Source organism: Conger conger, chromosome 6, assembly GCF_963514075.1.
Source record: "Conger conger chromosome 6, fConCon1.1, whole genome shotgun sequence".
In the NCBI taxonomy this organism is placed as follows: domain Eukaryota; kingdom Metazoa; phylum Chordata; class Actinopteri; order Anguilliformes; family Congridae; genus Conger; species Conger conger.
Genome location: NC_083765.1, coordinates 40,314,064 through 40,436,498, shown reverse-complemented (window position 1 = coordinate 40,436,498; position 122,435 = coordinate 40,314,064). Strand labels below are relative to the sequence as shown.

At 43.3% G+C, this 122,435-nt stretch overlaps 4 protein-coding genes across 4 annotated transcripts; 2 read left to right on the top strand and 2 right to left on the bottom strand.

The window, feature by feature from the left end:
- Positions 1–10,352: 10,352 nt before the first annotated feature.
- ostc (oligosaccharyltransferase complex subunit) lies at positions 10,353–14,227 on the top strand. The gene is made up of 4 exons (XM_061245340.1): positions 10,353–10,577; positions 11,101–11,194; positions 12,404–12,601; positions 13,746–14,227. Exons 1-4 carry the CDS (start codon positions 10,439–10,441, stop codon positions 13,762–13,764), a joined length of 450 nt encoding a protein of 149 aa, XP_061101324.1. The 5' UTR covers positions 10,353–10,438; the 3' UTR covers positions 13,765–14,227.
- Positions 14,228–18,781: 4,554 nt separating this feature from the next.
- LOC133131554 (cilia- and flagella- associated protein 210-like) lies at positions 18,782–20,137 on the top strand. Its single transcript, XM_061246928.1, has one exon. The coding sequence runs from the start codon at positions 18,782–18,784 to the stop codon at positions 20,135–20,137; it is 1,356 nt and encodes a 451-aa protein (XP_061102912.1).
- A 3,549-nt stretch (positions 20,138–23,686) lies between these two features.
- Positions 23,687–49,486, bottom strand: etnppl (ethanolamine-phosphate phospho-lyase). The gene is made up of 13 exons (XM_061246563.1): positions 49,320–49,486; positions 47,035–47,153; positions 43,542–43,701; positions 39,487–39,561; positions 38,571–38,664; positions 36,478–36,594; positions 32,202–32,284; positions 30,920–31,145; positions 30,445–30,599; positions 27,548–27,637; positions 26,905–27,035; positions 26,262–26,332; positions 23,687–25,064 (listed from the first exon to the last, which is right to left on the bottom strand). The coding sequence occupies exons 1-13, from the start codon at positions 49,373–49,375 to the stop codon at positions 24,945–24,947; spliced, it is 1,497 nt and encodes a 498-aa protein (XP_061102547.1). The 5' UTR covers positions 49,376–49,486; the 3' UTR covers positions 23,687–24,944.
- A 723-nt stretch (positions 49,487–50,209) lies between these two features.
- LOC133131552 (collagen alpha-1(XXV) chain-like) lies at positions 50,210–115,334 on the bottom strand. Its single transcript, XM_061246927.1, has 34 exons — positions 115,203–115,334; positions 113,881–113,907; positions 111,320–111,346; positions 102,897–102,968; positions 101,846–101,962; positions 99,343–99,378; positions 94,324–94,350; positions 91,914–91,958; positions 90,340–90,366; positions 88,884–88,928; positions 85,792–85,824; positions 85,479–85,514; positions 84,078–84,122; positions 82,046–82,108; positions 78,700–78,768; positions 76,678–76,722; positions 75,761–75,796; positions 73,452–73,529; positions 73,324–73,347; positions 72,658–72,702; positions 70,918–70,962; positions 70,729–70,809; positions 70,215–70,277; positions 69,707–69,757; positions 68,193–68,219; positions 65,386–65,466; positions 64,102–64,137; positions 63,195–63,248; positions 62,198–62,251; positions 61,929–61,955; positions 61,417–61,470; positions 58,567–58,644; positions 55,678–55,716; positions 50,210–55,246 (listed from the first exon to the last, which is right to left on the bottom strand). The coding sequence occupies exons 1-34, from the start codon at positions 115,332–115,334 to the stop codon at positions 55,244–55,246; spliced, it is 1,722 nt and encodes a 573-aa protein (XP_061102911.1). The 3' UTR covers positions 50,210–55,243.
- Positions 115,335–122,435: the final 7,101 nt, after the last annotated feature.

Here is a 122,435-nt window from a genome sequence, read left to right as displayed (position 1 = left end):
ACATGTCTGATCTGTAGTTCCTTACAGGGTCTGACCTGTCAAAATAATACATGTCCAGGTTCACATTGCTCTCGGACAGACATTTTACAATAAGATGAATTTTTCACATGACCAGTCCCCCTACCACCACCAAATTGCTTGAGGAAGGGCAGAGTCTCTCAGAACCTCCACCTCACGCTCACGACTACTGTCTGTTCTGGCTCCACGGTGGTGGAACGAACTCCCCGTTGAGGTCAGAACTATAGAATCTCTCCCCACCTTCAAGCGCAAGCTGAAGACGCACCTCTTCAAGCAGCACCTCTCCCCATCCCTCCCTACCTCCCTGTGAACCTTAATTGTTGTCTCTGTGACTTGCTTTGTGTATCGGTATTTTTAGTTGGCTAGGTAAGCAGTGTTTGGATAGTTAACTTTGGTTTTGGTTTAACCTGCTAATACCTCTCCCCATCTGGATCTCTCCATTTCCCTCGGGGATACCACACTCACGCCGTCACCCAGTGCAAGGAACCTCGGCGTGGTGATGGACAGCAGACTGTCCCTTTCCGAGAACATTGCGGCGGTGACCCGGTCTTGCAGGTTCTTCCTATACAACATACGGAGAATCCGCCCCTTTCTCACCCCCTACTCGACCCAGCTCCTGGTCCAAGCGATGGTTCTGTCCCGCCTGGACTACTGCAATTCCCTCTTGGCTGGCCTCCCAGCGTCTGCCATCAGACCCCTCCAACTCATCCAGAATGCAGCAGCTCGTCTGGTCTTCAACCTTCCCAAATACTCACACGTCACCCCCCTGCTTACTTCCCTCCACTGGCTGCCTGTCATGGCTCGCATCAAATTCAAAACATTGGTGCTAGCCTTCCAAGCAGTTAAAGGGTCTTCCCCAGCTTATCTGCAAAAAATCATCAGACCCTACACCCCTGCCAGACCTCTTCGTTCAGCCTCCACAGGCCGCTTGGCACCTCCCCCTCTCAGAACCTCCACCTCACGCTCACGACTACTGTCTGTTCTGGCTCCACGGTGGTGGAACGAACTCCCCGTTGAGGTCAGAACTATAGAATCCCTCCCCACCTTCAAGCGCAAGCTGAAGACACACCTCTTCAAACAGCACCTCTCCCCATCCCTCCCTACCTCCCTGTGAACCTTAATTGTTGTCTCTGTGACTTGTGTATCAGTATTTTAGTTGGCTAGGTAAGCAGTGTTTGGATAGTTAACTTTGGTGACTTTTGCTCTGTTTGTTTGTTTGTTCAAAAAAAAAAAAAAAAAAAAAAAAAAAAAATGGCCCTTGTCCTTATCTTTGTTGTACAGGTAGCAGTTGAAATTGTACTTACCTCTAGGGTCTTTCAGCGAACTTATCCCTGGTTATGGGTATGCACTTTGTTGTACGTCGCTCTGGATAAGAGCGTCTGCCAAATGCCAATAATGTAATGTAATGTAATGGTGACTTTTGCTCTGTTTGTTTGTTTGTTCAAAAAAAAAAAAAAAAAAAAAAGCCCCTTGTCCTTATCTTTGTTGTACAGGTAGCAGTTGAAATTGTACTTACCTCTAGGGTCTTTCAGCGAACTTATCCCTGGTTATGGGTATGCACTTTGTTGTACGTCGCTCTGGATAAGAGCGTCTGCCAAATGCCAATAATGTAATGTAAATGAGTCTATGCGACGACAGCGCTAGCAGGCTAAAGAGCCCTGGTCTCCATGGCGGCGCAGACAGCCCTGGGGTGAAGCTCTGCGGCTCGTCGCGGCGTTACCAAACCCGCGCCACAAGTGGGGGTGTGACGTGTGCTGGTGGGTAAAAATAAAAACCGTGTGGGCGTGCGATCGTTTTTCCTCCTACGGGTGACGCACTCCGCTAGAGCGCTACCCCCCACTGCCCCCCTGGCCAGAGACTGGAGAAAAGTAATCAGTCTGACATTCTCGCATTAGGCCGAGTGTACTTGCAGGGAACTGTGTATCGGTAGTGGATGAAGTCACAGCAGTTGCTCGTGATCATTATTCTATAGCGTGCATGTTAGACCCGAGATCAGAGCTTCAATAGGGAGCACAGCTGGGGGTTTGAGAAGGCAGGCTGGGGAAAGTTTCAGCGACTTTGTGAGGAGAATGTGGAACCGTTTGAAGATTTTACGGACATGTAGAGTCTCTACATGATAAACGGACCTCTTCCATAATGGCATCAGCCACAGAGGCCATTCCTAAAAGATTATGTAAAGAAATACATATATATACATTACACAAACTCTCCTTGTCACAGTTCTCAAAAATTCAATGGAAACAGAAACCAGTACAAAGCCAGGTTCCTGAAAATTCCAGATGCGTGTGATTCTCCGTTTTGGTCATGGACTGTTGAAAAAATATGGACCAAGCGCCTGTTATGTCACCCAGAGTTTTGAAGCCCGGGAAGTCAAGTTTACCAGTGCCGCTATGTTGCACATTAGGAGCCAACGACTGCACAGTGGGGAAGCCGATGCAGCTCCTCCACAAAGCATGAGAGAGAGTGATGTAATCCATCCTTTATTCATCCACAAAGTATTGCTGTATTGTCCGTCACCTTTGTCGTTGACCGTGCGCTCATAACTACGTTATTTAGGAAAAGTAATGAAAAGCTGCATGTCGATCATTTGTTGATGATACAGACCCTTGTAATTCTAATGCTTAATTTAACACTTAATTTGCTAATAGGAATTTGTTGTTGCCGTCTATGATGAAATGCGCTTGCATAGCATTTAGCAGTGTACCGGAAATGCAATTCAGCAGGACATCCACTTTACCTCCCCTTAGAGCTTATTATATAACAGCTGCGACGTTTGTTTCAAATCTACATGCAACATCAAGTGCAGTCTCAGAAATAAAGGGATGAAAAAAAAGTTACATTTACATTTACATTACATTTTAGTCATTTGGCAGACGCTTTTAATCCAAAGCGACTTACAAGTGCATAGGTTCTACCACAAGTCAAAGCATCACATCCAGAACTAGGAAAATACACCTGGACTGCTGTTCTAAACATATAGTCGTCATCATAAGTGCAATTTTTTATTTATTTATTTATTTATTTATTTATTTTTTTTGGGGGGGGGGGGAGGGGGGGTTAGACAGGGTATCAGAAGGGGGGGGCGGGGTAAATCAGGAGGGAGGACTAAGGTAGAGTTTGAAGAGGTGTGTTTTGAGTCTGCGTCGAAATAGGGGGAGGGATTCTGCTGTCCTGACAGTGGTAGGCAAGTCATTCCACCACTGAGGAACCAGAACGGAAAACAGGCGTGAACGTGCAGCTCGACCGCCAGGTGCCCGTAGAGAGGGAACCGTAAGGCGACCAGAGCTGGCAGACCGGAGTGGTCTAGCTGGGAGTAGGGAGTGATCAGGGATTGTATGTAATGTGGGGCAGTCCCCTTAGCAGCCTGAAATGCCAACACTAGGGCCTTGAATCGGATGCGTGCGGCAATAGGAAGCCAGTGGAGGCCAATGAGAAGCGGGGTGACATGAGCCGACCTGGGCTGACTGGTGATCAAGCGGGCTGCAGCATTCTGGACCAGCTGGAGGGGCTTGATGGCGCACGCTGGGAGACCGGCTAGGAGGGAGTTGCAGTAATCCAGGCGGGAAATGACGAGCGCCTGGACTAGGAGCTGGGTGGCTTTCTCCGTCAGGAGATGACGGATGCGGCGTATATTATACTGAAAGAACCTGCAGGTTCTGGCAGTGGAGGATACTTGTGGAGCCAGGGAGAGGCAGTTATCAAGAGTCACCCCAAGATTCTTTGCCGTACGGGAGGAGGAAACTACAAAGTCCTCCACAGTCAGTGAGAGGTCGATTGACGGAGAGGACTTAGCAGGGATGTAGAGAAGCTCAGTTTTGGCAAGGTTGAGCTTCAGGTGATGGGAAGTCATCCACGCAGAGATATCAGCCAAGCAGGCAGAGATCTGTGTGGTGATTTGGGTGTCGGGGGGGAAGGAAATGAAGAGTTGGGTGTCATCAGCGTAGGAGTGATAAGAGAAGCCGTGGGAAGAGATAACAGAACCAAGGGACATGGTGTATAGCGAGAAGAGGAGAGGCCCAAGAACCGAGCCCTGCGGGACTCCAGTTCGTAGGGGTTGAGGGTCGGAGAGTGCGCCCCTCCAAGTCACCTGGTAGGAGCGACCAGAGAGGTAGGAGGAAAACCAAGCGAGTGCAGAACCTGTGACACCCATCCCAGACAGCGATGAGAGCAGAATCTCATGGTTGACTGTATCGAAGGCGGCCGACAGGTCGAGGAAGATGAGGACAGAGGAGAGGGATTTTGCTTTAGCAGAGTGGAGTGCCTCAGTGACCGCGAGCAGGGCGGTTTCAGTGGAGTGGCCACTCTTGAAGCCAGACTGGTTGGGGTCATGGAGATTGTTGTGGAGAAGGTACAAATGGTTGTTGCTGGGGCGGTACCCTATACGGGCATAAATAAATGTACTATACATTTTAAATTACATTTTAGTCATTTGGCAGAATAGTTCAAAACTGATTCAAATCAATATTTTTGATTTAAAACTGCATCACGTCTCTGAGATAGCCAACACTGTCCTGTAGTTCTATAAGACAATCAGCAGGGAGGTTGTTCCAAGCATGTAGGAGAACTGTTCTTCTGCAGACTTTGGTTGGTTCCTTGCTTCTGATCTCAGAACCATTGATCAAGTTTTTATGTAAAAAGTAGTCAATTGCTTACAGTAATATGTTACTTTTTAAAATTAAATATAAAAATGTCTCGGCAAAATTAAATCTTTTGGAAAATGAATATTGGAAATCTCAAATATGTTATTTTATACTAACACACACACAAAAATAAACATATATAATTAAGTCTAGGGTGCCTAAGACTTCTGCACAGTACTGTACCTCCACTGTCACTTTATTTGTGAGAATCTGGCACAGTGGTCACAATAGAGCTTATGTAATGGCTGAGGTGTTTGTTTCAAATCTATATGCAGTGTGAAGTGGAAATGTGACAGCTCTCTGACGGCTGTGAGCAGCCAGGCCTACACTCTAAACATAGATACAATTAGCAACACCCCCTTCCCTCCCCATAATTTATTTGAAAACACCAACAACAAAAAAATTGTATAAATCATGTGAATAGTTATTCAGTGTCAAGTCTTTTTTAAATAATTTTGCCACCAGCTGGAGTCTAAACAGCCCCAGGTCTCTGAAATGTGCCCCCGCAATGCACTGCTCCTCAAAACTTTCTGCAGAGTATAACAGTCCTACATTCTAACTTTATAAAGAATTTGATATGCATTCATGAATAAAACATAATGCTATCTGGTACAGATTCTGGGAATGTGTTGCATCCATAGGTGGATTAAGAGACATAACACACTGATATTCTGTATCAGTTAATATAAGTCTATATGAATGCACTTACTAAGGCTTTCTGACTTTTTATAAAATGAAAGTCTAAACTAGAGCTATACTTTCTTCAACTACTTTCTATAATAATCCTATAATTCATTTTTCGTCCCTTATTTTTTTCAGAATGCCCACTTTTGTACATCCACCCCATCACTTCAAAGCAGACTGCTAATGGGAACACAACTTTAGATGTGTATTATTCACTGAAATAGTATGGGCAAAAACGTATGTACTCACTTAATTAAAATAAGCATGCAGGGAACAAACACTGTTTATAATCCAACTCCTTCCCTTCACAAAGAGATACCGCGTGTTGATTGGGCTGGTGAATCACCCACTGGATTCCCATTATCTCAGCTTGGAGCACGGTTGCCATCAGAAGGTTTTTTGTGCGGTCACACCTGACATACGTAGGTAAGTGATGCCACTAACAATATGAGGGACGGATGGAAAATTTTGCTCAAAGAGGCATCTATTTTGGATCATTGCATCGTCCCGGTGATGTGACGCAGGGCATGGGGACGGAGAACAAGCTATTTTAAGCCTTCCATTCTCCTCCGAAAACTTGCCAAGCAAATCTTGTGTCGTGATATACCAACGCACACTGGAGACCGGGGCAGCAGAGTCACTTCAGATGTGGGTGGTCCAAACACAGAGAGATGCATTATATATTTGTGACAAAAACCTCCGAACAAACAAAGAATGTAGAACAGTCAGGACTCCTGACAAATTGCAAAGTGGGGGGGGGCGGGTAAAACAAAAGAAACAAATGAAGGGGATGAAAATGACACAATTTAGTTTTTTTTTAATTAGTTGAAAACTTGATGAAAATCTTGGGTTTGATGTGTTCAGTCAGTCAGAGAGTGCACCCTGCTTGGGTAATGATTTGGGAGGCGGGGGATGGAGTCCCCTCCAAAGCTAATTGCCTCCATTAAGCCCGAGTTCCCTCCTCTTAACTGCCAGCTCATTGTGTCAATATTGTGATCCAGGGCTTTGCGTTGTGGGATACCGTGTCCGTCTGCCAGATGCTCGGCTTCAAAGAGCTGAGAAGAGACCACGAGATCGCCATCTGGGAGAGCAGCTTGGGAACTCCCACCAGCACTAGTGAGGGCACTTTAAGGGAAGATCTTTCTGTATCGCGGCCAAAAAACCAATAAGGGTCCCTGCAGGCCTGCCCGTTCGGGCTAAGGAGGACTCAACGAGCCATGAGCCTGAGCTAACACAGTGATGTCATCGCCACAGTGGGGCTCACGGTTCGATTAGTCACCAGCCATGTGTCCCGCTTTCTATGAGCTGATATTCTATTCTATATTACCTCAGGTGAATGATCACACATGATTAGAACACTGGAAAAGATTCTCGGAAATCTTAATCTTATTCTTCAGTCTTGAAGAATACTCATGAAAATGAGCTTGTTTTAAGTTACTGCTTGACACATTTTGCAAATGAGTCAAACTGTCTCACCTCACTGGCAATATTTTGTCTTATTTAGCAAACAATCTTACTTGTATTACTTTTAATTGTAAATATGACAAAAACTAAAATTGTTTCTTGTTTTGTTTTTGCTGTAATGATAATAATAATAATAATAATAATAATAATAATAATAATAATAATAATTGCTTGCATTTATATAGCACTTTTCTCAGACTCAAAGCACTTTGCAGTGATGAGTAACAACCATGGCTGGGTGACATTGGCTCAGGTGGTCAGTGCAGTTGTCTGGCAGTCGGAGGGTTGCCGGTTCAATCCCCTGCCTGGGCTGTGTCGAAGAGTCTCTGAGCAAAACACCTAACCCCTAAATGCTCCTGACAAGCTGGTGGGTGCCTTGAATGGCAGCCAATCACCATTGGAGTGTGAGCGTGTGCATGAATTGGTGAATGAGAAGCATCAATTGTACAGCGTTTTGAATAAAGACGCTATATAAATGCCGCCATTTACCATTTAGTTGAGAGCAAGCCGTCGCTGCTGCAGCAGCAGAAAGCACAGTTCTCTGTGAGTGACACCAGCCATCGCTGCTGCAGCAGCAGAAAGCACAGTTCTCTGTGAGTGACACCAGCCGTCGATGCAGCAGCAGCAGAAAGCACAGTTCTCTGTGAGTGACGCCAGCCGTCGCTGCAGCAGCAGCAGAAAGCACTTCCTGACGGTGTTGTTCTCCGGGAGACGGCAGGCACTTCCGCGAATCAGCAGAACGGCCGCCGCCGCTCGGCCCAGCGACTGCCGCCTGGAGAGCACTTCTCACATTTTATGTTTTAGTCTCATGGCCCTCCCGTGAATGTGTACTCTGTGGCTGAGGACTCTCGGCTCAGTAAAGCGGGTGACATTTGACAGCTTCATCCAAGAGGCCCTCACAAGAGGCTGCAGTGCGACGGCGATGTAATGCACTGGTGGCTGGAGGTACGTTAGAAACAGCTACCATGCCCTCCAGGCTGCGCTCTCACCGTGACTGCGGTTCTGCTTACGTCCACATCCCAATATTTTATTTATCCGAAAAACAAGAACTAAGCACTAATACTGTTCTAGTCATTTGTAAAAGTAGAATTTTTATTCTGCATGTTTATCAGATCAAAACTGGCATGTCAAAAAATATCGAATAAAAATCTCACAACAAAACATTTGAAAATCACAGTTTTTCCTAGTCGGAGGACTGCAAGGTTCTTAATAGGAGCCCACATTCAGCCCTCCCATTGTCTGGTTTAGAGTACTGTCACTTTCCCAGGACGAAATGGAGGCCACCTATTGCTCTGAAGACCTCAGTCTCATTGGACTGCCAGGCAGTTTCTTTCACAATTTCTTTTAAGATGCTACTGTCAGCATTGTCCTGACTCCAGTTGCTGACTCCCTGTTGACCACAACAGATTTGCAGGTTGTCAGATAAGTATCTCTTTTGTGTGAAGACAAAAAGCAACCCAACAACTCCAATGAGGTGGCAAAGTGTGGACAATAGGCAGAGAACCCTTTTTTGGGCTGAAGTAAAGATGAGACGGTATTGCAAACTGGGAAAAAAGGCACCATTTATTCTCTGAAATGGTGTTCTTTTTCTTTCTGCAGGATCCAAATCTATGGAATGTGCTGTTAATAAACATCAGGGTTGTGCTTTTGTTGTTTTGACTCTGTACTGCAGTAGTGGAGTTGAAATAAATATGAATATGCAGTTATATTGCAGACTTTCAGCTTGAATTGAGGGTATTCAAATTGATAGGTGATAAGTGTAAGAATTACAATTTTTTATGCACTGTGGGAGAGTGACATTAGCTCAAGATGTAGAGTGGTACTTTTAAGCAATCACATGCGTGCTTGTGTCTGTTTGTTCGTCATCAGTCGGCTGAAGTTGTTTTGCCCATCCATACGATAAAGATGTTTTGCTTAAGAGTTGATTCAGCAGGAATAAACATGTACATGGTTGGAACAACATAAACTCCTCAAAAAAAGTGTATCTTATATCATTGGAAAGTCTGTTCATTTCCCTTTACAGTGATGTCCCGTGCATTTGTGGGATGAGCACAGCTGATTATGTGGGTGTGGTCCCAAGTGAAATGTGCCATTATCAAACATCCCACAGCAACGCATGACCAGCTGGTGACCAGCATGAGGAGGAGGTGCTAGGCTGTTGTGGCTGCGTATGGTTCTTCCACCCGCTACTGAGGCTCCTGACTGTTCGTTCAATTAATAAAGTTTAAAATTACCAAAGTCTTGTTTGTTCCTTGCTGCTGACAGAGAGTTCAATCCTCTAAACAACTGAAAACAAAAGTCAATACCAACAGGAAAATACAATCCTCGAATTCCTCAAACAACTTGGGACCACCACCTCACTTGGGACCTCACCCACATAATCAGCTGTGCTGCTCATCCCACAGATACAATCATCCCAAAGATACAATGCCAATAATACAGTGACAACAGAGATATGATCGACCAAACACAAATTTCAAAACTTTTTTGAATGTGCCATGTGTATAGTTTTGACGTAAAAACAGAGTAGCTACATCATTATGTCAGAGAGATTGCTGCTTTGCTTCAGATAATGCACCATCTTGATGTATTTCTCTCCATGCTGCATGTAATAAAGAGTAGTTTATCACAGTGGTCCTAAACTCACAGTGGATTATTTTCCACGATAATAATCCAGGTTGATCGTTCCCTGAGCAAGACACGTGACCCCCAATTGCTCCCGGTGAGCTGATTGGTACTTGGGAGCGATTGTGTGTGAATCAATTGTGAAGCGCTTTGGATAAAAGTGCTATATAAATGCAGTCCACTTTCTATTTTCATAGTCCCAGTCGGCCCATTTTAGGGGAGCAAATATATACCACATACACCCAGTTATATATTTATAAATACAGTATGTATTTATACACATAATATATACAGTAGTACACATTAACATATTTAAATATTTAAAATATGAATAATAACGTATTGAATTTGGTTTTACTATTAGTATTAGTCTTGAACATTATCTGGAGCAACATTCCTTGAAATAAACTGCAACGTGGTAGAACAAAATTGTTCGCTAAAATGGCAACAGAATTATAGGCTACGCGTTTTCACTGTGCTGTACTTTTGAAACCTAGGCTACTTTACATAATGTAAGTCATGCATTGAAGATAATTATCAGAGATTAATATAAACTTTTTACAGCGTATCTACATACATCATCAGCCGCAAAGCATGTAAACATTCATTTAAGACTACTATCCCTATCGAATATTAAAACGGAAGGAAACAGCGGCACCATTAAGAGCCGTAATGGCGGCGTATTCTTGACACGTCACATATGACAGGTCGTAGCTGATATAAAAAGTATTATTTCACGTGTATGTGTAGCTATACTAAAACGCAAGCAATATATTGAATCAAAATAATATATTAATTGATATATTTATTTTATTCGAATATATTCGACGAGATAACGCTCAGATAATTTCATTTTACATTTTAGGTTTTTTCATAATTGTTGCGCCAACCAGTGCCTTCGTATTTCCTGGACACGTTGACGTTCCACAGGAAGTTCTTTTGGGGAGTGCAAGAAAGGAAATAAATTTGTACTGTAAAGCACGCTAAATATTTAGCTGCATTTAAAAATGGAAACTCTTTACGGGCTTCCTTTTGCTGTGCTGGAATGCCCAAACATAAAACTTAAGAAGCCGTCCTGGCTCCACATGCCTTCGGCAATGACGGTTTATGCTCTGGTTATAGTATCGTACTTTCTTATCACTGGAGGTAAGTGGTAGCTAGCTTGCTAGCTATCTGATAATTCCTGATCACTTTGTGCACGCTTCCTTGAGCTTCTTCCATAAACTATACGTTAGTTAACCTCCGAGAAAGGAGGAGAAGAATCCGTCACGCAACTTGGTGGTTCAGTGTAAGCGTAGCTTGCTGCATTATACTGTTAGCAAGCTTAGATGCATGTTATCTGATAAATCCGTGCTGAAGAGTTGTCAAGATAAGGATATAAGTAACGGCGTACTTGCTAGCATGTTAGCTAGGTAAGTTTTAAGCCAATATTCCAAATATGGCATATGGCAATACTTATGGCAAATTAAACTGAAAAAGGTTTTTTTTATTTAGCTTTATAAGAGCGGTAGCTGTTTTAATGTGCTTGCGTTGGTGGACAGTTTACACACATCTAACTGCTGTGCAGAGATCATGTAAAATGCAGTGACATTTACTCCATAGCTATTAATTACTGTGATAGTGTCTTTAGGCTGTAGTCTCTTGGTTTATTTGTACCCGTTTCTTGCAGGTATCATCTATGACGTCATTGTCGAACCACCCAGTGTTGGCTCAATGACGGATGAACATGGTCACCAGAGACCTGTAGCCTTTTTGGCATACAGGTAAGTACGACCTTACGGCCAGTGACCCTATACTGCCACCCATTGTTCAAATATGAAATTATTTGGCTTCGGTCTCCTTAGTTAGTTGGAGTTCATCTTTTAAAAATAGTTTGACTGGGAAATTGAAGTAGCAAGTCTTCGTCTTCGTCTTCTTCCCTGAGTAGGCTGTTACTGCTCTCCTCCCCCACGCCGCAGATTGAGGGGGGCCGGAGGGGGAGGGGGAGGGGGAGGGGGAGGGGGGGGGGGGGGGGGGGGGGAGTGGCATAGGAGAGGGGAAGGGAGGGGGACACAAGTGATGGGGAGAGACACCAAACATAACAAGACATACGTTCAAGACAGTACAAAGACAACTACAACACTAAAGACTTGGCTGTAACAAGAGAAGAGGTTAGCATCAAGATGAACCAAATATTCACTAAAGTGGTATGTGTGTATACGCGTATGTAAGTGGGCGTGAGCAGGTTTGTCACTTCCTGTGGAACGTTGGTGGACGTGAGGGGCGCGACAGGGCGCGGCTGGCCCCGCCAACCAGTGGCCCCCAAGCATCGGGCCCCCCGCGCACACCCCGGCCGGGTCCCGGGGCCCCCGCCCCCAGGCGGCCACACGCCCGACCGGCGGCGGGGGCAGGCAGACGGAAACGCCACCCCCCAGGGCCCGGCCCACCCCAACCACAACAAGCCCCCCCATGCGCGCCGCGGCAGCGCCCACCCGAGCCCCGGCCCCCAGGGGGCATTCTTGGTGAAGGTTAACTAAACAAATAACTTAAATTATTTAATTAAATTATCCAATAATATACAAGAACTGCATGTAAAATTTGAAAGGACAACCTAACCTGCTTTTTCCCCCTCTGACACAAAGGGACATATTGGCACAGATGTAGGATGTAGTTCATTTGTTCATGTATTTATATGATGACAACAGCATTATTTGGAGCCAAATTTTACTTGTCAGAGTAGCACTGCCGTCACTTAACCTGTCTGTATGCTGCATGAATGACAGAGTAAAGCCTCCCACACGTGTGCCTAACCCCTGCCTCCATCTTCTCTCCAAAACTCACTCATTTTGTGGATGTGCACACACTGCTAAGGGTCAGTCTGAAAAAAGTGAGCATAACAAGGTCACCCAAGACAAAAGGCATCTGACAAGCCACAGAAAGTAGACTGAAAGCAGTAAAAGTGTAAACGTTGAGCTTGCGTGCTCTCCTCTCAGGGTGAACGGGCAGTACATCATGGAGGGCCTGGCCTCCAGCTTCCTGTTCACCATGGGAGGCCTGGGCTTCATCATCCTGGACCGCTCCAACGCGCCCAACATCCCCAAGCTCAACCGCTTCCTGCTGCTGTTCATTGGCTTCGTCAGCGTGCTGCTGAGCTTCTTCATGGCCCGCGTCTTCATGAGGATGAAGCTGCCGTAAGTCCGGAAAGCGCCGGAAAACACCGTTAGACGTGCGCACACACGTGGGCTTTTACACCCAAATCGCCGTCCTCATGGGCCGGAAACTGCTGCTTTTCCATCCTCCATTACCTGGGAGTCAGGTGTGAGACAGTCTGGCCAGTCAGTAGCACTATTTGTTCAGTTAATTAAATCCAATGGTAAAGGGAGTGTTCTGAAGCTACATTACTGTCACATCCGTTCTAGTGGTATTGTTTGTGGTCGCCAACACACCGACTTCACTCTCAGTGCTTTTGGTGCAGTGTCCTGTGTTGGCACCCCTGGTTTAGGTTACATTGCTGTGTTTAGCTTCAGCATGCATCAAGTGATCCAACACAACAGTGCCTGGTTCAAGTTGTATCTATGTGATCACTCTAGGAATTGTACTTTCCTCTAGGGTACTCAATGCACTTGTCCCTGGGTTTGATTTGCACTTCACTGTACGTTGCTCTGGATAAGAGCCTCTGTAATGTAATGTAATGGTAGGCTGTGGCAGATGGAGCGGTCCTGTTTTCAGATTTCAGACTATTCTTTCCATTCAAAACATTCCATTCAAAATTCAAAAAAGTGCTGCCAGATACATATGTTACATATGATACTATGTACACAGGCTAATAGAACTGCAAATTCAGAAAGACTGTTGCAATGTAGCTTGAGAAAACAAGAACATTAGTAGATGAACAAGTAGTCAAGTGGAAACTGTATAGAAATATAAAGTAAATTTATACTTTTTTTTGCTTAAACACATTGGAGGAGGGTCATGTCCTGATGAAGGCTGCACTAAAATCAGTAAATCAGTACTTTCATACACGCTCAGACTCTTTCATTACATTACAATAACATTATATTAATGGCATTTGGCAGACACTCTTATCCAGAGCAACGTACAGTTGATTACACTAAGCAGGAGACAATCCTCCCCTGGAGCAATGCAGGGTTAAGGGCCTTGTGGATCTTATTATGGCTACATCATGGATTGAACCACCGACCTTGCGGGTCCCGCAATGTACCTTAACCACTACGCTACAGGCCACCCTTTCATTTTAAAGCTTTGCTGGACCTGAATGATGATGATGATGATGATGATGATGAATGTGAATGTGAATGTTCCTTTCCTCCACAGGGGCTACCTGATGGGCTAGGAGCCGGTGCACAGGGCCATCAAAGAGAGACACAGGCCACACGGGGGTCTTCAGGGTCCTGAAAAGGCTCAAAATGGAGACTAAGGTGCCATCACTGCAGTATAGCCTGGCTATGACATTTGAACATCAACCCAGCACTTCAGGAGGCTCATCTTGTGTATTAAATGAACAGTGCTGTCTTCAAATTGTCATAGGGGAACTACCATTCCAGATTTAGGGTTTTTTTTTGTTTTTTGTTTTTTTTTTGTTATTCCAGATCAAAGCTATTGAATGGATTTCAGTTTTCGTTTTGTCGATTACTTGACCCCCCTCTCATAAAAAAAAGCACTTTGTAAATCAAGTGTGATCTTTGATGTGGCCTTACATGACCCAGGCTGTGTGTGATTCAGTTTATGGTTTTTGTTGTTTTTTTTAGTTTTTTTTTCCTAAAATGATCTGAAATAAATGTTTGTACTTTCCAGAATTTGTCTGCTATTTGTGTTGCACTGTGTGTTATAGAAAATGTCTTTCAGCTCACAGTGCTGACTGCAACTTTCTTAAGCCACTGGAGACATTTTTTTCTCTTCTGTGGAGCCTATTCCTACATTTGTCAGAAATTGGGAATATTTTATTTACAGTGTAGATGGGGATGCTGGATAGTTATTTGGGTTAAGGCACCACACTGGATTGCAGGCCAGTGAGTCTATGTGAGCTTAGCTGTAGCCTGTGGTGTGAAAAGTTGCGGTTGCAAATTGACAGTTGAGAATTGGATGTTAGTAGGCGCATGTAGGGTGCTAAAATGTAAATGTTTTGTTTTAATCTTGATGAAAAATCCAGTATTTGAAAATATTAGAATATTACATAAGACCAGTCAAAAAAGTATTTATAATACAGAAATGTCGACCTTCTGAAAAGTTCATTAATGCAGCGTGGCATGGAGGCAATCAGCCAGTGGCACTGCTGAGGTGTTATGGAAGCCCAGGTTGCTTTGATAGCGGCCTTCAGCTCATCTGTATTGTTGGGTCTGGTGTCTCATTTTCTTCTTGACAATACCCTATACAGATTCTCTATGGGGTTCAGGTCAGGCGAGTTGGCTGGCCAATCAAGCACCGTAATACCATGGTCAGCAAACCAGTTACTAGTAGTTTTGGCACTGTGGGCAGGTGCCATGTCCTGCTGGAAAAATAAATCAGCATCTCCATAAAGCTTGTCAGCAGATGGAAGCATAAAGTGCTCTAAAATCTCCTGTCCTCTCAAGGCTGCAGTCATCCCTGTTGCTTGTGCACCTTTTCCTACCACACTTTTCACTTCCAGTCAACTTACCATGAATATGCTTTGATACAGCACTCTGTGAACAGCCAGCCCTTTCAGCAATGACCTTCTGTGGCTTACTCTCCATGTGGAGGGTGTCAATGAGTGTCTGCCAAATGCCAATAATGTAAATGATCATACTTTTCAGAAGGCCAACATTTCTGTATTATTTTTTTTTTTGATTGGTCTGTAATATTTTGAGATACAGAATTTTTTGATTTGCATGCCTTTCATCAACCGTAATCATCAAGATTTAAACAAAAAAAGGCTTTAAATATTTCACTTTATCTGTAATGAATCTAGAATATATGAAAGTTTCAGTTTTTGAATAAAATTACGGAAAAAAAAAAAAACTTTTCCACGATATTCTAATTTTTTGAGATGCACCTGTAAGTAGCATTTGAAAAGTAACTAAAATCTATTCATACTAAAGTACAGCGTATATACGGTATATCCACAAGGTGGTACACTTGAGCTACATTGTTTAGCTTGGGAAAATGTCACCAATGGAACTGACTTACATTGGACAGGGCAGAACAGTGTACTTCATTGATAACATGTGGCATGTCTTCTATGCAGGAAGCTATTTCGGTCTCTCAAAGCACGCTGATAAACTTGCTTCTACTTATTTCTCAAGTAGTACTATGACATACCAACGGGTTTATTCAATGCATTCAAGTGCGTTCGTAGTCTTGCATGCGCTTATAATTTGGCAGTATAATAAGCAGTAACTGTTCGATTGCAGAATTTGGTAGGATGTATTTATTTTTGGCAAATTCGTTAATTGTAATTGTTTTTGTCTTAGAGTGGGATGTTGCGTTTCTTGGGTTCCTGTCCTGTCATCTATTGACAACGACGTGATGGGTCATCACAGTAAATGATTTGTAAAGTGGGCCTCAACGAAGTGGACTCGTCGAACAAATGTTTTTGTTTGAACTGGATGTGCTACAGGGTAAATGAGGTGAGAAAAATATAAATAATCTCGCCAGATGCTCGGGCAGAGTCACCTGCTCGTTGTGTGTTCGTGACATCTCTGCGTTAATGGTTGGTCAGTCTGTTCGCAAACACGCTGACACATGCCAATGAGCGTTAAGTTTTTACAGGCCGATGATTCCTCCCCCTCTCACCGGCGGCAACAACATCGTCGCTATTTCGCCACGGAACTTTCGTTATGGAAGCGATTGCAAGAGTTGCGCGGCCTGTCGCGGCCTGTCACGGCAATGGAAATGAGCATAGCCCGTGAAAATTCACTTAATTAAAAAATTGAATACATAAACCCAAATGACCTTTTGAAAAATGTGCGGGAGAGCATTATCATTAAAATGGTACCAAAAACCCAGGAAAAACAACTGTAGAAAAAACAGTATACACTCGGATCACTCGAAGCATAATTATAGGCTATCAATTTTAAACTTCAAGTATTCTGAAGTATAAAATGGTATAGATACTCCTGGTATACTTCAGCATACTTATTCTTTCATTGGGAACATTGAAAAAGCTATTAATTTCAGGCTTAGCTACTGACCAAATTTCGCAGGTCTCGGGCAAATTTAAATCAGACGTGGGGCAGCTGAGCTATAACAACCCAACCCCAAATCAGAATAAACCAATACATTATTGTCCTGTTGTTACATTGATATCACTGCATTACATTTTGGGAATGGAGCATCAGCAGTGTTTCCCCCTAACACAGAGAGGCAGTCCTCAACTGCCCCCGTAGCTGGATAGCTGGAGATCCTGCCTTTCATAACTGGCATTGACGGCTGTTCGTTTTGATCAGAAACTGACCTTCTGAACTGACTACAGTGTGAAAGCTGCCTGACCAATCGCGTTTCAGGAATAGTGTGGAAGTGGTGCGTGTGTGTGACAGGCAGTAACCTTAAGTCTGCCACCCCAAATTTGGAGGTGCCCATGGAGAGAGTCACATGCGTGCACACACACGCGCACACATACACACACACAACAGTCTGCTGCGCCTACATACACACAACCACACACAGATATAACAGTCTATGGCCCATGCACGGACACACACACACCTCTCTACACACAATGTCACACCGATACATACATTTCTCCTCTTCCCCATATACACACACACAGACACGGATACAACAGTCTGCTGTGCCTACATACACACAACCACACACAGATATAACAGTCTATGGCCCATGCACAGATACACACACACCTCTCTACACACAATGTCACACCAATACATACATTTCTCCTCTTCCCCATACACACACACACACATATATACATAGATACATACACTTTATCCCTGTGCCCTCTTCCCTTCTGACAGATTAGTCATTTCTGTTTTGTGCTCTGGTTGCCATGGTAAAGGCTGTACTAGTGTCTCTGACACACAGTAACCCCTCTCCCTTCTGTATGAGTCATCCAGCATTACCACACTACTGTGCCCCTCATCGCAAGGTACACATCAAAGTAAATAGGTTTAATCTTAGTTTTAATTCGTCTTAAAAAGTAGCTACTTTCGACGTCAGCAAAATTGGTTGGGGGCTGGTCCTAAATCGTCGGGATGAAAGACTATGCGATTATTTATTTGATAAAATAATCAAACTAAATACTATTCCAAATCATATATTTTTTCCCACCACTGAAGTAGGCTACATTAACGAATTACATGGGAAGACACGCTTTTTGTTGTTAAGAATCGTTGGTATTTTAGCAATAATGCACAGGTTACATCTAGTAATGGATAGTAATGTTGCGGTAGTGCTGGATAATTGGGGCACCAGGCTCATAGCATTATCAGCACCACAATCATAAATAAACATTTTGCTTAATCTTCTATTTTAATCGGTCATAAAAAGTTGTTTGGACAACAGCTAGTTACACAAAATGCACGGTGATTAGTTATAGCCTAACTGTCCTCTCAGGTCCTCTTAGCACTCATACATGTTTGATTTGCACTTCATTGTACGTCGCTCTGGATAAGAGCGTCTGCTAAATGCCATGTAATGTAATGTAATGCAATGTAATGTAATGGATGCAAGATTATGGAAACATGCGATCGTTTACTTTATAAAATAATCAAACGTGCCACAATCCATATATCTGTGCTGTCGAACGCCTCAGGAGTCATACTAAGTCCAGTGAAGTAGGCATTTAAACGATATGTGGTTAAGGTCTAACATAGAGCAGTACACGTTGGTAGAATGCGCAGACTTCAATCCGAATATTAAAGACATTAGAATATGTTCAATAAAGGCTATAAACAGCCTAGCCGTACAATTTATTAGTAAAATAGTGATGATTTAGTAATACGGTATCTGGTTATGCCATATAAATGGCAGGTTCTAGCTATATTATCACTGTATATTTCGAACACTCAGATAGTGTCTTGCCGTATAGACTTAAACGTGTTCAGTTCATTCAATTAGGTAACAGTCGGTTATATTACCTATGTTAGTAAAGTATAGAAAATCATTTCTAATGTATGCCATAAAATGTCTGAATGTAACTGATTTTATGAAGCGGTAGAACACAATTCCCTCCTACAGAATTAATACCGTCACATAGGGGATTCACACAGCTCACCGCTCACACAACGTCACTGTGGAACGCTCAAGGCGCTCAATACGTCACATTCTATTGGCCCATGCATGCGTGACATAACAGTAGGTATTCCACACACATTGTTATAAATCTGGAACCGGCAAGATCACCGAGGGCATGAGGCTTGAACCTGGAGGTCAAGATGGAAGCAACTTCTCCTTTAGTGTCCTTAAATGGAAGAAATGGCCCAAAAGACTTTGGGGAGTACAGGAGGAGGGCAATTGAGAATGCTACCCGGCACCAGTTCTATCAGAGCGACCGTGTGAAGCAGTTTCACCGGGAACTCCTGCTGATGGAGACCATTAACGACCGGAGGCTGCAGGAGGAGAGGAATAAAATGATTAAGGACAACACAAAAGAGGAGACCAGGAAGTTCATGGCCGAGATCCGCCGTGGGGAGATAGACGCGCTGGAGCAGGACCGGCAGCGAGACAGGCAGCGGGAGATGAACAAGCGGGCGTACGCCGCCGAGCTGCAGCAGCAGATGAGAGACACGGAGCAGACCCGGCTCCGCGTGAAGATGGAGAGGCAGAGGGAGACGAACAACTGCGACGAGCTCCGCAAGCAGCACGATTGGGAGAAGAGGGAGCTCCGGCGGAGGCAGTACGAAGAGCGCATGGGTGTCCGGAGCGTCTACCTGGGGCAGATGGCGCGGAACAGGAGCAACCGGGACAAGGAGAACCAGGAGGAGGCTCTGGCCGAGGAGCGGAGGCAGCGATGCGTCCGCGAGAAGGACGAGTTCAGGAGGGCGAACGAGGAGAAGATGGCCGACAAGCTGCGGAGGAGGCAGCGGTGGATCCAGACGGCGGCGGAAAAGCTCGCGGCTCAGGAGCGCGAGCGGAAGCACAAGTACGAGGCGGCCGACGCCATAGCTACCGCCAGGGTGCTGGCCAATCAGGAGGCCCGGGCCAAGCAGGAGCGAAACCGCAACAGGCAAATGAACATAGTCATGGCAAACGCCATCAGCGGCCACCGGGAGTACAAGCGGAAAGAACGACAGCTGAGGGTCGAGGAGGAGAGACAGAAAGGGATGGTCACGCTCAACTTCAACAAGGAGGTCGACTCGGCCTACTGGGAAGGGGAGAGGACGGCGGCTCGGACACTGAGGGACGCGAGGATGGCCATGGATACCGCGCTTCGCCAGCAGATGGAGGTAAAAAGACTCCAGGAGAGGCTCAGGAAAAAAGGTGAGATGGACTTCGACGGCAGGAACCAGGAGCTGCTGACGAACGAGGACCAGCAGTTCCAGACGTACGCGAATGGGATCATCAATGCAGCCGAGAACTGCAAGCGCAACACCATCCCCATCCGCAAGGCCGCAAGCAAGGGGGCCGGGCAAGGGGTGGGGCCCATTTACGGGGGGCTGAGGGCCAAGTATCTGGTTCCTGGTTCCAACTACATACCGGAGTATGTCAGCAGTACAAGGAAGGATGTCAATGACTTGTACAGCGCCCCTGTAGACGAGTCGAGTCATGGGAAACTCAACTTCATATGGTGAAGACTGAAGACGTGTTATGGACCAGGGCTAGTGGGAGCTCACTAGAGCATTATGTATGGAGGCTGAAGTGCTGTTAAATAAAAAGACAGCTGAAAAATAAAAAAATAATTAATTATGTCAATGAAAGCAGTGTATTACTCAGGTAGTAAGCCATCTCATGTGGTTAGTTGGGTCCAAATTAGTTGCTTATACTTAGTTGAAGACAAAAACCCAGCAAACCCCGGCACTCTCCAAGGCTCTGCTCAACAGAAGAAGGATCCTGGGATTTTCATGCACAACAGTCTCTAGAGTTTGCAGAGAATGGTGCAAGTGGTCTAAGTTGACAGGAAGGTGACAGTAACATGACAGGAACCATGCACTACAGTGGTATGCAGAAGAGCATCTCTGAACACACAACATGTGTATAAGAAGTGGCTTGGCTACAGCAGCAGAAGACTTAAGTCTAAAAAATAAGTCTAATAAATACCTCATAAAGTGCTCACTGAGTGTACGGTAGCATTGCTCAAAGTGAAGGCCCAGACACATCGTGGTCACAGTGCGGTGGTGTTACCAGAGGTGCCTCCAAGAACTATGGGCCTTTTTAAAAGATATTGATGGCAATAATAATATCCTGGCTTTTCAATTTTGGGGCTGTTCCAGCCTAGTACTGCACTAGTGGTCACCAGGCTGTACCCACAAATATAACCTGAGATAATTCAGTAAATGCAGTTTTATAAATTGATTGTGTATAAAAATGATAGTGACCTACAGTAGCATTACATTAGAATGATGAAGCCAACCAATGATTAGACTACTTCTGCTGCCAATAAGGGGTGATGCAGACGCTCTATTTTTCATGGTCCAAAGTTGTGGCTTAAACCACCTTGAATTGCTGTGTTCATTTCAAAACAAATACATTTCTGAGTGAAAGCAGCAAGGACATGGTTACAGCATTTACATTCCAAAACTTAGAAGTAAATAAGAATGGCCCTGCAAATGGATGCCTCACAAATGTGGGTTGTCAAAAAAAGATGTGCCAACTCAGCCTTATGCAGCCTTTGTAAACAAAAGGCGATGAGCTTTGGGCATTAAGTTGGTTGCAGTCGGTTGCGGTTCTGCATTCTGAAAGGCCACAGCATTCACCTTCCAGAGACCTTTGCTGGTGGAGGAGAAAGCAATCAAAGAAAGGAATGATAAACAAGTGTTGATGGTGATTTGCACCATGGCCCAGCATACTGGCAAAGATGCTAGCTACTCAATGCTACCTTTTAGTCTTTAGTTTTTAAAAAGTAGATACCTTTTAGTTTTTCTGTTTACTGGATTCTACTTAGAAACAGTATAGCCTATAGCCTAATTGCTAGGCCACTAGAACCAGACCAGACAGTGTGTATATTTGAATCACTGAATATATATATATATTTTAAATATAAATATTAACGTTGAAACAATTCAGCCGTAATTCCCAAGTAACACATTCACATGATGTCAATGTTTAACAGGATCATGGACAGCACTCAGGTCATGAGTAGCAGCAGGTTGAAGGATCTTATCGCTTGTTTAGTCTGGTCACGTGCAAATGTATCAACCGATGGACACCATCGCAGTCCAAACTGGAGAAGATACAGGCCAAAGGAGAACAGCTGTCACAGAGAGTGGATTCAAAAATGATCTTGAACAAATGTGTTAAGTGTGTCCTCAAATCTCAAGCTCACTGTGGGGGTAAATTATAAAATAGACTGTAATCTTTTGAAAAATATGGACAGGTACAAGTCCACTAAGTGAGTGAAATAACTATATGCAACTATGTTGTTTTTTTTTAATGCATATTTTGCGTGCATTGGTACCACTGACTTGTATGGAAACAGGTGGCTTAATGGCCTATATTGGAGTGCTGGGATGTGAGAATGTGGAACGTTGGGATGTGAGAATGTGGAACGTTGGGATGTGAGAATGTGGAGCGTTGGGATGTGAGAATATGGAGGGTTGGGTTGCCGGTTATGTCCCAGTGCAGATGGGATAGTGTTCTGTAATGTGCCACAGCGCCCAGATGGCTATACGACTGTTCACCTGTAATCTGACACTTATACTGCTTAGAGAGCAATATGATCATATATCCTGTACTTACACTAACCCGGAAACAAGCAAACAGAAATATGTGTGGGTAAGGGGAATCCCATCAATGCCAACTATCAACTAACAAATAAAATAAAAAAAATTTGTGAAACAAGTGCAGACTGTCAACTTTCATCTTATATGTATCTACATCCATATCGAATAACCCATGTAGGAATGACATGCCTTTTTATACATAGTAATTGAACAGTTGGCTTCTCAGCTGTTTTTGATTAGTCAGATGTATTCAATCACTTCCTTAATGGAGGTATAAGGAAAGCTTTCTGTATATAGTCTTGATTGTAATAATAATAATAATAATAATAATAATAATGATAAAGAAGTACTTAAATAATATATAAAAAGCAATCTCAACCTAATACATGGAAGATGGGCATGGGTGTGCAGGGCAGATGTGTTTTAATCACGAGTGTGTCTGGGAGAGTTACAGGCGATCTGGGGGTAGATTCTGCAGTGGGGGGCTATAAAAGAGAATACCACATATAATCCCCTTTATGTGTACTTTAGCAGACCCCCTCCCCCAGTTCCCTTGATTAAAGGCTTTAGAATGGTCTAGCAGAAAACAGAATGCTACATTTTCGAGGAAAATATTCCCCCTACCATTTCCAAATGTCAGTGAGATTTATCATATTGCGTTAACATGGGGTTCCTTTAGAACTCTAAATAGTTATCTGTTGATTGCTATAGTTTTTACAGTTGTTTAATGTCTACTTCAGAATGTAGAACATGGAAGTCTAATGTCTATCCTCAAATTATGTAACTGCTGTAATCTATGGATTGGGAGTGTTCTGTAATGCTGACCTTTGTCTTCAAAGTAATTGAATTACAGTAACAATTAAGATAAAGATGCATACTATAAATCCACGCTCTGAGCCGAACAGAGGACAATACCCCCGCCCCCTCCCTCCTTAATCTGGGTCCTCATTAGATTCCTTCCTAATGCCTCTAGCTTGTGGGGCTACATACATACACTTTCATTCGATATAATTTCAAGACAACAATCTAGCATTGGGCGGCACGGATGGTGCAGTGGGTAGCACTGCCGCCTCACAGCAAGGAGGTCCTGGGTTCAAATCCCTGTCGGCCAGGGCCTCTCTGTGTGGAGTTTGCATGTTCTCCCCGTGTCTATGTGGGTTTCCTCCAGGTACTCCGGTTTCCTCCCACAGTCCAAAGACATGCAGATTAGGCTGACTGGAGAGTCTAAATTGCCCGTAGGTATGAGTGTGTGAGTGAATGGTGTGTGTGCCCTGCGATGGACTGGCGACCTGTCCAGGGTGTATTCCTGCCTTTCGCCCAATGTATGCTGGGATAGGCTCCAGCCCCCCTGCGGCCCTGTTCAGGATAAGCGGGTTAAGATAATGGATGGATGGATGGAATCTAGCATTGGATGAAAGTGGGCCACTCCTGCGCAAATCAAACTCTCAGAAACAGGTTGGGTTCTTGACAGATATTTATTTGACTTATATGAGGGCCATAAAGAAGTAGTGGAAATAAAAGCACCTGTTTGTCCGTCTGTCGGGCGACAGCTGATTTATAACAGCTCCAGTAAATGTGCCCCTCCTGGATTCCTGAGAGTCTGACTGCACTGTCGTGGTGGCCTGCAGCCACTCAGCAGAAAAAACTTAGACAAGCCTCCATTTTAAAACAGAGAAGTGTGTGTGTGTGTATATATATTTTTGTCCTAGTTTTTCTTCATAGAAAAAACATAACAGTACCACGGTTACCAGAATGAGTAGGGTCGGGTGTAGGGTGTGTGCATACTTGTGTCTGTGCCTATGCATGTGTTTGTGGGTGTGTGTTTGCGTGCACACGTATGTGTGTGTATAGGTGACGTGTGTCACACACTGACAGGCAGTGAGCTGGTGGCTGCAGGGTACTCTACAGCTGGCAGCAGGTTTGCTTTAGCACCAACAAAACCACAGTGTTACATCCCGGTGGTGTGCATATCTGCAATTCCTGTGGGAATCCACCGGCAAAAATGGCAATACTGGCAATAGGAAGGCGGAAAGATCCATCTGAGTATTTTGCATAAAATTAATACCAACACACAAAAAAAACTAAAACGAAGACAAGCATAAGGGGTCAATTGCAGTGCAGTGTCCAGTTTCAATTGCTCAATCTTAGTCCACAGCTTTGGATATCTGCTCCAGTTGGTATGCAAATCTGTGGTCTAGAGGTTATACCTGCGGTTTATATTCCTGCTAAGCACACTGTAATTGACCCAACATGTCTTCTCAAAGTAAACATACTTTTTTGAAAGGCGTGAGCGCATTTAAAAACATTTTTTCCTTTACCATTAAAACATGGAAATCAATTAATTGCAGAATCATAAGCGGAGGCGTGATCCCTGAAAATTAGGTTTCATTCGTGCTGCTAATGTATGTTAGCAATCCACACACACAGAAAATGGCTGGATACACTCTCAGAAATACAATGGAGGTACATTTTTGTTCTTCAATTATCAAATTTACCAAATGTACCCTGAAAATACAGACAGTAATGTTCTCTATGGGTACAAATTAGTATGTTTTCCAAGCAAAAAAGGTACAACTTAATTATATATTGCTGGCTGGGGGTACTATTTTATAGGGTACCACCCCAGCGACAAGCATTTGTGCTGCTGTAGGCACTTTTCGTACCTGTATTTCTGAGAGAGCAGCAGGGCGGGACTGTGTGGCAAGGCCTGTAAGAGGCTTCACGTTCTGAGCCGTTTAACGGGCAGTCTGTCACAGCACTGTGCCTCCTCCTGTCTACACGAGTCGTTAAAGTGCTCCTTTCCGCTCGACGGATGGCGTCCATTTTCCTCACATGTCCTCTGTAACAGAAACCATAGAATACTCTCAGTGCATGTTTATGGTTAAACTGAAATGCAGGGACTCAAATCTGAGCCCAGAGTTGAGTAGCACTGCTGGTTTTTCCACTCTACCTGATACCTTGCTCTATGCCAGTTTGACCATCTTGAAAATTGAGCTGGTCATAAAGCTGGTCTAGCTGGGAATGAGCTGGTCAATCAGCTAGTGCTGGAAGCTTGTCTCGGCTGGTAGCTGGTCAACTACAGGCTGTTTCAAAATATAGCTGGAGCTGGTCAAACCATGTCAAGCTGGGAGCTGGTCTGAACCGGTCAACCAGCTAAACCATGTCGAGTTGGGAGCTGGTCTGAACTGGTGAACCAGCTACCAGACATTTCAAAACTTAGCTGTTTTTTTCAGCAGGGTAGTTAACTGCTCAGACCCTGGAATTGGAATTGGAAGGGAAGAATGAAAACCAGCAGCACTAATCGTTGGCAGAACCAGACTGTCGTGTCCCTGCTACAATGCATTAAACATGATATGTAGGACAGGGCTGTCTCTAGTCCCAGAGTGCACTGGTGTCTGCTGGGTTTCAATGCGTTTCAGCACAACAAATTCATGCATGTCAATGATTGGCTCGAGTCACACAACTTTTTTCCAAGGCCTACATTTGCGGCTGCATCATAATTCCCTTAAATCATAAATCTTGTAGTTTTATTTGAATTACAGACAAGTACTGACTCATCATGAGGCCAAATGTTTTTTAAGCGTGTTGTTTTGATACTCTGCTGGTGTTTTATACACTTATTTTTCTATAGGTGTTTTTCTACAGGTGCCCATTCATATTGTACAGGTGATTTGCACACTCATACTCTATAGTTGTTTTTCACGCTCATATTCTGTAGCTGTTTTGCACACTCATATTTTACAGCTGGTTTGCACACTCATTCTACAGGTGATTTCCACACTCATATTCCATAGCCATTTTGCAAACATATTCTATAGCCATTTTGCACACTCATATTCTATAGCTGTTTTGCACACTCATGTTCTTTAGCTGTTTTGTACACTCAAAATGAAATGTTTCATAGTTATCCATTAAGTGAGTAAAGTTACATCAGCGTTAATTTGTTGCTGATGTTCTTTAAGTGTAATTGTGTGCATATATAGTTAACTTTCATAATACCATAGAAATGTGTTTTATTTCAGTGTTTCTGACTTACAGCTCTTTTGCTGGGTCCGTTCTCAGCGACTGCGACAGCCTGGGTGTGGAGACCTGTTGCTTTTTCAAGCTCTGCAAAAATAATATTAATAATAATTTTAGCTGAAGCTTTTATCCAAAGCAACTTATAGTTGATTTGGCTAAGCAGGGGCCAATTCCCCTGGAGCAATGCAGGGTTAAGGGCCTTGCTCAAGGGCCCAACAGCTGTACTAATCTTACTGTGGCTACAATGGGGCTTGCACCACCGTCCTTTCAAGTCCCAGTCATGTACTTTAGCCCCTATAGCCTACCTCCACTCTAGAGACGGACGGCCCAACCCAAAGAAACCAACGAGTCATTAAATAAAGGCTCAGACAAGTCCCTTTATGTGTAAGCAGCATAGCCTTACATTCATTTTAGGGAGAGATGGGGGGCGGAAAGGAGTCCTCAGTGTTCAAGCTCTCTGAATCGGGCAACCAAAAAATCTCCCAGTAGTAAATCTCCATATTTCCGTCCCTCTCCATCTCAGCTGATATGCGGTGAGCGTTCCGGCACAAAATGGCCACCGCACAAGACCCAGGCGGGTGTTTCCTTCCACCCTTTCACCGTGTAGTGATGTGGGTTCACGAGAAGCGGCGTATCTCCCCACCCGGGGTTTGGCGCACCTGTAAGGACTTGGTCGATCTTGTCCACAACCAGCCGGGCGTCCTCTTCAGAGAAGCACATGGGGGGCTTGAACTTCAGCACATTCCTGTGAGGACCATCCGCACTCAGGAGGATCCGCTGGTCCTTCAGTCTGCGGCGGGAGATACATATATCATTTTAAAATAATTCATTTATAAATATATTTTTTTCATTTTATTAATATTTGCTGAAATAAAGCACTTTATTTGTATAGCACTTTTTGAGCATACAGCACAAAGTGTATTATTATTATATGGCCACTTATTGTCATAACCACACTGTTTGCATTGCTGTCGTTACCACAATGTTGTTTGTATTCCATGTTGACTATTTACCAAAGTACAAAAGCACATTTAGAATTTGAATGAGAGAGATAGAGACAAGTAAAGGTATGGAGGGAGGTAATGAGAGAAAAAGAGTGGGAGAGAATGGGAGAGAAAGAAAGGAAAGAGGTAGACAGAGAGGAGAAAGAGGGGATATGTGAGGACAGGGCCAATGCCAGCTCCCACAATGCAATGCTCTCCGTATGTTGTGTGGTATCCTACTTGGCCTTTGTCCAGGCTGCCATAATGTGTGTAATGAGTACTGTGCTGTTATTTCTACACTGTAAAGATGAACACTCACTTGTAAATGAGGTCCTGGGCTTCTGCAGTGGCTGGGGTCCTCTTCACCCGGTCTCTCACCAGCTCCACCCCCACAAACAGGCCTACGCCCCTGCAGAACAATGACATGGCGTGACCTCTGACCCTCTTTACAAGTAGGTGTTTTCATGACCCGGCGCTACCTGGGACAAAGATACAGTCGTTTTGGATTCAAATACTTTCTCTATGCTTTACTGAGCTTGTCTGGTGTATTGGAACTGAAATGCTCTCAAAAAAGTGCAAACCCCGCCTTCTGGTCCTCTTGGTTGGTTCAATTGTACCAGGCAAGATGAGTTGAGCAGAAAAAAGTATTTGAACTGTGGAGATACTGTCCAGTAAGAGTAATTTATATCAATCATTCCAGTATTTGTTTGTTTTTCCCTCCACCACAAACTGCTGTAAATTCTTCACATTTGGAATGTAAGGGGTGAATTTCCTGTTTTTCCCTCTTTCCCAGACGGAGAGTACAGAAATAGAGAAATGAGAGGTCGGTCGAGGCGACTCAGGCTCAGAGCCAGCGGAGTTTGGCAGTGTGTCAGAATGAGGTGAGTTGAAAGTGAAGCTCGGGGGAGGAAAACGAAAAGAACCTGCCAACACACCTGTATCCCAACACCTTGCTAAGGTGCCAGAGCTGGGTGTTTCCAAACTGATGAGGTGAGGTGCTGTGACCCCATAGCTCCGGGGTCAGCAACCTTGGTCCTAGAGAGCCGCAGGGTGTGCTGGTTTTGTTTTAAATAGATAGATAGCACATTTTCTATAGTGCTTTTCCCACCTTCAAAGCGCTTTACAGTGCTGAGGGGGAAACTTGCCTCAACCACCACCTATGTGCAGCACCCACCTGGGTCCACCTGCAGCCATTTTGGGTCAGAATGCTCACCACACACCACACCGTAAAATAAAGAACTGATTCAGACCCAAGAAACAAGGTGATGTTAGTAACAATGTAAGCCAGCACACCCAGTGTGGCTCTCCAGGACCAGGGTTGCCGACCCCTGCCATATCTGCAATGGTTTGTCCTGTTTACAACGCAGTAAAAACAGTCGATCTCCAACTCGGTCCTAGGGACCCCTGTGTATGCTGGTTTTTCTTGCAGCCAACCACCTGCTTAATTACAGTGGCTGAAACGTCATAATTTTTGGCCTTGGTTTGGTTTGTTATCATTTGCTTTGTCTTCAAATACTTCATTATCAACCAACTGGTATTAGTGCTGTCCACACTTTCACCAGTTGGGAACCATCTCAGTCTTTAATTTGATCAGGTTTAATTCGCTTCTTCTGATGTAATCATTTACAATAAAGCACAATAAACACAATCTGCACATGGCAAGCTATTCTATGAAGAATATAAGGTTCCACATAATGCAGCTTAAGAGGGTAAATAATCACCAATCCATCGGAAATCCATTTCTGGATTTCCTGTCATCTCATTATTTCATTACCACAATTGTTTATTACATAAAAAGTCTAAAGCCACAGCTCCAGATTTCAGGCATAGTCTCATTTAAATTGTCATGCCAAAGTCCAAAATGGCCATCGTACATGACCCAGGCGGGCGACCCAATATATGAGTGAATCAGCATTGGTGTATACAGCCTTTTTGAAAATTAGGAGAGAAAAATATGAATATGCTCTGTATTTTTAATGGGTCCTATTTATTTATTTTTCATTTATCCAAACAGAGGAAAATGAGGCAAAGCTACCTTACTTGACTTTATCTTAAAAGGTTTATATTGTCTCTTGCTGTGTGTCATGGCCACGGCCTAAAGAAGAAGTGTGTGTGTGTGTGTGTGTGTGTGTGTGTGTGTACTAACCTGCCACACAAGGGCTGTGTTATTGTGGGGATGTGCGTGTGTGTGAGTGCCTCCACAGGCCGCTTGGCACCTCCCCCTCTCCGAACTTCCACCTCACGCTCACGACTACTGTCTGTTCTGGCTCCACGGTGGTGGAATGAACTCCCCATTGAGGTCAGAACTGTAGAATCTCTCCCCACCTTCAAGCGCAAACTGAAGACGCACCTCTTCAAGCAGCACCTCTCCCCATCCCTCCCTACCTCCCTGTGAACCTTACTTGTTGTCTTTCTGTGATTAACTTTTTTGTGTATCGGTATTTTTAGTTGGCTAGGTAAGCAGTGTTTGGCTAGTTAAGTTTGGTCACATTTGCTTTGTTGTTTGTTTGTTTATTTGTTAAAAAAAAAATAGGCCCTAGCAGATGAAATTGTACTTCCCTCTAGGGTCTTTCAGCGCACTTCCCTGGTTATGGGTATGCACTTTGTTGTACGTCGCTCTGGATAAGATCGTCTGCCAAATGCCATTAATGTAATGTAATGAGTGTGTGTGTGTGCTAACCTGCTGCTGAAGGGCTGCGTTACTGCGGGAATGCGTGTGTGTGTGTGTGTGTTAACCTGCTGCTGGGGTGCAGGTATCGGTGTCAAGCCCCCGTGCCAGGTTACTACGGCAGGCAGGCAGGCTCTCGGGAAACAGGCCGGGGTGTGTGTGTGTGTGTGTGTGTATGTTTGTGCCTGTATGAGTGTGTGTGTGAGTGCGTGTGTGTGTGTATGTTTGTGTGTATGTGTGTGCCTGTATGTGTGTGTGCAAGTGCGTGTGTCTGTGTGAGTGTGCGTGCGTGTGTGTATGTGTGTGTCTGTATGAGTGTGTGTGTGTGTGTGTGTGTGTGTGAGAGGGTCAGTGTGAGTGTGTGTGTGTGTGTGCCTGTGTAAGTGAGTGTGCGTGAGTATGTGTGTGTGTGTGTGAGTGTGTGTGTGTGTGTGTGTGTGAGAGAGTGAGTGTGAGTGTGTGCGTGTGAGTGAGAGAGTCTGTATGAGTGTGTGAGTGTGTGTGTGTGAGAGAGTGTGTGTGTGTGGGGGGGGGGGGGTTCCTCTAACCTGACATCCCCGATCAGTGGGTGCTTCTCCATTTGCTGGGTGAGGAGCTGGCTCAGGTAGTTCCCCACCCGCAGGGCGTTGCCACGGAGATCCTCCCTCTCGATGACATCGAGGACCGCCAGGCCAATGGCACAGGAGACGGGGTTACCGCCAAACTGCCGGGGAAAGACCAAGAGCACACTAAAACACACTGAGTCACAAATTACCCTTCAAACTATTTCTATTAACTACAGCGAGTGCTTAAGTGCAGGAGCAGGGTGCTGTACAGGTGACACAGAGGTAAAAATGTAAATATATATATATATATGAACATTTCAAGTACATTTAATAAGTGAATCTGAAAAACTGTCCATATCAGTGTCTTCTTCTTATTATGATCTGAATACACTTTGGTCCACAGTATAAAGCAGTGTCCTCGCAGTATTATTTTATTATTGTTATTACATTAATAATTTTGGTGGCCCGGCACACTCACTGTGTTGAAGTACTCCATGCCGGAGGCCATGAAGGACTGGCCGATGTCGCGGGTGGTCACCACGCAGGACATGGGGTGTCCGTTGCCGATGGGCTTGCCCATGGTGACGATGTCGGGGCAGAAGTCCTGCCCCTGCAGCTGGAAGGCCCAGAAGTGGGAGCCTACCCTACCGAAGCCCACCTGCACCTCGTCAGCGATGAAGACCCCGCCCGCTCCCCGCACGTGCCTGCAGGGAGAGCGAGAGCGCCGTCGCAGCATCTCACCACCAGGGGGGCGGTGCGGGAACAGGGGGGGGGGCGCTAGTGCCCCTTCATCACATACAAACCCACTGAAGTACTGACAACAGTTTTCAGTCTATTACTCATCAAATATGATAACAATTAAATTAACAATAATAATAATAATAAACACCACAATCATCATCACCATCATCATTCTTCAGAAAGCCCATCCACACATGAGAACAGAGCCTTAACAGATACCAGACCATGAGGCCCATCCACACTCTGGAACAGAACCTTAATAGATACCAGACCATGGGGCCCATCCACACTCTGGAACAGAGCCTTAACAAATACCAGCCCATAGGCCCATCCACACACTGGAACAGAGTCTTAACAGATACCAGACTGAGGGGCCCATCCACACACTGGAACTGAGTCTTAACAGATACCAGACTGAAGGGCTCATCCACACTCTGGAACAGAGCCTTAACAAATACCAGACCATGGGACTCATCCATATACTGGAACAGGGCCTTAACAGATACCAGACCATGGGGCCCATCCACACATTGGAACAGTGCTTTAACAGATACCAGACCATGGGGCCCATTCACACACTGGAACAGAGCCTTAACAGATACCAACCTGAAGAGCTCATCTACACACTGGAACAGAGCCTGAACAGATACCAGACCATGGGGCACATCCACACACTGGAACACAGCCTTAGTAGATACCAGACAATGGGGCAAATCCACACACTGGCTAAACCACCCAGTATCCCTGAAGCAGTTCTTACTATGGTGAACAGAACTCTAGACTTTGTTGTGGTGAACAGAACTCTAGACTGCTATTGTAGTGAGCAAGAAGCCACTAATAAATGTTTCTGACTTCAAAAGAATGATAACCTATTCTCTTGCTTTTCTGTGATCAGGCTTCCATTGGTGTTTTTGACTGCAAGTGTAGTATCTTTTTTTTTGAAGGTAAAGTGGTGTAAAGAGAGGGATACCCTGCTCTAAGCATCAGAGTGAATGACACGGCGAGCCACTCGTACGTACTCTGCCACTTTCTGGAAGTAGCCTGGCGGAGGAATCACCTGCCCTCCGCAACTCTGCAGGGACTCGGCAATGAAAGCAGCAATCTACACAAGAGAAGAGCCATGTGAGTCCACCAGCCGCTGAGACCACCAGCAGGGTGGTCCAAACCCCATTGCTCTTCTCTCTGCGCACCTCTGGAAGGTTGGGATTAATATCCTTAAAATGTACAACCCAAAGGCAAAAAAACATGTTGTGGGAAACTGACCATGTGGGGACACAAATGAGTGTTCAGTGTGTTTGTTCTGTTACAGTTTGTCTTCATTTGTAAGAAAGACTGCATTGCATGGGGCTAACACAACACCCACACCCTACACACTTCTGCTCCCCGAGAAGCCCGATTCTCCATCAGCTGCCATGCTGGAGTTCTCAAAAAAATTACAAATCGCTGAGCAACCCACCATTTCCCAGCAAGCCTCACTCTTAGCTCTCACGACCCCCCATCTCCAGGAGGGAGTGGGGGCTGCAACTGGGATCTTTCTGGAAGAAAGTGTTAGGTCATTGTCCAGTCCACCTGGAACAAAGAGGTAAGGACCAAGACTGCTGTAGACTCTGCTCAGAGGATCTGGGCTGGCCTGCAAAGTAATGTGAGGTCACTGCCCCCCACCAGCCGCTGAGACCACCAGCAGGGTGGTCCAAACCCCATTGCTCTTCTCTCTGTGCACCTCTGGAAGGTTGGGATTAATATCCTTAAAATGTACAACCCAAAGGCAAAAAAACATGTTGTGGGAAACTGACCATGTGGGGACACAAATGAGTGTTCAGTGTGTTTGTTCTGTTACAGTTTGTCTTTGTTTGTAAGCAAGACTGCATTGCATGGGGCTAACACAACACCCACACCCTACACACTTCTGCTCCCTTAGAAGCCCGATTCTCCATCAGCCACCATGCTGGAGTTCTAAAAAAAATTACAAATCACTGAGCGACCCACCATTTCCCAGCAAGCCTCACTCTTAGCTCTCACGACCCCCCATCTCCAGGAGGGAGTGGGGGCTGCAACTGGGATCTTTCTGGAAGAAAGTGTTAGGTCATTGTCCAGTCCACCTGGAACAAAGAGGTAAGGACCAAGACTGCTGTAGACTCTGCTCAGAGGATCTGGGCTGGCCTGTAAAGTAATGTGAGGTCACTGCCCCCCGCAGACCATTCTCAAGCTGCTGCTTGTTTTAACTGTTTACTTGTAACTTGACTGACTTAGGTTTTGACTGTCTGAACTGAACTAACTCAAGAGAGAGATTGGAGGGCACCCGCCCCCCCCCCCAACTCAATAAATTGCACATTTGCATATGTTTAAGGATACATTAAACCCCTTTCTCCTTTCTGAGCCCAGGTGTAGCCCAGACATGACTGATGACCCCCCCCCCCACCATCTCTCAGACTAAGGGTGACCTCACATTAGTTTGCATGTCTGGCTGTATCCTAGAGTGAACAGGTTGGACATTTTCATACAGTCAAAACCTCAGTTAAACAAGGAAACAACTAAAACAAGCAGCGACTTGAGAAAGATCTGCAAAACCTGCAAAAGAATTTGCTTGAAAATGCAACCTTGTTCGACCAGCTCTGATCCACTAGTGGTTGAACTGTAAAGTGGGGTGCAAAAATCTGAGCACAAAATGGTTTAAATGTCTGTTACAATGAATCTGTATGTGATTGAAAGAAAACCTGAACTCTGAGTTAAACATGACACCTTTTTGCAATGTTAAAACAAGTGAAAATTTTACAATGCTTCTTATTTGAATTTTTTACTGTTTATAAATTATTTTAAAAAAGGAAAAGGGCCCTGTGCAAAAGTTTGGAAACCCTTTTGGATGATTCTTAGTTACTTTTTAAAAAGATGATTACTAAGGCCTAGACCCAGGTGATTTACTCGTTAAGGCTTCAATTAGTCCGTTGAGTATAATTTCAGGGCTGAACTTTTCATTCTGAAGTAACTCCATGCCTTCTAAAGTATCTGTTCTGAAGCTGTTCTGTCTGGTGTTAACAACCATGGGTTTCTCTAAACAGTTGTCCAAGGATTTCAGAATGAAGATCAAGAAGGAGAAGGCTACAAAAACTCTCAATGTTTCAAACTACCAGTTTCCACGGTCACAAATATTATTTAAAAAGTTCAGATAAATGGAACAGTTCAACTCAAGGAAAGGCCTGGAAGACCATGAAAGATTTCAGATAAATTGAGCCCTGGTGAGAAATGCTCAGAAGAACCCAGACATCACTGCAAAAGAGCTGCAAAAAAAGAGAAGCAAAAACAGGTCTAGCTGTTCACAGGACAACAATACAACATACTTTAAACAACAAAGACCTACATAGCAGAGCTGCCAGAAAGAATGACCTCAACACAAAATGAAGCATCTGAAGTATGCAAAAGAAAACAGTGAGAAGCTATGAGAAGGTATGTTCGGAGAAGAAAGGGTGAAGCCTTTGTAGATAAGAACATTATGCTTTGGGGTTGTGTGGCAGCTGGGGGCACAGGAAATATTGTGTGAGTGGAAAAGATAATGGATTCCACGAAATATCAAGAAATTGTAGAGGCTAATATTCAGTCCAGACATTGAATTTGAAGTGAGGTTGGGTATTCTAGCAAGACAATGATCCAATCATCAAAATCAACCATGAAGTACCTCAAGGAAAGACGGATGAAGGTTTTGGAATGGCCACCACAGTCCCCAGACTAGAATATTATTGAAAATATGTGGATCTCAAACATACCGTACATGCAAGGAGGCCAAATAATACTTATGAGATAGAGGTGTTCTGCCAGGATGAATGGGGAAAAATGGAAGAATTGAACGCAAGAAGTCCTAACTGACAGGGTTTCCAAACTTTTTCCTTCTTTTTTTTTTAACTGTAAAAAATTGTAATAGAAAGTAATCTTGGTTTAAAATTTAATTAAATGTGTCATGTTTAACGTTGTTAGAGGTCAGGCTCACTTCTCTTCACTTAGATATTAACTGTAAAAGGCTTTTTGACCAGGAGTGCCCCATCTTTTGCACACTACTGTAGCTATCTCAAAATGATGGCAGCCAGAGCTGGCAATCCCAATATTGATTTCCCCAAGGGCATATCTTGCATTATAGCCTCTGGTGTTGGAATTTTCAGGATCCCAATACATTTCTTCCACAGCTGGTACTGTGAGACCCTTCAATGACCAAATATTTGCACATTTACATCGCCAACAATTAAGCATGTTTTAGGAGAAAACCTTGCTAAGGAATGGATTATTATTGGATCATTTTTGTTTGCCCATTGTTTGTAGCACGTCGGAGCAGTCTTTGTTGATTTCCAGTGTGCAAGCCTAACTTTGGCCAACATTGGATCAACTGGTTTGTGCATATTGGGCTGTGGTGATGTGTGTTTTTTTTCCACTGGTGAATGAACTAAATATCTAAGAGAGCCTGCAAACACAATTTAAGAACTCCATTCTTTTAGTTAGGATTTGCAAGCTGCCAGATTAAATGTGCAATGTACAATTGTAATATCAGGTTTCAGTCAAGCCTCAAAGTTATGAGACCTTTGTTAAATTACTGCATCAGATTTCAAAGAAGGTGGACAATGAACTGATGAAATGATTAATCAACTTAACCTGGGGAAGCAAAGGCAAGCTGGGTATGTTTTAAGCAGTGACTGTGATAGGTTGATCACTATCTCAGATGAACCAATCATAAGACTTTGCTCCCCACAGAAGAATGCACCGGTTGGTTCAGACTAGTGAGTCACAGGTAATCCATGGTAGGTCCACCCATTTTGGATGTTTGATGCCTCAACTTCCTCTTTGTTGTTTTAGAAGGACCCCAAACTGTAGGGCTCATCCTAATCACTTATTTTTTATTTTCTTTGCTCCTGACCCGGAAATCATCAAGGTCCGCCATCTTTAAGGACATTCCAACCCATTAAATGTTCCTTCTAGAAGCTAGAGGTAGAAGTTAGGAACTCCCAATCTTGCCTTTGACCAAGCAATCATGAACGCTTCCTTTGCAGAAGTATTTTTTTGGTAAGCGTGGATCCACGATTGACCTGTGGATCCACCTCTCCCCGTCTGCCATGTGTGTAACTGACGTGGCTTCGAAACTGACGTTTCAAGGAGCAAGGACGTTCCGTTTGCCTGATTCATGTTTTCTCGATTTCCCCGTCTTCACTTATTTTTCTAGCCTCTAGAGTGGAGCAAGGAAAAGAAAAAAGAGGAGAGAAATAAGCGAATGGAATTAACCCGTAGAGTGATCGTTTGGGATTCGAGGCCCCAGCATACCTTGCGACCCTTCTTGTGGGCGTTCTGCAGGATGTCCCGGACCTCATCTGAGTAAGCGGTGGCAGGATCGGGGTGGTCCTCTCGATATTTCCCTCTGTAGATATCAGGGCTGGGAGCCTAAGGGACCAGACAAGCTCTTCTTAAAATCTGCCCCATTACACTCCAAAAAGGTGTTGACAGGGTTCAGCTGCCCCCACCGCAGACACAGGAGAACTACCAATCCCCCCGCCCCATGGCACTTTGCTAAATTCTGTGATTCATAATCTTCATGATGGGGGCAGCCTGTAGCCTTGTGGATAAGGTGCTTGACTGGTACCTGGAAGGTTGGTGGTTCAAGCCCCAGTGTAGCCGCAATAAGATTAGCGCAGCTGTTGGGCCCTTGAGCAAGGCCCTTAATCCCACATTACTCCAGGGTGCCTTGAGTTAGTCTAATCAACTGTAAGCTGCTTTGAAAAAAAGCATCAGCTAAATAACTAATGTAATGATGGTGAATCCCCCAACCCCGCCTTTTAAATCTTGGATCCTTCAATATAATCCAACATTACCACTCAGAGACACACGCTCCACTTTTTCCAAAACCTAGAGGGCAGATTTACTGTGAAGCACTCATTAGGACTTTGACCTTATCGTGACCAATATCAGCTCTTCCCTGCTTTTCTCTGATATGACGAGTAATAAAAACCTGCAGACAGTGTGGCCCTCCAGGAATGGAGTTAAACCAGCAGACACTGTGGACCTCCAGGACTGGAGTTAAACCTGCAGACACTGTGGCCCTCCAGGACTGGAGTTAAACCTGCAGACACTGTGGCCCTCCAGGACTGGAATTAAACCTGCAGACACTGTGGCCCTCTAGGACTGGAGTTAAACCTGCAGACATTCCGCATCCCTGCTATATCAGAGATAAAAAATGAAAAACTAACTCACAAAAAAAAACTAACAATCTTATGATTGACACACAAGTGTCAGCATGGTGGGTACCTTCATACGGGCTTTAGTAATCTGGAGGTCGTCACCTTGTGGTCCACAAAGAATCCGATACCATCTCACGTAAACACGAGCAGCGACAGGTTCCAGGAGAATACGCACCGGCCCAAGTAACAAACAGGGGGTGTTTTTTTATAGTCTTACAGGCATTAATAATTCACTGTGCCTCCAAGCCTCAGAGATTAGGACACAGACGTGTAACACAATAGAGGAGTCTCACGACAGCAGTATCGGACTTCCTTCTCCCTATATGGAAGACTACCGGCTGCTGTTTATGGCGTAGCCTCCTGCTGAACCAGTTTCTGGGCCCGCTCTGGAATGCATGCTGTCATGCGCTAACTAGCAGAGAGCGCATACTTTCACACAGCTGTGGCTCACATTATGCCAGGGTTCACTGTATTACAGTACATTTTAGGCATTCAGCTTACGCTCTTATACCAGCGATATCAACAATAGTAAATCTGTCAGCCCTGTATTTACCCCTCCTGCTGAAGGGGGATAAATCACACAAAAATAACAACAACAACTGCAGCAGAAATACGAAACAGTACAGCTTAAAAAAATATTAAATATATGTAGAGGAGGTAAATATTATGTACCTCATTGATATAGGGTGGAGGGGGAAGAGAGGCACAGCTCCAATAATGCATTACAATAAAATTTAAACATTTCTCCAAAATTAAAAACTCCATGGCTTTCAGTCACCAGTATTACGATGTTCAGTGTGTTTTAAAAAGTGACATTTCCAATCCCAGCCGATTCTGCAATGTCCCATGTGAACACACATGCAGGGAGAGAGAGCTCACCATATGAACACAATGAGGGGAGAGAGAGCTCACCACATGAACACACATCAGGGGAGAGAGCTCACCATGTGAACACACATGAGGGGAGAGAGAGCTCATCACGTGAACACACATGAGGGGAGAGAGAGCTCACCACATGAACACACATGAGGGGAGAGAGAGCTCACCATGTGAACACACATGAGGGGAGAGAGAGCTCATCACGTGAACACACATGAGGGGAGAGAGAGCTCACCACATGAACACACATGAGGGGAGAGAGAGCTCACCATGTGAACACACATGAGGGGAGAGAGAGCTCACCACGTGAACAGACTGGTCCCCGTCACCCTCCTCCATCTGGTGGAACTTGTATGGGCTGATGGCGATGAGGGAGGAGACATGGCCGTGGTATGCGCTGAAACCACATCCAAAAATGTCTTTTCAGTTATTGTTGAGATGTTAAAAACACCCATTATTCAATGTCAGAAAAAATGGTAGTCTAAGAATGCACTGAGGAAGGAAAATTTCATTCCTATATTTTAAAACAGTTTAAATACAAGGGTACGCACACCATGAATCAACAATGAAAACATGCATCATGTCAAACCAGCAGAGATGTTGTATAGAATACATTATTTCACTTACATAGGATGCATTTCCATTTACAGAGACATCTGAATAATTTCTGATTCAATAACACTTGAAAATATCAAGACTAGAAATCAAGCCAAAGTTTAGAACACAAAAAACAGAACAAAAACACAAACAAACAGAACAGACAAGTCTTGACTTTTTGGAAACAGAATTCCTGTTTAGCGCATTAACATGAAAACCAGTCCGCCATTGCTCCCAACAGACTGCTACTGTATACTGTATTTCACAACATTGTATTTTTCACTCAATATTCAATATCTGAATGCAACAATAATTTGCAGAACTGTCCATAATATTAAACGGTTTCACAATATCTCTCTCACCTTAATATTTTATTTAAATATATCACAGTATGTTCACTTTCTGAGTTATCGTCCCACTAAAACACTTCCTGCAAAGCCTCCTTGGTGTGGTTAGGTAAGAGAGGACAGTGCATGTGGCGGTAACACCACGTGAAAATACCGATCAGCTGGATTTGCATGTGCTGTGGAGAATGCTGGAGGCTTTGAGGCATGGAACCCCTGGAGCTGACATACAGCTATGACTACACGCTAAAGGTGGTGGTGAAAGGTGTTTTGCGTACTGGTTCAGGGTGATGATGTCTTTGTGGCCAGTGAACTGCCAGGCGAGCCTCAAGGCCAGGTCATTGGCTTCTGAGCTGGAGGGGAAAGAGGTCAGAGGTCAAAGGTCACAGGTTAGGAATAGGGGTGACAACAGTTCTGTATTAGCCGGGAACCACCAAAAAGGGTTTGTCGCCCTCGGTCCAGGATTTCCCTGCAAATTGTGCCTGCCGTCGATAATAATTACAAGAACGACGACGCAGATAAACAAAACAGGTGTCTGAAAACCTGACCAGCTAGACAGTTCACTCGTGCATAACCTACAAAATTTGAGTTGCTATTTCATTACACGGCCATTGGTTATCTCAAAGAAATGTTAGATCCATACAGCAACACACATTTTGTAGGCCGTTCACAAGAATCAACCGTTTTTGGGTTTATACTATGTGTTTGCCATTCGATTTTAAAATAAATAAATACATGTACATTTTGCAAACTTAAAATATATTGCAGTATATTCCATGTACATAAGAGGAGACATAATCTTCAGCCTGATTAGAAAGTCATCTGATGAGAACAGGAAAAACATGTTAGTAATGCTACACAACCAGCTGGTAACATTGTAAAAAAAAAATGTTTTTGTGCTACTGAAGACCACAGTCACACCCTTAAGGTTATGTTCTACCGAAAACGCATCCAGATCATTTCAGAGGTAAATATGTAGCTCATTTGCATACTTATAATAGATACAGTAAACGGAAAAAGGTCAATTTGACTGAACATTCGTTTTTTTCAGTGGAACAGGATCTTAAACACGTTACAACCCCCCCGCCCCCCCCCCCCGCTACTGCCTGACAAGTGTCACCAGAGTATCCAGAGCCTTGCACTGTCTGGTACTGTTCCTTTCTGTCTGCACTGACGCACTTGTGTGCATTATTTGGTACCGTTTGCACTGGTTTGTCTTCTACTGTCTTGTGTAGTTTGCTCTGCCTTTAGTGTCACTTTGTTTACATTTACAGTATATTGTTTGATGTATGCAAGTTACCCTGGACAAGGCAGTCTGATAAACAGGTACTAAATCATGTAATATTACTGAGGAAGATTTATGGGAGAGGGGCTATGCCTATTCTACACAAATAGAAATTGGAGAAATTCCGTACAGATTTTTTCACGCAGCGAGTGGTCACTTCGTGGAATAGCTTGCCAGGACATGTAGTGGAGGCAGAGACACTGGGGGGTTTCAAGACCAGGCTTGATACGGTGCTAGATACTATTTGGCTTTTAGACAACTAAGCAGTTGGTACACTTAGTGGTCAGAAAAAGGTGAGCACTGCTGGCCTGTTTTTGAGGGCTGACCACAGAAAAACAATGAAATCATATAACGTTAAGGGCAGAGAGAGAGAAGGCAGTTTATATGCCCAAAGCAAACTCAACAATTTAAAGCACGCTCCGCATGTCTGTCACTTTAACTGCGTGAAACAGACGGCGTATCTGTTGCATGGCGACAGATGTGACATTAGCCAGTAACAAAGTGCGTGGCGAGTGCTTGAGCTGCACAGCTGCCGTAGGAAGATAAAAATACAGCAAGCTTACATGCTGACTGAAGCAATATGATCCTGAGTGGACACACACACACAGACACACCCTGGGAGCTGAACTCTGCCCGAGAGGCAACTTTAGTTCCAGGGAATTGACTGGCTAGGCATTGGGCCATACGCCGCACTGACAGCAGTTACAGTACGTGACCGAGATCACTATCCCCAGACAGCTCCTCTGTCACTCTGAGAGGACACAGTCCAGAATGTTTTTCCCCTTTGACCTCTGGATGGATAAAACTATGTGATGAATATTGAAATAAGGACAGAACAATGCAGTTCACTCTCAGAAATAAAGGTACAAAAAGTGCCTAAAAAACCACAGCCAGGAATATAACATTCATTTGTACCTTTTTTTGCTTGGAAAACATACATTGTGCCCAAAGAGAACATTTCAGAAAATACATTTGGGGAAATTTGAAAAAAGTACCTCCACTGTGACTTTATTTCTGAGAGAGCACATGTCACTGGTTCCTTGGCGTGTTTATCTTTTGCATGTTTTCATGCGAATGCTGCAGATGTGGCCTGGGGCACACACGAGGTTGCCCGCAGAAAGACTTAGCTCACTTTGCGTAACACCTGCGGTATTCTGGGCTCCGGAGAGAGGGGTGGAATTCTTTCCCATGGCAGTGCACGTGCCGGCATTCCGCACGGGACATCTGTGTGTCAGGCTCAGCTCCCAGCCACACCGGTGGGTGTGACTTTGCGGGAGTCTGCGATTGGCTGTCTGCCCCGATACTGCAAAAGAACCAATGTTTTCTCTCTCCCTCAGTCACTTACTTTATCTTTACTGCTCTCTTTCTCTGTCTCTCTCCCTCCCTCTCCCCTCTCTCCCCCTTTCTCTCTCTCTCTCAGTGAAAGACGCTCTCTCTTCTCCTGCCGTCTGTTCTGAAGGGAATGACAGCTAAGCATCTGAACTGCGAGTCTTCATAAATCAGATCAGAAATCATCTTCCAAGTTTTTCCTCCCTAACTTCTGAAATTCTCCTCTGCTTAAACATTAAAGTTATGTTCAACCGATTCTAAATAAGACATGTTTGAAGATAGTATTGAACCATTTTCTTTTATCACCAGTTGGCAATAGTCATTTTTCTATAAAATTCTGATTTTCATGAAGAAAAATTACGAAATTTCAGGATCTAACAATGACATTCATGATGCTGTACCCGCCCCTAAAGATTATACCAATAAAATAATTGGCTCAAAGCACTCGTGGATATGGAGTAAAGGTTTGCAAAGTTTCATCATTACAGGAAGACTGAAGCATTTTTCTCAGTGCATAGAGTCCTGTAATATCGTCCAAAGGTTTAGACAAAATCGACTCCAAAAATAGAGATGGTAAATCATGCTGTAATCATTCAAAGGGTGGTATTATCCTAAGAGTTGAATACGTAGTTGAGGAACGATTTTCAGAAAAAGAGAACAGAAAAAGGTCAATTTGACTGAAAATGTGATTTTTTCAAAGTGGATCAGAACCTTAAATATGCCATTTTCACAAGCACAGAGACACACACACACACAAATGCACAACACACACACGTGCACACGTGCACACACACACACCCAAATGCACAACACACATTGCTTAGCAATGTTGGAGTGCATTTTTGTGGCTGAAATTTCGAAGGTTCTGTTTACATAATCCATGGGAATAGACTACAGCACTTCACTGTGTCTCTTTCAATGTGAGTAGTAATAAAAACTGAACTTCTCATTTCATAATTCACTTTCTCAGAACACATACCTTACCTCACAACTCCCTGTAAACCATTCACTTTGCAAGATGGCTAACTTTGTAGGTTATACAAATATTGACGTTGTGAGTGATTATTAATGGAGATTCCTGGGAAAAACAATGTATCAAGTAAATCCATAGACATCCGCCTCCCTGTATAAATAATATAAACTATGTTAAGCATACAGCAGAAGGCTGAATATCTAACCAATGTTAAATATATTACAGTGTTTCACCATAAATAATTCAATTATTTACAATTATTTACATTTCATACAATTTTGTACTTTCACTATTTAAAAGTCTGCTTAACCCCTGACTGAGGAGAAAAACAGGTATTTTAAGTATTTAATTTTTTATATACAAAAAAAAGTGTCTTGGATGACAAAAACATGTTGAAGTGAAAATATTTTTAAAGATATATTTTATTTTATTTTAATTGAATGTCCCTTATGCTAAGAGAAATACTGTTTAGAGCTCACAAAAATGCAAAATGTAATGTCCTCATTTGCATACCCAGAGTTGTGGCTGTTTTTTACAGTGCAAACCCTGAGTTGTGGGTGTTTTATAGTGCATACCCAGAGTTGTGGCTGTTTTTTACAGTGCATACCCAGAGTTGTGGGTGTTTTTTACAGCGCATACCCAGAGTTGTGGGTGTTTTTTACAGCGAATTCCCAGAGTTGTGGGTGTTTTTTACAGTGCATACCCAGAGTTGTGGCTGTTTTTTTACAGTGCAAAGAGTTATATACCCAGAGTTGACAAAGTAGCAGACGGAGAGCCGCTTGGGCAGGGTGGCCTGCAGCCGCTGGGCGTACTGGACCAGGTTGTCATGGAGGAAGCGGGAGTTGGTGTTGAGTAGCTCCATCTGCCTGGCGCCGGCTTTCACCACATCCGGGTGACTGTGGCCCACTGCGGAGCAGAAGATCAGACATTACACACCAACACACACCAATTTCAGACCTGCCACACACCTGCTACACGACCGCACACACCTGTACCAAACCTGCTCCACACTCAGTGCAGCACCACTCCACACTTATACACACACCTTCCCCACCTCTGCTGAACTCTATAACGCACCTGTTCCGTACCTGCTCCAGATCCATATGAAGTCTTCTACACATCTACACACACACTGACTGCTCGCTGAACGACACACACACTAAACACGGTGGTGAGGGAACTGGGTCTGTAGCTCAGGGATTGCAGGAGATTCCCAGCTGAGCTAATGCTGTCGTACCCTTGAACACAGCACTCAATGAACATCCACTGTGTCAGCAATTCTCCATTACATACATTACATTACAATTATTTAGCTGGTGCCTTTACCAAAAATGATTTATAATTGATTAGGCTAGGTAGAGGCCAATCCCCCTGGACCAATGTGGGCTTAAAGGCCTTGCTCAAGGGCCCAACAGCTGCGTTGATCATATTGTGACTACACTGGGGCTTGGACCAGCAACCTTTTCCACTAGGCTATAGGCTGCCCCCCGCTTCAGCTGTGTAAATGGATTTGGTAACACTTTAAATTACAGCCTGTTAATCACCTAGTAACCTGTGTAAATACCGGGTACTTCGGTAACTATTTTGATTTCAGAGGCAAGTACTATGAAACAGGATGTAAAACGTATTTGCATAGTACTTACGTATGGTGTATATTGACTTTGTTTCATAGTACTTACCACTGAAATCAAAGTACTTACCTAATAATTGCACAAGTAGCTGTGTACTTACCAAGTAAATATTAAGTAATTAACGGGCTGTAAAATAAAGTGTTACCATGTATGTATTTCATGAATAAGTCTGTGCAGTCCTTTCAATCAGGCAAAGATTATTAAACCAAACATAATGTGGGCATTGTGTAGCAGTCAAGGAGAAGGACTTTAAACCTGTAGGTTGTGGGTACAATTCTCAAGCCCTGCTGTTGCACTTGACCGGATCATGTTTATGCTGTGCAGACTGACCTTTGACCACTGAGCAGTTAATGATCATGTGACCCTTCCATTGGGAAATGTAGTCTTATCTGATAGGTGGGCATATAACTGCCGAGAGTTACAAGCCTAAGTTTGATACAGTGCTGGATACTCTTATACTCTTATGTTCAAATGTACTAGCAGTGGGGTCTCTACATTAGGGGCCGATGGGGTCTGGCCCCACCACTAGTTGGCAGTATTGCGTTCTTATCTCTCTTTGACTTTCTTAAAAGCCACTGGCATAGCCAAGTTCAGGGAGATCATAGCCTATTTAATGACTGTGTGTGGTAGCATAATATTTGAATGGATAATTACACCAGCTCTCCTGATTACCTTTATGTGCGATCAAATACTAAATTGGCAATGATAATGCCAAACTATGAACCACTTCATGTTCCTCCCGAATTTTAATAATTCCCAGGCCCCCGAGCATATACACTCGCTGGCCTGGGAATGTTGTTAACCAGGTCTAACACTAGCACTCATACAATTCCAGTGGTTACCCTTAAATTCTAGTACACTGTCGCTCTGGATAAGAGCACCTCCTAAAATAATGCAATATAGTTCTTTTCAAAGCAGCAGCAGGATGAATCAATGTGGGGGAGGCTGGTTTGGAACTACAGGATGTTTTGCCCTCAGAGTTCATCAGAGATGGCCAATAGAACACTCCCGTTCAATTTTGACATCAGCGAACAATTTTATCGTTGCAAAACTCTACTGCTGTAGCTACTACCTATTATCAGTGAAGCCTTCACACATATATACATATATTCAGGAGCTTTGCCTCTATCAAAAAGCACTGCAATTACTGTTAATTTACTATATACAGTTGTTAATCACATCTTAAAAAGCCTCCCTGGGATGATTCTGTGACCAAAAGATACCAATACAGAGAAAGCACAGTTCCCCACTCCTATTTTTAACACCAGTTTTTCTTTCCATTTGCCATTTGAAATGACCACTTGTAATTGTACACCTTGCATTGCTGCCGTGACCTATGTTAACAGCATACTGTGCAGGATTTTTTAGCCTAGCTGTGGTCCGGTGTTTACAAGAAAAGAAGCCTCCAAGAAGACGAGAGGACCAGAGTAAGACCCTAGAAGAGTTGCTATTGGGTGATTCGGTGGGGGAATGGAAGCTTTAACCAATTAGGAGTCTCCTTTGAGAGGGGTTCCCAGGCCACACAAAGTGTCTCTGGCACTACTGTACTGTATGTGCTGGCAAGGATGGAGACAAACCTGAGCTTCCTTTATAAGGCTAATTTCCTGTATAGGGGTTTCAGCCACTTTCAATGTGAAGTCAATGGTGCAAAGCGGTAAAAATATAAGTAAATAATTATTTACAGGAAAACGTAGTAATGTTTTTTTCTTGACCTAATGTCTCCCCCTGTGCCAAGTTATTGTGTTATTAGCTCAACGAAGTAACCCGTGATCATGATTTCCGTGGTTTCAAAATGCTTTTCACTAGCTCATGGATAGTCAGTGGGTGATGTAACAGGCACTTGGTCCATATTCTTTCTACAGGCAATGGTTGTACCACACACACAGAAGAAAAAGCTACTCGATATGGGAGCAGAGTTTACCTGTAACAGAATTCCCCCTGTGTCCCTACCAGATGCCCAGGGAGCATGTGTCAAGGGCCGTACACACAAATAACTATAACTATAAACAATGCCTATAACTGTATCATTTACATTTTACATTTTAGTCATTTGGCAGACGATTTTAATCCAAAGTGACTTACAAGTGCATAGGTTCTTCCACAAGTCAAAGCATCACATCCCTAACTAGGAAAATACATATGTTCTAAACATATAGTCATCAAACATATAAGTGCAATTCTTTTTTTTTTTTTTTTTTTGGGGGGGGGGGGGGGGGTTAGACAAGAGAGATAGGGATATCAGAAAGGGGGGCGGAGGAAATCAGGAGGGAGGACTAAGGTAGAGTATAGATTATGATGAGGGCATCCACACTGCTGAATCATAACAAATAAATAGTCTCTCTGCTTTGTCATCTGCCATTTTGAACATGCTATGATGATTGCATGATGAAGCATTTTGAATAGCAGTCAGTATTTTACCATTCACACAACTGGGGAAAAATCATTCTGAAAGTGATCCCAACGATATTGTTTGTCGCTGTTGTTGTCGTTATACTTGTGGTGTGAGCTCCGCCATCCACTCGAGCCGGTAGCTGGTATTTCAAGCTGGTCATAGCAGGGTTGTTATAGTTATTGTTGTTGGGGTGGATGGGCCATAAGGTGTACTCACCATGAGCCACATTGTTAATGCAGTCCAGATACCGCTCGCCGTTCTCATCATACATGTACTGGCCTTTGGCTCGGACGATTTTCATGGGATCCTGGCTAAAGAAGACCTTGCATGACGGGCTGAGAGGAAGCAGATCAAACCAAAGTTATGTGGGCAATAAAGTTAAAAACAGGCACCCAACACAGTGTAAAATGGGAGAAAGAAGAAGAGCAGTTAGCACTCCGGTTGTTTGTATCCCAAATCTGTGGAGAGATCTCAAACAATGGCACGCATACAAGGAGGCCAAAGAATATTTCGGAGCTAGAGGTGTCTGACCAGGAAGAAGACTTAACTGGCTACCCAAAATTCTTGTGCAAATGCAACTACGCAAATCCCCATGTTTCAACCTGCCCTGTGTTTGTTTGCGCCTCATTTTCCCCTATCAGTTGTTAGGCACCCATTTATTTTACGATGTATTTGGGGAAATTTTACAGTCACTTAATAAAAAAGCGCAGCTAAGTATCGCCCCTTTTCTTGACACAAGCTCAAAAATGACGTACCCAAAATAAAATAACGACTATTCTTGACCCCTTTTGACTACAGGCATAAGGTAACACTTTGGGGTTTGTTTTCCAAGTGTCAGAAAAACAAAGTTACAGAAGCTCAAACACAGTGAAACTTTCTGTTTAAAAAAGTAAATTAAAAAAAATCTGTTTTTGACTGGATACAGATTATTGTACCTGTGGTTTATGCACTTAGAATCACAATGGATCCAAGTCACAACACTGGACAAATCCCCTTTCAAATTTGAGGACAACATCGCCAAAAATGAGCATTCCGTATAGTTTTTTCTATTCAAGGTCTAGGCAGTGTTCCAAAAATGACATTTGGAGACTCAAAGAGAACAACTAAATGATATTATGGGTCTTATGAGGTGTAACATGCTGCATTTTACTTACTGAACTATACAACACTTTTTATCCTGAAAAAAAGTGTTTGCACTTCCCCCCACCTGTCACCCTCCCCCTACCGCTCTGTCTCAACCTCCCCTCTCCTTGCAGCTATCCTCAGACAGCAACAGGTCGAGAAGATGCAATTAATTATTCAAAAGCAGGCTGGATCCTTATATATAAGCACAATGAAAAATGTTTTTTTTTTCTATAGATATAAAATGGTGCCACATCACTGAAAATGCCCTCTATTGTGTTGTCAATATTGTTTTCACTGTCTTCACTCAGACAAGTGATTTGCAAGCATACAGACACTTATTGTTTTTTTGGAGAGCATTCCGGGATGACAGAGACAGTCTACATTCCGGATTTGGTTAGAGAATCTTACCCTTATTAGGCTAATAAGATTAACCATAACAGTTTCTGTTACGTCTGAAAATAAATGGCTGTTTTTGCAGGTTTGATGATGTGCAGTTTTGAGAGAAAGTGTCATATAAACAATATAACATAAACATAATATAAATCTACATAATAGGCTACATTGTTTCAATAGTAAGAACAATAATTATAACACTCGCATGATGATATTACATATGCATTATTATTATTATAAGTGGATTTCGAAAATGCAGAGAAAGTGAGGTTCCCCCACACTTGTTTTACCACCCACATGTTACAAAATAAGGAAATGTTGTTGCTAAAGCAATGGCATGTTAAAATAGATTGTAGCTACAGCTAGAACCGTCAGTTTGAACGTTTTCAAACAGTATATCCTGTTAGCATAGTGATCGAAAATTGCAGGCTGAAAAAGGAATGAATGCAACCCCCCCTTCCCCCCCAAAAAATAAATACAAATAAAAATAAAAACTCGTCAGCCCAGCCCTGAGCCGATGGGGGGGCTAAAAGTGTAGACCACTTGCGAGTGTTTGGTCGCGTCAAAGTTTTCCTTCAGATTTCCGCTCATCATCTGGAGTAGGTGTAGGTCTATGTAGGTCATTTCGTAGAAACGGGGTAATGCTTCCTCACAACACTGACAGGTTTTAGGATTGATTACATGGCATTACATGGTTTCAAAACAAACCGATGTAGACTACCCCACTTTTAAACATCTCGCTTCCGATTGTTGTGGTAACGTATAGGTTACTGGAACTATTTTCAGTCATAAAACTGAAAATAAAACTGTACAATCTTTTCATGATTAATGCTTATGATTAAATAACGGAGTACAGTACGGAGAACCTGTATAAACTATGGACCTAGTAACCTAACCAGAACGCAAACTTCATCCAACATACTGGAAATTAGACTCGAGTAACACTTTTAAAGAGAATCTCATTGACTGCAATCTCTTCTTACCCGACGTGTTTCCTCCTCAATTCGATCGTCTTTTGTTTGTCGTAAATTTCCGCCATTCTTAACGGGTGTTGTGGAGTTTCCTGTCACCCACGGTCTGATCTCGGTAGCTGGAGCGCATCGGCGAATAAAGCGTCTGAAGGCTGGCTTCCCCCTCCTCCCGGGGTCCCCTCCGTGTCATGGGCAGGTTAGGACTCACCTTCAGCGACGCAACACCGCCCCCTGCGAATGATTTAACTTTAGGCTGCTAAATAGAAAATAAAACCTCCCTTCAACGATCAGATCAGTCATCTTACTTGGACCGGTTTAACAGGTGTAAATTAAGTACTGTAGGTTGAGTGGCCAGAGGAGTCTAGATGCAATATAATACATTATTATAACAAAACTTATTGTAATAAATTGACTCGAAAATAATCATCATTTTGGATTCTAATATGAAAACAGTATTTTACCATCATTTGTAAACGGTGGTAAAACTGAAATCAACTTACAACTTAAATACTGATATCGTATTTTTCCTATAAACTCAATATAACAGAAAAACAGATATACAATGAGAAATACGTGAAAATGAACACAACATTGCAGGCAGCATCAATCACACTCAGAACAGGACGGGTATGGCACGAGATACTACCACGCAACTTCCACATGCCATAAAACCTACATAACACTGCCATATATGCCATAACACTGTATTGACTTTATCAGAAGCTCTAATATGCTGCCCAACCCAGTTAAGACAGCTGATACATCATGCGTGAGTGTACATTGTAGGTTTCATGATGTATAGTTCATGTCAAATGTCACCAATTATTATATTATATAACAATCATATGATTTATGATTATTTGCAGTCATGCATATATGATAAATAATTTGGTCCAGTCAAATCATGTTGGTTGAACTTTATTGAAACATCTCTTCTCAACACAGATAATGCTTTAATTGTTTTCCAGAAAGGAGACTTAAGAGTCCCAAAAATAAGGAACTGCTCTTTTGATTGCCAAAGCACAGCAATGAAGCACCCTTTTGACAATTTCATCCTGTACTGCCATCAGGAATACAACTAGACTAAAAGGCCCCAGTCACCTTAGAGCAGGGGTGCCCAACAAGGGCCATTTCAGGATTTTGTATCAACTTCAGGTTTTAATTATTGAATTGATTCAATCCTATCTTATCTGACGTGTATGAGTACCAGCTACAGCTGCTGACTGCAAGTGTATCCTAATGATTTTACTGTGCTCAAGTACAGATATGAACCAGGGTAATATATAGAGCCGTGAGCAAATTAAAAACAAAGCAACTGGTTGGAACAAAAACCAGTACGCAGACCTGCCCTCGGGAACCACACCTCAAGGAGTTGTGCACCCCTGCCTTCGAGGAAAAAAATAAAAATAAAAAATTACAGTATTGCAAACTGGCCATGAATAAAATTGTATGGTTCACTTAATAACACAGATCCAAAACTCACAATACAACAAAAACCAGAAAGGGCTGAATCAAGAAAGTGTCCCAGCCCCCCCCAGTACCAACCAGCTCATCAGGAGCATTTGGGGGTTAGGTGTCTTCAGCGACATTTTGACACACCCAGGGCGGGATCAAACCGGCAACCCTCTGACTGCCCTTACCTCCTGAGCTAATGTCGCCTCATAAGGAACAAATGTTTAGAGACAGTGGCTGAGATTCAATCGACGTTTGTCTCTAAAATTTGACATTAAAATCAAGCATTATTAAATTCCCTCACAAACAATTTGGCAAGTTTAATGATCACTCCAACTTTCCATACTGAATTTGTGAAGAAAAGCTTCTGTTGACTTCTAGGATAAAGTTAAGGTCAAAGGTGACTGATGTGTTCTTACATGAGGTCACCTCACAACAAACACTCACAACAATATCTGTAAATTATTATATTTTGCATACAAAACAGCAGGAAAGGAGAAGAACAATGACAGTATGCTGTAAAAATTGAAATAAAAACATACAAACAGTTGCCAATGAAAAATGTGAAACGTCATTTGTGAGGTGCACGTATTGGAAATACACATACACAGAATAGCTTAAAACAAATACTCACACTTTCCCATGACAGTAAACCAAAACAAATTAGCCCATAAACGTAGCTATATTGTTCATTGGAAAGTTACAAGTGAAAACTGAGCAGACTAGTAACAAGACTGTATATGGCACAATATATAGACGTAAACACTCACTGAGCACTTTATTAGGTGACCTGTAGACCATGTGGCAGCAACTAAATGCATACAAGCATGCAGACATGGTCAATAGGTTCAGCTGTTTTTCAGACCAAATGTCAGAATGAGGAAACTGCTGATCTCCTTGGATTTTCATGCACAACAATCTCAGAGTTTTCAGAGAATGGTGCGGAAAAACAAAAAACATCCTGAGAGCAGCAGTTCTGTGGACAAAAACGCCTTGTTAATGAGAGAGGTCAGTGGAGAAGGGCCAGACTAGTCAAAGCTGACCGGAAGGTGACAGTAATGCAAATAACCACACATTACAACAGCGGTGTACAGAAGAACATCTCTGACCACACAATGCATCAAACCTCTAAGTGGAAAGGCTACAGCAGCAGAAGACCTATAAGTCTAATGAACACCTAATAAAGTGCTCACTGAGTGTATATGCACACTTCCTTTGAATGCTTATCAAATATATCATTGAAACACAAGTACATTGTTTCACCTATAGACCAACTGCAGGTAAAAGTAGACCAAAAACGTAACACTTTCCTTTTGTATTATCACTGTTTACAATACACATTTACAATTAATTCCTACAAAATCTCACATAGTCTTTTCTGTTGTGTCCTAGTCTGACCACTAGACTGTTGAAATTGTAGAAACAGAAGCCTGGCAGAGAAACACTGAATTTAAGAAAAGTAAAATAATGAAAAATGGTACAATTACAGAAATGTACATTGTAACTTGCTTCACATTCAAGAATGCTTTTTCCAAGAGCTGCCAAGATGCCTAATTTAGGGCTTTGGGAAATGTCTCAATCTGCAATATTTCTTAAAATAGAACATCTTTATGTCCATACAATCTGGCCTACAGTTATCTGGCCTTTTGCTTATTTGGCCATTGGCCTATTAGTCAGCTAGCATGGATTTTATTTTTACAGCAGTGGTTCCCAACCCTGTTCCTGTAGGTTTTCACTACAACCCTAACAAAGCAACAGCTAGAGCAGGGCTGCCCAACCATGTTCCTGCAGATCTACTATCCTGTAGGTATTCACTCCAATAGCTTGAGATCTGGTGGAGGTGCTAATAACTAGAATCAGGTATGGTTATGGTTGAAATGAAAACCTACAGAATGGTAGATCTGAAGGAACAGGGATGAGGACCACCACCTTACTGTCTGTATATAATATTCAGGGGTTATTAAGTCATGGTTGGCCATCATTAGTATGAAACTACATACAGCTCCAATCGACTTGACACAGCTGCCTGACAGACTATGAGGTGTGATGTCAGCAACATCATTGCCAGGAGAAACCATATTATTTTATTAGCACTGGAATGTAATGCTTGGTGGTATGTAGCCAGGCAGGGAAAACACGCTTTGAACTGGTGGAGCCATCAGGTGCGGTCAATCACCAACTGTGAACCAATCAGGAGACTTAACTCAAAGGCTAACAACTTGATGTGGACAGACTGACGTAGGTACGGTTTGCTCCAATGGCGTCTGAAAAGGCCATTCTGTACGTTCTTTGGCCTTTAAAGCAAAGGCACAGGTGCCTTTTCCTGTCTGACATCGGCATAAATATTCTATTGTTGACCGCTGATAGGCCTACGCCATTGATTCGGGCTACACCCCCGACACACCCACCAAACAGGAGCAAACACACCTGAAAGCCTGTTGCAAAATGTTGCATACCATTGGGAGGAAACCTATCATTCAACCTGGAAACCGTAGCAAGACGTTTTCCGATTGAACGTGCCCCAGGTGACTGGGATCTGTGGGAATGTGGGGCGGGTAGGGGCGTGAAGGGCTGGGGTTGGCCGGGGGAATTCTTTCTATCAGAAATACTACCCTTGGAACCACCTCCAGATCCAGCAGTGAACAGGAACAATGGGTTAACATACACAAGGCCGAAGTCTCAGCCTAACCACACAAACCATGTAATACATGTTTGTAAGAAAGTTCAAACATTGGAATGAAATAGAACATTTCATTCTCATTTAAAGACAAGAATGTTTTGACTGAAAAAAGATAAAATATTGTTGAATAAAAAAAAAAAACTCATACATGAACGTTGGACACAGACATTTGCATCTGGAAATAAACCATAGAACAGGAAAGAAACTTGGTTATATTCAACAATCAAAGACACCAGAAACAGGATATAATGAAACAGCCACCATGATGAGAGGGCCGACAAACTGAAAAACAAAACCACAGAAAAGTCACACAAAGTTTTCTCCATGGTTATTGTACATTTAATGACATTAATGGTAGTCTTTTTCCCTCCACTAAAAATATCTCGATGCAAAACATCCATCTGACTTATTTTACAATTAAGAAAATACCAGAATCTTTTGTGAATCCAGACAGTTATTGACAATACCTTTAGTAATTTTTAAATGTTTAATATTTCTCCACAAATATATTCAGTCCACATCAGCATGTATGTTTGCAGCACAAAATAACGTTAATGTCTGGCTACCATCAAATTTCAAAATATAATATACATGAAAATGTATAAAAGACAATAAAATTAACAATACTGTATGGCACAAAGCAACCATTCCATTAATCCAAAAAGACCTTCCCTCTTTCTCAAAGCATGTTAAAAAAAGTTAAGGTTTCCAACAAAGAATGACAAAAAAAAAAAAAACGAGGCACCAAGGGCGATGATGTATGCGTGGGGGGAAAAACAAACATTAAAGTCATGATGAATCCATTGGCAGCTCTGATTGGCTGCTTCAGAGGTCCCATCTTCCTCTCTCCCAAGCTCCTTCTGAAGCGGTTCCCCAGCGCATGTGCATCTCCTCCCCTGTCCAGGACAGCCCAAGCAGACCCCCTACAGCAGGGCCTGGGGCCTGGGGCCTGGGGCCTGGGGCCTGGGGCTCACACTCCCAAAAGTCCGCTCCAAACTGGCCCTGTGCAACTTCCTGTGCGTGCCGCTGCACTCGCGGCTTCAGGCCAGGAACCCGGCTGAGGTCACGGCGTGTTGCCATGGAGATCGCCACCGTGATAAAGAAACCGCTTTGCACATCACCTCTTTCTGGGTTTGTGTATTTGTCAAGCCACCAGCCATGGCGTAATTCCCTTTGAAGATGATGGAACAAATAGGAGAACCAATCAATGATCAGCTTTGCCCTTTCTTTTGGTTTTTTCCCATCCATTTGTTGGGGTAAGTTGCAATGAATAGCAAGTTAGTGTTCGAGGAAGCCACATGTTTGAGCACACCACAATGATTAAAATCCATCCACATATATTCCTAGTTGGACACAGTACCCATGCAGTTTTTTTTGTTGTTGTTGCATTTAGCATTTTTTTAAGGAATGAACGTTTTAGTCATTTGAGTTGCTGTTGTAGCATGGATGGGTGATGAACGCAGGTGCCACCATCAGTCGCCTCTCATTAGTGAGCCTGGTCCTGCCTCCATTGTGAACTCGCTTTCCCATGAGTCTCTGCTTTGGTCATGACCTCCAAAGTGCTGCTTGACCTCTGTCCATGCAAGCAAGCTAGGCCACAGCACCATGCTCTGAAATAGCTCAGCTATCGGCCGAGAAACTCTACTCAACGACGCTCACGTGATATTTATACATTTTTGTTATGGGAGACATCTACATTTTCATTTAAAAAAATAAAACAAAAAACAAAACAAAACTATAAATACAAATACAAAATAAAATGAAGCATTATGTACAAACTCCATGCTTTGGGAATTAAGAGTGATCACTGCAAGAGAACATGGGAGAGACAACACAGGTGATGTGGGTTAGTTCAGTGATGGGTCACTGAAGTTTAACAGAGGAAGCTTTAATGCAGCAAGGACCGTGTCTGTGTTCATAAACGCTCAATATGTTCACAAAGAATGTGTGTGTGTGTGTGTGTGTGTGTGTGTGTGAGAGAGTGTGAGTGTGTGTGTGTGTGTGTGTGTCTGTGTCTGTGTGAGTGTGTGTGTGTGTGTGTGTGTCCACCCAGTGAGAGCTACACATGGTGAAGAATAAGATCACCCCAGAAAGTACTGGAAATTGTATAAATAATCAAATTGTTAAGTCGCTAAATAGGCTACTCAATACATCCCTACTCTGACATTACATAAAAATAATGGCATACATTGGGCATAGACTCTTCATAATGAAAGTGAGACTCCCTTATTAACTTACCTTCTGCCAACATCCTGGCATCGGCAAACCATCTGGACCCTGGGACAGCAAACAGCAGAGGAGAAAATTCAGCCATTTTAAATCAACATACAGGAACCCAAACACCCTCATCCTCCATCTTAAATATTCATCAAAGCCCCTGAAAAGTACTGCAGTTGATCAACATTGTGCTGCTGTTGAAATGTATATCAGAGTACTACACTTTAGACAATACACTTTTCAAGTCACTAACCTTTCAAGTTAGTGTTAGTGTCCAGGCTGTCTTCAAATTATAAGTTAAGTAAACAAGTTGTTTACACTAATCCTAACATGATACCTAAGGCTGTCTAATTTTATTTACAGTGGTTCTGTTTAAACTCTTGACAAAAATCAGCAAACTGATTAAATATTAATTTATATTAATTCCTGCTGAAAACTACATATACTGTTTTCTGCACAACTACAAGGATGGTCTTCATATTCTAAAAAATTCTCAAGATCCTGGAATGGATAACTGATGTTGAGGAAGGCTAATATGAGCTTCTCTCATAATTATAAAATATGCTAAAACAGCTGATAAATGCGCTGGAAATGGGTATATGCTGAACACAATACCCCCGACAGCATTCAATTAAAAACTCATAATTTAGACATTATGGCTGATGCTTTAAAATAGCTTACTAATGTGCATTCAGTTATGAAACCAGCCAACCAGAACGTGACTGAAATGGTGCAATGCAATACATTAACGCACTGTGTGATGGTATTTGTCCTTACTCACCCAAAGGACAACTCTTTATATTTTTATATTTAAACTTAAAATTATTTATAACGTAAAACACCAGTTTGTTTTGATGGCAATGTATGATCATGACTCATGCTGATTCAGTGGCTTTTTAATATGAAAACTGAAATGGAAACAAGCCAACATGCAGCGATACGATTAAATACCTCTGCCGCTTCTCACTCAATGAGACCATAAAATAATAAAGGCTCCTGGCTAAATGTTATTTTTGAAACTGAATCTTATTACTTTATAATATACATGGTAAAGATTGTTGTGGGGTCTGAAAAGCCTGTGACAGGAGAATGTGTGAGACGTCATTGTTCTGTCCAGGTTGGTGAAATACAACATGCTCTATTTCATGCAGAAGTTTCATTTGATGAATAAAGTTGGTTGTCATTTACGACTGTGATGCTGATTTGCATGACACGCTCACCAAATTCAATTCGGCAGGCTACAGTACCTATTTACCTCAAATCATAAAAGAGCCACAACATTTTCCCTCTATAATCCAACAGAGATGTCAAATTATTCCCCTCTATAAAAAGCACTGTGAAAATAGTTTACAAAAATTAAAAATGGTTCAGAAGTTTCTTCTTCTGTGATAATGAGTGATTTCAGTCCAATTGGTACAGGGTGAAGGAAAGGAGAGGATTATGGGATTTCATTCTACTCTAGGAGGACAGTAACAAGGGGATAGAGAGGATAGAAAAACAGGCGGAATTAAGGATTTAGGTGCCATTGTAGGATTGGTAGTTAAATGCAGCAAAAGAGGTGTTATCCCAAATATGGTCCCGGGGGAATGCGGAGCACACAAATTTTGGTGCCAGCTGAGCCCTCAGTGAATTCGGTTTAATAAAGCCATTGATTGAATGCTGATCCAGATCACTTATCCTCGAAACAAGTGTTTGGTAGCACTGTGTTATTGATGTGTTTCTGTAGATGTGACTTTCTCTGACAGAAGGATATGAATGAAGTGTTTCTGTAAGAGGCAGCAGTGTAGCACGGTGTTTTGGGAACCAGAATTTAAGCTGGGCCGGTCACTCGCGATAATAGCGATAATGCTAAATTACTGTGTAAATGCGAACGTAAATTATATCTATTTGTTTGTGCCACTTAACACTTTGACGAGTAGGTAAGCTTTTTTGGAATGTGTTTTCTAAGTCAGTGTTCTGTAACTCAGTTGCTTTCAGCAACTGAACATTCTAATTGCATATGTGTGCTCTCACACCTTAGAGGGATAAATACATATAAAAGCAAAATGTAACTTGTACGATGCCTACACTAGTGTACTGCAAACTGACAATGATGAAAGGCATTACAGTGGTCAGGGAACTGGGATTATGCCGCTCAGGATAAGCGTGCTTGCTAAATGCCTGTATGTAAATGAAGACGTAGACTCCTGCTCTTTCCCGTATATAGTGATGCTCCGGAGAACAAATTCTTAAATATCTGATCTGACAGTCTTTCACAATTGAATGAAATGATCAGTTTAAATGTAGACACCACATCAAGTAATCAGGATTCAATGAAGATAGAAATCAAACCAGAGAAATTAACCAAGAGCTCAGCGTGCCTCAGAGGTCAGAGCTGGGAACAATAATATTTACTGGGCGATTAGAAGGAAAACGGAAACAAGTTAGAGAAAGGGCCTGTCAAGCCGGGATCAGCTTGTGTGGCCAAAATCTTTTACCTTATCAGGCCGCAATTAAAAGTGTTCAAGAAAATTGAACCAAAAGATAAATATGGTGAAACATTACGGGGAAGGGGATTAGCAACATGCCATTATCAGTGAATTTAGTTGAATCATTAACCTTTATACCAATATTAATATTTATAGATATCAGTGACTGTGATTAGAGATAAGTGGTTCTGTAAGTCTGTCAGAGATATGCCGTAGAGACAGTTGTGCATTATGAGAGGTGAGGTGATTAAGGAAGCACATGTTTCAGACGGCACAGAGTTTTACACATGCAGCTCCACAGATCCGAACCAGGGTCTCCATCCTGGCACATGGTGTGGGCAGTGAAAGGGGGGAGGGCTGGGGTGACATGCATAGGAGCAGGCAGGGAGAACGGAGGGGGGTGGTAGAGGGGGTTAGGGAGGAAGGAAGTAGAATACTGTACCAATTGGCACGGGGCGTCCAGCCCGTCCAAACCAGGCTGGCCCGGCTCACCCTTTTCACCTTTAAGTCCCCGGAACCCCTGTTCAGAGATTAACACTGCGGGTGTTACTGTGAGGGGGGGTACACTCTCGCCCCAGGGGGCACGGGGCAGGGGGCAGCAGCAGCCCTGAGAGAACCAGCACCACGCAGCCGAGGGGGGTTTAGGATATTTGGATTGCTGGGGACCACAGTCCTTAGAACATCACAGTCACCGCCTCTCTCTTCACCTGAGACAGGTGATGATGGCATGACAGGTTCGGGATTTTACGCTGTACCAAGTTAAAAAATTCATATTTCATGAAATGTATTTGAATAAGCATGGGACTAGATTTTGTTTAGTTTTTTTAACCAAATTATCCAACAAGTCATGCAAAAGGAAGGGGTGACAGTGAGAACTGATGGTTTTGTTTTGTAAGAGGTTGGCCTTTCATTGGCACTGGGCTGTATTCCGCAGTGTGCAGGAGGTCAAAGGTCAGGTATGAGGAATGTACAGAAAGTCAGAGGTCAGGACTATAGTGGGTGCTGATACAGGACTGCTGCTCTCCCAGATCCCAAACCGAACGCATCACCGTGGGCAACTCTCTCTTAGCTCTCAGCTGGGACATACCAACGGGCAGGGGGCATCTAACCCAGGGGCGCCCTGTTCTCCTTTCTGTCCCTTAGGCCCTTTTTTCCCCTTCTTCCCCTTCTCCCCCTGTGGACACAATGGTATGGTCAGAACAACAAGGTCTTCTCTTTCCTCAACTGTGGACACAATGGTATGGTCAGAACAACCAGATCTTCTCCTTCTCCCCCTCTATACACAACAGTACGGTCATAACAACCAGATCTTCTCCTTCTCCCCCTGTGGACACAACAGTATGGTCAGAACAACCAAATCTTCTCCTTCGCCCCCTGTGAACACAATGGTACGGTCAGAACAACCAGATCTCCTCTTTCCTCCACTGTGGACACAATGTTATGGTCAGAACAACCATATTGCTCCTTTCTCTGGTAGTGGAAACAATGGTACGGTCAGAACAACCAGATCCGACAAGGGTGACCATTTCACTATTTTATTTATTTTCACTAAGCTGTCCTGACCAGAAAAACTAACTAAATATATACAGGTGCTTAAATGCTTATCCAATTGGACTCATTACAGGGTCTCTTGGTTTATGGCGCAGTGTGGTTATCCACTGAAAATGTTGCCCATACTGAGTCCTGCAGACTCGGCATAATAAATAATTTAAAGTATTTGGTGTAATCTCGTTGGAGCTGGTAAGTGAAGCAATGTGATAATATTCATCATCTCATTCAGCTGAATAAATTGAAACACAGAGACTAAAAAGAAATTACCTCTGGTAGTTTCATTTAACCGCAATAATCTGTAAAATATCATGTTCTTGGTATTATAAAACAAACTGTATACATGCTGTGCTAGAATTGTTTTACAGTTTAATTTATCCACGGCTTAGGCATATTGCGATTCATTATTTATTCTTAGGAAAATATTGAGGCTTCCAGGTTATCCGCAATGGTCCCCCTCGTCCTGTCTGCACATTAGACAGCATTGGTTGTGAACGAGGGATGAGATTAAGGAGGAAGGAGGAAGGGAAGACACTGTTAAACAAGGAGGAGACAAATCCAGGGGAAAAGATCTGCAAATCTTTACAGGATTAGAAAATTGGAAGAGAGGGCAGGAGGAAAAGTCCAGAGCTCCAGTTTCTGAAGTGTGCACATTTATATTTACTGTATACTGGCAGAAATCTCTAGCTTTCTTGGACAATATCGTGACATCCACATTCTAAGCAGATACCAGACCATGGGGTCCATCTACACACTGGAACAGAGCCTTAACAGATACCAGACCATGAGGTCCATCCACACACTGGAACAGTGCATAAGCTGATTGATAGTGGGGGTCAATCCAGATACTAGAACAGTGCTGTAACAGGTCAAATTGTATTTTGATAATAGTATAATTATAAATATATATTGACAGGTTCTGGACTCCCATGGCCTCCACTGTAAGATGTTCTGTTGTACTCCAAGTTTCACAGGACACATGTAACAAAGCTGAACTACACATGCATAATATAATTTGCTATAATATAATACACTAATATCGCATTCCAATTTAATAGGCAAGAACACAACAAGATGAGAGAATAGCAAAGCGATTATAATAATTACTTCCCTGTGGCATGTTTTAGCCAAATTATGCTAAATTAACCACAGAAAGAGCAGAAAAGATGAGTAGCATGAGATAGAAAGGGACACTGTTTAATGAGACACAGCCAACTCAGTGTGCAGACTATACCATGATTCTATATTAAATATTACTGCTCCATTAGCAGCACTTACTGCTCTGCTGGTGATACATAAGTTACACAGTACATACACTTAAACATGCAATTCATTCACAACTTCAAATCCATGCTAAACACATATTACAGTATATAACCTGACATGGTTTACTAAAATGAACACATGCAGAAATCACACACAGACAGGGCAGGTAAAAGGGAACAACTGTCTGTCTGCTGTCAAAGGACAATGAAATTCTATGGCGGTATCAGTATATACGTATGACAGTACGTGTGGATATTCAGACATATTCAAAGGCACCTATCTGACTGTAGCTTTACTGAGCCTTCAATCTAGCCATTTAAAATGCACTTACTGTAGAATTTCAAATTGCAGTTCGAATTACAGTTGAATGATTCGCCCCATTAAAGGTGTACTGCTCATTGTCCATAGATAGCAGGCTTTGTTTTGTTTTTTGGGCTCTTATGAGTGTGGAAATTTCCGGAATATTATTTTAGATTACCTTTTCTCCTCTCTCACCAAGGTCCCCTTTCTCCCCCCTTAACCCTGGGATACCCTGTAACATAAAGCAAGTCATCACCGAATGACAGCAGACAACCCCCCCGTGGGTCCCCCCGCTAAGAAACCATTACGTATGTTCATGCTTATCGACAAAATGCATCTCAAATGAATGCATGTGCAAAGCCAAGTACATTTATGAATATAGACTCATAACTCATACTGTCAGACAGATGAAATGTATGCATTCATAAACACAGAAACACAAAGGCTCACTGCCTTGCTTTCAGCTGACTGGAGTGTAAGGTGAAGTCATTAACAGTTGATGTTCACTTTATACACACAGACACACACACACATGCATGCACACACACACACCTATACACGCATGCACACACACACACACCAAACCATAAAGCAGATATTCTACCATCAGACCATAGTTTCATTATTATGCAGTCTTTGTCCCTCCCACTCCAAACAGGAACAAAAACAAACAAACAAAACAATACTCACATCTGATCCAGGTGTGCCAGCTACTCCCTAAAACAGTGAGAGATCATTCACCCCTTTTACATTCATAGAGCAGCCGTATTAAAAATGTACCCTCTGCATGGTACCACACATGAATATGAAACAGGTCCGACAAATTACAGACAGATTCAAAGTATTTTACCTTACCCATCATGTAGGTCACACCTGATTTAGCGCAGGGATTATTATTAATAACATTCATTTCAATCTCAGTGAAAATTCCTCAGTACAAGAAGTTTGTGATGACTCACAGGAAGTCCTTGAGGTCCCTGGGATCCTGGCTCACCCTCGGAACCCTTTTCACCCTAAAAACATCCCCCAAAGGTCATCACACACTGCCATAGACTCACACAGCTCAAATATCCATCCTATATTCTTACAGATTAACAACCTTTATTTGTATAGTGCCTTTCTGAAACACCAAGGTTGCTTCACAAAGTGTGTATGTGTGTGTGTGTGTGTGTGTATGTCTGCACACATAAAGGTAAATACAATAATACATATAATACGAGCAGCAGAGTAAAGTCAGTAGTGGGGATAGAGTGTAGTATGAGGGGAATTGTGTTGCATGGAAAGGTGTGTTATTAATGGAGATCTGAACGAGGAAATGGTAGTAAAATCAGAGGTGTTGAGGGACCGCATTCCAGAGCTTGGGGACCATCACACTGAAATATCTGCCACCTATAATCTGGTTTCCTAGCACTAGCTGGGTCTGGTGATTCAGTTTTGGTAATCAACATCTGTGACATGGCCAAAAGGCACATATTGTGCTGCATTTAAAAAGACATTCTGGAACATTCCTCATTACCGCCAGTGCCACTATTGCACAAAGCTCAGGGCATCCCTGGTGGGATCCATCTTGTAACTCAATCATTTGATAAGTAATAAAATCCCCTGTGATCCTGAGGCAGGACGGCTTGCTTATTCAGTAACTGATTTACTGTTTTATTAGGTAAAACTATGCAACAACCTTATTGTAAATGGCAACAGCAACGAGATTGACTTACTATATAGAAGTATCATTGTGATTAAAACAGTTGTAACCCTTGAGGATAAGAATAGCCTGTCCCTTAGGAACAAGGATCGCTGCTGTGCCTACATCAGATGGGAAGACAATGCTGCACTGTCCACTGCCCACACCAGACAACGGATGAAATAGATACTTTCTAGAACGGCTTTAAAATGGCTTCCATAGTCGGCCGCCATTTTGGTGGAGGGCAGGCAAAGAGATAAGTGTTCAGCACTCACTTGGTCTCCTTTGGGCCCGGCTGGTCCAGGGGCGCCAAGAGGCCCATCCATTCCCTACAGACAGGAGAAAGGGGGTTACAGCATGTTACAGCACCCGGCCAAATTACACCTTCTCCACCCAGTTCCACAGCCATTCAAATTCAAATTCAAGAGATATGGTGTCCATTTTGGGTCCAATTTGTATTGTATTGGTCAATGAGGAAAAAAACAAAACAAAAAACTGAATCCCAGACAAATGACAGCCCTCACAAGAAAAAGCCACAAACAGCAGATGTTACATGTTTCTGACAAAGGTCATTAAATGGCTTTTCCTTACCAGTGGAGAGCACTCCAAACATGAATAAGCTATGGAGAGGGTGACTCAGCTAAAACCGTCTCATTCGAGTTACAGTAACAAGGACAGAGGCAAGGACTGGGTGGGGGGCTGGGGGGTTGTCATGAGAATGGCCAGCACTTCCTGTTTGAAATGATGGATTCTCCAGTCCTGGGGGGGGCACGGTAGACCGTAGGCTGTAGATGTTTGTGTGGACTCTTACCCTGCTGTAAAATCCAGCTATTGCCAGCTTGACAACTGAGCTGGTCAAGCTGGTCATAAGCTGGTCTAGATGGGTATGAGCTGGTCAACCAGCACGGCCAAGATGGTCAAAATGAGATGTTTCAAAATATAGTCAAACCAGGTCAAGCTGGGAGCTGGTCTGAACTGGCCAACCAGCTACCAGCTGTTTCAAAACCTAGCTTGATCTGTTTTTTTCAGCTAGGTCAGCCAGTTAGTACCAAAACAGACCAAACAGCAGTAAACGCTGCAGCCCTTCAGGACTGGATTTTGAAATCCCAGCTCAAAAGACACTGGGGAAGCAAAGAGGCATCGCTAGTGGGAGGGGTTGGAAGACACACAGCTGCCACTCACCCTGGCTCCGGGCCTGCCATCCAACCCTGACGCGCCCTGCGTGGTTATGGGCGGGGTGAGTGAGATGAACAGGGGATTAGTACAGGATGAACACATCACACAACAACAGACACACACTCACTACTGCTGAGGTTAAAAACCCAAAAAACATACATTGCAGGGAATTTACAGGCTCCTGAACAACAGAGACAAACGCACACAAACACGCGTACGCACACACACCCATACACACGGTCTGATATGGATATGCAAACACACCGACACACACATAGAAATACACACACGCACACCTCAAGGGTATGACTGATGCATTAAGACAGGGACAGGTATTATCACGTAACTTCTGGTGATAATTCTTATATTTTAATTAATTACATACAGTGATAAGGGGTACAGGGGTAGTTGCAGGAGCCATGGCCATTGCCATAGCTGTGAGTATATAGTTTAGGGTAGATTCATTTCATATTCCAATCCATTGCTCTGCACTCCTTGTGCCTGTGTTTCCCAATATCTGGTGTGCAAGTCCATTTCTTAGTTTTACCCTAAGGTTTGCTGGGAAGTAAAGTGTGGTGTTATAGTTGTAGTAACTCATTCACACATATCGATCACAGACATTCTGCTTCTGTTAGCCACTGCGGAGAGGCATCAGTCATATACCATACCGCCAGTCAGTGGCGCCTCTTGTAATGCGGGCGAAGGCCACTCCTTACAAGAGAAACAATCTTTGTGCTAACCAATCGCACTTTCATTTCTTCTCCAGGGGTGATGTCACATTTCTTAGTGGACCAACATCGGCGATGCTAACATACAGTGCACAAATCAGCACGGGGCTACACAACACACGGGATTGTTTTGAACACGGGTGAACGGCACAACAATATGAAGTGCCTCCACCCAAATCTAAAGGGGCTTTGGTTGAGAAAGTCAATAGTATAGTAGTCATTTTGTTTGGTTGAAAAGGTATATGGTCGAGAGGGATTTTGGGATTTGAAGGTAGTTACAGACAGCACTCTTGAGACTGAAAGGGTTCATTGTTCTCCAGGGGTAATGTCCCACTCATGGCAACTGACATCGGCGATGCAAACGCACACTGCACGAATCGGCACCAACCCTACCCGTCTCGAACAGGGGCGAATTACAGACGTAATGCAACAGCGGGAGACTATGGATGGTTCCGGAATCTGGGCAGAGTCTTTTAAGCCAGCGAAGGAGCCGTGTTACCAGAGGAGCAAACCAGACACGGGCGGGGTGTGGCGTGTACCCAGCATGCCCTGCTGTACTCACTGGGAGGCCCAGGGGTCCTCTGTCACCTTTGTGTCCCGGCTCTCCACGCGCCCCCTTCAGACCGTGCGTCCCTGTCTCTCCCTGTAAAGCAGAGACAGGTTTACAATCAATACAATACAACACAAAACAATACAGCAAAGAATGTTCACAAGATGAGAACATATCCCACTGCTTTCAACAACTCCACATGTCATGCAAGCTAAAGGAAAACAGATGATGGCATATGTACTTATGACATACAGTCTCCTCCAAAGGTATTGGAACAGATCCAAATTTCAGCTTTTATTTCCTGGTATTTTTATCTAGATTTGTTAAACAACTTAGAACATATCACTTTTTGCATCAGACCACCCAATTTTTAGGTGAGCAAAAGTATTGGAACATTTGGCTGACAGGGGTTTCCTGTTGCCCAGATGTGTCCTGTCAGATTGATTGGTTAAACACTAAATAGTTCTGAATGTCTACTCTTGGTTCTAGCCTTGGGTTTTGCCTGTGAAGACTGCATTTGTGTTAGAAACTGCTTGGGTACTGAGTAACTGACATTGAACAGAAGGAAGTGTCATGGCTTTGGCTTGCATGGCTGCTTCTGGAGTGAGTGGGCCTACTAATATTATTGATGATGTAACTCATGATGTTAACAGCAGGATGAATTCAGAAGTCTACAAAAACATTGTGTTTGCCAACTTACAGAGAAATGCGTCCAAACTAATTGGGAGGAATTTCATCATGCAGTAAAACAATGACCCAAAACAAACTGCCAACACAACAAAGGACTTCATTAGAGAGAAAAAGTGGAGAGACTGCCAAGTCAATCACCAGACTGTAACCTAATTGAGCATGCATTTCACCTCCTGAAGAGGAGATGGAAGGGAACCCTCCTCCCGAAACCAACAACAACCGAAAGAGGCTGCAGTAAAAGCCTGGAAAAGCATCACAAAAGAAGAATGCAACAGTTTGGTGATGTAAATGGATCACAGGCATGATGCAGTTATTGCAAGTAAGGGATATACTACCAAATATTAAGCATTATTTTCTTTCATTTACTGTAATAAATACTCTCTGTTCCAATAATTTGCTCACCTAAAAATTGGATGGTCTGATATCAAAGGTGCTATGTTCTAAGTAGTTTAATACCAGGAAATAAAAGCTGAAATTCTGAACTCTTGTGTCATGTTCATCGTTTTATCTCAACCCCAAATGTATTCAGTGTATTGCAAAAACAAATTAACTGAATTTAGAGCAGCAATAACAACAAAGAGAACTCATCATTCATAAGCTGGTGAGTGAATACTGCAGTGTTGATGCAATAGACAGCAGGCAAATACCATGTACAGCCAAAAGATTTTTATAACATGTTGAAATAAATGTTGAATATAATTTAATGAGTACATGTTTAACAACTTGTATACAACTTTAATTCATGTTGTGTGTCTTCATTCATTCCATTCATTCATAACCTTAAAGTGGATTCATGGATTTCAGGGTTTCATAGCTAAACTGCAGCGATTATGAGATTATCACTGGGTGTGTGTACAGGCATACTAATACTCAGACCATAGCCTGATATTGGTAATACCTTGATTATCAAAAGGTCATGTGAAAACATTCATCAGATTATCTTTCAGCATAAGGTCATTATTGGCATATTGATTACATTACAGGAATTTGGCAGACACTCTTATCCTGAGCAACGTACTACTAAGTGCATACCCATAACAAGGGACTGAAAACCAAGTGTGCTGATAACCCTAGAGGGAAGTACAGTTCCAAGTGTATTTGTGGCCAATCTTTAATTAATTTGGTGCATGTACAATAGAGATCACACTCCAATTTCTTTAGCCATTGAAACTGTCCTTATCCGGCCGTTGATAGTTGAAGTTGACGATCCTGGATGAAAACAAGTATGGCTCCCGTGTCGGATGAGCATATTCGGAATATGGAGAAGAATACTGCAAACACAGCTAATGGAATGACCGCATTACTGATATCCATGTGTATGCAAAACTCTAAATGCTGGCATAAACTGATTACTCCCAATAATCAGGTTATTGGATTGCATGTAAATGTAGCCAATAAGCAGTTGTGCATGATAATGAGGAGACTCCTTTGCTTGACTGACAACCCAACAAGCCGATAAATAAGATGAAGCCCAATCTTCATAAGCAGCACAGGTGAATCCATATATCTGTGGACTGCTCTATTTGCTGCTTTTAGGGTTTTTAGGGGTAAAATTCAATGTATTTAGGGGTCTGGTTCTGCACACTATCAGGTGCCGGTACCGAAGAACCAATCGCAACCAAAAACTTGGCAGAATATATGACTTTATTAGATGTCACGTAGATCAAACAGGCAGAGGTTGAATACTGGCAAACAGGTGAAATAGAGATAACTAAGTTTGTAGTCGATGTCACAGGCAAAAGATCAAACATGGGAACACAGTCAAAACAGGCAACGGTACAAAACACAATCCAAAAAGCAAAATCCAAAGAGGCAAGCAAAGTTCAATAACAGGTAGAGTGAGAAACAAAACATAAGGCAGATCCCTGGCAGAAGCCAGGGTACACGGAACAGGCAGGCAGAAAAACGTAGGAGAGTACGATCAAAACACAAAAACATCAGGCAAGAAACAAGGAAACTAGGCGGGTATAAATACACAAACAAAGTAACTGAGATGACGAACAGGTGTGAGTGCAGGGAAATGGGAAACGAGACACGGGCTACGGAAAGCGAACAAGGACAAGAGACAAGAAAACAAAGGCAGGAAACTGTAAACGCTAGGACACAGGAGCACGGAGTGTGAAACTAACCTTGGGTCCTGAAATCCCATTGGGCCCCTACAAACACATGGAAAACAAACCATTGGCACATTAGCTTCCAACAGAAACATAAACTTATCCCCATGCAAACCAACAGAGAAACACAGGACTAAGCTTTGCAAGTACTGACTTATTATTATTGATTCACAAGGGCAACAGATTGCCCAACAACCTATTTTAGACAAACAGTCAGCTATGCCAAAGAACAGAAAGGGGTCTGTAGGTATGGACTATCTGTTACTATGGTGACGTGACTTTAGATTGTTTATCGCCTACAGTGATGCACAGCGGACGATCAGATATGGGAAAATTTCAGGCGCGAGGACTATTCATTCCTGTGCTTAACTTAGCATAGCAGTATGTGGCATAGAGGGTAAAGAACATGCTCATTGGTCACTGAGTGGCTCATGCTGTTAAGGCTCTGTTCCAGTGTGTGGATGTGCCCCATGGTCTGGTATCTGTTAAGGCTCTGTTCCAGTGTGTGGATGTGCCCCATGGTCTGGTATCTGTTAAGGCTCTGTTCCAGTGTGTGGATGTGCCCCATGGTCTGGTATCTGTTAAGGCTCTGCTCCAGTGTGTGGATGTGTCCCATGGTCTGGTATCTGTTAAGGCTCTGTTCTAGTGTGTGTATGAGCCCAATGGTCTGGTATCCGTTAAGGCACTCTTCCAGTGTGTGGAGGGCTTCACAGTCTGGTATCTGGCTTTTTGTCTGATGTTTTTTATTTTATTTCAATAATTTCACCACAAATTTAACACTCAGGCCAAGGTGATTTCGCACCATCCACACCACAGGGCAGCACACTGCACAACAGGAGAGGCACAGCTGCACCAATTAGAGGAGAGGCTACACTGAGCATGCTCACAATGGGGGATATGGGTATTGTAGTTTGTGAGTGATGGCAGGCCCTGCACTGCAATAGTGCATTTCTGTTCCACTGAAATCAGTCTTAAAAGGGGAAACTCAGTCGACATTCACAGTAAGTGCTGCGTCATCATCATGGCAACCCTGAGCGCACATGTAACTGAGTTTCTCACATTCTCACAGGGCTGTTTATATGTCATTACAGAACATAATTTGCGTGTGTCTTTAGTCTTTGGCGGGAGAGCAGCTGGAAGTGAGCAACGTTCCCTACTCTTCCGACATTTGCATCGGCAGGGAAATGGGAACGAGAACGACCGGTTCGATAGGAGGTAAACACCAAGAGAAAAGCAAACTGCCACGCACGCCATCCACACCAAGAACTATACCTATAACTATAACTATAAACACTGTATATCCTTTTAACAGTTGTTCTAATATGAACATACATTCATATTTTTGTAGTGCATGGATCGAGCACCGAAAAGTATTTGAATCCAAAGCAGCTCGGGTGTGGACCTGTGACACTTTTACATTATGTGATTGCCTGACTCCAGGTACCTGCGATAAGATGTCTGTACCCTATCTGACTGAGCACAGGCAGAAAGTGTAGAGCTTTTTTAGAAATGTTGAAACGTCTACTCACCATGGGTCCCGGGGGCCCATGAGGGCCTGGAGCCCCAGGAGGGCCGATGATCTGTGGGGGAGAGACGGGGGGAGTCAGCTCTGTACGCGGTTCAGCCTGTACGAACACGTGAACTTACAGGAATCATACATCCTATATGAGCCATCGAAATACAGTGCATATATATGCATTTGCATATTTCAAAAAAATCCCCAGTGGGAAGAAATCACAGGACTGAATGAGCTGTGCGGTGCCCATCCTCGGACAAACAAGGTAAACGGTAAATTGATCAATCATCTCCTTCCAGAGCCAAAGGATTAGTGGTTATTGATAAAAAATAAGGACACCTGGTCCCCCGAAGAGCTTTCTGCTCAATGTCTGGCAGGGTACTAACCTCAGGCATATTTACACACACAAAACTAAGTGGAGAAAACAGAAATAGGTCATCTGAAAAGGCTCTTTTTAGACCATCCCTGGGAAGGAGAAACATGGTGGCTCATGTACACTGTTAGAGGAGGAGTGTACTTACTGAAGGTCCCTGGGCGCCAGATAGCCCCGTGTCACCTTTGTCTCCTTTGAATCCGTTCACACCCTGGCAACAGGAAGATCAGAAACATAGACGTTTACCATTCATCTCCATTTGTTGTTGTTATACTGCATGAACACACACACACTCACTCAACGACACACACCTCTTCCCTTAGTCACAGTGTTATGTTGTTGTTTTATATTCCAGTGCGTCTGATTGTGTGACTTTCTGAGGTTACTTAGCATTTTGTTGCAGTTAATCAACGACAGCAGCTGATGAACTGGTTGGCAGTTTTTCAGGTGAACGCGAATTACAAAAACTGGGGGTGTATATGACATCCAGGGCACACTCTGATAAATATTCACCAATATAACCAATTTGCTATGCCTACAGAAACATTTAGGGTCTGAAAATCAAACTAAAGTATTGATTAATCAAGAAAAGAAAAAAAAATTCAAGAATGGATATATCCCTAAAATGCAGTACTTCAGTGAGGTACTTGAGATGATCTTACAGGCAAGCCAGGTAGTCCCAGTGACCCCTTCTCTCCAGGCTGTCCCGGGGAACCCGAATCTCCTTTCGACCCCTTCATGCCCTGTAGGGAGTAGAGGGGGGCCAATCAGAATCAAGGGAGTGGATAAGTACTTGCAGTCAGTTCTGGCGTTGGCATGTCCATCAAACAAGCACTCTGGGTCAAACTTACTCTCTCACCGTCCAGTCCCGGAAAACCAGGTGCTCCTCGATCGCCCTGAAACAAGACCAATCAGCTCAAATAGGAACGTGGACTGGATAGTCATGTGACCAGTATTCTGCTTCCAAAACATTAGCCCCATTTCATACTCTCACAGCCACACACCAGTATGTCATTATGTAGATGTGATCTGAAAGAAGATTCATAACTTAATAGCTTAATAACTTTTAACATAATTACTGTTCAACACTACAGGCCGCCCTTGTACATAATGCCCCATAGAGCAAAAGGCTGCATGATTTTAAATACCTTTGAGTATGATCTTTAAGCTTGTTATGCGTGCAGGACAGCGAGTCATTTTGAATGTCCTGTTAGGTGACATTATGTAGTAGTTGTGTGGACATTGATTGTTATTCCAGAGTCATACAAATATGAACTGTATGTACTTTAGCTTGTTTGTAATAGATGTTGGCACTAAAAGCTGTAGAACCAGAATTTGGCAAGTACAGCAGCTACAGGCGGTTTTAAAATTATTTCACTATGTATTGGTTAATGGCATTCCTTAGGATCCTAGCTAGGTCTTCCTACAGCACAATGTAGATGTAGTCACAAAATCATAGCTCCTGATTTCTTGCTAAATGCTAAATTCAATTGGAGATTATCCATAAGAATATATATACATACATGCTTTATATATATATATATATATATATATATATATATATATATATATAAATAAACTGGTAATGTTTACATTGTTACATGAGTTACACATGAGTTCCTAATAAATAAAATGGCTATTTATTTTATCTTAGCTATTGATATATCAATGTACTAAAATACCAGACCTGTTGGCTCAGGTATGGTCGTTCATTGATATATAAATAAATTAATGAAATAACTACTGGAGTTAAACCTGCAGACACTGCGGCCCTCCAGGACTGGAGTTAAACCTGCAGACACTGCGGCCCTCCAGGACTGGAGTTAAACCTGCAGACACTGCGGCCCTCCAGGCACTAAAAGCTGCAGAACCAGAATTTGGCAAGTACAGCAGCTACAGGCGGTTTTAAAATAATTTCACTATGCATTGGTTAATGGCATTCCTTAGGATCCTAGCTAGGTCTTCCTACAGCACAATGTAGATGTAGTCACAAAATCATAGCTCCTGATTTCTTGCTAAATGCTAAATTCAATTGGAGATTATCCATAAGAAGCTTTATATATATATATATATATGCTTTATATATATATATATATATATATATATATATAAATAAACTGGTAATGTTTACATTGTTACATGAGTTACACATGAGTTCCTAATAAATAAAATGGTTATTTATTTTATCTTAGTTATTGATATATCAATGTACTAAAATACCAGACCTGTTGGCTCAGGCATGGTAGTTCATTGATATATAAATAAATTAATGAAATAACTAAACCTGCAGACACTGCGGCCCTCCAGGACTGGAGTTAAACCTGCAGACACTGCGGCCCTCCAGGACTGGAGTTAAACCTGCAGACACTGCGGCCCTCCAGGACTGGAGTTAAACCTGCAGACCATGCGGCCCTCCAGGACTGGAGTTAAACCTGCAGACACTGCGGCCCTCCAGGACTGGAGTTAAACTTACAGACACTGCGGCCCTCCAGGACTGGAGTTTGAGATCAATGACATACATTCATGGCTCTGACAATCACCCTCCTTGCATGAACCATCTTTCATTGTGGGCGGAGTCATAGCTGTGTTACCTTTAATCCCTGTGGTCCTATTGGCCCGGGCAGTCCTGGTGGACCCTAGACAGGTGAGATAAATGTTTGTTTAGGGGTTTCTTGGGTAATGCCACAAATGCACAACAATCGTAGCCATAAGCACTTTGGGAGTAACTTTGATTATTGAGGAGAAAAGGACAATGAATGACATTGAAAAATATATAATCCCATCATAACCAACCAAATATTGCAACATAAAGGCAAACACACATAAACACACACAGACACGTAAATTGCATGCAAGTATTTGGAATCAGTCTAATAACACCTCATGCCCACTGCACACTAGATTGCAGCCAACTTTACTGTTGAATTATTTTAAACATTCCATTTAGTTCACCACTGCAACAATGCCTTTTGAATAGAAATGGATGTGACTAGGTTCTAAACCATCCTAGCTACGCAATAAGCTTTTTCTAGCAGGTAGGAACAAATATTACATTGATTAAAGTGCATTATAACAGCCAACTTATTGTCAATGTCGTTCTCTCTGCTAACATTTGTGGCGAACAGAAAGAGGTTTGAATACGTTGGCAAACGTTAGCCCATCTTAGCTAACGTTCGCCGTCTTGAACGCATGTCAGGTCTCCATGCTGTTTGTCGGAACGGCATGCTTTAAAACAGACTGGATAAAAGACTCATTACCGTCACTGTGAGAGTGGTAATCTTCTGTTTGCAGGTGAGGGAGAGATCAGATAACTGGGTAAGTACAGTACTAACCAATAAGAACACAGCAGTGAGCCCACCGCAACCTCTCCACTTTTTCACCTCACCTGCAGTGCATCCTGGATGTTCCCGCTGTAGTCTATGATCTCCGTGGCACCCTGATCCCCCTTTGGTCCTGGGGGGCCCTATGGAAGCAGGGGGATAATGTCACTTTAAAATGGGGGGTTGGAGTTGAGGATGAGAATTATGTTAGGCAGGTTAGGCAACTGGATTTGCGAGTTTGATTCCCAGGTGGGGTGCTGCTGTTGTCTCCTTAACCCCGCATTGCTCCAGGGGGGATTGGTCTCTGCTCAGTCTAATCAACTCTAAGTCACTTTGGATAAAATCAGCTAAATAATTGTAATGTACGCAATGTACATAGCAACCGTAAAGAAACTGGCTTCAGAACCTTGCGGAAAGCAACAGTAGATGAAATTATACTGTATTAAATTACATTCATTTGGCAAACGCTCTTATCCAGAGTGACGTACAATAAAGCGCAAATCGTAACCAGGGACAAGTGCGCTGAAAACCTTCGAGAGAAGTACGGTGCTGAAGTGATCACATGGATAAAAACTTGAACTTGAACCGTAGATGCTGAGTAAGACAAGTAAGCCAGCCCGTGAATTTTTCATGTTCCTAGTAGCAAAGTGAACAAGGCACTGCAGATAGACAGCAACATCATGGCAACAGGCTGCAGTTAAACAAACAAGGGTGGTGGCTACATTCACTCCTATATTGCGCTAAGTTATGACACGTCGGGCAGACGAGATGTCTTATCTGGAGGAACTTTATACTTCCCTCCTCTCGTTACGGATACGTGGGGTACGAATGACAGCTGTTTACTGCCAAAATTTATTTACACGGAAAAGAGAACTGACGGCTGCTGTGTTCTCCGTCGTTGGGTCGTGGACCTTCTAGTGTTGTTACCAGGCATGGTTCACTGGACACTTGTCATGAAAAGGACATTGACATTAGCTCTTTTAGTGTAGTATTTCCCAAATGAAGAGAAGGTGAGGTCCCCACACACTTGTTCTTCCACCCACATGTTACAAAATAAGGAACTATTGTCGCTAAAGCGACGGCATCTTAAAATAGATTATACAGATATAACCGTGAGTGAACACTTTCAAGCGTTATATCCTATTACCATAGTGATAGAAAATTGCGCCCTGAAAAAAATAAATAAAATAAAATTTAAAAAAAACAGCCCAGCATTAAGGGGTTAAATACTCCTTTACTCTTAGAATGGTCTCTGTAGCTCATTGAATTATTCTCACTTAATTTTAGAAACATCAACATCTGACCTGGTGTCCTTGTTTAACTTGAAGCTTTTCTTCTTTATGCAAGTGACTCAGTCATTTATTTAAATGTGAGAAAGAAATTGTTTTTAACAAAGAGACAAAGGGTCAGTTTCAGCATTTAAAAAATGTTTCCTTTAATCATTAGATGCTTTTCGTGCTCAACTCATATGCGTCCGCCCACACGCTTTTTACATTTTAACGCACTGTTTCTCAGTGTTTTCATTAAAGACTAAAAAGGCTCAACAGAGCCTCATGTTTGTGCACACACTGCCTTTCAAAATGTCAGTGGGAGCAAATCAGTTTCAGAAAACATCAAAAGTTTGTTTTTCCTGGTCCCTTGAGAAATATAAATTACAATAATGTTTGTACAGTGCACATAACTATTGTAACTGAGCACTCTGCTACTCAAAAGCCTCCATTTACAGATTCTACAACTTAAAGATAAATGTTAATTTCCCATTTGTTTTCAATTATCTTCTAGGTGCTTTAGAATATCATTAAGCTATCATTTTGATCAGGGGTGTCAAACTCCAGTGCTCTTTTCTTAAGCTATTTAGGCAATGGAAACAAGGTGTGTGTGTCCAATCAGCGACCTGAATGAAGCACTACATGCTGGAGGCCGTCTGCCAGACCAGGGTCAAATATTGTTTTGGATTAAAATACTTTTCTGTGCTTGATTGATCCTGCCAGAGTATTTCAGAGTATTTCATAGGTTCCAATACACCACACAAGCTTGGTAGAGCATAGAAAAGTATTTGAATCCAATTATGTATTCCACCCAGGTCTGCTGTGCATATTAATAGCATGGCTACATTAATGGTACGGCCCAGTACGGCCCAGTATGGCCCAGTAAGGCCCAGTACGGCCCAGAAAGGCCCAGTAAGGCCCAACACGGCCCAGTACGGCCCAGTACGGCTGAGAGTGGCCCAACACGGCCCAACACGACCCAGCACAGCCCAGCGCAGTTTGGGTGCCTGGAGCAGGACAGGAACGGTCCTCGGGACCTGTCTAAACTGGGAAACGACCTCCAGCACACAGCGGGTAATCAGTCAAGACAGGCAGTGACCACTCACCCTGGGCCCAGTGGAACCTGTCTCTCCGGGGTCCCCCTGAAACACAGAAACAGCATTCATCACACACAAAGTCCCTGGAGCAAGGCCTGCTGTGTAACCCCTCTACTGAAGGCACTACCTGCCAATCATCACTGTTCCAATGTCATAGCAATGTGACAACAGCAACATAATAATATATAATAGGACATTGTTATTATTATTATTAGAATTATTATTATTAGTTTTTTTGCACACCCTGCCTCCACCCACACTGGCTCACAGGTGTGTCTTGGCACAATATAAATGTGTATTTTACAAAGCACGGTGGATAAAAGGACAGCGATAATGCACAAACGCATGCGCGCACACACGCACACACACCTACACATGACTGCATTCCAGAGACCTCCCATCTCACATATCAGACACAAGATGAAGAACAAGACAAGCCTCGCACCCTGGAAAACCAGGAAGAGAAGGCTCATGTGTGTGGGTCTTTAAACTGGTGTGTGTGGGACTTTAAACTGGTGTGTGTGGGACTTTAAGCTGGTGTGTGGGTCTTTAAGCTTGTGTGTGTGGATCTTTAAGCTGGTGTGTGTGGGCTTTAAGCTGGTGTGTGTGGGGCTTTAAACTGGAGTTTGTGGGGCTTTAAACTGGTGTGTGTGGGGCTTTAATCTGGTGTGTGTGTGGGGCTTTAAGCTGGTGTGTGTGTGGGGCTTTAAGCTGGTGTGTGTGTGGGGCTTTAAGCTGGTATGTGGGTCTTTAAGCTGGTGTGTGTGGGGCTTTAAACTGGTATGTGGGTCTTTAAGCTGGTGTGTAGGTCTTTAAGCCGATGTTCTGGTTTGACACTGATGCACGGATGTATCAGGCTTTCCTGACCCCGCCCGTTTCAATAACCTTTACTGCTGGACACACAGCCTGTAATTTGAGTCACTGACCTTTGACCCTCTGAGGCCTGGATTCCCAGACTCCCCTTGTGTTCCCTGGCAGAAAGAGGAGTAGCAGAGAGGGACAGAAAAGAGATAAGGCGCCCTCTTCAGGCTGAAGGACAAGTGCACATCAGTATTAATAACCTAATTCCACACCACACATTTGGATAAGCAAATACAAGTCAAATAATTAGCTTTGCATTGAAGTGTGTGTATGTGCCTGTGCTTATCACCATAAGACAATAGTTTTGTGCTTCTTTAAGAGTTTCAGGTACTTTATAAACTTTATAGTTCCCAGTCGAACAACTGCAACAATATTGTTCATAATATACATTATCAAGGGAATTGATATTCATAAAATGTTTATGAGGTGGAAATATACCACTAAAATGTACCACTGTACCATTATAAATACATTGGTACATGTTAGTGGTATATTTCCCCCTCCTAAACATGTACCAATGTACCATTATAAATACATAGATACATGTTAGTGGTATATTTCCCCCTCATAAACATTTTATGAATATCAATTCCCTTGATAATGTATATTATGAACAATATTGTTGCACACCATTATAAATACCTTAAAGTACGTCAGCCAGCCACTGACACAATCCAGATTCAACACCAGCCCATGGGGCCCATCCACACGCTACAACACAGCCTCAACAACACACTGATTCATGTGTTGTGACAGTTCCTCAGGTATAGTTACAGGAACTGTTGGAGAAGTCCCAGAGTTCAAAGTGGGAAACAGAGAATAGGGTAGAAAAGCAAGGAGCTGGTATCTGGTATCTGGTATCTGGTATTGGGAACGGGAAGACTGCCTCAGACATATTTTCTCACAACGCTACCACTGTGACCCATTTCCATAAAAGCATGTCTCTCTCCTTTTCAAAACCAAAGGGTTTGGAAACTAGTCACAACATTGCACAAGTTTAAATGTTTATATACTGTATACCAACCACAGGAGGGTGCCAAATACTCACAAAGTCGAGGACAGAAGTGGAAACATCATAGTCGGACCACCACAGATTTTGACTGACTACTCTCATCCCAAATGATCGCAATAAACTAACGCACAGGTGCTTGTTTGTTTCTGATTTTGATTTAGTTTTAATGCAGGGACACCATGATTGTGCGGAACGTGCTTCTTAGTAATGTCCTCTGCTAATGACATCTCTCCCTCGGAATTCCATTATGACATCAATTTAGCAACTGAAATGGCTCGTGTTAAAATATTCTAATGCACTCAGAGTCAGATTAAAAAGCTCAAAGTGTGCTAAAAACCCACAATGACCAAACCATTGAGATACAAGGTTTTTGCACAATGTCAGCAATGTGATTCTGCGTACGTTGGGATCTTAATTAGCATAATTAACAGATTAAGCACAACTGGTGACCTCTGCTTTCTCATCCTAATTTAGTCAAGTGTTTCCTTTTTAACTTATCTGTACAACTCACTTCAAACCCATGTAGAGGCCTCCAAAGTAAAGTTTGGCATATTTTTAAACCAGCATTGTCAAAACTAATCTGAGAAGTGCCAGTGTAGGTGCAGGTTTATGTTTTAGCCCAGCACTGAGTCACCGGATTCTACTTCAAGGTCATGATTAGTCCATTAGTTGAATCAGTTATAGTACTGCTGAGCTAAAACAAAAACCTGGACCCACACCGACCCTTTCTGGATAAGGCAGGACACCCCTGTTTTAAGGGAAACAGCACCTGAGACCTTAGAATTATAAGGTTCCAACTGACCATTTTTGACAAAAATGTCATAAATATGTTGTTTATAGGACAATTCAATAGATAATAGATTCTGATATTGTAGATTCAGTATACTTTTAGGATGTCTGTCATTTTGATCGAGAAGAACTGCCCTGCATTTCAGTTTTGCTGTGTTCGGATGTGAAAGCTTTGAAGCTCATTATCCCAAAACTCAGAACCTTATAATTCCAAGGTCATGACGTTACATCATAGCTTTGCCTCCCTGTAGTGTGAGCCGTGTTGGTTGGAGACGGAGAAACCAACCTTCTGTCCCATGGGGCCGGTCTCTCCTCGCGCCCCCTTCCCTGGGGGGCCCTGCTCCCCCCGCTCCCCCTGCAGGGAGAAGAGAGAAGTGCATGGAGATTTGAGCAGAGATTTACAGTACAGTTACATTACAGTGGAGAAACGCAGTGACAGCAGAGATATGTGGTAAGACTGGAGACATTAGTACAGTGGTCTCAAACTCAGTGCCATGGAGGGCCGTGTGTGTGTGCTGGTCTCAAACTCAGTGCCATGGAGGGCCCTGTGTGTGTGCTTGTTTATTCCAGCCTCAGATCTTGATTATATAATTAGTTCAATTTCAAAAAGGATTAGGGCAGTATAGGTTATGTGATTTAATGCAGTTAAATGCAGCATATGGCTGAATGAGTCATTGGAATGGATTAAGGCAGCATTCATTGTATAGGATGAAAGCACTGCAGAGACAGGAGTGTGGCGTGTGGAGCAGTTTGGGTGCACATAGCTTAACTTCTCCAGGACATAAGACCTGTCTCAGATGCCTTACAAAAGCAAAGTTGGACCTGTGTCAGGGGTTGGACTTCATTATTTTCGGCAATGAGGCTTAGACCCAAAATGGAGCACTTTCATTTGAATTATAATTAATTTAATCCTTAATTATTGTCTTTTAAATTTTTCCTTTTTGTGTCTTCTGTGTCTTCGGGCCTCTCTGTATGAAGTTTGCATGTTCTCCCCGTGTCTGCGTGAGTTCCCTCCGGGTACTCCGGTTTCCTCCCCCAGTCCAAAGACATGCAGGATAGGCTGATTGGAGAGTCTAAATTGCCCGTAGGTGTGAGTGTGTGAGTGAATGGTGTGTGTGCCCTGGGATGGACTGGTGACCTGTCCAGGGTGTATTCCTGCCTTTCGCCCAATGTATGCTGGGATAGGCTCCAGCCCCCCTGCGACCCTGTTCAGGATATGCGGGTTAGGATAATGAATGAATGTATTTCTTTCCTGTTTTTACCTCCTTGTACAGCACATTGTGTTGCAGATCTGTATGAAATGTGCAACACAAATAAAGCTCTGCTTTTGCCATCTCCTGTAGCTCCACAGATTTCCCAAGGGGGTTCTGTACTGACCCCCCGCCCCCGCCCCCCAGCTCTGCTGTCTGCCGATAGTATCCCTGGGGTGTGGGATCCCACGCCTGCCCACCCCTCCGTCTGACCACACAGAGCCCCTGCACTGACGGCTCGTTCTGCACTGCTGGCTTTCCAAACCAGCCTGGATTAGGGCCTCACCACAGGCATTCACACTGTCAGCGCCCCCTACAGGCAGAAACCCATCACATCCATTCGCACTGTCAGCGCCCCCTACAGGCAAAAACCCCCATCACATCACCACATTACATTACAGGCATTGATACGGTCAGCGCCCCCTACAGGCAAAACCCTATCACATCATCACATTATATTATAGGCATTTGGCAGATGCTCTTATCCAGAGCAATGTACACCAAAGACAAAAATAAAAAGGCAAAAGCAGGTACAACTGCACTAAAAATGGAATAGAGTGCTCAGTGTGAGAAGTGACCACACAGATAAAAACATAGATCCTATAGATTAATAGTAGATTGATGAGAACAAGCAAACAAAAACAAACCGGCAAATATAACACTAGCAATAGTAAATCAAGTATAGACAGTGTGATAACTCATCACCTCCTACTGCTCCACCCACAGTTCCCAGACCTGATTTTCCCCTTGAGAGCCCCCATCTGTGATTCTGATACAGCCCATCTCTCAGTCCCACTCAGAGGGTTGGGGAACCCACAGGGCTGTGGGTTCGAAAGCCCAGAGCGGGGGAACTTCAGCAAGCGTAATTATGTTACATCGTCTAAACCCTGAGTTAGCAACTAAATGTAAACGAACAAGCAAGGCCATCCAATACGCTGGTTTACCCAAAGCCAAGCCTGCTGAGACCCACATAGTGCATCTCCCTGTAAGTTTGGGGTTTTTCCTCCGCGGTCTAAACAGATCCATGTTGTTTTCCTAAACGCCATGTTTTCAGGATTAGTTTGGGGACTTCATAACTGATGTTTTTCTATTACAGTACATATCATATCTGCCTCGTTCATTTGTGGCCTTGTGCTGCTGGAAAAGCCAAGGGCTACAGCATGCAGTGGAGCTCCGCCCCCTCTGCAGCAATTTCCCTGCCCACTCCTGCCCCTCGTCCAATCCATGGCCAGATACACCAGCCCCCGCCTCAACTTTTATAGACTGACAGATGCACATCCAAATTTACCAGAAATGTTATTCAATACATGCACAGTGTTGCGGTACACTGTAAACCCCCCAAAAATAACAAGTATTTTAGGCTTATATTGAGAAGTAAAATCTTATTTATTTAACTTTCTTGCTAAATGAGAGGAAAATATTGGCAATGAGGGAAGACAGTTTGACTTATTCTAAATTCCAATGGAATAAGAAAATTTCTGCTGTCAAGCAAACATGAATTTAAAACAAGCTCAGATCCCAAATCTTATTACAATGCTAAAACATTTGTTAAGAGTCACTTTTTGCAGTGTACAATGCCAGTCTGAGACTCTGAGACTAAATTGTGGCCCTTTGGCCAGAGCAGCACCTCTGAACAGCCACAGTGGGGCCGCTCGGTGGCCCTTGAGGGCCCCCCTGGATATCCACACAAATACAATTACAGAGGCATTTGAATATGCAGGGGCAGGTCACTTGGAGATTGCAGATTTTCTTCCAAGCAGATGGACTCATCGGCTGAGGAAAGCGTTTGCATGGACTATTGGATAATGCACAGATTACCATCCAGATCTGTTTTACATCATATGCCCCCATTTTAAAAGCATTCGCATTCTTGGTTATTTGATTAGATTTTAGAAATTTAAATGGTGTCCAACTTTCCGCAAGTTTCTGCGAACACTGAATGCTGATAACTATTCTTTACTTTATAAACTTACAGAACATTGATGATAACAGCTTTGTCTTTTTTTAACTTATAGCAGGGGTACACAACAAGGACCTATCCATTTAAAGATTTTCTGCCAACTTCTGCTCTTAGTTATTGAATTAGTTCAATCATATCTTGATCTGACACCTGTATAAGCACTAGCTACAGCCACAGACTGCAAATGTGTCCTAAAGACTTTACTGCGCTCAAGTACAGGAGTGAACCAGCAGTTTGTAGTGTTGCCAGAAAACTGGTTGGAACAAAACCAGCATGCAGACCAGCCCTCCAGGACCAGAGGGGGCATCCATGACTTAGTATTGATGACAACTGTACTATGGTATTGATCGTATGTTGATGGTTACTGTTCTACAGTACTGATGGTGTGTTGATTGGGATTGCTCTACAGTAGATCTACATACCTTGGTTCCAGGTAGCCCAGGTAGACCGGGATCTCCTTGAGGTCCCAAGTATCCTGGCTCCCCCTGAAAACAAGCAGGCAGAATCACTCACAAGAGACTCACATAGACACACTCACATGCATGCACTCATACACACTCAAATGTACACACTTGCACGCATTCACATACTTACATGAACACACACATGCAATGCAATCACATAGATACATGCACATGGACACACACTCACAAAGAACATTCATACACACACTCCCATGCACACACACACACACACACACACACACACACACAGTGTTCAATAGTGTTTTTTTTCTTTTCCTTTTTCTTTTCGTCCCTGAAACGCAAAGTGCACATGCCACAACATATTTTCTTGGCACAGAAGTACCCTTTACTTCAAGGTGTTTCATATGTTAAAGTGGTTAATGATTAGGTTTAATCGATTTAGCAAGATTATACGTTCAGTATGTCACCCAGCTAATTCATTCCCGGTTTTTAATATCCCACAGCTGGAAGATTAACTTGATTGCATTTCCATAATGGGGTTAGTAAACCGGTCCCAAGTTCTTCCCGTTTAACTGAATTATCCTTTAGTACTCTTATTCCCACTGGAAAGATGCACTCAATGCCAATTCTACTGTAAGCGGTGCCGCAGTCATACTATATTGATTGAAAATCAACGGCACTTGAACTCCACATTCTTTGCTGATTATAAGCAATCACGTCTGCTTATGTTTGACAGGTATAACAGCTGTAGAAGATTGCTGGCAGTTTCTCCCAGGCCATTTCATTAGCATGTAATAGCACAGGACCGCTACACTGTACCAATATTCCCTTTTATATACAGCCTGTCAACTGTTAGATATTCAGGCAGTAAGTGTGGCAGCTTATTGGTTGAAAGTTAAAAGGACCCTTTGGTCAACAGGATCATCGTTAAAAGCACACGCACAAAAAAAGTTTAAATCAATAATCAATTAAACTGTATGTTTCTCTTAACACTAATACCTCAGCTTGTATACATACAGCAATCCAAAACATTTTCTTCAGCATTGATTAGCTTCAATGGAATACTCAAACAGAGAGAACAAATGTATTAAAGAACAGGGGAAAACTCCAAAAAAAGTTCAGGCCCTTTTCCCAGAGAGCTGTCACACGCATTAGGACAGACACTTTGCTCTGTAATTACCATTTATCTTGGACTGTCATGTTTTAATTTAAAGGCTGACTGCACAGACACCATTACAGAAAGGGTCTCAGACAACCCAAGTGTCTTTCGAAGTCAGTCCGTTAAGGCCATGTACCATCAGCACACTGCAGAACGCAGTAATGGGGAACTCAACCGACAAAACTACCTTATTCTGGCAGAGATACATGATACATGAGATCAAACAGGTTCCAACTGTCATTATATCTGTCATCTCTCTAAAAGATAGCAAACTGGTTTGGTAAAAGAAATGTGAGTGACGTGTACAGAGTTATGGAATCTTAATAGCTTTGTTCACGCAGGAAATATCAGTGTTATGGCATATCCAAATTTTATCCAATTCTTTTGTCACCCATTACAGATAATGGGAGGCAAATTCATGGCTCTGTAAATGCTCGCTGTGTAGAAATGCATCCAGAAAATGTTAAAATCTGTGAGTACCCAATACAGGAATTGAGCTGTAGGGAGAGCATGCAAGCATCACATTAGTGCTGCATCACAACACATGAAAACAGCCAGAATGAAGACTGGGATTAGAACTGGGAAAGCGTTTTCATAAACCTGGCAGTTTACAAGTGCAAACAGAGGTAGGTAAACAATCCTAGGGTGCATCAAACCCATCTCATGCCAATCACACCTAAACTAGTGCAAACGGCATTAACACTGGGACTTTGCTTATTTATATTTCACATGGAGGCACAAAGACTTCATTTTTTGATGTTATTTTGAAAATACACACACAGATGCACATCACCACCCACAGAATTGATGGTGTGTTGAAGGGTTAGAATGGGGGTGGGGCTGGTGGTGTGATGTCACAATGCTAGTTACCTTAATTCCAGGAAGTCCAGGCAGTCCAGGAAGTCCTGGCTCTCCCTACAGGAAAAGTTTGTGCCGTTACAGTCCAGTTCTACTGTACCCGGTACCCTACTGTAGAGTGTGCAGAACTCTTCCAAAGCAAAAACTTAAATCGAGAAACCTAATGGACCAGATCGTCTTCCTGAAACCAATCATTTTCGACAAGACTCAGGCTTTCCTGCACTCAAAGAAAACATCAATCACTCAAAATGTTTTGTTGTTGTTGGGGGTAGTCCTTTGATGCATTCTGTAGACAGGGAAATGTTTTTACTGAGGAGTAAGACGATCAACAAATGCACAGACCAAAATCCAAGTTGAACTACAAGTCCCAGAAATGGTGTTAGGTTGCATAAGCAACTGGTGGGACCTGCTATAAAATATACAATTTGTTCTGTAATTATATGGTAATCAACCAGTTCCTTAATAACAGCATTTTCTAATTTCAGCATTGTATGGAACCTGAGAGAAATACCGACAGAAGTCTCAGTGTGTGCTACTGATGGTATGATTAACACCATAGAGTAAAAGAGAGGGGGAGAGAGAAAAAGAGAGCATGCTTTCTGTACCCTCATCCTTGTGTGATCAGCCACAACGACTTCTCAAAAACCCCATTCTCGAAACACCAAGTGGCCAGCACCAATCGAGTGTGTAGTCACCCAGCAAACATTCACTCACACTGCCAAGACAACTATAAAAAAGTCTCCAAACATTGCTACAAGAACATGGGAAATGTTTTGAGAGCATCATGTACTGACCTGTAACATCAGTCAATAGTGGAAAATCAAACAAAGGAGAACAAGTATTCAGAGAAAAGTAGAGTGCCATGTAGAATGCCATGTTAGTTTGTTAGGTCTTGGAACTAGCATAACAATCACAAGCAGTTTCATGCACATTTGTGCGTGTGTGTGTGTGTGTGTGTGTGTCCGAGTGTGTGTGTGTGTGTGTGTGTGTGTGTCTATTCAATCTAATAGCAGACCACTTGAGTAGCAAATATGGCAAAGTGTGGATTTTTTTTGCCTCTTCCACAAGTCTGATTCATCCTGTTTTTCCACAAAATTGCGAAACACGCTGTACAACAGAGAGGGATGCTGCAATGTTGCCTAATATGTCCTAAAATTCGACACAAAGGGCCCGTTTCACAGACACAAATTAAGCTTAGTCCTGGACTAAACCGAGTTTCATATGGAGGATCTACATTTTAATTGAGTTTAGTCAGTTATTTATGTCAGTTGAATTGGCCCATTCTGGCTCAGCTGAGTCTGGGCTTTAATTCTGGGGAGTGTTCCTAAAGTGGAACTCTACTGAGTTTGCATGTGGGAGGACAGGGGGGCTGTTTCATCAGCGCGCAGGTGCAGTTCTACGGTGTAGCAGTACCTTGCGTCCCTCTTTCCCAGGTAGTCCTGGCTCGCCCTGTGAGAGAGTGCATAAGGAGAGAGAGAGGGAGAGAATGAAAGAGGGAAAGAGCACACAAAACAAAAGGAGAGGGAGGAAGAGATGAAGGAACAGATGGAGTGAGTAAAAGAGACAGAGAGCAGGAGAGAATGGTGGATATAAAGAGAGAACGATTGGAAAGTGCACATTAGCAAATACATTTTTTTAAAAGGGATAATTTAACATATGCTATCATTTGGACACGCCAATCTGTCAGAGAGAGGAACATTTTCTGAAATAACGGAACAGGACCCACCTTGATCCCTGCAGCTGACGAACCTGCATCTCCCTGGAAGAGAGGGAAGACGAGAGCGTTTCAGCATCAACATGACAGCTGACACACATTTAAACAGCTGCGTCTGTAACCCCCACTGAGACCCAGGTCTCTCCACTCTTACAGTTCTGTAATAACCAGACCTGGATTCACATTTTAGTACAAGTTTTGGATTCAAATACTTTTCTGTGGTCAATTGACCTCGGTGTATTTGAGCCTGCAAGGAAGAGCAGGCGAGCAGGGTTTTTAGTTTCGGGATCATTTCATTTCTTTGAATGCACCAGGCAAGCTTGTCAAAAGCAGAAAAGTATTTGAATTCAAAACAAATACTATTTGGACCCAGGTCTGTTACTAACACATCAAAGCAATTTCAGTTAATTTGCTGGTGGCTAATGTAGCCCGCAGGCCTGTATGGCAATGCATGATTAGAATTAGCATTAGCACTGCCCAGGGAGGGGGGCTTGGCAGTTAAGGACTGCCCCATCCCATCAGGCAAGACCAATTCTGCTGGTCAATCCAACCAGACGAGTACATAAACGATTCAAATATTTTTTATACGCTTTTACTGCGCTTGTCTGGTGTACTGGAACCAATGAAATGCTCTCAAAATGTGCAAACATTTAGTCCTCTTGGTTGGCTCAATTGCACCAGGCAAGATTAATCGAGCACAGAAAAGTATTTGAATCCAAAACAATTGTATATATCTGAATCCGATATATGTGGCCTGTCAACACCTGTAAGGCAGCATGCAATTTGGAGGAGCAAGCCACGTTGCTGCCAATTTTGTAACACTGACGAAACATTCCAGTAACATTGAGAGAACATTTTGTGCGCTCATCTGCGCTCTCCCTAATCAGCATATATAAAAATAACGAAATAACACAAGCGAATCTGTAATATTCAAATATTCACCTCCGAGGAGCTGGTAACTGCTGTGCCTCCGTGATATAATGCGCACAAAACCATCTACCGCAGATTGAGAATGGGCCAGAGGGTGACTGGGCGGAGATTCTGTGCTGAGGAGAATGGAAGAATGCCTGCGCCCTCGCCTTTATGAGAACCATTAATTATAATTTTGGCGGCACTAAAACTGCATTGCCGGTCACATCTGGATACCGGATTTTTTTACGCCCTCGTTTACATTTTTATATGCATGTTCTCACAAAATTATCACTTGCTAGTTACACGAATAATACGCTCCCACGCTGGCAGCCAGCAGACTGTGGGAGTAGAGTGGTAAGGAGCTTCTTCACTCAGAGCAAATGTATCAAATCCAGCGCAGTGTCAACGTTGCCAGACTGGTGGATTATTACTTAAAATGTGTGGGGAAATTTACGGTTTACATTAATGTTACGATTAATATTTGGGGCAGAAAATGCCTGGCATCTGGCAAGCAACACTGCACACACACACCCAAATTAGAGCGCTTTAATTAATAAGATAGCTGCGAATGATCGGATTGGGAATCCATAACGCGAGAACAGATAACGATAGAGGTTGTTCTGCAATGCCAATAATAGTTTTAAACACCGGCCGTGGTAGAAATGATTAAACGGGGTCGACATAATTCCAAACGAGCCAACTGATCGCGCATACGGTAATAGGAAAAATCCATGTGGCGCGCGACTGGAATGCTACTTGTATTTATTTTGGTAACCAAGCGACGTTCTCTGTTAACTAGGGCAGCATAGTGGGTGAAATTCACATCACACTGACAAAAGTCTCAGCATATAAATCTATCGACAAGTGATTATACTGTTCACTCTTCCCGGAGTCTAACATGCCTGGGGGGATAATGTTTTAAACCACAAGGTTGCTGGTTCACATCGCAGGCCAAGCGCTGATGCGGCACAGTTAAGCACGGCACTAAATTATGAATCGCCCAGCTTTAGGAAGTGTACAGCCTACAGCGATGATGTGTTAAAAAAAACTGTTCCGCATAATAAGGCCATCTCTTAAGTTGATAAATAATGTAAAAAGCTGAGCAGCTGTTTCTGGGGGAACTGTAGTTATGGAGATGTACAAACCCCACTGCCAACGCTGATGGTTGAGCTGGGACAGGGCCAGATGGACTTCTGCACTCAAGAACTCAAGTACAGCACTGTTTTTAAATGGCCCACATTTTCACAGCCCAAAAAACACAGGCTTTTATTTGTTGTGGGAATTTGTGTAGTTCTTTATTCTTTTTTTTGTCGTTGCATTAAAATTCTGAAACTGAATTAAGCTCATTTGGACTGGCTTCGTTTGAGTCACACATAATTTCACACCCCCTTAAATATTTACACTTCACACACAAAATTACTCACACACTGGAGGGGCCCAGTGCCATGCGTGAACTCTGGATGGTGAATCCAATTGAAATTATGACAACGCCAGAAAGAAAACGAGCATGAATGCTGTCAATTTAATACGAGGATTGAGGAAGATGGTGGTTTGGCATGTGTGGTTGCTTATACAGAATATATTTTATACCCTGAGGCAACCCTCAAACACAAATAACTACTCTGGAGTGACTGTACAGTGGTTCATAATTAATTATATTGCCAGGTATATTCTTTCTGCCGTTGTTTTGTCAAGAGTTACACTATGCTACACAAATAAAGTTTATTATTATTATTATTATTATTATTATTATTATTATTATTATGACAGTTTATAGACCTGCATCTGAAATACAGTATCAGCCTGAATTTTAAAAGATGCTGTGCTACAGTGTGGTGACTGACACTGTGAAAAATGTTTTGAATTTTAGTTGGTCCAAAACTGACTATTCCCTGTAATCAATATTAATTCTGATATATTCAAATTGTGTGCAAATTGGAAAGTGATATGAGATGCTCTGATTTGGGATGATTACCAATGAGTGTGGGTTACAAAGGCACAAAATAAAAAATACTTTTGAATACACCCATGACATACAGTAGTCTGCTGCATGTTGGCAAAAGTGCAATTCATATGCAACCAGAATGACTTTGAACCTCTCTGAGACTAAAACAAAACCTCTGCCGCCATCAACTTCCAGACCTGGATAAAAAGCTCTGGATCCACAATGTTCACAAAATGGCAGACCTTACCTTCTCTCCCAACTCTCCTTTAGAGCCATCTTCTCCCATGTCTCCCTGCAGGAGGAACACAAATAGCACATCAGACCGCCTCTACCTCCAGGAGAGCAGCCTGGAGGACCACACTTCTCTCCAACACTCGCTTCCTAGAGATCTAACATCCTGTAGGTTTTCACACCAACCCTAACAAAGCACACCTCATTTAACAGCTAGAGATCTTATCAAGCTGCTAATTAGTGGAATCAGGTGTGTGAAATTAAGGTTGAAATAAAAACAAACAGGATGGTAGATCTCCAGGAACAAGGTTTGGCTGCCCTGCTCCAGCTGTTGAATGAGGTGTGCTTTGTTAGGTTTAGAGTGAATACATACAGGACAGTAGATCTCCAGGAACAGGGTTGGGCAGCCCCCGATAGGCAGGATAAGGGTAGGTCTTGAACACTGTGATATACTTTCGGATCATTTTATCTGTGTCTCCAGATGCACACCTCTATCATCATTGCAGCTACTGTATGTGGTAATGTTGCAACAACGTTACTGGGAGGTTGTGAAGTTCTCGTTGGCATTTCCGCTGTGCATGTGCACTTTATAATGTGTTACTTTCACACCAATATGGAATGTCCACCGGCATTGACAAAGGGTAGAGGTAATTAGGGGGAAAGTTAATTATATTAAAGTATCTGTGTAATGTTTTGCTCTTCAGCTGCTTCTCCCTGGAGGCCGGACTCCTCTCAAAAATGATGCGAAACGGTTTCCACATGCTATTTATAAACCTCTGTGCTGCTAGATGTTGGAGATGCAATATAAATGTATGCATAAAGCAGATGCCTTCTTAATGCAATAGCTGTTGCTTACGGTTCTGTCACCAGAGGGAGGTAGGCTGACTCTCTGTAAATGTGCGTAGACCTGTACACAGTTATTGATGCACCCTTGACACGTTGAAGAAAAGGTTGTTCACGTTGTTCAATTGAGTTATAAACCTCCATTGCTTTCAATTACCAGTAGAGATTGCTATATCAGCATTAGAATGTTGAGTAAGAACATTCTAATCACATGTTTGTGACCTCACACCTTAAGGGGTTAATCTTCTTAGTGCTCAAAGAGCCAAAAGTATGTGTACGGAGGGCTGCATTTGAGCTCCTCTCTGCCAATCAAACAACCCTGTTGTATCGCAGAAGCATCGAGCTGTAGCATATGCCCCAAGCCAGGGTCTGTGAATTCCCCCAATGAGCCTGCTTTTGAAATTAGGAGGGGGACTCCGAAAGAGTCTGGTTTCACTGATACCTGCATGGCATCGCATGTTGTGGTGGGGACCCAACCTTCTCCACTCAGGAGCAAGTAAAGGTCTTTTGTTTCTCCAGTTCCTTGTTCAGTACGGTAAAACTGTTATTTCAGGATTACCGTCTGCTGCACAAAATCTATTTTCCTGTTAAGCCAGAGCTTGATTTGATGAACTTAATTAAGGTTTCACCTTCTCGCCTGGTTCTCCCATTTCACCCTGAGAGAGAGAGAGAGAGAGAGAGAGAGAGAGAGAGAGAGAGAGAGAGAGAGGAGGTGTAATTTTAAACAGTACTTGTGATAAAAAATAAATAATGAAATTACAGTCATATGGGATCAATTTTTACTTATGACTAAATTCATATTAAATTAGAATTGGAGCTTCTCACATTTCTAGTTTTCCAATAAAAAAAGAAGAGAAAAGCCTATGGGACTCGACCCTGAATAATTCAGTAGATTTAAATAAACACTTTCCCACCCAGACAAAATGAACAACACAAAGTTAGATGACGTGCAGGCAAGTCAAGAGCCTTCTTGATTATTAACTTTTGCCTGAATGTGACAAAATATTAAAATAACACTGAATAAGTAGCCGATCAGATTAACTCACAAGCCTCCAATACTGCAAACCACAACCGACCACCAAAAATAGGATTGAGTTCACATTTTGCTCCATAATGAAGCCAGGAAGGCATATGGTCCGATAGATCTGCAGAAACCTGATTTTAGGAACCACTGGTGGAGAGAGAACTTTTCTTTCATCAGACTAGATTCCAAAATTCCACTGGAAATTCAAAATATTGCCACAGTCTTAACCAGAGCGGTCTGCAAGATAAATCGTGCCTAAAATAAGAACTGAGTGGCCACAATAATGAAACAGACCTCGGTGCTATCGGTTTAAACTAATGATAAATGACACTGCTCATAATTCACACAGATTTCTATAAATTGACATTCTTCAAATTTTTTTTTACCACTTTCTCTTTAAAAATGAGCAAGGTTCACGAGTACAAATCCCTATCTGCGATCAGTCATTCATTTTCTCTTGTTCCCTGAGCTTTCCTTATCTTCATCCGCTTATCCGTGAATAGAGATCAAACCGATAACCGCTTCCATTGTAGGATATTTTTTACATTTTGCTTTACAAATGAAAGGCAGTGTAACCCCTTCAGGGGAATGTTGGAGGGGTTTAAATTAAGGTTGAAAAGTAATCCATTAGCCAGTGCAAAAATAGTCTGGTTACTTAACACAGATCCTAGGGGGCCATAAAAAATTATCTTTTTTTGGCAGGGCGCTAAAGGAAACTGCACATTTCCACCTGGGCCCCAGAGAGAGGGTTCTAGAGTGAGAGTGAAGCATCAGTCAGGCCTAAACCTGAAGTGTTGAGCCCTGAGACAGGTAACAGTCACCTCTGGTGTGTGTGTGTGGGTGTGTGTTACCGCTTCTGTCCATTTGGAATAGCATGGAGCAAGTACTGCACGCACTGTCCTCCGAATCAGTACGGCTGTACGATATATCAAATCACAGTATTTTTAAGTGATTTGGTCTATCGTAAAACAATTTTAATAAGAATAAACGCCACTGTGGAGCGTTTAGGCGACTTTAATGTAGTAGTAAACAATGTGAAACGCTTTTGGGGGAAAAACAACACTGATATCCATTGGGTATTGATAAAAAAGCCGAACAGTACTGAACAGTGGAACAAAGCCTTAGCAGGATGAGCCACCGAGCATCTCTACAGATACCGTTTTAAAGACTTCTACTCACCTTCAGTCCATCGACACCGGGTAGTCCTGGGGGGCCTATCAATCCCTGGAATCAAAAAGCATCAGTTACAACGTTCATACTGTTGGTGGGATTCAACGTTCAGAGCATAGCGGCTTCGCCACCGAGCTTTCCTAGTATTCCAACCAAGCACTGAGCCAGCCGCCATTTTAAAACGACACAGCCCGCACAGATGGAAATCTACCCCGAGAAGGACCTTCCCTCATGCCTTGCAAAAGCAGGTTTTAAAAAGGTGATTAAGTGGCAGTTTGGCAGGTCTCTGCTACTTTCACACCAGGGGTTTGGGACCTCAACCAACTTTCCTCCATTTCATCTCCCCCTTCTCCATCAAGTTATTTATTTGCCCACCATTTTACTCACCATACAGGTGCTTTCCACCATAATGAAGGTCCCTTATGGATACAGTGTGTATTAACTGGTTTCATGTTATTACTTTTTAATGACTGTTTGAGAGAATATTTCAGCCCTCAGAAGCCTTCCGCAATAGCCTGCTGACTGATGAACACATTTTGTCTGAAATGAAGTCCTTTAGTACAGAATAGTTTTAAACAGCAGCGTACAGCATGATGGATTCTGCTTGGCTTTCTGTCAACTCTAACGGCCCCTTAAAGAATGTTTTTTTTGTCTGGAGCCCCACTAATTATTTCTCCTTTTTCACCATTTTCCCCAAAAAGCCATAAAAAGGATCCCTCTGTGTGACATCGACCTGTGAAAATGTTCTGACAGTTTATTAATGATTATCCAACATTAACATACAGTAAGAGTCATTCATCTTCATTACTAGACACTGATCTCGCTATATCATTGAGATTTATTTTTCAAAATTGAGTGAAATTGGCCATCATTTTTCTCATAATTTGTTGGCAATTGACCTCCTTTCTAGCACACATCAAATAAAAGTTTATATGACCTCTCCAAAACTCTTAAAAAGTCAACCAGTTCAGGCGGTGTGTGATGCTTAAATCATGCTTAAAGCATTGCCATTAAACGAGCACTCATATTATATATAATATCTTTGGGGCCATTACTCTCAATGAAGAGTGCATGGAGGCGAAGCAGGATGGGGAGATTGAGGAACAGGCTCTTGAGGCAGATCAAAGGCACATTCACACTAAGAACCATAACTATAACCATGACGATGTGACCAACCACACTGATGAACGATAACGTTCTGTAAATAGTCTCTCGACCGTTTCATCTGCCATTTTGAATGTGATGCCCTGTGAGTTCAGATGGATATTGATTGGCAGTCAGCATTTTATTGTTCATGCAGCTGTAAAAAAAAGAAAAAGAAAACAAAAAATGCTCTGGAAGTGATCCGCAGATATTGTTTGTCACAGTCTTTGTTGTTATAGCTGTGGAGTCCAGTTGAGTTAGAATTTTTAAAACAACATATTTATAGTGATTGTTATAGTTATCTTTATAGTGATTGTTATAGAGATTGTTCTTGTTGTGGACGAGCCTGAGGCATTAAGGGTATGAACGATGAGAGTAACTGTAAACCAAGGGAAGGGGGGAGGATATCTGTTGCGTCTCACAGACAGTGAGTGGATTGACCTATGACCCCAGACTCACAGGAAACAGATAACAGCCAGACAGGAAGTGTCTGATTGGATTCACTAATACAACCCAGCTTGCTACCGGATCTCAGCCCGGAGAACAGCTGCTGATCACATCATGAACAAAGAGCCTGTGTCACATCCTCTGTGTGTATGTGTTTGTGTGCATGTACACGTGTGCATATGTGTGTGCATGTGTGTTTATGCATCTGCATGTGTGTGTGTTCGCAGGGGTGTCTGTATGTGCATGTGTGTGTGCTGTTTCTGTGCTTAATTGATCTTGCCTGGTGCAACTGAGCCAACCAAGAGGACCATAAGGGAGGGGAGTATCTCATAGGTTCCAATACACCAGATAAGCTCAGTAAAGGTTTTTGAATCAAAAACAATTTCATATTTTACCCAGGTCTGGTGTGTGTGTGTGTGTGTGTGTGTGTGTGTCTGTGTGCGATTCTACATGTGGTCACTGTGGGTGTCTGCTCCTCAAAAATCCCAAGAACTACCTTGAAAATCTAATTTTCCATGGAAAGATGAAGATGGGGTCACATGGGGGTGCTGTGATTGTCCAGCTGCAGATGGGGGTTAGGATGGGATGCGCATATTCTCGATGACACCCTATATCCTACGGAAGTACCTGGATTTCACATTCAGCACTGACACCTGCCACGGACTGAGACTAAGCTCCGGCCCATAGGCACAAAATGGAGTCCTGCTGGAGCAATCAGGAAGTGATCGCTGTGCACTCCTTCACAACCTCCAGCCTGACAGTGAACAGGTTAGCGCAGCATAATGCTAACGCACTCGCGCCGGCAGACGGCAAAATTAACAAACCATACCTTAATTCCTAGGGGTCCTTCTGGTCCCTGTAAAAAAGGAGAAAAGATGAAAATAATTGTATTACTGTACCTTCAGCAGAGCTGGCTATATTAAACCCATTCCTTTCCATTCTAGCTAATCAGCACAAATCCAACGGGATGCTGGCGTCAACTAGGGGAAATAATCCACCTTTCCCCCTCAGGAGAAACTGTCAAACCGGCAGACATAACGGAAAGCTTACTTAAAACAGCCCAACGCAAAACTAAATGGCTTACTGGTTTCCGAAACGTGGATTTAGCAGATTGGTTAGCAGATGGTAATTCATAGAGCTGGTCGGTGCGAATAGGGGCTTTTTGCTCCATTGCCTCTCTTGCCTGCAGAATGGCCAAAACATTGCTAATTCACTAGGCCACCCAATACATTTTGCTGGGTCATCTCTAGTGAGATTTATGCAATGGGTAACTGGTAGTAGCTGGTATTGTTCCCTGGTGTGCGATGGCATTTGATGGGCAATCAACAACAGGCTGCAGGACTGCAGTGTCTCGCCAAGAAAGAAAATGACAGGCTTTGAATGAATCAGAGCATTGGATAAGTGCACATCGCTGCTTTCACTCTCGACTCAATGAGCTCAATCACCTCATTGCCTCTCGAAGACGGTCAAGAAGTGATACGGTCCTTCAACGACAATCAACGGCACGCCAATGCTTAACTGTCAACTGTCAGAGATCCGTTAAACTGATGCCTGAAGTGTTCTGTCATTTTGACAGGGTAGTTCTTTAATACTGCAAACTTATGCATATAAACATATGCGGAATAATATGTGTATTTTGCTGCTCAATGATATGCCATTATCTAATATGTGCTGTTGTTACTGATGTGCTTTGTACATTATGCACACATGTAAATGGAGAAATATTGTATAATGGTGTGCTGGGAGGCTGAGTTTCTTGTGTGTTGTGTTGACAGATGGTCTCTTCTCTCCAGCACCAGAGACACCATGCCTGGGGATTAAGAGGGAACAAGAGGGGGGCACAGATCCGGGATGTCTCGTTCAGGGACCGGGCTGGAGAGGCGGTGAGGAACCTGGGTCTGAACCCTGGGTCCGGCCCAGGAGCGACGGGGGAGACCCCAAAAACAAAAAGGGCCACGCTCTGACCGGGGCCACATTTCATGTTTCATGTGTGGTCTTCAACATGCAGCGCTGTCATCACCGGATGTCGGGGGGGGGGGGGGGACACGCACTGTGTTGTTATGGGCAACCAACATGGAGGGGGATTCTCAGCGGTCGGTTCAGGAACTGGAAGATGCCATTTGGCACGTCTTATCTGTTTGGGTGAGATCTGGCAGTGGGGGTCTCCCATTCTTCAGATCAGGTGCCAGGCATTTATCATGAGGGGAGGGGTGGGGGGGTGTGGGGGGGACTGCTAAAGTGCCAGAACATACAGTATAATGCAAAAGTCTTTGGAGCAAAAATCCATAGAGCAATGATGCTTTAAAAAAAAAAAGAAATGCAAGGTTTCTTAATATCAAAAAGTTACATGAGCAGTAAATGGTTACAAACTAAATTAAATGAATATTTGTTGTGACCACCCATCACCTTTAAAACGGCATCAAGTCTCTTATGAAGCGGCAGGGCAGTGTACCTAAGAAAACTGTCTGGTAGGTTGTTCCAAACATATTGGAGAACTTGCCTCAATTATTTGGCTGTCTCGCTTGTTGCTGGCTCTCCAGGTAATCCCAGACAGCCTCATTTTTATTGGACAAGTGCTCTATTACATAATATGTTACTTTAGTTAACAAAATAAAAAATAATTGAAATTCATATAGAAATCTCAAATTTGACCTTTTCTTTTCCTGTAACACTAATGGAGAAGAAAATCTAGACTTATCAAGACTTTTGCACAATACTGCATATATACACAGTGTTTAAATTACAACCTAATTGATGCAGCCGCCATATTGGATTTTATCAAAAGGTTAAACAAATTCACAGGCCACAAAGCTTGCCCAATCTTCACCAAATTAGGCTGAGATGATCTTTGGACCAAGCCTCACCATGGATCAGATGGTTTTTTGATTTTCAAAAACTTTTACAGTCAATCAAAATTGGCGGTAAAGCCACCAAACAGGAAGTGAGGGCATATCTCATGGATGTGGAAAAAAATACATGATCTTCGGACCAAGCATCATGAAAGCTATCAGATGGATTTTTGATTTTCAAAAACATTCATCCATTGCAGCCAAATCAAAGACAAACAACCTAAACAGGACATGAGCTCATATATCAGTTACACCCAATCTTTGGTCAATTGACATAAAACTTGCCATCAGTGCTTACAGCCACATTTTTAACATGATCCGATCAAGTTGCCATGGTGACCCTGCCCTGCAGGACTGCTTGGCCCCCTTCAACCCTGCTTTCAGGTTTAATTCCATCTGATTTTCCTCTTGGATTTTATAGGATTTTATAGGCAATCGCTCACCAGTTAGAATGAGAGATAGCCCAGGCCAGAACTCTGTGCAGATGGAGAAAGTTGGAACTGCATTTCCTGTAATCTGATTAGCCAAACCCAGATGTCACATCATTTCCGACTGTATTACAGCTGCTTTGCCCATACAACAAAATACTCATAGTAAAATGTAAAAAATAAATGCACTTCGCTCCTTCTTACAAATTCCTTCTCTCTTTTCAGGTAAACTTTATGACACAATACATTGAGGCCTGTCTCTCCGCTTAAATTGTTCAATTTTATCACAGCAATCAGCTTCAACTCCAACTGGTCACCCAGAAACGGGCTGCGACTGCAAAGACATTCCAAAACCACGAGGATGAGCCAGAACGGCTGTCTCCTTCAGATGTGCCTGTGATACAGGTCAGGAGATTTTCATTTTCTCATCCAAACTAATTTCACACGGCACAGATGAAAGTGAAATCTGTGAATAAAATCATTTTTCAATTATTCTTTCCTGAAAGAATAGTCTCCAGCCGAGACCAGTTTTAAAAATTAGTCATTGTTTTTTTATTTGTTTTTTCATTATTATTTTTTAATCCCATTGTTGCTCGACAAACACGATTTAGAGATAAAGAAATCACTCAAGTGGAGAACTTATCATTGGCACAAAGTGCACAGAGTACGTTTGGTCTGTGTGTCTCGCGGCGGGTGGTGACAGGGAGTCGTAAAGCTTGGCTCCGATACTGGATGAAAACCACAGGTCCTCTTTTACCCCGACACGCGAAAAACAACTCCGAGGTGAAAGCGGCTGCCGGCATTTTTGGGATCAACGGATGGGCGTGGGATCCATCGTAAAGCTTAAATCTCACATTCAGCTCAAAGAAACTAAACGCACGCGCTTCATCCCGCTAAACGCAAACAGTCTCTGTGGTTTGCCAACGGCTGCCGATAAGCGAGACATGTCAATGCAGTCATTTAAAAAAATGAAAGTAACTCCAATTGTAAACATGTGGCACGGATGAAGCCACACTGTCCAATTTGCACTAGGCAAATAAATGATAACTTTGTTCTAACTAGTTCCAAACTGCTGCGGAATTAGTTTTATTTTTCTGTAACAAGAGTCACTACGTCAAAACACTGTGTGGTTAAAAAAAATAAATAAAATACAATAAAATAAATCAAACAAAAAAGAGGGATTATTTACCCTCTAAAGTCACATTTTCTCAGACATAGTTATGCATGCCATGAAGAATGTTTTTATTGTGCTATATTGCAAACAATTACATAAAACAAGGTCACATTGTTTTATCAAATGGTAGACTGACGTTAATCAACGGGCTCCAAATTAATGCAGGTTTGGCTCGTTATCATTTGCTTTGTTTCTGACATTTTATAATCTTCCACGTGGTTGGCTTTAGTGGCCAGCTGTCCACAATTTCACCACTTAGGAGCCTATTGATTCACCTCAGTTATTAGTTTGAACAGTTACAAATAAGTTGCCTTTTTTATGCAATTGCCTGCAATATAGCACAATAAGCACAATATTCATTCATTCATTATCCTAACCCGCTTATCCTGAACAGGGTCGCAGGGGGGGTGGAGCCTATCCCAGCATACATTGGGCGAAAGGCAGGAATACACCCTGGACAGGTCGCCAGTCCATCGCAGGGCACACACACCATTCACTCACACACTAACACCTATGGGCAATTTAGACTCTCCAATCAGCCTAACCTGCATGTCTTTGGACTGTGGGAGGAAAACGGAGTACCCGGAGGAAACCCACGCAAACACGGGGAGAACATGCAAACGCCACACAGAGAGGCCCCGGCCAACGGGGATTCGAACCCAGGACCTCCTTGCTGTGAGGCGGCAGTGCTACCCACTGCACTATCCGAATAAGCACAATATGAACATTGTAATTTTATTATTCATCTGACATGGTGACATGGTGTAAGAGGGTAAATAATCCCTTAATACATAAACAGCACATCATTAAGAAAAATTATCAGTTTGTTAAAGTTCTGGCATTGCAATTGTGGTAGGAACAAAAAGCAGCATACACAGGGGTCCCCCAGGACCGAGTTTGGGAAGCAGTGCTTTAGAGCCTACTAGTGAAACTGGAGCACCTTGTCTCTTTGATGTCTTCAGTGTGTGGGAATAATGGTTGGGGACCTGGATTTGGAACTCAAAGATTGTGGATTTAACTCAGTCAGTTGCACTGGTGCATCTTTGCGGAGTTACAATCTTTTTTATTCTGTGTCTGCTGAAGAGAAATGAGAGGAAACTAAGAAAACCGACTCATTAAATCCATGAAGCAGTCCGCCCTGGACTTTTGTTAAAAAGCTTGCTTATTGTAACGACTTCCAGATCATTTCCATATTTGTTTGGAGCCGGACCTTAAATGACCCGTGGCATTGATCGGCCATGATGGAAAACCACTGCAGTGGACCTGGATACCTGACAGTTCCCTCTGAAGGAATTTCCATTTCCCATGAATTGCCATTACTATCGGGAACGCTGGCGTTCCAAACCAGAGATGCCGGTCATTTCAGCCCTGGCACAACGCACGGTGGGAAGACTTACCCGCGGTCCGATCTCCCCCGGCATTCCTGGATCTCCCTGTGAAAAAAAGGAAAAATAAGGAACAGAACAGGGTGTGACATGATCAAAAATGGCACTCCCCAGCTCCAGCTCCTGGCCATAGGGCTACACAGCGTAGGATGTCCGGACCTCCATTCCAGACCTCAAAGCAGTCTCCCCATTGGGAGCTTGACCTTCCAACTTCGTATTGCATGTCTCATGGCCAGTAAATGGTCAATGAACTGGATTTATAAAGCACTTTTATCCAAAGCGCTTTACAGCAAATGTCTCTCATTCACCCATTCACACAACAACGGCAACCATGCAAGGCACCTATTGGGGGTTGGGTACTTGCTCAGGAACACTTCGAAACTTTGAACCAGCAACCTACCGCACTCTCCTCCTGAGCTAATGCTGCCAGTAAAGCAACGGGTTTTACTGCAGCTTACCGCAGTTATTATAAAACATAATGCAGCTGCACTTATCTCCAGATCTAACGGAGCCTTTCCAGTCTAGTTAAACGCTCCTTCTTTATGTCACCTTGGAAACTGAACACAGCTCAAATGCAGATTGTCATAGGCTGACATAAGCTGACCATAATGCATAGGGCCTGTACTGTATTTTCTTCTCCAGAAATCAGTCCTGATATTCTGCACATAAAGATTTTGTAGGTACAGGTGTTATAATTTCCACAGTGATGCAAGTCAAAATCTAAGACCTTGAATTTCAGTATTGTGTTAATTTTGTTGTTGTATTTACCGTGAGATACCAGAAGACTTTTTGTAGTTTTCATCATAATGTAATACATCAGTTCAAACTGGCGGGTCCATTTTGGGGAGTGAACCTGCCCCCCCCCCCCCAAAAAAAACCAAAACAATTCTGAACCAAAACTGCCACAGTCCCTTACCGACCATCATGGGCTGCTAACCTGACCACAATTTACACCATTCAAAACTTTCTTGAAGGTGACCCCAGGTGAAATTCTGTATCTGCCCATAATGCAAGCAGGCCAAGAATAGTATCCACATTTTGTAACATTTTGTATGTTATTTTAAAGTTTCCTAAAAAGAAAAAAAAGAAAAAAAAGAAAAAAAAAAAAGTTTTAGCGAACTCCCCAGAAAGACCACTTCTCCTGGAGTCATTAGTGTTTAAAGGCCCTGTACGATGATGAGTGTGTTTCAGCCCCCTTTAAAAGCTTTATTTGGATGTGCACAGAACCGGCCTTAATTAAAGCACCACCGCTAATTTATTCATTTCTCAGCGAGGCTCGTGTCGTGAGTCAAACCAGGACTCAAGACGTGGTTCGTTCTGTCACAGAACATTGCCGCTCATATTAAATATATCAGTGTCTGGTGATTCATAAAGGCTCTCGCTCAAGTACTAAGTGAAGTCTGCGATAATAAAGCAAGAACTGAAAAATCCATTTGAAAAATGGAAAGGGCTCACACAAGCATCTCGTTTCATTCTGATGAATGCGACCACGTAGCGAATAAAATCGATATGACTCGAGGCAGAACACGAACAGTATGAACAACATGTAATGTGTCTCTGCATCTTAACATGATCCTTTCCTCTGACAGTATTCGGGAACTTTTCCTTCACGTTAATATATTTTGAAATTTCACAGTTCAGAGGTTTTCCAGTAAATTCAAGCAAAAAGGGGATCTTAAAATAACATGCTAAACGCTTATGTAATCGACTCACATGAGGAATACATTTTGCGGTGAGCTGAGGGGGGTGGGATAGGGGGACTCTTCTTGGCTTGTGCCAAAAAAAAGAAAATCCGATATTTGATGATCTGCGGACAATCCATCACCCTGTTCCTATTCTGGGAATGTTCCTTGAGGAGGCTGTTACGTGCGCTTCCCTGCCGGATGAGTCTGTGACCAGCAGGGCCTGCCACAGCTGGCAGCCCAGCGGGGAGAGGCAGGACCGGCTGGAGACCCGCCCAGGGAGGGAGGGCTTCAGTCCCACTGGGATCACAACCTCTCCCAGTGCCGCACGCATATGGGGTATGTCCCAATACAGGAAAAATCCAGGACACAATACAATAAGGTTACATTAATTGGAATGAACTGATGTAGCTTTTAGCTAGCCAACCACTCCCACACGGTGCAGGCTGGGGTTTTGGGATAGACTGCAAAAAAATACCATCTTTACAAGCGTTTTAGTCTCATCTAATATGATCTAATAACATCTTGTTCTTCTTTTCTCATATAGAAAATAACTTAAATAAGTGAACTTATTATTCCATTTCCAAATCTTGAAATGGGTCAAACTGCCTTACCTTATTTAGCAAAAAGGTCAAAGAAATAACATTCTAAGTCTCAATGCTAAAGAACTCTCATGTTTTGGTTTTTACAGTGTAAGAAGTGGGGGCTAAGTTGACTGTCTGCGCTCTCCATCATGTGTAACCCTGTGGTCATAGCAGAGGTTGCAGCAGTGAGCACTGATGAAAATATGACTGGGGCACTCTGAATTGGGGAGAGAACAGGGCGTTACTCACCATCAGCCCTGGCAGGCCCCTGGGACCATCTTTTCCTGTGTCCCCTGGGGGGCCACGGGGCCCAGGGGGGCCTGGAGGGCCGGGAGGACCTGGGGGGCCAGCCTGGCCCTGATCACCCTGAGAGAGAGAGGGAGAGAGAGAGAGAGCGAGAGGGAGAGAGGGAGAGACAGAGAAACAAAGAGAGAGTGAGAGAGAAACAAAGAGAGAAAGAAAGAAAGGGAGAGGGAGGAAGGGAGACAGAGAGATAATGAGAGAGAGAGACAAAGTGAGAGAAAGAGAGTGAGAAAGAGCGAGAGAGAAAGAGTGGGAGAAAGAAAGAGAGGGAGAGAGTCTCAGCTTGCTGTAAAGGCAGGTGTTATGGGGTATGACATTAAGGTATTAAATGGAAGGAGAAGAATGCTGCAGGTGTTCTACAGGCTGCACTGGTGTGCCATGGATGCTCTATCAGGGCAATGGGTCCCCAGTTCTGGTCCTGGAGAACCACAGGGCAGGTCTGCAGCCAGGGCAGATCCAAATAACCCAGTTACAGGGTTCAGCTGCAGTGAAACCAATTACAATTAACCCGATTAAAAGTTTAGCATCCGCTCGATGACAGGGTGCGCTAATGGAGTAATCTACTGCTGAAATGCATCGGTTAAGTTCTGAGTAACCTCAAGAACCAGCACACACTGTGATTCTCCAGGAGACTGGGAAACCCTGTTTGAGGAAGAGAGTGGTCCAAACCTGGTGAAATTTTCCTGAGATGGGTTTAAACCTCACAGAGGGACCGTGAGTCCTGTCCTTGCCATTAAAACCAGTAATTATAGACGGGTTAGCATGCTCTTACACGTTTTCAAGGAAATTAAATGCGACACCAGAATTGAGCATTTCTTCCATTTTCTGCATGGCCCAAAAGATGATATTTGAGTAAATGGAAAGAATATAGAAACCTGGTATATTCCAAAATAAGCAGGCAAACGGAGGACAGGAGGGGAGAAGAGGGGAGGAAAGAAGGAGGGAGAGAGGGAGGAGAGAGAAGAGAAGGGGAGAAGAGGTTAAGGATGAGCACTACCTTAATGAGCCGGCGGTTAATGAGCTGCTGATCGGCGGAAAGAAAGCCATGATTGATCTTAGGGAAGACCATCTGAGCAGGTGCGTGAGGTCAGAGGTCAGATGTCAGAGGTCGAGGGTTGAGAGGTGAGAGTCGGGAGGTTTGGGGAGGAGATAGTCCAAGGAGGTCCCAAAATGCAAAGGGCAAAAGGCAAAAAAAGGAGAACATTAGGACATTAGAAAAACAGGAGATCAGTGCCTTTATTGCTGGGAGAAACCCTGGCTTTTCCATCATGGAGGTAAAACAAGAGTCTGGACCTGATCTTTAGCACCTACCTAATGTTGACATCGCAGTGGGAGGGCGAATTTAAGGAGAAAATAATGAATTTCTCCGCAATTAAGGCACTGCTCCACACAACGAAAGCCACGGAGTCAAACCAGACCACAAAGACAGCACAGGCTGAACCTGACACCAGGAGGGGCATAGCCAAATCCCTGACTTACAGCGACCTCTTTCCACCTGATAAATCATAAATAAAGGCTATTTAATAATGTAAATATAGCAGCCAGGGATGTGCTCTTCTGATATTCAATGCACCGCATCGTTAGATGTACCTAGCACAAACTAGGTATTTGGCATACAAATACCACCTTATAAACTGAAGGCTTTTAATAACGGCCATGAACTGTGAACATCTGGTGTTCTTTAATTGATGCGTCATATTAGATTATTTACTTCTCATGTCACCCAATTTGCTGATTTTCCTTTAACATGGCACACTCAGTACCAGCCAAACAAATCATTGGTTAAGAAAATGTAATTACACATTCCTGTTTTTGTATTTTTGTTTTATTGAAACTTGTGCCCAGATCATGTTCATACCATCTGGCGTCTTGTGTGGAAAGGGAAGGAACAGCTGCAACGTGAGATGTGTTCACAGCCCAGGGCCCTGTTCCACAAAGCAGGATTACTGAGTTAACTGGATAACTGTGCTGAGCAAAACCCGGAACAGCTCTTTTACTTCAGTCCATGTTCCAGAATTGGGAGGGTTCCGGGTTTTACTCAGTGCAGTTGTCCAACAAATTCAGTAATCCTGCTTAAAGCCAGAAGACTGGAGGTCACAGGATGCTGTTGCATCTTTGAGTGACATACATTTTATTCAACCATTACACTTTTTAATTAACTTTTTAAATAATTCTTTCAGTGAGCCGAGTCACCCTGATGGAGTACGTTGGTTAAGTAAATAATAATAATATCAATATTTATATCATTAGTGAATGACCACAACACAAAACCAGAATCAGAGGTCTGTCAGGTATTTGACTGAGGTGTCTCAGGGTGTGCTGTGTCTGATTGGCTGGCCTGGTTCCGAGACCACACCCACAAACCTTGACGGTCAGGATCTGATTGCTCTGCAAAGCTGCCAATGCAGGGAGGCCCGGGAGCCCCTGGGGACACACACACAGTCACACCGGAAAAGCCACCAGGGCCCCCCAAATCACAGTGATCCCACAAACCCCCTAACCCACAAAAAAGTGACCCCCACAAAACACTATGTCCCCACAAAACACCACAACCCCACAAATCATGGTGACCCCACAAACACCCCGAACCCACAAAAAACAGTAACCCCACAAACCACTATGTCCCCACAAAACACCATGACCCCACAAACCACCCTAACCCATACACCACCATTACCCACAAGCCAGCTATTGCTTCAGCATCGGCCTTGCTGCTTGTCCGCCAGCATTTTGCAGAAGGGCTCTCCAGTGGGGCCCTCTACAGTGGGGCCCTCTACTCTACAGCGGGCCCCCTGGAAGACAGCTAAAGCACGGCAGTGCAGTGGGTAGGATAAGCTTCCCCTCTGACTTCTCTGGCTCACTCAATTTTTCTTCCTATCTGTCCCACCGATGGAGTCTTTCCTAGGCTTGCTCTAGGGCGGGGGTGGGGGTGGGGGTGGGGGGTTTAGGCCCAGGTCCACTATACAGTGTATAGTGACAAATGACTGGAGAATTTGCTGCACAAACAAAAAGTTGTTTCTCATTTGGATAGTGCACCACTGCTGCTGGCCACAGTCCGATTCCAGGACCATATCACATATGCTATTAAAAAAAGACCCCTTCCCCACCCAGAATGCTTATTTGCGACAGTATATAAAGAACATCTGGGCCTCAGCCGTGTTGTTAACACCCTTCACGCTTGAGCTCAGCTGCTGGCACAGACGGCGTACGTCTCACTACTCAGAGAGGCTCATAATCCAAGCCTGAGCAGAAACTGCTACAAGCTATTATTATTTTCAATTAGTCTTATTTTCAATTAGCAGAATCATCAAAGCTCTGCTTTTATCGAGCCAAGTCTCGGGCAAGTCCTCAAACCACTTTGGAGTGAAAGCAAATACCCAAAATACTTGTTTTTAACTTTTTATTTGAATGTCCGTAAAATTCAACTCAATTGATCAGCTGACCGACAGCATACATGAGGAACCCTGGATACCATCACACGTCTTAAGAGGAAAGTCTGTCATAAGAACGCGTCATGCCAACTTTAGCGCAAATGCCGTTCTACCAAATTGCAGGTATTCCTCTATGCTTGGAAAGGCAGCCTACTAACCTATAAACGGGCCCTCCCCACAGCACGTTCCTCATATTCCTCTACCTAAATAGACAAAAATAGAAACAATCCTAGGCACCTGTTTAATACTGTTGCAAGACTGACTATGAACAATGTTGATCCCTGTGTTAGCATTCAGTAGCAATGACTTTATGAATTTCTTTGAGTCTTGTCCTTGATTTTTATCATTTTGTCATCAAAGTCATTCTACCACATCTCTTATAGATCTGCCCTTCCAATTCCATCCACCCAACAAGAGATCGAACCGGCAACCCTCCGACTACCAGACGTTGGCTCTGACTGTCTGAGCCAATGTCTTTTGCTCCAATAGATCTCATTGAGTTAATTATTCATTCTTGTCTTCTAGACCTGATCCCAACAAAGCCATTGAAGGAGCTACTAACAGTGATTGGAACACCACTGTTACATATTGTCAATGCTTCTTTAGCATCTGGACACATACCACAGACTTTGACACCTAGTTGTATCTATCAGTCAAACCTGACGAAGCTTTGTCTTAGAGACATAAAGGAATGGATGACCCACAACTTCCTCTTACTAAACTCTGATAAGACAGAGATAATGGTAGTGGGGCCCAAGTCCCTGAGTTGCAAATTATCTAACTACATGCCAAACATTCATGTAATTCCCATCCCAAGTATTGTGATCAAAGATCTTGGTGTTAATCTTATTCCAGATCTTGCCTTTCATACACATATTAAAAACATCTCTTAGGTTGCCTTTTATCACTTGAATATTTAGAATATCTCTACAATTCAGAAAATACTGTCCTTACATGACGCAGAAAAGCTAGTCCATGCTTTTGTTACTTAAATATTTGATTACTGCAACGCTCTTTTGTCTGGATGTGCAAATTCCTCTCTGAAAGGGCTCCAGCTCATTCAGAATGCAGCAGCTCGTATTCTCACTAGAACAAGGACATTTGAGCACATCAGCCAAGTGTTAGCTTGACTTCACTGAATTGCGAATTGACTATAAGATACGACTTCTTACCTTTAAAGCCTTTCATGGGCTTGCCCCTTTGTACTTAAATTATTAACTTCTTCCTTATATTCCCTCATGAATGCTCCATTCGCAGGGTGCAGGCCTCATTATTATTAGAAAAACGCTGAGGCTTAAAGGGTGCCTCGCAACTCCAGAACAGTTGAAGACGTTTTGACGCAAGACTCGAGCCTTACCGCCTTAACGCTTGTGATTGCACAAAGTGTCTGAAGTTATATTACTACCCAGTAAAATACGGAATACCATAAAAAAAGAAGAGTATTTTAACCCATCTAAAGCTGCTCTGCTGCCCACTGAACCAGGAAATATCTTCTTTCTCCGATTCATATTTAACATCCGCCCCTTTTCTGATGTAAGCATTGTGCCTAGTGTGTCAATCTATCCCCCGGAAAACACACCAATCTTCTCATGGAGATAAGTATCCTAAAACAAGAGGCCCACGACAGGCTTGTACCTCGTTCTCTATAAGAGGATCATCATAAATTTGGCTGTGACAAACTTGTACAACTCAACTGTACAGGCTCCACAGCCATCAAAAAGCATTCAGCTTCGAGTTTGACACTTACATTATCTGACCAATGAGCCAAACAGTTTTGAAAATACTTTCTGTGTGCAAAACTTTCGCTTTAAATTTCTCATTTCTATACAGTGACGGTGGGGCGTGGGCGGGTGGCGGGTAACACCAGTAACACTCGTTCTGTAAATCTCTAAACATTTCACTAGACACCCGGCTCAATAAATCGATGGCAGGGAATCAACACAAATAAATGAGTTGGGGAATGTTTATCCTCGGAAAGCTTATGCGATCAGAGCAGACGGGATCCATTACACTGCCCATAATCCCGACTCCGGGCCAGTGATTTTCCTCAACAGGCCGCGCATTTTCCAAAACATGAGAAACGGCAAGATGAGCAATCTGACAGCATCGCATCTTCCCCCTCGCGCTCCAAACCGCGGTTAATTCCAGAGACCTTCATCAATGATGTATGAGAGGATAAGGGCCTGGAAAGGTGTTTGAAATGCATATGTTTACGATACAGTTTTTTAAAGTTACAAGGAGTGATGAGCCAACATTTCTGGACAACCTCTGCCGAGAGTGCCTACTGTAAGCCCTGGGTAGAGGCCTATGTAAGTGCATACATTATTAATATTACATATTAATATAATATTACACATCACCTACTTCCTCCTTAGTGCTTATTTTAGCCAGGTTTAAACACTGGCTTTAAAAAAAATTTTTATTGTTGTTTTTTTTTTACGCTGGATCGATACGATCAGATTTAAAACACATCATTATGCTGAAGCTTGACTTTCCTGCCTGATTAGGGAATGCGGATCTCTGTCAGGAGATGTAAATCAAGCTGAACAGAGGCCTTCCGGAAGGTTCTCATATTTACAGGCGAGTGGGAAGTTCTTCTTTCTTCTTTCAAAATGCTAAATTCATGAAGATGACCTGGTGATCTGTCTTTTGTGAAAACATAATAAAGCTTTTATGAGGACCTCTGGAATGTTTATTGGAAGGTTCCTCGGCAGTCTGAAATCACTGTGTGCATCACAAGATTAAACACAAGAGGCAGGCACGTTCAACTGACTACCGCTCCCCCCAAATAAATATAATCCCTGAAATCTCAAGGGCTTTACATGTGAATTTTAATTCAAACTGCACCCCCCCTCCCCCCCCCCCTTTCACCACCACATACAGCACAGCGTTAAATAACATCACTATGGACAAGCGGAGCAAGATAGTTATGTGGCTGCACTAATGAAAACACTATAAAAAGAAAACAAACGGCAATAAAATAAACACAAACCACAGACACCCCACACAGACCTCGGTTTTTAATTCTACCTCATGACGGACCAGTAACTCAATATAACTTTTTAAATCATTGCACAGTCTAAACAGAGTCCTATGTGCAGCTACCTGGGGGTTGTACAATGTGGGGGGGCTTCTCGATAATTGATGTTTTTCTGACCTTTGACCCCACCACCAGCCCTACACAGCTGGTGCAGGTCAGTGACCTTTTACACAGTGGGTAGCAAAGGAAGTACCACCCTGGTACTTAGGTTTAGACATGCACATGCACCCCCACAGTTCTGCTTGTATGATATGTCAACTCAGATTGTTAGCAAATTTTTGCTCTGTAGAGATTGTGAGTTAACACACGACAGCTGTTCGCATTGCTCACACTATGCAAATGCTTGCACGACCAACTACAAGGACGATTACCGGGCCAGGTTTTCTGTCAGAATTTTACCAGGATACACAAAGCCCTTACTCTTTTTAAGGAAGATCTGTAATAAAGACCTTGCTGTAATGTCTCATCTGAAGTAGAGACTAGTTCCAGTTGCTATAGCTACCACACAGGAATAATGAGTTATGTGCAAAATGTAGGGATATAAATTGTAATGTGAACTACCTATAACAAGAGTTGGGCTAATGGGAGTACATGACAAATGAGTTATTAATGAACTCACCCCCCCCCCCCCCCCCCCACTCTTCTCCTTGCAATCAGGTTTTAAAAATGAAGATGCGATATACTAAACTACACTAAACAGTTTGTGAATAAAGCTGGTGAACAGACATACACCTCTATTAAACTGGAGCAAGAACATTGCCTCTGAGGTTTGAAACAAGCACAAGAATAAAAAATAAAAATACCCAGAAGTGAAGTGATCATGGGCTTATGAAAATCTGGCAAATTGCTTTAGAAGTTTTCTGCATCTGCTCAATAACGAAGTTGTATCGACAATAATTGCTCAGATGCACTCCAACAGCAGCAGGGTTTTAGAGAGAGACCTTTTTGCAGCGCAATTAAAAGCAGCATTGAGAGCAAGCAGCCCATCTAATTACAGCTGCATCAAACAAATCTTTTCTGGCACCCTTCCATCTTAGCTCCGTTAACACGTTCCCTGCTAATTTATCGCAAAGCCAATATACAATTTTCTGAGGCCTGATTCAATTTGGTGGCGATGGCGCCTTTCGTCAGCATCCCAACGGTTTCCTGGGATGGCGGGAATGCGCGCTATAAGTTAATTTAGCTCACGGGGTAGCTCCCTTGCAGGGTGGGTAACGAGTTTGAAAGGGATTGCAGGGGCAGCTTTGCAAGGCCCAGACCACAAACTCGATTCCCCCGTCGGGTCTGAAGACCGGTTAAATCCCTGCGAGACTGCAGCCGTAATAAAGCAGACTTTGCCTTGTGCTTCACTCCACAGCCCTCTCTCTCTCATCCACACTTTTTATTTTAAGCACAGATGACCATCCTGCCCTTTTGTTCCAGGTAACAGTAAAGTCTGCTGTCAGGGAAGTTTGGCTAAAGTACCAGAGTCGAGAAAGTGAGTCACGAAACTGACACTAAATCGCTTAAGTGTGACGTCTGTCAAACATACTTATTTTCCTGCAGTCTTTTCTTTTGCTTGTCTTCTGTGGCATGGAAGTCAGTTATATTTTTTATATTTGAAGAAACTGATTCCCCACCGAGGTAACGCATTTTGGCAGATATTTCCAGCCCTGAACTGGACAGATTTTAATAAATTGCATCGACTGAGACATAACCTGCACATATGATTGTTCCACTTGCTAAACGCCTCCAATGATTACTCATCATAACCGCAGTCTCTTACAGTAACTCACTCTTAATTGTTATCAGCTTTTAATGTAAATTAAATTATAATTCCCCCCTTAATGCCACATTGTCAGAAATAGCTATGCACTGCATGCCAATAGGAAAAATGTCCTATATTAACAACCCAAGACTATTAATTAGCCAGATCAATTAATGCATTCGTTTGTAGTGTGCTACCTGGCATTTCTATTTTTTATTTTTATGAGAGTTTATACTTTACATTTTAACTGATTTAATCATGGACTGAATTATTATTAGTATTACATTACAGTTATTTAGCTGGCACAGTTTTTTATAGTTAGACTAAGCAGTGGCCAATCACCCCTGGAGCAATGTGGGGTTAAGGGCCTTGCTCAAGGGCCCAACAGCTGATCTGGAGCTTGAACCACAGACTTTCCACATCCCAGTCAACCACCTTAGCCTGAGGACCTTAACTCTGGCCCTCCAATCCAAACCCAGCCCTGGTTCTCTTTTCTCCCGGGTAATTTGTGCTACGGATTAGCCAGACTGCCTTCACTCCTGACTCCCAGGTAAAGGGAGGGTGGAAAACCAGCAGTTCTTTGACCAGGAGGACTGGAAGTTCCTGATCCCAGCACTAAGCCAATTAACCACACCTAAGTGGTGTTAAGGTGAAAGGAAAAATCACGAAAGAACATGTTTTCCATAACTTTAGCTCAGTAACAGATTGGATGTAAGCAAACACAGCAAGTTCCCAGCACAGAGAAAACCTGGGGGCTGTTTACTTGAAGCCTTATCTGCTAATAAAGGAAAAGTCAGATTGAGACTCAGATCTACATATTGATTTCAGTAAGAAATGAAACCAACCAGCCTTTGCTTTTATTGACGATAAACAAACAGATTGTCCATGACTCATCACTTCAACAGAATCTCAAGAAGTCTCATCAACCGGTAGTGCACTTTAGTGCAAAACAAGCTTTGTGTTGAATAAAAATATATTACCTATGAAATCACATAACTGTACACACCACATTCATAAGCCAACATTACGCAGTTCGATATCATCATTTAAAAATGCTGACATGAGCATTAGTCCACCTGTATACTTTCTGTGTGCTGACACTCAACTATCACACTCATATGTTTTGAAGCAGCATGACTCACAAGATAAAATAAGTGATTTTTATTCCAGGTCCCTGAAATGACTCAGGGAATGATACATACCCGAGGTCCTGGGTCTCCTGGATCGCCCTGGAGGAGGCAGGGAAAAGGGTTATGAGCAACGGGAAGAGCCAGACACAGTTCATGGGGGGGGGGACCAGCTTGTGAGAAATAACTCAAACCATTCCACTCAAACCACGCAAAGAACACCAACACCGCAGTGGTCAAGAGCAGAGTTTTATGAAAGTCTTATGATAACACAGATCGAGGCAGGGGGTGGGGGCATTATCGGCCCTGTGTGTGTGAGTGTATGTGCACGCATCATGTGCATTTCTGTGTGCACACAGCCTGTGTGTGTATGGTAACATGGTGAGTGGTGTATTTGTGAGCATGTGTTTGTGGGTGTGTGTGTCCACGTGTGCCCACGTGCATGTGGGTTTGAGGGGAACATGTGTTTGCAAAACATAGTAATGACACACTGAGTGTTAATGGATCAGAATTGAAACGGGGCACACAAAATGAGATGTGCTGTGCATATTTAAGAGTTTTGAGTGCTAGCGCGATGTGAGCGTTGAGTGCTAGTGTGACGTGAGCTTAGAGTGCTAGTGCGACGTGAGCTGTGAGTGCTAGTGCGACGTGAGCTTTGAGTGCTAGTGCGACGTGAGCTTTGAGTGCTAGTGCAAAGTGAGCGTGCAGTGCTAGCGCGATGTGAGTTTTGAGTGCTAGTGCAAAGTGAGCGTGCAGTGCTAGCGCGATGTGCGTTTTGAGTGCTAGCGCGATGTGAGTTTTGAGTGCTAGCGCGATGTGAGTTTTGAGTGCTAGCGCGATGTGAGTTTTGAGTGCTAGTGCGATGTGAGCGTTGAGTGCTAGTGCGACGTGAGCTTTGAGTGCTAGTGCGACGTGAGCTTTGAGTGCTAGTGCAAAGTGAGAGTGCAGTGCTAGCGCGATGTGAGTTTTGAGTGCTAGCGCGATGTGAGCTTTGAGTGCTAGTGCGACGTGAGCTTTGAGTGCTAGTGCAAAGTGAGCGTGCAGTGCTAGCGCGATGTGAGTTTTGAGTGCTAGTGCAAAGTGAGCGTGCAGTGCTAGCGCGATGTGCGTTTTGAGTGCTAGCGCGATGTGAGTTTTGAGTGCTAGCGCGATGTGAGTTTTGAGTGCTAGCGCGATGTGAGTTTTGAGTGCTAGTGCGATGTGAGCGTTGAGTGCTAGTGCGACGTGAGCTTTGAGTGCTAGTGTGACGTGAGCTTTGAGTGCTAGTGCAAAGTGAGAGTGCAGTGCTAGCGCGATGTGAGTTTTGAGTGCTAGTGCGATGTGAGCGTTGAGTGCTAGTGCGACGTGAGCTTTGAGTGCTAGTGCGACGTGAGCTTTGAGTGCTAGTGCAAAGTGAGAGTGCAGTGCTAGCGCGATGTGAGTTTTGAGTGCTAGTGCGATGTGAGCGTTGAGTGCTAGCGCGATGTGAGTTTTGAGTGCTAGCGCGATGTGAGTTTTGAGTGCTAGTGCGATGTGAGCGTTGAGTGCTAGTGCGACGTGAGCTTTGAGTGCTAGTGCGACGTGAGCTTTGAGTGCTAGTGCAAAGTGAGAGTGCAGTGCTAGCGCGATGTGAGTTTTGAGTGCTAGCGCGATGTGAGCTTTGAGTGCTAGTGCGACGTGAGCTTTGAGTGCTAGTGCGACGTGAGCTTTGAGTGCTAGTGCAAAGTGAGAGTGCAGTGCTAGCGCGATGTGAGTTTTGAGTGCTAGTGCGATGTGAGCGTTGAGTGCTAGTGCGACGTGAGCTTTGAGTGCTAGTGCGACGTGAGCTTTGAGTGCTAGTGCGACGTGAGCTTTGAGTGCTAGCGCGATGTGAGTATTCAGTGCTAGCGCGATGTGCGTTTTGAGTGCTAGTGCGATGTGCGTTTTGAGTGCTAGTGCGACGTGAGCTTTGAGTGCTAGTGCGACGTGAGCTTTGAGTGCTAGTGCAAAGTGAGCATGCAGTGCTAGTGCAAAGTGAGCATGCAGTGCTAGCGCGATGTGAGTTTTGAGTGCTAGCGCGATGTGAGTTTTGAGTGCTAGCGCGATGTGAGTTTTCAGTGCTAGCGCGATGTGAGTTTTCAGTGCTAGCGCTGTGCATCCATTTTTCCACAGCGCCAATCTGACCTTAAGTGCCTTGACCTTGAACAGCCGCCTCAGACTCAGAGACGGGCTGGTATCTCCCAGAAAGGAGTGTGGAAGCAGCACAAGGCAGAGTTTCCACAGGGAGCTCAGCATTTGTGTGCCTTTAATCCTTTCCAGGTGACGGGTATCTGTAAAGCGTGCGCGCGCTCACACAATCTCCAGGCCGATAATGACTTTCTGTTTCTGTTTCTTTGTGTTTCCACCCCCGCCAGATTCCATTTCCAAACTCTCTCCCACGTTCTGTATTAAAGTCTGTTCACTGGAGCATATTAATGCAATATCATTAATGCGGTTCACCTTGGGTTTCTACACAATGAGGGGATTTTCAATGTTTCCAAACAAGACGGTCCCGAGTGGCAACCAGAGAATGTCATGCAAATGATATTTCTGAAGACATTATTATTAAAATTATAGAAGCCTATGGAATGGGGGGGGGGGGTAAATATGCACAGAATTCAGTTGTTTGGTAACTGTACCTTGTCTCCTTTAAGACCAGCAGCACCCTGAAGAGAAAAAAGAACAACACAAAATGACAAGCACAGGGGAAAGTATTTATACCTTAATTATTTTGCGCAGTAAATATTCTGTACGAATGCGGTCACTGTTTTTTACAGTTACGTTTCTTGAACGTTGAGTCTGCCACTTCCAACCTTATTGCAGCGCTATACTCTCTAGCGTTGGACTGGCTGAAGGAGGAAATTTCAAGGACAAAAATGCAGCAATATTTCTGCCTGAATCACACGCTTTTAATCCGCCATTGACTGAGCCGACCACTCAATAAAAGGAATGCTTTGTGCCAAGAGAAAATTGAATGAATTTAAATCAGATCTCAATCAGAGAATAAATGGCTCTTAGATAGACTTACCTCAGGCTCTTGATCTGAATGTCTGTGGATACGCAGAACTACACAAGTGTTCTTTAGACCAGAGATACTCACGATTCTACAGACCAGAGATACTCAAGATTCTACAGACCAGAGATACTCAAGATTCTTTAGAGCAGAGATACTCAAGATTCTTTAGAGCAGAGATACTCAAATCTATCCCTCGAGGGCAGTAGTACTGCAGGTTCTCTTTTCCACCGGATAACTGATCGATTGAGATTTAATTAAGATGTAACTCCAGTGTCTCAGGTTTAAATCAGTCCTGATTGGAGGGGAAGAAACCAGCAGTAATAACAACCCCCGAGGCCAGGTCTGAGAATCCATGCTTTAGACTCAGATACTGTAGTTCCTCTGTTTATCTATCGATCTACTCTAAACCAGCTTCTGTCTGTCTCTCTTAAGGCTGAAGTACCGCAACAGTGCTGCAATTTCCATTGTGAAATGCAGTGTTGATTCAAACCTTACAGACTGGCACCAACACGGTCAAAATCGCTTAGGTCACATTTCTTCCTCATTCTGACATTTGGTCTGAACAACAGCTGAACCTCTTGACCACGTCTGCATGCTTTTATGCATTTAGTTGCTGACACATGATTGGCTGAATAAATATTGGCATCAACAAGCTGGTGTACAGGTCTACCTAATAAATTGCTCACTAAGTGGATTTGTCAACCAATTACGTTTAGCTAATGTAACCAACTAATTTTAGGTTTGCTAATGTACAAACATTTGTGGAACTAATACATTAGTTAGTAGTTCAGAAATGCATTAACTAATGAAAAGTTAATTCAATTCTTAATGAATGTATTTGTACGTCATTAATTAATCATTAACAACGCCATTAGCTAATGTTAATTCGTGAAGCTAATAGTGAAGTGTGACCTAACTCTCTTTATGAAGGACAGGTATGCACACGTTGGCATGCTGGACATATGGACATATGGACGTCTGGATGGTGGCGGTGTAAGCTAGCGGCCGCAGTCTGTCAGGCAGCGAGCCGTGAGCTCTGTGCCTTCGGGGGGCGCACGCTTCCGCAGGCCGAACCATCAGTTAACCTCGTCTGGGGTGTCCAGCAGGCCTGAACACAGCCTTCCAGTTGTTTTATGGCTTTAAACTTCATTACACATAAATGGCTCAGCCGGTACCTTTTGGAAAATTAACTGCAAATTGAATAACCGGCGCTGGTGTATTTATCCGTCTCCGCTGATGGATGAGCGGATGAGCTGTGTGCGTCCGCCTACGCTGCAGATTGTTCTGGAAACACTGCCACAGAAGTCGCTTATATATGCACCGTCACTTTTTATGCATATCCTCGCACGGCGGAGCTCAAGAACAAGACAACAGCTCTCGCACTGCAGACCCAGTGCTTGTCTCCGTTCTCCGATTCTCTGAAGAAACCTGGACACATCCAGGCAGGAGCATGGATTCACTTAATATTTACTCAGTCAGCACTTTATTAGGTAGACCTGTACACCAGCTTGTTAATGCAAATATTTATTCAGCCAATTATTTGCCAACAACTAAATGCATAAAAGCATGCAGACATGGTCAAGAGGTTCAGCTGTTCTTTCAGACCAAATGTAAGAATGCGGAGGAAATGTGATCCAAGCGACTTTGACTGTTGAATGATTGTTGATGTCAGACAGGGTGGCTTGAGTTTCTCAGAAACTGCTGATTTTCACACACAACTCTCTAGACTCTACAGTTTGTAGAGAATGGTTTGAAAAACAAAAAACATCCAGTGAGCAGCAGCACTGCAAGAAGGTGACAGTAATGCAAATAACCATACATTACAACAGAGGTATGCAGAAGAGCATCTCTGAACACACAACATCTCAAACCTTTAAGTGGATAGGCTACAGCAGCAGAAGTCTAATAAATACCTAATAAAATGCTCACTGAGTGTATATACCATAAAGCTGAAAACACTGCCATAATGTTGTATAACACCAGTTGTTATAACCAGTTATGACAGCTTATTACTAGTCAAGAGAAATGTAGTAGCACTTATTATGCATACAGTACATTTCAGCATACATTTGATAAAATATTCATTGCATGCATTATGCCAGTGTTATGACATCTGTCAGAAGACATTCCCAGTCATGCCTATTTATGAAACTTAATCACCACATCATAGGCTTTATGATGTAGAGATCAAGTGAAGTGGCATACTTCCAGGACATGCTGTTGGATTTGGGATTACAACCTGCCTGAAATGAACCAGGTGCAGATCAAACCTTTCCCTGTCAAAACTCCTGACAATCACGCCCTGATCACCTGAACGCCAGCCACCACTGCAATAATACAGCCGAGTTGCCAGGCAACATCATTCCTGAGGCCTGCGCAACAGACTGTCAGATTACAGCTGCCAATCAGAACCCTCCCTGCCCGACCAGTTATCCAATCAGAAGGGCGGTCCTGGCCACAGCTACCATGTAACGGGGCACGATTCAGTGGTGGCTCCACGGCGGCCATTTTGACGAGAACATACCACCCAAAATCCCTTAATGCCACTCGCTTCTTTATTATAACTGGGTTGTAAAAACTAAAACACCACGGAAGAAACACAATCAGCTCGTGTTCATTGGCTGTATTGAAATTGATGTACAGATGCACTGTACAAACACACGGATCGATATTGCATGTGGATCTGCTGATACAGTGGGCCTGATCAATAGGATGAGCCATTCCGTTGATTTAAAGATTAGCGCCAAGCCTTCACTGAACTAATCTGTAAAAATATATGCAGTACACTCAGTGAGCATTTTATGAGGTATTCTTAGACCTATTTTTTAGACTCAAGTCTTCTGCTGTAGCCTATCCACTTAGAGGTTTGATGTGCTGTGTGTTCAGAGATGCTCTTCTGCATACCACAGTTGTGTGTGGTTCTTTGCATTACTGTCACCTTCCTGTCAGCTTTGACCAGTCTGGCCCTTCTCCTCTGACCTCTCTCATTAATAATACATTTCTACCCGCAGAACTGCTGAGGACTGGATGCTTTTTGTTTTTTAGTAAACTCTAGAGAGCAGTGTGGATGAAAATCCCAGGAGATCAATAGTTACAGAAAGACACAAACCAGCCCATCTGGCACCAACAAACACAGCATGGTCAAAATCACTGAGATCGCATTTTCCCCCATTCTGAGGGTTGAGGTGAACATTAACTGAAGCTCCTGACCCGTATATGCATGATTGTATGCACTGCATTGCTGCCACACAATTGGCTGATTAGATAATCGCATGAATAAGCAGGGGTTCCTAATAAAGTTCTCAGTGAGTGGAAGTACATATGGATATATATGGATGACCTAGTATGTACCCCCGCAAATTCCACTCAACTTTGTTTTAAGTTAGGTTAAAGTTTTCAGCAAGTTTCTGCTCACAAGTATCTCTTCAAATGGTTTTCACACAGGACAGGGGCTTCCAGCTTTATTCTTATAGTCTGGGTGAACACAGGCGTAGATCATTTCTGTGCAGGCAGGAGTCAGCCACAGGCACTCAGACTCCAACACAGGGGAAAGTAACAACACCCTTTGCAGTTTAATGCTGTATTATATATTCATAGGAAAGCGCCTAAGCTTGTCTTCTTAGTGCATGAAAGGGTGTGCTGTGTGCAAGCAGTGTGCCATTTCTGCAGTACCAGTTACTGTTCACCTGGGGGCAGTATACTTGAGTTAATCAACTCTGACATAATGGCCTACAATAAATCATCTTCAAAGTCCTTGAAATGTTTCCCTTTACACAAGCAATGAGGTCTCGTCATTGAAGTGGCTTTGAAATATTATCCGTTTTCTGGAAGAGTGTAACGGCAAGCCGATAATGTTATCAAAATAATGCAAGAACACTGAAATACCAAAATTGATCCCAAGAAAAAAATAAAAAACTGATAACCCGACACTTTACCAAGCACTCAGCAGCAGTTATAAACCTCAGATGACTGAGGCTAAAATAAGGGGCTCAATTTTGGTTTTTAAATTTCAAAGACACATTTTTGCAGAAACTGAATCCTTCCAGGCTTCTGGTGATGTCATCAAGGATAGGCTCTTGAGTTTAATACAATTTAATCCCACACCCCATCTCAAAATCCGGGAAGGCCACCACCCCTCTGATAACTACTGAAGATGAAAAGAAATTCAGGCCACGCAGTCACTCTGAGCTGTACAGATCTTCTCCTAGGAGGTGACGGCACTCATAACGGCAATCTGAACCTCCACCTCCCATTCTGCACATACAATCTTACCACCCCCCCTTTATTAATCTTAAAAAAAAAAAAAAAAAATTCAACCCTTTTTGACTTATAATGGGGGGATCCCTGGGTGGGGGTCCCGGAAACAAAACTGGTTAAACCCCCTGCTCTAAACCCCATTTTCTTCTAAATTTCACTTCTCACTATGGGCTTAAATCAATCCTTCATAACGACCATGCCACCCAAAGCAATACGACCCTTAAATTCCCCATTCAAGCCCGTCTCTTAAACCTGGCTCTCAGTGTCCATCACACACAGCCTGGGAGCGTTTCTCCAGATGAGCTCTTAATAACTGGTTTGATTGAGCTCATTAAATATTTACCAGGACATGAAAGGCTGAGACTATAACAGAGAACAAATGTGGTTCAGTAAAATGTAAAAACATAATTCAGCCCATAATAACTGAATGTGGAAAAGTGAAAAGGCCTTATTCCCGCAGACACGGGGCTGAGATGGGTCCTCTGACGGGGGAGGCGTCCAGATAAAGAGCCTGAAAAAAAGAGTGATTTGGGTAATGACAAGGACCTGGACAGCAAGAGCTCCACAGTGACTGGACAGATTCCACCGCTCGCTGCGATTGGCTGTTAACGCCGCTGAGATTCCGTGAGCCGTTCCGGCCCTGTGATGCTGAAAGCCACAGCCGTCTGCAACGCTAAACACTCCATCAATCTGCACTTTTTGGAAGCAAAGCCTACCCCCCCCTCCCTCTTCCTCTCAGGGCTCAGAATAATCTACACTGGTCTTCTCCGCGGAGGGCTGCAGGGGTGTGGGGTCCAGCTGTCAAACAGAGCCCGCAGAATGATCCGGAACCATCTGGACGGGCAGCGGACGGACGAAAGGGAGCGGGCCTCGCGGAACCGGACGCCCTCTCCCGGGGTGCAGAGGAAAGGGCTGCGGCGGGTTAACGATGTGCAGTTTTACAGCCCGCCTCCCAAGACAAACCGCGGCGGAGAATATCGACCCGCGGAGAGGATGGATGGGCAGGAGGAGGGGGGGGAGAGAGGAGCAGCGGGGCGATAAAGGGAGGAGAGAGGAGGATGCCAGGCGTTTACTGCCCTGTCCACTGGAAGAGCTGCTGTGACTGGAGGAGGGGACTGAGATACGAAGAGTGTGTGTGTGAGAGTGTTAGAGAGTGTGTTAGAGAGTGTGTGAGAGAGGGTGTGAGAGTGTGTGAGAGAGTGTGTGAGAGAGTGTGTGAGAGTGTGTGTGAGAGAGTGTGAGAGAGTGTGTGAGAGAGTGTGTGAGAGTGTGTGAGAGTGTGTGAGAGAGTGTGAGAGAGTGTGGGGGAGAGTGTGTGAGTGTGAGAGAGTGTGTGAGAGAGAGTGTGAGAGAGTGTGTGAGAGAGTGTAAGAGAGAGTGAGAGAGTGTGTGAGACAGTGGGTGAGTGATAGTGTGTGAGTGTGTGACTGAGTGAGACATTGGGTGAGTGTGTGAGACAGTGAGTGAGTATATGAGTGTGTGTGTGTGTGTGTGCATGTGTGTGTGTGTGTGTGTGTGTGTGAATGAGTGACACATTGGGTGTGTGTGAGTGTGAGTTTGTGAGACAGTGAGTGAGTATGTGTGTGTGTGTGTGTGTGTGTGTGTGTGTGTGTGTGTGCTTGTGTGCATGTGTGTGTGTGTGTGTGTGAATGAGTGACACATTGGGTGTGTGTGAGTGTGAGTGTGTGAGACAGTGAGTGAGTATATGAGTGTGTGTGTGTGTGTGTGTGTGCGTGTGTGCATGTGTGTGTGTGTGTGTGTGTGTGTGTGTGTGTGTGAATGAGTGACACATTGGGTGTGTGTGAGTGTGAGTTTGTGAGACAGTGAGTGAGTATGTGTGTGTGTGTGTGTGTGTGCGCATGTGTGCATGTGTGTGTGTGTGTGCGTGTGTGTGTGTGTGTGTGTGTGTGTGTGTGTGTGTGTGAATGAGTGACACATTGGGTGTGTGGGAGTGTGAGTTTGTGAGACAGTGAGTGAGTATGTGTGTGTGTGTGTGTGTGTGTGTGTGTGTGCGCATGTGTGTGTGTGTGTGAGTGTGTGTGTGTGTGTGCATGTGTGTGTGTGCGTGTGTGTGTGTGTGTGTGTGTGTGTGTGTGTGTGTGTGTGAATGAGTGACACATTGGGTGTGTGGGAGTGTGAGTTTGTGAGACAGTGAGTGAGTATGTGTGTGTGTGTGTGCATGTGTGTGCGTGTGCGTGTGTGTGTGTGTGTGTGTGTGTGTGTGCATGTGTGTGTGTGTGCGTGTGTGTGTGTGCATGTGTGTGTGTGTGTGTGTGTGTGAGAGAGTTTATGGGGCGGGCTTACTGTGCAAATGAAAGCACCAATGAGAGCGAGACACATCAGTGATGAGAGAGGGATGAGGGCAAGAAACTGAGAAGAGAGGAAGACGGAAAGGAGAGAGGCAGGAGGGTCTCTAAGGCCCATGCAGCCTTCTGCTGGTTGAGGAAGAGGGAGAGGAGGAAGATGGATTTCTGTAGATAAAAATGGGAGAGGGAGTGAGCTTCAGGCTCCAGAGCCAGCAGTTTCAGCGACAGGCGGGCCGGCCCCTCAGACTTCGGCCATTTCATGGGTGCGTCCGGGGCGATTGATAGCAGATGCTGGTTACGCGCGCGCCATGTTGACGACAGGCTGTAACAAACGCTCCGCTAACATAAGTTGCAGCAGTGGCAACCCCTGTAAAACATGGTCTTAAAATCGAGGGGTGCATTCCAACACCCCCGTGGTTCTGGCTTGGAGGCCCCCGCCCCCCTCTGAGACTGGTCTGAGGTTTCGGTCTGGCTGAATCTGTGCCTTGACTGCGGCTGTTACCAGTGTGTGTGTGTGTGTGTGGGTGTGTGAGAGATAGTGTCACAAAATGGCCACTGGAGGGAGAAGGAGAGTTCAACCAATAGGACCAGTCTTATTTATTACACATATTAATGTTTGTACATATATAGTACTTACATAACATTAGCTTTGCTAAAACTGCCAAACTCTAATAATGTCCATGGTCCACCATCAAGGCCTTTCAGTGAGGTCTATCTTCTGGAGTGTGGAGATTCTCTCACTTCAAAATTAAAGTCTGACTGAAAATTTTTAGGCCTACTTTATAGACAAGCATTTAGTCAAGGGGTCGGGAACCCTGGTCCTGGAGAGCCACGGGGTGTGCTGGCTTTTGTCGTTACTCAGCACTTAATTTATCAATTAAAGCAGTTAATTACACCGTTAACTCGCCTCACCTGGTTTCATTGGTCTGAATTGGTTGCTGATTTTAAGGCGAAAACAAGAACCAGCACACCCTGCGGCTCTCATGTGATGAGCAGTGCAAACATGAAGCAGTTCACCGCACAAATGACTCCGTTAGCAGACCCTGTGCCAGTTGGGAACCTGTAATGTGAGAGAGGGTGTTTGGTCTCAAAACTCAAATGTGAGTTTTATGCAAACGAAACATGAACATAAAACCGCTTTATTGCCATAAAAAAGACACCAAAATGAATGTGATGCTCAATTTTCAGCTCTTTTGTTCAAAAAACGTCTCTCGGCACAATAATGATTCACTGAAAGATGATTCCGCCCAATTAAAATGCAATTTTTCTGCTCTGAAACGTTATTATTTGGACAGGAGAAGAATGGTAATAGGTGCTTGTATTACAAAACAGTACAGGGTTTTGTGTTTGTTTTTGGCTATAGTGGGTGTTTGTGGGATTAAATTATGAATAAAACTGTCAGTGTGTCACAAGTGTGTGTGTGTGTGTAAAAGCGAGAAGCAAAACTTGTTTCTGAGGTACCATTGCAATGTAGTGTATGAATAATCATGGGCACATCCAAAGATAAGGTTCTGGGCTAAGAGGATACATGAATTAAAAAAAGCCTGTACACTAAACACACCTTTATCCCAATATCCCAGCACCACCCCCTATCCACCTCCCAATATCCCAGAAC

Excerpts from the sequence above, each read along its gene's own strand:
- LOC133131554 (XM_061246928.1), top strand. The coding sequence starts at position 18,782 with ATGGAAGCAACTTCTCCTTTAGTGTCCTTAAATGGAAGAAATGGCCCA.
- LOC133131552 (XM_061246927.1), bottom strand. The coding sequence starts at position 115,334 with ATGGTTCGGCCTGCGGAAGCGTGCGCCCCCCGAAGGCACAGAGCTCAC. Across the intron at positions 84,123-85,478 it reads CTGGGAAAGAGGGACGCAAG|GGAGAGCCAGGACTTCCTGG; the intron begins GTACTGCTACAC and ends CTTTTCCTGTAG. Across the intron at positions 65,467-68,192 it reads ATGGGATTTCAGGACCCAAG|GGAGAGACAGGGACGCACGG; the intron begins GTTAGTTTCACA and ends TCTGCTTTACAG.
- ostc (XM_061245340.1), top strand. The coding sequence starts at position 10,439 with ATGGAAACTCTTTACGGGCTTCCTTTTGCTGTGCTGGAATGCCCAAAC. Across the intron at positions 10,578-11,100 it reads GTACTTTCTTATCACTGGAG|GTATCATCTATGACGTCATT; the intron begins GTAAGTGGTAGC and ends CGTTTCTTGCAG. Across the intron at positions 11,195-12,403 it reads GTAGCCTTTTTGGCATACAG|GGTGAACGGGCAGTACATCA; the intron begins GTAAGTACGACC and ends CTCTCCTCTCAG.
- etnppl (XM_061246563.1), bottom strand. The coding sequence starts at position 49,375 with ATGGCGGAAATTTACGACAAACAAAAGACGATCGAATTGAGGAGGAAA. Across the intron at positions 47,154-49,319 it reads TTGAGGAGGAAACACGTCGG|CCCGTCATGCAAGGTCTTCT; the intron begins GTAAGAAGAGAT and ends GCTTCCTCTCAG. Across the intron at positions 31,146-32,201 it reads TACTTCCAGAAAGTGGCAGA|GCACGTGCGGGGAGCGGGCG; the intron begins GTACGTACGAGT and ends CTCTCCCTGCAG.